This window comes from Molothrus ater, chromosome 13 (assembly GCF_012460135.2).
Source record: "Molothrus ater isolate BHLD 08-10-18 breed brown headed cowbird chromosome 13, BPBGC_Mater_1.1, whole genome shotgun sequence".
Classification (NCBI taxonomy): Eukaryota; Metazoa; Chordata; class Aves; order Passeriformes; family Icteridae; genus Molothrus; species Molothrus ater.
Genome location: NC_050490.2, coordinates 10,048,399 through 10,173,180, shown reverse-complemented (window position 1 = coordinate 10,173,180; position 124,782 = coordinate 10,048,399). Strand labels below are relative to the sequence as shown.

Here is a 124,782-nt window from a genome sequence, read left to right as displayed (position 1 = left end):
GCCAGGTTCTCATCACCTGATAGTTGTTCATTCAAAATTACTATAATAATTAGAAACAGAATTTTAGCTCCTTCCTTTTTCTAAGCCTCAAATAGCCTCAGAGAATAGAAGGGCCTTGGAGTGTTTCATAATTTAATGAAAAAATGGAAGCAAGCTGAATTCCTAAAGCCTCTTGGAAGTTGCTCTTTCACTCAAAAGTCTCTTGAAATCTGAGTGGCAGTAATGGGGAACAGAATTTCTGTACCTGTTTTTTGAGGTGTGGTTTTTTTTATGCATGCATATTTGAATGACCAAGATATCACTCCCCACTTTCCAAGACTCCCATATAAAAACTTTTGCCACCATATTAAAAATTCATCAGCTTTCTCTTGCCAGTACTGTTCCTGCTGTTAGTCAGAGGGTTACATGCAGTATTTAATCAGAAAGAAATAGACAATACACGTATCTTCTACTCCTTTTATTCTTCTTTCATGCAAAAATATGCAAAGCACTTTATAGATTACTTCATGGCCAATAAGAGAGCAAATTTATTTTCTAAATTCTTTATTTGGACTTAGCCCATTTCTGTACCCTAAAATTGCTGCTCTAGATGGTTCAAATATTTTGTTAGTACCTCCCAAGCTGAAAACAAAGAGAGACTTTTTTTTCCTGCCAGCATGCAAGTGCTGCTTGGAGAGGTTCTGGAAGCATTCATCCACCGTGTAATCTCTGACAGTGCACACAGTGCTGGTGGAATTTCCTAGACAGGCATGCAACACTCATTTGCCTCATCTCATCAAAGGAGCAGGGGAACTTGACCCATCAAAATTGTCATACTTTTTTGACTAGGTAATTATAAATAAAGCCTCACTTTCAGTTGTTAATAATTCCTCATTTCTTACTTTCATTTGTGGTTATTTCATGGCATGCTGCAATAACTAATGACAGCCTAGGTACTCTGGTTCTTAAATCAAAAACATTTTTAAGAGTTAAATGCTTTCATTTAAGTTGGAAAAATCCCAGCAGAGTAAAAGCTTATATAGTACAATTTGTGCATGATACTAGAGCAGACTCAGAGTTCATTCTAAGTTTCTGCATGCTAAGCATCTACTGAAATCAATGACAGCTGCACAAGAAGAGATATTGCAGAAGCCATCCAGAGCTTAATGATAAATAAATAGTAAGTATGAGATAATCTGACTCAACTTCCTTTTAATTAGAAAATTTTGGTTCAGAATTTGGGGTGAAATTGTACCTAGACTTCCATATGACTTTCTAAGGTATGAATTTACTTCTGAATATGTCCTGCACAGCAGGATCAGGTACTCATCTCTAGCAGTTTGCTCATGTGGCTTTTCTTCTACACCTTCAGTTTATAAGTCTGTTTTTGAAATCAGCTCTTTGTACATATGAGATATTTTCAACAAATTCCTCTGAAAATTTATTACAGCAAAAGTGATATTGTTTCCAGCTGTTTCTATCCAGAACTGATATTAAATACTGGAAGATAACACAACCAGATCACTTTCTCTATCTGACTTTGACACTAGGTCATGGAAATTAATAATGTTCAAAATGTATCTCAGATTGAAGCTGCAAAGGCCAGTCAGATGTATCAACCAGCAGCAGATATTAAAGCCACACTCTGATCCAATTATTACCTTGCACTGCAAAGGAGGCAAAATCTTCTGGAGGGCAGTCACAAGGTCTGGTCTGTCTGGGTGGCCTGTATGTCTTCTCTGCAGCTGATCTAGATTGAACATCACTCAAGACGCTTTCAGGTCATTCAGACAGGAGCACATTTCATTCCTTCCCACCACACATTAGGATATTGGTGAGATAAGATGTGGGTAAGATGTTAACAAAGACACTGTCTGAGTTAATAGCATCAGATTTGTTTCAAGTTTTTACTCTTACTGCCATATTTTGTTAGGTCATATAGCTGTAGGTCAAGTTTCCTTACTATTACCCAGCTGTGTGTGGGAGATAACCCTAAGGATGATATATAAATAACAATGTTGAAAGCACAAGAGCTCCCAATTGCTTGTTCACTGAAAGCAGCCAATTCAAAGTTATTGCTGATAACCTCTAGTTATTGCTGATATTTCTGGTGAGATGAAAATACCAGCAGCCACTAATATGTGCCTGCTTAGACATTTGATCATGAAATAAGGAGTATGTTTTGCTCATATGCAGTAGATAATTTGCAGTACTCTCTGAAGACTTGACTTAAAGAACCCTGTACCTGAAACCACTCTGGAATTGAGGACAGTGCAGTAGCTGAGATGAAGCATACCTAAAGCAGCTTGGTCTGAAAGATTTCCCATACTTGCTGGGAGGCAGAATTTCTTTTTTCAAGGATCAAGGTGATCACTGAACTCCAGGTGGTTTTTTTACTTATTATGTGCTGTACAGTAAAATTTGGCTTCTAAGAAACAAAGTATTTGAGTGAGAATAAATCCTTCTGTTGATAGCAACAATATTGAGTCTGTGGAGGCAGAAGTCTGGGCAGCAGTGGTAGCAGCAAGAAGGTATTAAACTGCAGTAGCTGGCTTGCACAGAACACTCTAATGGTATTTGATTATTGTGGATTGAATGGACCTGAATGCCAGGTAACACATTGACCTGTCTGGAATGGGTGATTTTTGTCTGGCTAAAAGATAGAAAATAATCTCTCAGAAAAGTATCATCTAACATCAAAATATTTGACAGAAGTGCTACTAAAAGTTTTGTTTATAGTATAAGAACTCAGAAATGTTGACTCCAGAAAATGGAAATTATTCTCTATTAGTTTGGGAGTATTAAATGAGCAGAATCAGGAAAAGGAATGTGTAATGAGAGAACAGCGAGCTTTTGTTTGCAAGATATCTTAAAATACAGAAGTCTTCAGCTGTCTAAGGCAAGATCTTATATGTGACAAGAAGTCCTCTGATTATTCCCTAATTTTCAAACAAGCAAGACTACCAGAATATTAGATTAAACTAAAATAAAAGTGGCTCTTTATTCAATATTATTAGGCACCAAAGGACACTGTAGATATTAAATTTTAAAAAGTTCCAAGGATAACTGAAGTAGTTTGAAGAAACTTGTACAGAGCTGTCAAATAGAGTCACTGCCTCTGGTTCCTGAGCCACAAAATGCTTGTGGCCATGAGAGATTTCTGTGGAAATATCACTGTGTGCTTGCCATGTTCTTAGTCTTCCTTAGGCATCCGCTGTTGGTCAGAGCTGGAAATTGGATCTTGCGCTCTGTGTACCCTTGGTTTGACCAAGTACAGCTATTCTTATATTCTTCTGTTGTAGCAGGAAACAATCCAGATATCTTTTATTTTTTGTTCTGCTGAGAGAAGTCAGATTTTAAATAGAGTAAGGCATATGCAGCATTAGAATGTCTGGTGACACTTAGTCATATTGTTAATTTGTTAATTTTGATTTTTAATGTCTTCTCATCTGCTGATAAGCAGACTTGCTAATCTATACATTCTACATTTTAATAAGAAGGAACTGATAGCAAATTTTATTGATTTTTAAATTATCTAGTTCTACTCTTAATCAGAGCCTGCATGATTTGGCTCTGTAGGCTTGTTTTGAAAGCCATCTTTCTCTCTTTCTTTTTTCCTTGAGGATTTGAGAAGATTCAGAGGAACTGAGTGGCATCCAATGGTTGTTCTTTTGCAAGTTGTTGTGACCAAGTTGTTCTTTTGCATTAGAACTGTGTTAGAATGATGTGTTGGTTATGTTGCAAAATATCCTCCTATCATTGATCTCTTCTTGAACATCAAATTTTGAATGCCCAGCCCCTGTTTGATGCTTTGTAATTTACTTATCTTGCACTTATTCCTTTCAGTACTAAACATCTTTATGTTTAATATTCCTTGGGTCAGTAGTTCTTACTTCTTTTAAGAAATCAATGTTTCTCCAAGACTCATAGGAGCTGCATTGTAAATAATTTCAAATAGAGAAACAGGTGATACAATGTGTTGTAGCCTATGATGAAGTTGAGATGGCCATGATACACAGAGTACCACCGTACAATTTCAGAAGGCTTCAACCCATACAGAGGAATGCCTCACCACAACAGAAGGCTTCAAGTGTCTGCTCTTCTTGTTCTTCAGCCACATCTTTCACCCCACCCATGTTCATGCCCTGCACCTGTGTGCCCTCTGTTCCCTGTGTGGTTGCTCAGTGCCCCTGGGCACTCCATGGCTCATTGCTGGCAGTGCTGCTCACCTGCTGCTCACAGCTGCACCCACTGGGGATGAGGCTGGGCCAGCCCCACTCCCAATCACCACAAACTGGGGACCTACAGCAACATTTGCATCATATCAAATTTTGTGTCCCTTACACAGTGAGAAAAGGTAAGTTAGCCTTACATAGGGAGGATAAGCTCTTCAGCTTTTTTTGATGACAAAATAAAAGATTGTGGATATGAATGTAGTAAAGCAGGCTCTCATCTATAGAACCTTTAATGCTTGTTTAATTCTATTTATGTAAGTTATTTAATTAGCCCATCAATACTACTGTTTTCAAATTAATTCTTTTTCTGTTGGGAAAGTAAGGAGTTAAAAAAGGTGCATCTCCAAGCCTAGGCTGCCAGTAGACGATGGCCAGTTGTGATGCAGAAAACCAGATTACGATTTCATTTACACGCTGCCATGCAAAAGAAGCCATTTGGTTTGGGATGCCAAAAGAGTTCAGATACTTCCTGTGAAAGAGTAGTTTAAAATTTCCAAAGCTGCTTTTACAGACTTTTTTTTTTCTTGTAAGAAAAGGTCTTGTGACAAGTAGTGGCTGCCTTTGGTTCTCTTGATTCTGTTCCACAATAGGCTGTGTGAATGAGGTGTCTGTGTGAGGCAGTTGTTGCAGCTCACTTGAAAGCTGACCTGATTTAATTTTTTACTTTCTTTTCAGAATGGCTTTTGTCATCCTAAAGGGAACTTTGCAACCTTTTCACTAAGCAAACCAAATTTTTCTTTTCCTTTCATTCCCCTTCTTTTTCCTTGTTAGGAACTGAGTCCTGTTGAAAAGAAGGCACTAATTCCTTACCAGTAAGGGAGAAATCGGATAAAATGAAGGCCTGTGAGGCTTCTCTCTGTAGGATGAGAAGTTGTAAAAATACAACTGTATGCTGAAAAGTGACTGTAGAGATGGCATCTTGGGAGTGAGTGGGGGAAGGTTATGTTTATTATCTGTTAATGACTTCCAGATCAAGTTTGCTCAGTTTGTGAGTATAAAAAAAACTCACCCTTTTTAACTGCCTTCTCTACAGACTCAATTTGGGATTTAAAAATCATGCTGTGCTAATTCTAATCCAAGTATTGCTGTCAGTAATAAAAAGTTTCTTCAGGGTATATTGTGCCTTTAGTTAAACTGTCCATCACTGTACTGTAAGTGAATGCTAATGCTGTTGATGAGAAGCTTATCAAAATCAGGATTTGTCTTGTCCTGATTAGTCTTAATTAAGTCTTATTAACCCTTTTAAACACATGTCTGTTGTATTGGTTTCTGAACTCATCTACTGTGGAGGAATGTCAAAAGAAGAGGAATAAACCCCAGAGCTATTATTTTTGCATTGCACATAAGGGTTGTTGGGTGAGGTCATAGCAGTTATAAATTAAGTCCCATTGACGTGCTGGCCATCTTGATAAGTTTAAATTTCTCAAGGATTTGAGTATCTAGTACTCATATATAGCACCAATGAGAAATTCATGGGAAGAGTCAGTATTTTAATTAAGTCAAATGATGTAATTTGAAAAAATGTCAGCTTTCAGACATGTAGGTCCTTCTTTAAATCCAATTGGAATCATAATAATCATAATTGGAATCATGTTATCAGGTAAAGAGCCAGCAATCTGGAAAATGTTGGGGTGCATTTAAGTGTGACCTCTGAGGGTACTTTGATGGCAGCACCACTAAGCTTGGTGGTTATAGTAAAGGAAAAAAGGGATACCAGTGGTGATCTTGCACTCTTTCCTCTCTCTGACAGATATTCAGGGATCCAAATTGTACCCAAGTCTTGTCAACAAAGACCTTGTTACTGACTTGTCAGGCTGCAGGCTCAGCCATGCTCTGAGATGTGACTTTTCCACTGCTCTTCTCACTAGAGTGGCAAACTGGGCTGGATTCTGCCTCTGTCTCTCTTAGCCTGGTACCCTGGGATTATTTCAGGATCCAGGGAGGAGGAGAAAGTGTTCATCTTCTTTGTCATACTTTTCTCCTTTTGTCCCTGTCAGATCATCTGGCACTGTTTGGTGACAGTAACTTTTCTTTGGCCTCATGTTGTTGGTTACTGGTCCTGTTCCATTCTGTCCACTTTCTTCTTTCCAGGGACAACACTGCTGCACAGCAGGAGAGCACTGCAAGGGTTTGAGATCACTCCTGGTTTTAAGAGGCAGTAAAACATCTGTCCTCAGTACCCTGTCAAAGGGGCTCCTCGTTGTTTCTGGTACCGGGGTGTTTCCTCCTGAGCTGAGCCCTGCACCTTTGACTTCTCCCTTTGTTCCTCCTGTTGATGAGCCTTTCAGGCCCTTGTCTGCCTGCCTGCTGCTGCACCTTCCCATGGAATTGTGTGCTTTGTGCATGTCATTTCTGCATGCAGTGGGAGATTTTCGTGGAGCACATGGATTCCAGATAGTGTGTGTCCAAACCCCAAATTGTAAGGTTAGATTGTAATTCGGTTTAAATCAGGACATTGCTTTATCCCTTTTCTTTAATAAACTGTCATTTTGGAGCTAAAGAGTTTCTATGCTTATGAGTTTCAAAAAGTCCTGGGCTAGATCTAGACACTCAGTCCTTTTCTAAGATCTTTTTAAGAATTCCAATTAACTGATTTGGAAGCCTTGGTACCTCCTTCCCCCTCTTGCTAATTTTCAGCAATCTGGAACATTGTTCTCACACGTATTCTTCTTGTGAGTATATAAATTGTTTTGAAGCCCTATGGGATAATTGTCATTGCTGGAAAACTTTTATTGAATGGTGTTTGTCTGCCAGCATCAGAACTTGAGGAGGTTATTTCATCTTGGCTTTCATTTCAGTTCTATTTTAGCAGTTCTTTGTCTTCAACTCCATCATCTTCTCTGTGCACTGAGCTGCTGTGTTCAAAGACATTTTTTGAAATAAAATTCTTCATTTTGTGGTTCTTTTTCAATGATGTTATTTCTCATTTTAGGAGCTTTTGTATTTCTTTAAGGCAAATGAGACATGTTAGTGGTTATTTGTAATTCTTTTTTGTTCAGTGGATTTCCTGTTATGCAAAAATGTAAAGCTTTTCTCACTGTTCTTCCAAACTTTTGTTTTCCTGTCTTGATAGTTTTGTACATCTGTATCTGCTTTATAACCTGTGGCTAAGATGTATTTGCCCATTTAAGATCTGGCTTTGTCTTTGTGGATGTCTGACAACTTACTGTAAAACTGCAAGTTAGAACTCCTGCTTGCTTGTTTCAAGACCTTCAAGAAGTGAAAAATTTTGCTTTTAACACTTTTTCTGAATGGACACGAGGGTACTGAAAATCTACATAAAAATATCAGCATGTTGTTCTTGCATACCATAGTTGCAGTAATAATTTTATTCCTTTGTTGCTGTAAAAAGAATCCCAGGGGAAGCTTTAAAGCATAAGGCTCACACTGCACAAAGTGCCACGTTTGTTTGTGGAGCACAGGACAAATCACGGTCACAGAATGGTTTGGGTTGGAAGCAACCAAAGGTCATCGAGTTCCAAGCATCCATCCCGGGACATCTCCCACCTGCTCAAAGCCCCATCCAGCCTGGCCTTGAGCACTTCTGGGATGAGGCATCCCTGGCAGCCTGCTCCAGTGCCTCACCACCCTCACAGGACAGAATTTATTCCTGTTATGTAATCTAAGCCTGTCTCAGTTTTAAGCCATTGCCCCTTGTCCTGTCACTTTGTTTCTTTCTAAAAGATTAATCTCCAGCTCTTCTGGAGCCCCTTTGGATACTGAGAGGCTTTGCACACACCTCTGCTTTACAGTTATATTTCCCTTCATGGGCAGGTGGGGTGGGGACAGACAGACAGAAAGACATCCACCTTGTGAGACTGGATAAATACTCCTCTTAACCACCACAGAAATCCAGGATTATTAATGCCAGTCTGTCCAGACACAGTCTTTAAAAAACATCTGAGACAGATCTAAGTATCTGTATTTTATTGCTAGTTTTTTAGTAGATCAAATAACCTTCTTAGCACCATTTTTCATTAACCAATTCGTTATCTGTGGAGAAATCTCTTTGCATAGCCTTTTGTCTGGGAAGAAAAAGTGTGGAAAATGTACTAAGGAGAAATTTAGTCTATTAACAGTTCACTGGAAGGCTGATATGCATCCTAAAGTACAAAGAAAATACCGTGTATGATTTTTATATTTTTGTTAGATGAGGATTCAATTTGCAAAAATCTACCTAAAGATAGGAAATATATGGCAGATGAAGAAATAAGTGAATGTTGTGAATATAGAAATACTGTGCCAAAGGAATCCAAAGCCATAACAGAGGTTTGTCTTACTTACTTCTGATATTAAAAGGATCATACCATGGGTAACATGCTAACAAAAGCCATGATTCTGTCAATATTTATAAACTATAAATTGTATAGTTAAAAATGCTTAACAGAATACAGAGCATTATGGGAGAAAAACAGCAATGCATGTAACTGAAGAAAAACACAGCAACAAAGTGTTTCTTTTCTCCACTGATCTGGCAGTTGCAGTAATATTAGGTGTGATATATTTAAAAAACTAGGCAGAGAAGCCAGAGGTGAACATCATCTTAAAGTTTGTTGTGTAGGTTAAATCATCAGAGGCTTTAAAGAGTGCTGCATTTATGTTGCAGTTTTCCTTTTATAACTAGTATTTGTGCTGGGTTTTTTTTTAATATGTTTTACATGTGGGTTTTTTTCTGTTCTCCTTCCTGACATATTTTAATGCTTTCAATGGAAAATGCTTTTGCCAGAGATAAGATTCAATTAGATTAAGGTAAGGGCATGATTGTAGTAAACTGCAGCCTAAAATGTGATACACTAGTTTAATTCTTGATAAAACTTTATCACACACCTTGATTCTTCTTAAATAGTTGTACACAAAAGTTAGCATTAATTATTAAAATAACTCAGGCTTCCAGGTGTTTATGTTCCATGCCTATTGTCATCTGCAGTTTTTCTGCTTGAAATGGAGAATGATCTCCTGTAGCATATTAGATCATTGCCATCAATCTTTGCCAGAAATTCTGACCCCTTCATATACCAGTACCGCCGTTAAGTAGTACAGTACTTCATTTTGGTGAACAACAAAATCTTAGTTAAAAAAAATCTTAGTATAAATATTTTGTAATATGACTGTAGAATTTCTTAGTCCCTTCTGCTAGTCTTCTCAGTTTGATAATATCCTTTATTGAGATCTCTCCCATTTTTACAGCCCTCTTGTATCGGCTCAGAGTTGAATTCACCTCTGTGCTCCTCAGAATTCAGTGGCCAAAGTCCTTTATCTCCTACTTTCTTCATGCCCACAATACTGATAATGCTGTGTCATACCCCTGCACTTGAAGAGTCATTGTCCTCCAGTTTACAAGCAGTGATGTCCTTTTGGACTCTCGAACCAACCTGTATTGTGTTTAAAAACCTTTCTTCAGAAGTTTTTGCCAAGGTGGTTTAAACCAGCTGGGGCAGGGAGGAGAAGAATGCATTACTCAAGTCTCACCCATTTATTTTGTTTCCTTTTTCTGCTATGATCCACAATAGCTGGGACAGTTTTCTCTTTTCTAGACTGAGACAGACCACAGTAATGCAGACAATCTCAGCAAGTGGTTTGCCTAAAAGACAGAAACTTAAAAATACAGAAAAAAGGTTTGATTGGTTCCTCATCTTGTTATCCTTTAACCTAACATATGATTTAAAATGTCTGAAGTGAGACTGCACTTCAGCTTGGTTACTTTATTTCTGTTAGATTTTGGGGAATAAGGCTGAATGAGAAACATAAATCAAACCTCCCAGAATGTAATGAAACTCCTCTCATATCTGGATTCTAGCTTTATATATGGACTTGGTTCCATTATGGCCCTGAATTATACTCTTTGGATCCAAATATCTATAAATCTTGAAGAAGCTTAGAGTATTTTCTGAATTTGGACATATTTCTATCTGGCATGTGTCCTTCTGAAAGTAGAAAGGACCTATCTGTTGTGTGGTACAGATTTTCAGAGCCCTTTGTTCTTTTTATCTTAAAACAAAGAGGTTTCACAAGCAAAGATTTGCTAATTAATTAAATTCTTTCCCTGACACATAGAACTTCTTTAATTACAATGTTTTTGGAGGATTTAATAAAGACTTGAGTTTCTCTGAAACCTTTTCTCAAGGGATTCTTAGCATTTCAGTTTTCTGTATATTGAAGAATTTGCACTCAACACATTAAAGGAAAACCAGTTTGCCACTGCTTTTCAGCATATTCAGCATAGGGATGCCTCAGCTCGCTTGTAAAACCTCAGCAGCTTCTGTTACAACAGGCCAGCCCTTATTCAGTGAATTCAGAGGTCAGTTTGTGTTATGGTACTTTAACTGCACTGACTACAACACATTTCGCAACATCATATAGAAGAGTGGAAAACTTTTTTTTTCTCAACTTTCAGTGTGGCATTTTTATATTTGTCATTGTTTTTATGAACTTCACAAGGACAAATTGTAAAACTTGTTATTAGGCTGACTAATGGGATAAAAAGAAAATTTTAGACTTCTTGTGAAACTGATTATGTTTTTCTCAGCAGATTTTAGGTGACTATTCACATTATGAGCACAATTCTCTCTAAAAATAAGTTCTGTCCACTTTTTTATGGGTTTATTGAGAACAGAAATTTCCACACCATTCTCCCTTTAATGTGACCACAATGGGCAGTCATAATTTGTCCATTTATAAAAAAGAATAAAGTAGCAAATTGGCCACCATAAACTGTTAGTATATCCAGTTTTGCTGACATGTTTATTGTAGTTTGCAATATGCATGATGTTGATTTTCAAAAATGTTCCATTTTATTTTTTGAGAGTATTAATTATAAATTCATGAATCACAAAAATCAAGACTGTAATACAACTCAGGAGTTGGAAACACTACATAGCACTCATCTATGTCATCCTCAAAAAATGGGAATGTTGAAATTTTTCATAGTTTGAATAAAAGCCTAAAACCTTCTATTCATCATACAGCTGAAGCTGAGCAGGTCAGATAGTTTTTTTATGCATTTATGGAGCAAAAGACAGCTAATGAACACGTGAGGAAATGTTTAAGAGAAGACCTAGAAAGGGACCAATATGTGAATTTCAGTGCCCCACCTGAAACCTTAAATAGCATAGAATCTCACAAAATAAACATATAACTTTGCCTAAAGTGTGAAAGTATTTTTAGTGTTTTGTTTTCATGGTATGTTTCAAAGGAAATGAACTTGACTCCAAAAAACACATCTAGGAATTAAACATGGTCCCTAATGAACAGACAAAGGAACGAAAAAAGCAGAAGACTTTGCAGCCTTAAAAGTAGAATTCAAAATATAATCCCTCTTACAAAATATTTCCTGAAAATAGGCTTGTGGAGCACAAAAGTCAATTCTGGAAACGCGAGAACTATGAAAGCAAGTCCAGTAGTCGGCACTTTCAAAAATAAATAAAACCATCAGGCAACAACTGTATGCTAATTGCATTTAAGAAATAAAAGACCACCTACATAGAAATAAAATAAATCTCATTAGTGGAGCTAAAGCAGTTAGTTGAGATTCAAACTCTGCTAACCAAAACCTTTAGGCTCACCGGAAGGAGCTTGTGAAGTCACTGCCATTTTCCTTGGGATGGGGAGAGCCCTGCAAACCCCTCTGTGCCCCTCTCAGCTCTAGAGCCTGGTGTGCGTTTCCTGTCATGGCTGTGCCCTCGTTCCCAACCAGCCAAGCTGGTGGTTCTTGCTGGATGAGCACAGCTAAGGCAGGGAGAAAGGGCACCCAGAGGAGTTGTGTGCAAGGGGCTGATAGCTGAGGATGGTACTAAGAAATCCCATAAATCTTGACAGTGTTTTTCTGTCCAAAAAATTGTATTAATTTAACTATTTAATTTGTTTTATGAAAAATCAGCTTTAGGAAGGCATACCACTGCAATCTTAAAATCAAGAAAGTTAAACATTTTATGACTTTTAGGCAGGACAATAAATTTTGAAGGTTTTCAGTAACAATAGCAAGAGGCCTTTAGGTCCAGCTCCTGAAGCAGCTCCCAGAAACCATCCTATTCCCTCTAGAGGAAGTATTGAAAATCATTTGCAGCCAGTGACCCCTCTCTCCCTGCTGGCCATCATCGGGTTATAGATCTTCAGAAACAAAAGCTGCCCAGGCCCTCACTCACTCTCTCAAATGGCCTTCTGAAAATAAATGAAAAAAAACAAAATATTTTTTTAAATCAAGGCTATTCAAAGCTCCTCATCTGTTTTGCTGCTGACATAGTTAGATTGGCTGTGGAAAGATTGCAGAGGAATTTGACTGGATATATTTGTAGGGCCAAGGTCTGACCATATCCAACTTGAAAAAAGCCCTATAGGTATTTTTTCCTTGACCTTTAACCCTTTGTCCCCAAATTTTTTCATTCACAGATAGTATTTGGCTCTGACTAAGTTTATGATTCAGCTGTGGAGCTTTAACTTAATCTGACAGAAGTTCTGTAAATCCTTGCTAGATGTTTTTGGTTCTGATTTTAGCTTCTGGTTTTGGTTAGACTTTTTAATTCAGCTAGGAAAGTTAGAGCTTTATGTTCCTAAATAAAATTAGGTTCCGCCCTTCATAAAAAACTTCTTATTCTTGGAGCTGCTATAGATGTTTAAAAGGGTTGCTCTGATTTTTAATTTTTTTCCCCTCAAGTACAGGGTCTTGTCTGAATTCTCTTCTAGATCGAAGCCTGAAAAGGAAGGAGATAGGAAAGAATGTTCCCAGGGACAAAGTCAGTAGAAAGTGCTTCAGCATTTAAGCAGAACAATTTCAGTCTGTTGATAATTGATCAGTAGAACACAATTAAAGAATCGTGCTCAATGTCAAAACAGCTCAGCCAACAGAAATAAATGCATGTATTTGTCACATGAGGGACAGATAAGAAACCAGAAAATGTAGAACAACGTGAATAAACCCTTCCACCATATGGAATTTGGCAAAAAATAAGGTATTTAATAATATTTCTGAGGAATTACTGTAAGAACTTCATACAAACCTGCTTCAGTATTCCTTGGAAAATTAATTTGTATTTTACAAAAAGAACCCCACACATCTGGCTTGATCATTGGCTGATAAAATATATTTTTATTCCCACCCCAAATCACTTACAGCTTGGCTGGAAAGACAGCTGCTTGGGCACTAGTTGTGCTTCAGTCTGAAGTACATCGAATCTTTATTGATTTATTTGATTCTCATGTGCCAAGTGCAGAAAGTTGTGCTTTAGTGGGAAGATAATTTTTTTTTCCCTTTTAATATTAATGTGTAATTTTGGCCAACAAAAAAAAAGTTTAGAAGATGATAGCAGTTCTCAAAATGCATTAGACTTAAAATCCAATAAGTATACCCAGTGCTTTTGTATGAATCCTCCTCAGTTTGTTGCTTCTACAGGAAGCACTCCTATTGGAAATCAATCTCAAGCATTTTAATGATCAATTAATTCTGAAAGCTCCTTAATGTCTTCTCATCTGAAGCTTAAACATTTTTTCCTTGTCTACAGTTTTTCCATTGCTGGGTCTGACACCTGTGATGAATTTGGTGTGAGTGCCTTAAGTTACTTGTGAGATTTAGGCACGTTAGCTCTATGTGCAAACCCTCGCTATTTGTTATTGTACTGCTTGAACTGTTTGCAGGGAGTATGAGCTGGGTAAATCCACATTATGCTGAAATCAGTGACCAAACCTGCAGAGGCTTCAGGAGCTCCAGAGAACCTTCACCCACAGGTTTCACTGGTCAGACAATCATAGGTGACCAGAGGAAAACCACGTGCTCAGGAAGCAGCGGTCGCCAATGTAGCAGCTCCAGCTGTGCAAGGCAGGGCAGCATTGCAAGGAGGCTGCAGAGGAGCAGGCTGGGCACTGCCCACCCTGGGCACAGGGACAGCTGTCTCTGTGAACTCAGGGCTGTCACAGGAGGCTGTGGTCTGTCGTGTCTCAGAGAATCTCAATTACTTGTGACACAAGTCCAAAAGCACAGTATGAGAGATAAGATCATTACCAGAATTAAATATCTTGTCTCTATTTTATGATATTGAATCTCAGAAGAGCATTTGATGAAAGAACTGGCTGAACTGCAGAGCTGAGGGAGGACAGATGTGTTGGCAGCATTGCTTGGCAGTGTTTCCTCTGCCAGTTCTCTGTGCACTGGGAAAATCTGTCAAACAGGGCAAATCTGTATCACAGTGAGCAATTTGCAGTTAGTTTTACATTCCTCACTGTACTCCTTTCTGCACTGTGAACTAGCCTCTCTTATCAATTCCTAGCCTTCCATCTCAATTTAATGTGCTGCATGATTCACAGCACAGGTTTCATGACATTGTCTTACCAGTCCAGTTTTCATGCTACTGGTACTTTTTAGTATGAGTTCTTTTACAGAGGTTTGTTTTGTTGATGAACCTTATAATGACAAGAATTGGGGAGCACTACTTCAGTCCTGCCCAGAACAGATATAATTTGCAAGGTATCCTTTTTTAGAACAGGATACTCTTGTGAATGTTGTGTATCTTTAACTAGACCTAGTTGGGATTTAGCACACAAATAAGCTTCATAGTTAGCTGAAAATACAAGTCTTTCACTTGACTGAAGCTGTAGTGCAGCAGTTGCTCCAACATATCAAGATGTTATTAAAGAGACACATGAACTTGGAGAGGAATTTCAAAAGGATTATACTGACTGAGTACTCAGCAGTTGCTAAAATAAAAGTTGGCATTCAGATCATATTAACTAGAAACCAATATTCCCAAAAATGTTATGTAAGTAATTATTATATATTAGGTTGCCATATGTCTCTGTGTGTGCTGTGTCCAAGACAGCAAACGTCAAATGCATGGTCCTGATCCCCTCCTGTCGAGTGAATGGTAAAATTGCTCTCGTGCTATTTCAGAGGATGAGCATGTTCGTGTGTAAGAGACACAGTCAGCAAGTGCAGTGATGAAGACATACATGTCAGTGGGATTACCCTAATACAGGGTATTAATATGGCACCAGGCAATGATGCTGCACCCAGATGTCTAACAGTGTCTCCATTCCAGATCCTTTTTGGAAATGTTTAGAGCCCATTTACTGCACACTAAGATTAAACTCCTGATTGAGTGAATTACAGTCAGGCCTTAAGATAAAATTACACTCCACGGATAATCATAGCTTGTGCTAACCTTTATTGGGTGCAGGGGGTAACATAGTGACAAAGGATGAGGAAACGCCTGAGGCACTGAAGGACTGAGGCAGAGAAGGCATTAATAGTAAGAGCAGTTGTTCTCAGGGTACCAAACCCCCTGAGCTGGAGGAGAGGGACAGGGATCAGAATGAGGCACCTGTAATCCAAGGGGAGATTTCACTGCCACTTGACTTCAACACTCACAAGTTTCTGGGGCTGGATGGATCCAAGGGAACTGAGAGACCTGGTGGAAGGGTTCACTGAGCCATTCCATCATTGGATCAGCAGTTTCACCAGAGGAGGTTTAGATTGGATATTTGGAAAAAGTTCTTCATGGCAAGGATTGTGAAGCACTGAAACAGCCTGCCCAGGGCTGGAGGGATTTAAAAGCTGTGTTGATGTGGCACTTGGGGACATGGTTTGTGGTGCACTGGTCAGTGCTGGCTCAATGGTTGGACTTGATGGTCTCGGAGGTCTTCTCCAACCTAAACAATTCTATGATCTGATTTACCAATCAGCGTTACTTTAGCTATAGAAGAGATTTTTAAAAGGTAGTCAGGAAAAGCCACTAAAAATACAGACCTGGAAAGCCTTGCTTAGGCAATATGCTCATGAGCTGCTGCGCTAGACTTAGACATTTTCATCAAAATCTTCTTGCTTTATTGTTTGAGATACTTGTAATACCTTTGCCCCTTGTCATTGTCATGCTCTGATCACTGGGGAGTTTTACCATTATGTAGAAACATATCTTTAAAGGTTTAAAAAGCAAGCAAAACAAAACCCCAAATACATTTTTTGTTTGTTTAAAAAGAAACATTTGCTTCCTGTATATAGTCAGTAAATAAAAATGCCTGACTGCCCTTTTTATATGAATTGAATTCTGTAGGTTTTTCCATGGAAATTAGGTCTAAATTTTACTGGGAAAGAGATTCATCAGAAGTTTAGAACTTTTGGTTTTATTCTTTTATACTGTCTTCCTTTTATATCTGTTTCCTTTTCTTTGTTTATGAAAATATAATTTATAAGATTCATTGTCAGAAAAATTTTGAAATGTACTGCAGCCTGTGTGTTGTGGGGAAGATCCTATGACTTTGTGTGTCATGCTCAATTTAAAAAAGAAGATGAAAAAACCCCCATAATATATTTTTATTTTGCTCATATGCTGATTACTGTTTCAATTAATCCAGCTGAACTGAAGTTTTATGCAAATATCTTAATGAAAGGACTGGTATTTACTGTATTCTACTCCATTTTTATGACAGGATAATAAATAGGAACTCACTGGAGTAAGCTCAGGATTGTATTTTGTTAGGAAGTTAGTAACAAAGCAATATCAATATTTTCTTTAAAACATCAGTGGTTATCTTACACACATTGTTGAAGATACTTATCTGATTTTTTTACTTTTGGGGGCCCTATAACTACAGGTTTATTTGAATGCACAGTATATCTACTACATTACAAATTGGTTATAAGGTAAAAAAATTTCCAAGATGGCAATAGGGAATATTTAAGATTAGCCCATTTTATTATTCTGCCAATTGTTCAGAACTGTTTCCCCTCTCCCTTGCTTTCCTCTTTTCACATGCATCCTTGTAACTGTCCTGCCTCCAAATCGTCTTTTCATCTCCCCACCTTGTCTCCAGAGCCCATCCTTTTCCTCTTGAGTGTTTGATTTACTTGACCCAAGCATTCTCTTCCACTCTTCCTGGTTTTCAGAAATAAGAGATCTTCTCTACTGATACTACTGCTATGACATTCCCCTCTGAGGTTCCTGAAAAGATCTGGTAGTTTGCATTGGCTGTCGTTCATCTGCTGTGCTCAAATTTGGCAGAGTCTCCTCACAGAATGAGGAGCTTCTGAGAATTTGGGTTTGGCCTGAATTAGCATGGATAATGTACAGAAAATTTGAGAGATCTCTAATTTGATGCAGACTTCTGGACATTAACTTGTGCTTAGCATCACAAAAACGTGCCCAGGGCCAACTCTTGCTGTGTCTTTTATGGCTGCAAAGGCTGTGACACAACCAAATCTCCTCTTTGGTTTTCTTTGGAGAGAGCAGAGAAGTGGAAGTTTGTGCAAGAGAGAGGCCACAGGAGCCTGACTTTCCCCTTGGGAGCAGGGTTAGGACATCTTTGGGGGATCCTGATGTACAGTGCCCTTTCTGCAATCACAACTATTTCTCCTGCTGAGGAGGCAGGTTATGAACTGTGGGTCTGTACTGCCAGAGCAGTTATAGGAGATGGCAGGAGCAGACAGTGGTAGCAAGGTCAGAATTTGTCAGTAATGTCAATGACATTTTCCCTTGGTCCTACCTAGAACTTAATTTTGCTTAGTACAACTCAGTAAATTCTCTCATTAATTATTCCTTCTACATTTTAATTGTTCTTTTACATGGTCAGCAGATCATATTTAGTCCTTTATAATAGTTTTGCATAAAATGAAAATATTCTATGATGTAGATGCACAGCTGGGACTCAAGCATGAGAGTTTGGTGTTTGGATCACTCAAAATCCATTTGCTTCATTATTTGCTCATTCACTTAAGTTGTCACATCATACAACTCATGAATAGCATTCATTTTTGTTGAAACTTTCCTACCTTCACAAAGACACTAAGAAACATCCCTAGGAGAAAAGTCCTACTCAACATAATGTATTCCTAATGCTTTACTTGGCCTGCAGGTGCTCCTCCAATATTATCATTAATTACAACAGTAATTATCCTACTTGTGGAGAAAACTTCAACTGTTTAGCAAGGCCCTTCCAATTTTTTGAATGCTTCAGTTTAATCTTCCTTATTTACAGAACACTCCAAAAAAAAACCAGTGCCCAGGACCTGAAGAGGAAAAGCATTGAACAGCCCTGCAAACACTGCAAGGTACCCTCCCTCCACTGAGGCAGCTCATTGCACACCTCATCTCTCTTTTAATACAGTAATGGGAAAAGAAGAGAGAGACACTGTAACAAATCATCATCTTTATTTCAGTTTCAGTTTTCCCTGTCATTAGGTTTTAGTAAATCAATATTTATACTGAAAGATATATTTAATATGGGGGAAAAAAAGACTTTTATAATCAAAGAGTTTTCTTTTAATTGCTTCTTCAGAAATACATTTTGATAATAGCAACTGCTCATTACAATACAAACCAGAAAAAAGCATTCATGTACTGTGGCATGGGAAGTACTGCCAGTTCTACATGCTCTACATAGTTTCTTTAAAATTTTTACGTTCTTTAGGCCTCAACAAAAACCAAAGCTCCTCTTCCAGGTTTGGTAGCAAACAGACTGTTATTCTCCACTGCTAACCTTTGGCCATCCGTTTGGTAATAAGCTTTTTTTACATTTTTTAGGAAAGTGTTCAGCTTGTCAGTAGGCACCATTGACACAGTGCAGCCACCCCATCCAGCTCCAGTCAGACGTGACCCAATGGCCCCAAACTGCCTAAAAGAAAATAACAGGGGAAAAAAATCATGTAAAATAAACCAAAAAGAGGTACTTTGTCATATATAAAATTTTTATAGAAAACTCAGATGTGTTTTGAGTATTCCCATGTCATCAGACTTTTCGATGTTCACTTTCTTGTAAGTAACACTACAGCAATTTGCAGTTACTCTTTTGGACCAAAGAAAAGTACTGATGCCTTAAACTGCAATATAGTAATTTCTGTCAGCTCCAAAAGTCCCCTTGTTTTCTAAAGCTTCAGCATCAGCTGTTTTTAGGATCACAGCACAGCTGAGATGAAGAAAGCAGGAGAAGAAAGGAATTGTGTTAGCAACATTCATAAGACATCAGAAGTGAAAACAGAAATACATGACAAAAATAACAAAAGAGGGTTCATAAACTAATTGCACAGGATGTAGGCATGCAAGCCATTTTCTAATGTGGCAAAGACAAATAGCTCTATTCTTCCAGGACAGATCTAAACCATGCTGAAGATTCACAGGCTTCTGCATGACTGCTGAGCATGCCAGTCAAGAAAAGGAGAGTTCAGAGACTCTCAAAAAGTCATAGAGTCACTGCACTCTGTATAAATAAACTCACATAAACTTGTGTTTATGCTGAATGGACATAGTTGGGTATCTCTCTTTAGAGGAACCTCAAGAACTTAAGACTGACAGCAGTAGAGGTAAAATATGAATGTAGCCCCAAAAGAAAAAAATGCTCTTAATGAGGAGTGTGAACAGAAAGAACAATGACAAATAAATGACATGCAAAATATAAACCATTCCCAGCCTCAAGACACTGGCCTGCTAGAAATGTCCTAGAGCAAATCCCATGCCGTTACACTGCAAGACTCAGATGCCATCTCATTAGAATTTAGCACTGTTTTCAGTAGTTTGCTTACCTGTGTTCCTGATCTTTACTTGAAAAATGTAGGAAAAGACCATATAATGAGTTACTTTGGGGCTTTTCTAACTTAATGAGAAAAGAACCAGTCAGATTTAGAAAACTCATCTGAAATCTTATTCTTGTGGGAGATATAATCTGACTTAAAAACAAATACTTTTGATGTGTTTCCAATAGCCATGCATAGAGAGATTCACCAGCCCTAGAATATGTTAGAGGGACAGACAATATCATGTGAATAGCATTGGAAAATGACAGCTCATTTGGAGTGTAATTCTTCCTGTGTGCATTTTATGTTAAATGAAACTGGTGTAGTGCTGGGTTAGTAGAGGTTTAGGTCATATTTCAAGCAAGTACTTGCATATGTGTTTGATTCTAAACACACATCTCTTCTTGAACAGAAACACTTTCTTCAGTGTGTCTGTGTGGTGCCACCCTTCATATTGACTCGATTTTATGTTCATTCTGCATTTCCTGTTGGTGTTTTATTTTACTTATTGTTATTCCTGTAAGCCACTCATTCTCTGATGCAATTTTGGTAGTTTCTAGTCCATGGAGTAACCTCCTAAAATGAGCAGGATCCAATCCAGTATCAGTTGTAATCAATAAGGATACTCCCATTGACTTTATAAGGCCCAATCCACTTTTCAGAGTCTGTTAAATCAATTGTCTGTACTCATTTCATCTGTTACCTCAGACAGAACTTCGTATTTCAGATGGTGTCTGGCTTTTATTTTGGTAGGCAACCAAAATCCCTTCAGAATTGTTCTGAACCTTTTATTGATTTCATAATTCTCTGTGGTCATGCTCATGCCTCATTTTTACTGAGTCATTTTCAAATACTTAGTAGAAATAAAGCATAAAGTAGACAGAAAATATGCCTGTTGCAGAGCTGAAGTCACTGTGTTTCAAAATACTGTGGCTTAACAGTGTCAAATGTGGTGATAGCAGCCACCTGGGGCTGCTGAGGAACCTGATGGGCAGTGCTGCACCATCTGAAAACCAGGTACCTGGTACCACATGGATCCAGGAGGGAGCACCTAATTCTATATCTGCAGGAGATGTGGTTCCTGGGAGGTTTCTAGATCAAACACAAGGAAGTTCTCTTTGGAACAGGTCTGAAACTGCCTCATTAAAGTTTTAATCAGTTCAGTACTAAGCTGGACCCCTCTTGTAAAGTGGGATTCCTGGCCAGACACTCCTCTTGTGCACTGGGATCTTTTTGAAGAGGAGTCTGAGCAGACAATCCTGTGGATGGGGAGCTGCCCCACGCAGTGGGAACTGTGGGTTTCATGTGTGGGAAAGGCCCCGTGTGTGGCTGGGCTGTGCTGCAGTGCAGGGCCAGGGAAGGCAGCGAGCAGGATCGTGAGGCTGGACTCCAGGCCTGGGGCACTCAGCCCCCAGTCCCAGGTTCTGGCCTTTGCTTCTGGAAATGTTTGTGTATCTTGTTCCAGTCTTCACTGGACATAAAGCGAATTAGCTTATGGGGGTGTAAATGAGTAAAAATATGAATAGTGCAGCAAAGGAAAGAAGAATAAAAGAATAAAAGGAGGGAGTAAATAGGAAATCCCATAGTTTGGTATATGGAAACAGCAGGCAAAACATGGTAGTAGTCCATTTTAAAAATAACTGTGCTTTTAAGAGGTAAAAAAACCCCAGAGCAATATTGTTAATTTGAAATACTTAAAATTATGAAGTAGCTTTTCAGAAGGCATGGAGTTAACACGGTAAGATTTAAATATATAAATGGAGAGGATTGTACTTATTCTGCTTTGTAATTTAGTTTGCATTTGGATAGCATCTTTAACTGTTTCTGGATTTGTTGAAATTTCAAATTATGCCATGACTACAGGCTCTGCTGCTTTAAGAAAATCATCAGTGGAAATGGTAAGAGTCTTGATAAAATGCAGAATTGTGTTGGCTATCATAATGTACCTGGATGTAATGTACAATCTGTATCTTTTACAAGCGGTCAGAGAGGATTCATCTGTCTGTCAGGTAAGAGGCATGGCTGGGAACACAAAAATTATCAGGATTTATAGCACCAAAAGATGGAGAGTAAGAAAATGAAAGTAAGTTATGTGCAACACTAAGGACTGAGAGATTTTCAAGAGTACCTAACTTACTCAGGAGCTCACATCAGATTTTTTGTCCCTTAACTATTTAGTAATCTGCTGTGTTACCTGCTTTAGAAGACCAACAGGTAAACCAGCTACTAAGAGCATGAGGAGGGTTAGAGAAAGCACAAGTCTTCAATCTTTGCAAAATGAAAAAAACAACTGACCAACTCATGGTTACAGTTTTCAGCACTACAAACCACAGCAAGTATGGATCCCTTTCTTTCTTGGCAGAGGTTATACAGTAAAACATAAAGATCTAGGCAAAAGAGAAAACATCTGGATATGCAGATTATTCTTCACAGTTTAAACCTTGTAAGGAGAGAGCAGCAGTAGACTCAGGCAATTCTGTGGAATGTATTTTTGGAAAAGCTTTTGAAAGTTACAGGGTGGCTGTATATCATCGTGAGTAAAGAATATAATTTATGTAGTTCCTGACCATTTCTATAATCACATCAGCCAAGTCTTCCTGGAGTGACTAGTGATTTTATGTTCTTTAGATTTTTTAATGTACAACTTAAGAAAAGTTAAGACTTTTTTTCCAAAAATTAGATGGTGGCTTAGGCTGCATTCATCCAGAAGAGCTATACACTTTTAGAAATCTAATTACTGAATTAGAAAAAGATTTAATACTAAAATTCTAGAGAGGAAAGATGCATTTCTTAGGAAATATTCTTGATGGGACAAGACTGCAAAGAATAATGAACAAACAATTTACTTTTTTCTGTGCAAAGAATACAATACAAAAAACCTGGATGAAATAATTTTAATATATAAATTTGAAGTCATTCAACGTGAATGACACTCCACTGTGGTACTTAGCTCTGCCATCATATACTGTGGGCTCTTCTGATGGTAAATCAGAAATCTGATGTAACATGGCCACATCACTTTTTTCCTTTACTATTTATATTTTGCTCCCTGGAACTGAAATGCTCTGATGAATTTTAATTTAATTTAGAAAAAATCCTAACTGCTGCTTTCCTTTTGGTGCTGTGGCTGTCCCCCTGCCTGAGCTGGCTGGAGCTGTGTCACCATGGAAGCACAGAGCTCAGCACAAATGGGGGACACAATTTCCATTCCTTTGCTGAGCTTCCTGCTGCCAGAGGCTGTCACTGCCATGCTCGCTGCTCTACTGGGACATGGCACAGGTAATTCTGTGTTTGCTGGAACATGGCACAGGTAACTGTGTTTTCTGGGACATGGCACAGGTAACTCTGTGTATAATGGAACATGGCACAGGTAACTCTGTGTTTGCTGGGACATGATACAGGTAACTCTGTGTATAATGGAACATGGCACAGGTAACTCTGTGTTTGCTGGAACATGGCACAGGTAACTCTGTGTATAATGGAACATGGCACAGGTAACTCTGTGTTTGCTGGGACATGGCACAGGTAATTCTGTGTATAATGGAACATGGCACAGGTAACTCTGTGTTTGCTGGGACACGGTACAGGTAACTCTGTGTATAATGGAACATGGCACAGGTAATTCTGTGTTTGCTGGGACATGGCACAGGTAACTCTGTGTTTGCTGGGACATGGCACAGGTAATTCTGTGTATAATGGAACATGGCACAGGTAACTCCATGCTGCAGAGCACATCTGGCCAGGCTGTACCTGCTTGTTGTCCCCTGCCCAGGGCAGGACAGTTTCCTCCCAGCTTTTCTGAGAACAGGCCCTGTCAGAATGGGTTCCTCAGGTGTGCCAAGTGCATTCATTGGATGGCACTGACTGAGGCACCAGCTCTAGCCAGTTACTGTATCAAAAGCAATGCAGATGTTAATTTAAGGCTCCTGCCCTGCCAGTGGTGCCTCAGAACAGGCAATGCCAATGCCTTGCACAGGATCAAGACTTTGTTGCCCAAGATCTTTGATAATTCAGTAGAGCTCAGTCTCTGCTTCCAGCTGGCGCTGGAGATGGTTCTCCCCTCTCACATTCAGATCAGCACATTCAGTTCCCTTTGAGCAGCTAGGATAACTCTGGTGGAACTGTCCTGCTGAGTGACTGTCACAGCTTATTGTATGATGTGATCACTATGTGATACAATAAACTGAACACAGCCTGGGAGTTACACCCTGGACTGGGTCCCAAGAGAAGAAAACTTGTTCTGCTCAGTTGCTATCAGTCTGTCCAGTGGCTATCAGGTTGCTTTGTGTTTTAGCACAAAAGAGCACATGTATCCCACATGCAAAATAATCTGTCAATGTCTGGAAGTCTTCTGTTCAGTTTTTAGATTTGTACCTTTCTGCCTCAGAAAGACATTTTGACTTTTGCACACATTCCATCTTGTCTGCAAAACAAATCAGACCCACCTAAATAATCCAGTTTCATACTCTATTGATTTACAAACCTGATAAATGGGTACTGCAATTTAAAAAATCCATGAGTGCAGAAGAAAAAAACATATGGTAAATTGCATGCTTGTAAAATTAATATTTTCATTCTAAGCCAGACTAATTTCTAAAGGTGGTAAGGTATCAATTATTTAATTTTTTAAACTTCAAATTGAAACTTTATTTTCTTCAAGACTGAAAAGATGTAGAGAGAGGGTGGGATATCTGCTTCTAAAAGACGGTGAAACAACATTTCTTGACCCAGGCCTGCAAACATTTCCCTTCTGGCAGGGCCATAATGCTCTGGCTTAGGGCTGTTTCCCAAACTAAGCACACCCTTCTCCAAGGAGAAGAAGGAACAATTAGGGGCACAAGTTAGGAGGGTGGCATCACCAGGGAGCCATTATGGGACTGTGGGGAGCAGGTGGGACAGGGTGGCTGGAGCAGAGGCAGGGACAGCCCAGCTGGGCAACTGTTTATTTCCCCCAGCCACTGTTAAAATGATCACCAACCACTAAATTCCTTCTATAGGCACTGGATTTAGATGAAAGGTAGTCTGTCCTGTGATTAAGTATACCAGAAAAAGAGAAATAAGGAAGGACTGAAATGTGTCCATTGTTCGATGCTGACCCTGCTGGAGGGATGAAATGCTGTGTAAGATGTGAGTACTAAGTGCTTGTTTTTACTTTGTGGATTAACACACGATTGTACCAGATCTCATTGTCCCCTGTAGCTGAGCCATGGAAACAACAGCCTGATACCACAACAACCTGTGTGGGGGAGAAGAGAAGGGACAAAATGGCACTCGGAGAATGTGCTTTGGAATTGAGATTGTTTCCTCACGACCAAACTGAGTTAGGAAGGGATCACAGCTGAAAGATTAATGCTGAGGCAGGGATGGGGACTTAATTATATGTGGAAAGCTCAGACAGCACAGAGAGAAGCAGAATGTCAACCCCTGTAACAGCACACTTATTTCTTAAACAGTGAAATGCTGTCCAACCTATCTGATACCCTGGACAACTTATTTTTTAATTGAAAAAATGCAAATGGCATTTCACTACATTTCATCATAATTCCAAGACAACCTAAGATTGTAGAACAGCTCATTTATGCCCTGGAACTCCTGTGGCAGCAGTAGTGAAATGGTTAAGAAACATGAGAAAGGTAGATTTAGATTAGCTATTGGAAAGAAATTCTTTCATATGAGAGTTGTGAGGCACTGGAATAGGTTGCCCAGAGAAACTGTGCTTGCCCCATCCCTGGAAGTGTTCAAGGCCAGTTTGGATGGGGCTCTGAGCAGCCTGGTCTGGTGCAAAGTGTCCCTGCCCATGGCAGGGGAGTTGGAACATGATGATCTTTAAGGACCCTTCCAACCCAAATCATTCTATGGTGCTATAATTCTAAGAAACAGAGAAAAAGTAGCAGTTCAGATAGAACAAGTAAGATGATGTTTTAAGAAAACTACTTATGACTTCTTTTGCAACTTAAAAAAGAGTAGCCAACAGTCTAACGTAACACTTGTGACGATGAGTCAGTCCAAAAGCAAAATCTGTAATAAAGCCATAAACCGTGGCTTTCATCTGAAAGTATTACACAGATGTCAGCAGGGAAACAATTGACCATGTAATGTCCCTGCAGGAGATTAATTTTGTAAGAAGAGACAAGAATACTTTCATTTTAAGATTGCAATAGCCAAGGATGTGATGTTTTCTCCTCAATTCGAACCGTATTCTCCACAGGCGATTACTCTTCCTTGTGGTCAGAACTTACAGGCAGATGTCGACCAGGCGGTCCAGTTCAGGACAGCTGCACTCATACATCTCCCTGCAGCTGATATGGCTCTGCTTCATTAATTCTCCCAGCAGCTGGAGTGCATTGGCAGGTGCTTCACTGCAAATCTTCTGGAATTCCAGCACTCTGGCAGCCTCACTGTACACGTGCTTTGCACGCTGGTATAACTTAAAGGTGGAAACTACACAAAAAGAAAACTGCATTATTATTTGCTACAAAAGCAACATACAAAAACATAACAGAATTGTGGGTTTTTAGCAATTTATCCTTTATATGAGAACTCTCTAGGCTGAAAGTCTTTTGCAAAAGTTCTCCTACATCTTCTTTAAAAGCCCTAATAAAACATAATGTTTAGAGGTTATCAAAATGCAATGTACACATATTTTTTCATTTTGACAGCTTCATGCACATGCTCTGGTTATTTCCTGTGCCACTGAACAGGCTCAGTCTCTCCTCTTACTTTGCAGAGGCAAGGCAGAAGCTTAAGGGTTGGCAGTGACAGCATTAGGGCATTAATCTAAAGCTTTCAGGTTTTCAAATAGCAGCAGAACAGAGGCAGAATAGCAGCAGAACACCTGGAGGGTCCCCAGTGCCCTGCAGGCAGCTGTCAGCCAGCACTTGCTGGCCCAGGGCCTTGTGTGTGGCTGCTCCAGGCCAAATCTGCAGCAACCGTGGAACTGTGCAGATGGACCTTTACTTGGAAAAAAACAACCACCAAACCACAAAAAACACCACCCAATTTTTTATCTTTTTTTTTTCTTTTCTCAACAATGCAGGCTCACTGTGACTGTAGTTAATACTGGATTAAAGGTACCATGAAGAAAACAGGTGCTTTCACTTTGGTTTTCAGGGTTCGTTTTTGGTACAGGTTACTTGCCAAAGTGTTAGTGCTGCCTGTGTGGATGTGAAGAGATGCCAAGCCCAGACAGGTTAGTACTGACTTACTAATATCAAAGACTAGTGCAAGGATTTTGGCTAAATTTTTTCTATTGTGCCATGAAAAAGCAGTTCTGCTGGGAAGGGTCAGGGGGGTGTCCAAACCTGTGTGGCCATCAGCGTAGAGACCTCCACCAAGCCTGAATAATGGGGCACAAAAAGGAAGGAGATCGCTGTGGTTAAAGACAGCACAAGCCACCCATATTTACAGGAAGGTTTGGTTTGCAACTAATATTTCAGAATTGATCTGCTGTTCCCAAGCTCGTGCTGTAGTCCATTGTTTTCCTCTCCCAATATAGTTCTGTTTGCTTTAATACCATGGCTACTATTTAGGAAGTATTGTTCACCAGAAGCATGCATGACATAATTTAATTTATGACTAAATTGGTTTGTGTGAGCTGTTTGGGTGGTAAATATTAATGGACTTTAACCTCTATATGGAGCACCTACTGCACTGTTTCCTTATTTTAGCATAGTAAAGCCTTGCTAGAGCACTTCAGAACATCCTTCATCTTCTTTTTTTTCTACATGTAAATTTAGAGAGAAGTTTCTCTCTCAATTCAACTCCTAGTCTCTCTTGCTTTCTAAAATGGCTGATAAAACCCTCAAATAGAGGTAAAAGGAGAAGCAAGACCAGCCCTGTATTTAAAATAGAACTTGCTGTCTGACCCAGTCCCACAGAGTTCCTACTTGGCTGTTATGTGGAGACTGCCAAGTTCTGGAACCACTTCTGACACTTTCAGTAATCTAGATTTGCAAATACATGTAGAAATCTTCCTTGAAAGACTGGAAATAAAATTAGGTCCAGTATGAAGTCTCTCATGTTGAACACTCCAGGCAGCAATCCTTACAATCTAAAACTTCATCAGCACCTCTATAATGCCTTTTTTTTTTCTCCAGAGTATTTCACAACTGTAAATGCTGAAAATAGTGCTGAGTTAGAACTAGTCTAAAATGAGACAGAAACATTTAACATAGCAATGTTCTGCTACTGCTGATATTGCTTCTGCTCCTATTTATTTTGTAATTCAATACAGTCTGCTACTGAGAAACCCTGTGCTGTTTGTCTTGTGAACAGGCCTTCTGAAAGCATTTCAAACTAGGACAGAAATGAGAAAATTGAGTGCCCCCCAGAACCATGGACTTGAGAGTATCACACAGGAAGAGCATATTTTAGTTTCTGACTTCGTTGCTGCTGGAGTTAGTTGCTCTGTGTTTTGCAAAGTGGTGCCTCTATTTTGAAAGCTGAAGAAAGGCAGCTTGGCCTATTTTTAAGGATGGTTTCTCTTTAAATATTCTTTTCTTATGAGGCATTGTTTTAGAGCAAGGAGATTTCTAAATGTGCATTCGTTTAGGGAATATCTAAAGTTGCGTGAGAGATTGCCATAGCTCACACTCTCTTGTAAATCACCATAGAACAGTAGTAACCCAAAGAATGAACTGAAAACATGTCTGGTTTCAATTGTCAGGCCACAGACTTGCCAAAGGCTGTGATTGATTCGGAGACCACCCTTTGGCAGAGCAGTGCTCTACTGGCCAGATTACCTTAAAACCTCTGGGGTTGTGTTGTGCTCGTCATGATGGGAATTGGCAGCCACAATGGGCTCTTGATTCTGGCTGTGAGCCAGGGGACCTGAGCTGTGTGCTGGGCAGTGCTGGCTCTGGGAGAGCCTCTCAGTGGAGGGGGGAATTTGCTACCTTGACACAGCTTCCTCTGGCTCCTTCCAGGTAGAAGAGAGTGGTTGTGTGTTATTTGCAGACTCCTTTGCAGACGTTTACCAAATGGGTACCAGTTAAAGGCTGGGATCCTGGCATTAGTTGTTGGTCTGTTATAGGCAGCATTTTATTTCCAAAAAATTATGTTCGTGTTTAAAAATTTTTGCTATAGCTTGCTATTCTTCTCAGGCAGTTTTCTTTTCACGCAGAATTATCTTCAGGATAGCAAACAGCTCGGTACTCCCTAAGCCTTATTCTAAAATAATATGATTCACGCATTTTCAGCTTTCAACACCAAATGCCTCTGATAATACAGAAACCTTCTTCTATGTCTTCTGTTTGGATGGGTAGTCCAAACAAACCCTCTTTACCTAACTGAAGATAGAGTACAGATGATATTTCTAAAAGTCACATCTATATTGGAATCTGCTACATTACAGCTTGTATATGAGCTCCATTGTTTCCTAAGCCATACTCACTCATTTCCTAAGCCAGTCACAGTTAAAAGAAACAAAACCAGAGGGTCCACACCTGATTAGTTTATATCTGAGCCAAGGCTGGAGTGCTCTGAAAGAGGAAAAACAGAAGCCCTCAAAGAAACCCTTGCAGGATTGCACAGAACTGGGTTATATGGTCTCACCTTCTGTGGTGCTCAAAGGAGAGCATAAAAAGTAGGGTTAGGGAACAAACGCCAGATTCTTAAAAGCATGTGGATCCTTAAGGCTACTGTAATGGAATTAAGTAATTAATTAGACCAAAAATGTAAATATACTTTCCTAATCCACTCAACTATAATAAAGGCCTAGTTTCTTCTTCCACTTCAACTTCCGAGTTCTCTGAGCTTTGCTCCTGCAGAGGATTTCTGTCAGGTCACCCATGAACAAGTAAATTGAGTTCACTTTCAAACCACCAAATGCCCTTGAAAGAATGGTGCCATTTTCCAGGGCACTAATAGATAGCACTGCAGCAAGAGCCTTCCAAGTTGCTGTGACCCAGCAGACGAATGTTAATGAAAGCTTGTCCAAAATCCATATAAAATCCCTTAACAGACAAAAATCTGGGCTATTAGACCCAAGTAATTGTGTGTTAACTAAATATAACAGAAATGTTTACTGTGGATTTTCAACTGTATGGTCATATTTTTAATTTTAGCTTTACAAAAATTGTGCAAACCTGTCCAGTCCATTTAAAGGATTTTTTTTTCTGTATAAGTAAATGTTGTGGCTTCTCAGCAACTCCTATTATTTGTTACAACTTCAACTTCAGCAGATTCCTTTCTTTAGACGCTTCCTGTACAATTCTATCTGACCTTTAGCTAAAGACCAACCTCTCCAGGCAATATATTTTTTTCTAGTTGCTTTGGCAGCTTCTAAAGATACATTTCACTGGAGATTAATGAGCTACACATGGCTGATGGGACTGTCAGAAATTTACAACCGGAAAAACTCACGGACACGCAGTTGTGTAGGGGACAGTTTCTAGCACCATTACTCACGTGGAATTGTACCCTTCTCTGTTAGGCATCCTGCTGATTGAACATGATGAGGGTGAAGGTTTCTGGCTCATAATGTATATAAGAAAATGCTGCCAGATGGCTTTAATTTGAGCCAGATTGTGAACCCCCTACTTGAAGTGGGGAACAGTTACTCTACTGGGACTGCTCAAGTAACTGTTTGCAATCCAGCTTTCTGAAAATAAACCAGGGGACGAGTCATCACTGGATTCGGTGACACATTTAGCAGACACCTGTTTTGAGATTATGATAACTACTGGTTTAAAGTGATTTTTCCTCCAGAGGAATGATGGCTTTACAGGCTTTTGCAATTAATCTGGACTATTCAGTGCCTGTGCCTAACCTGTGGCACACCCCAAAAGCCTCCATCTTTTAGGTATGGCATCTGCCTGGAGCAGCCACATCTCAGTTTCTGTGGTATGTCCCAAAATTTCTCCATGACATGGATCAGGGTAAGGCTGAACTAGGCACCTGGACCCTTAAACTGGAAAGTGCTCTGAAGTCTGCCAGTTTGGAGGTGTCATGCAGGACATCTGATGCACAGAGAGAGCTTTTTGTGCCTCTGAGCTGCCTGACAGAACACTCGAGACCCCCTCACCTACACCCATCAGTGCAGGGAGTGTGGAAACTGTTCCTGCACTCAGGTCACCATCAACACCCATGAATGGCTGTTCAGGTACCAGTGGAATTTGCAGCACAGATTTAGAATTCTCTTTCCAGGGGACAAATAGGAGTTAAACAGCCAAATCCACACAGAAAATGGATGCCTACTCCTCCCATGGTGTTTTCATTCTCTGGTTTAAATGTCAGAATTAGATTAATTTTTTTTATATGAAGAGGAAAAATGGGTTTTAAAAATACCTCATTTAAGAAGAAAAAACATTTCATGGTTAAAGGAATACAGTGTTTTACAGGAGAATAACCTTTTGTGGCGAAGCTTATAAATACTAAATGTCCCACAATCACCACACATTATGTGTTCTGTGAAGCAGTCAAGTCCAAGCCAAAATTATGGCACAGTGCACCTTAGAAAGTAATAAATATTATTTTTCTAGAGATGTTCAGAAGCCACAAGTGCAATCCATGTGTAAACATTTGCAAGGGAGCTTTAAACTCAGGATTTTGAGTTGACCAAGGAACAACTGCAAGAAGTTTAGAGAGGATTTACACACCATCTGTACTTCTCCAAACATGGGGAACGAATGGGCTGTACAGTGGGGAACTGCAGAAATCCTTGAATACTTGCTGTAAAAGGGATGCAGAGTTGCTGTAGCCTTCCAGACCTGGCCTGGGACTTGACCAAAGCCTGTCCATAGAATGTTCCTTTGAGATGTGGAGTTTTAATCTGGTCACCCTTTCATACTGATAAAACTTTATGTAAGTATACAGTACTGTCACTGGAGGAGTAGAGGAGGGGAAGCTGGACTTAAGGCTAAATTAGTATGTACAGAGCACTTTTAGATCCCTAAACATGAGACATAATGCCAATACATTATTTGTATTGTATTTGTAACGATCCCTGGGCATGAAAAGATCTCCTAAATGTTATGGTTTGTTCTTTGTGTTGAGCAAAGAAATTCAATGACACTCTGAAATCCTCTGAAGAGGTTACTTATTTAACAGTATGTTTTCTATCTCACACGAAGAAGCCAAGCATTGTCATTAAAATAGAGTGGGAAGGTGGAGGTGAAGTAAGAAAAATGTTTTCTTCAAACAGCCTCTGATATTCCAAGGCCAACATAATGCGTAATCTGTATAGTGTGTAAAAAACCCAGCAGATTTAGATTCATTCTAGGTCTGTCTTGTTTCTTCTGCATGTTTTACAGAAATCTGTTATTTAATTTTATATTGTACATGCAAAAAGGCTTTCAGCATAATCCTTTTTAATTGGTCTTATCAAATGAAATCACGGTCATGCAAGTTTAAGAGATTCTTTTCAGCAAACATCTGCAAATGGTATTCAGAGCTACAGTATAAAATTTCCTTTGACTTTTTTCTATGGCTTTTATGTCTAAATTTTTCATCTAGACTTTTTTTTTTTTGAAATCAAGATAACCTGTATAAGCAACTCAATTTTGCAGAACTGTAGAATTTTGTTTTATAACCAGATATAAGGAGTATAAACATCTCTAAGTTAATAGTCTTGCTTCATGAAGGGGAGAGTGCATGGACTGTGTAAGATTTACAACTTGCAGCTTCCCAGGAAAATGCTGCAGAGTGCAGGTACATGGTTCATATATTCCTCATGTACAGACAGTACAAAGTTATCAAAACTCTTTCTATGGAGATAAAGAGCTGGCTTAAGATATCTTATTCCATCCTGGTATCTTCTGGCAGTGTAATTAGACAATAAGATAATCTCATACTGTCTGATACCACTGGGGTGCAAAACAAGTTGAAGATTCAGGACCTGGTCCTTGGTTAATATATAAAATTTACAGTCACTCCAGATGAACAGATTATTTAAGTGTCAGTACAGATAGGTATGTTACAGATCTGTATACATCCAATGTACACATTCCTGAAAGTAGTCTTGGAAAGGACTGATAAGGATGTAATTTGGCTCCAAGAGAATACAGGTATTAATGCTACAGAATGGAAACAAGGAAGAAGGATTCTGTGTAGTTCTTACAGGAAGATTCTGATCTCAACTGGAAACTTGTTATGAATGCAAACAAATTATTTCATAAATTCTCTATTATTTGGTATTATTAGCAACCCTACTATATGAATCCAGGATTCATTTCATGTGTGACAATGCTCATGACTGCCTGGTATAATCCTAAACAATAATACATGGGAAACACTTTAGATAGCAAATTGTTCATCTCCACCAACATCTTCCTAGAAGAAAAAGAAGTAGTAATAGTAACAGAAACTTTCTCAGGAAAGACTGAGACTTGCTGCCCAGGGACTGTTTTAGGAAGTGATTATGTATTTATCAGTTAAGAACAGAAGCACAAGCCCATCTGTGCTGGTCTTGAACACCAGTTAAGCGTTTTCATCATTTTAGAAACAGTTCAATCAAAATCAAAGTTTACTCAATTATAAGTTAAAAGTTAGAATGAAAATAGCAATTGATGATGGTATCAATTCTTTCACTTCCCAACTAAGATTCCAGCCAAGTGTTCTGGCAAGACTTCCACTTGAACTACTTATTAATGCATAAAACTTTTATATAATACAAACATTGTACAGTAAACCCCACCATTTCATATATGCTCACCATCTTGCATGTTTTGACTAAGGATCTGAGAGTGGAGCTCCTCCAGGCTAATTCCCAGGCATTTACAAATTTCCTCTGCGCTGTAAGGCTCAGGATGTAATACCTCCTCGACAATGGTCAGCATTTCCTCTAGGCTAACTCCTAGCTTGGTTTGCACATCATGGAGTCTCAACATTTTTCTCCACTCCAAGCCTTTTGACTTTGAGAGAAGCTAAAATATAAAATAAAAAAAAAAAGAAAACAGAAAATATTGTGCTTTCCTGTTTAAAACTTTTAGTTGTCCGTAAGTATCTTTAAGGCCCATTTTCTCTTTTCACTTCTTAATTGAGAACCATCAGAATCTACTTTCTATCAGTAAAGAGCAGACAATACTTATATTTATTATTAAAGGTCTGTGAATGACAGGTATTCTTCCCTCAGATACTGTCAGTAAAAGCCCTACTGGCATTATTTGTGTGACATCAGATCAGTGATTTATCCTCTTCCATGGACTTTGTTACTTCAAGCACTTACCAACCTTTTACAATCCCATCTGGACAACTGTTTATACAAATGCTATGATGCTGTAACACTAGAAGTCCTTAAAAAGTTTATTTCCATACTATTAGTATTTGCTCTAACATTTCAGTTTGACATTTCCAATACACCCCTGGAATTTTCTGATGAACATTTGAGGTTGTTATTACAACCTTTTCTCATAATAGCCTTAAAAATATGAAAGTGGTCATAAGATTTGTGGGGAGAATAACCATAACCTTTCTCAATCTCTGGAGTTTTAAGTAAAATTTAAGTACTTTCTTTAACATCAAATTTAAGGAACTTCTGAGCCTTTAAAGGAGTGGTACAGTGTTGGTCTGAATCTGTTCCATTCCTACATGGTTGCTCTGATATTTATTAGTTATAGATGGATCTGCTTTCCCCACTCCTGGCAAGGATACCATGCTTTGTGTATCTTTGTGATGTTTTGGCAGTTGACAGTCGTTACTACAACACACCAGAATCCTGAAAGACAGAATGTCCAACAGGCTTTTCTCTGGAAGGCTGAAATATGTGTTGATGCTCCCATGTGTCTAATGAAAATAGTAAAGCAGCTTTCCTCATAAGGTGAAATATTTAGATGTTATGAATTACAGAAGAATAGTCAGTGGTCATTGACCTAGCACCTGTAATTTCAACAGATTACAAAGTAAAAGAAAGATTAGCAGGTACACAGCAATGTCATTTTACTGGGTTCACAGGCACATGGTGTATGTCCAGTGCTGCACCATTTAAATTGAGTTTAAAACTTCCAAATCAAGCTGTATGTCTGGAAAGAGTTTAAAACAGTATAGAAAGACCAGGGAATTAAATCCTTTTTCTAAACAAATCAGCATTCAAATCTTTTATGAACAAGGCCAAGATTTCACCCAATGTGTTTTATTCTTTTCCATAAGCACCGGTTCAGAATGAGATTGGTTTGAAATAATTTCTCTTGATACATATCTGAAAAGTATTTGCTTTGTTTTGTGCAAAGTTACAGCATGAAATTTAAGCAGATCTGCTGCCCAGCTATCTGGTGTAGATTCTTGCTCTCCCCCAATGGCGCTTTTTTTGCAGGGGCTCTTCCAGATTGGCTTTATTGCAGTATCTAAAAATTAACTACTTTTGGTGCCATCTAGTGACTTGCTGAGATTTATGTGAGTCTCAGCAGAGCAAAACAAACAAAATCCTCATCATATAACTTTGTTGCCATTTAAAACACAATTTTACATGTTCAGTGGTAGAGAAAGAAGCAGAATTGTTTAGTGCCTAATGCAGAAATCAGCGCGAGACAATTTTTTCTGTAAAAGACTGGTTAAGTCACTTCTGGCCTCCTTTTTAAAGGCTCTGAATACCTAGAACTCTACAGCCTTTATGTAATTTGTATTTTCGCTTACTTACTGCTAAGTTAGAATAAAAATCACTGCTTCATTTTAGTTAAATATGTCGTATGCTGGTGCATACACATCTTCTTCAAGGTGCTAAATGAATGGAAATTATTTTCCTCATGCTTTAATCCCAATATTCAGCATCCCCTGGACTTTATTATGAGAAGTTAAACAGAATTTACAAACAATAATATTCTATAAGGCAGCAAAATTTTTTCTACTTTCTTTTTTAATAAATAATCCCCTGCAGAAATATGCCACGTGCATTGTCACATCTGTTCCCATTTCTTCAAGGAAGAGGCTGTATTTCAGGCAAGCCACTACACTGGGGTTTTACAGGTCAAATGTTCCAAATGGAAACTGACCCTGTTGGGCCAGTGGGCACGGCTCTGCTGAAAGGTCTATCCTGCTTAGAGCAAAGTTTTGATTCTAACAGCACTGGGGAAAATATTATGAGGAAACAGAAATGGTTTTTGAAAATAGTTTAGCTGCAGCAGCTTGAATTGTAATGGACATGGAACAGAAATGGGGGGAAAAATCCCATCTCTTTAATGTACAAAAACTAATCCCAATACTTCTCCTACAGTCGGATATTTTCTCAATGATCTCTGACTAGATTGATTAAAGATATGGACATCAAGCAGCTCTTAACTGCCAGGATATAGAATCTTTGGGCATTTTTATTCTTTATTGTTCTACATAGGCACACTGGAAAACTGTGAGTAACTGAGAGGAAAACATACTTGGTAAATGATGGGACAAATATAAGTACAAGAAAGTCTGACTAAGAGTAAGTCCAGGAATACTTTTATAGCAGCATCACTTCCTTACACATAGCATTTCTATAATGCCATCTGAGCCCTGTGCCCAGGAGCTGATGGTGGCTCTGCAGCTGCAGTCACTGCTGGCCCCACACCAGGCTGAGGGTGAAGCAGGGGAGCGATGTCCCCAGCCCCGCTCTCACCAGCTCAGCCGGGGGGAGCTCAGAGCAGTGAGGACAGGAAACGTCTTTAAACTGGAAACTCACTGTGACAGAGTGCAGGAGAGCACTCAGAGGCTGCTACAAGAACAGAGAGAAGGGAAGAGAAAGGCAAAAGAATGATACTCTACAGGGAAGGGAAAGAAACAGAATCTAAGAAAGATAATTTACCAGGATGATCAAGAACTCGCTGTGGGACAGACTGATGGCAAAATGTTCTACACTAATGCTAGCAGGGATATGTTGTGTTGGCATCTTTACCTATGCAGTAAAGCAGTATGAAATTCTAGAATTACCTAAAGCAGAAAAGGGAGAAAAAAGCCTATCCTAAGGCACTTAGAATGAGAATTTCTTTTAAAGCATCATTGCAAGGCCCAGCATGTTAGTTCATAGTTCCATTAGCTTAATGGTGCTTAAGAGACTTCCCTGTTTCAACTTACATACCTGCCCTCCTTCACCCCACTGTGACCTCTTCCTAAAGACAGTCTTTTCCTGGCTCAATGTATTTTTATAGTGTGTGCAGCTTTCCATCTGGGTAGCATATGTTTAAAAACAGACAGGTGTATGTTGTTAGTCTCCTTACGATCGAGCATCTGCTAAAAGTACATTTTTAGAGATTGCATCATAGCTAACAGAAATGTAAAAGAAAAGATGTTTCCTTACTACCTCTTCAGTATACTGTACAGGACTAATAATTTAAAGCAATTTAGAAAACTGTGATTCAATTCACAAAGTCTGGTATATGGAACAATAACTTCAAAAGCTCTCACAGCTTAATGCACTCGTTGTACAGTGCCTTTTAGAATGGATTATCTGTGAAGACTTTCTATTCTTTATGCAAAAAAAAAAAAAATTACAAAAGAAGTTCCTCTTAAAAACATATATTTTGTCTATTAGCAATCCCAAATTAGAGATTTATCAGTTATAACAGAACTAACAAATAGACAGGTCCTTATCTTCATTTTCTTAATGGCTTAAAAATCTTGTTAACTTCAGTGACAACATCTTTAACTGTGGTCATTGGTGCTATTTGTTTTACCATATCTTAGATACCACTGAAATGCAACTATTCCTTTGATATTTGAGTTTAAAGCCCATTTAAAAAGTCATCTGAAGTCTAGCTTCCCTCCTCAAAAAAATCTCAGCACATTATTTTATAATGCATTTTGTCAATGTCTGATCAGATCTTCAACTACTTTTTTTAGCACTAACTAAAAATTGTAAAAAATTATTTTTTAATGGAATCATGATGCCAATGGATGTTCTAAGTACTTTTGAATATTGATCAGATATTAGTCTGATATTCTGTGGCAAGGAGTCCCACACTGCATTTTTCAAAGCTTTCTTCTAGACTTTGTGACCCACACTCTGTTCTTTCCCACAGCACCCTATGTTGGGTGCAGCTGCAGTGAATCTTTATGCTTACTCCTCATTTACTCTTATCAAAGAAAAATGTACTGTCTTCCATAAAGAACTCAAATGAAACCCTACATCTACATGCTCCTAAACATACAAAATCCAGAATTAAAGCAGAACTTAGATTTCCCCTGTTCAATTTCCATACATTTTAGAGAGAATTTCAAGCTGTAAACTGGCAGTACACCCTAAATGTTGGGGTTTCATTCAAGCCTGTTTTCGAACTTTATGCTGAGACACATGCTGCTCTTCAGCATTTCTAGTATTACTTCCAGGCCTTCAACTCCTAGCTTGGATGCTCTCTAAATTCTAGAAAATACACATCTATTGCCACATATACATATAAACATGTGACCATACTGGTTGCTTTCCATTATTTGTCATTATTCAGCTTATTCAGCTTTAATTAGAAACAGTCTATCTTATTAACTGGGAATATTTTTTAATGAAAAATAGACTTATTTCCTCCACTGAAATACAATAAAAATAAATTTAATAGAACTAAATCACATAATCTTCTATATAAGGACACAGTCCTTGCACTTCCATTAAGCACAGCAGGAGTTCTGTTCCTGCAGATTGAAGTGTCTGGAAAGAAAAATTATACTAAGAGTAGCACCTAGCCAGGTGTTAAAGACACAAATGGTCAGAAGTGGAAAAAAGCACATATTTAGATGAATGTTTCATTAGAGTTTGACACAAGCCATGCGTTACCTTTGTAGCCAGCCGACACTCCATTACCCTAATATTGTAATGAGAAGTTGCTGCTTTATTCATTTCAACACAACTGTTAGCAATAACAAACGTTGCTCCACTTGGAAGTCTAACATCAGTTGCCCTCAGTGGACTGAACTCTATCAACTTGGCCTATTGAAAGAAAAATGAATGGTTAGTTTTAATTTACTACTAGCTAACAGTGCACTTAGTTCTATAAATCAAATGCAAATTTGCATGTTTTTTCTCTTGAAAATCCAGGCACAGTTAAGGAAAGAAAACTGACATGAAACAGCAAGAGAAAAGATTTAACCTCATTGGTCAACTTACACATACACTTCAAACCCTTCTCTGTAGCTGGATTTTAAAATGTTTCCATTAAGTCTTTGGGTTTTTTCAGCATTTTACAGAACCCCACCCAACCTATTTTTCTTGCCTGTTTAAGACAACAGTTTCACTTTGATCTGCAGAGAAGTACCAGGCCTGGTTGAAGCTAATGTGCATGCCCCTAGAAACAAGGGGCTTTGCATTCTCTGCCCCTTCATCACTGTCCATCTCCCCCTCAGTCTTCTCATTTTGCACTGCAGCAAGATTAGTACACTGAGGTACAGTATGGGACCAACATTTTCAGACTGATTTGAGGCAGTGATCATGGTACATACAGACAATCAAACCAAGAAACTAAATAAAACTAAGTGTAAGAATGTAGTTACTGTTTCCTCCTTTCTGACATGAGACTGCCTTGCCTCACACATGCTTACACAAGCTGTGTAAGATGTTCCCAACGTTTGTGACCTTTTCATGGAATAAGTTAGGCATCCATTAATTAAATAATTCAGGATGTAATGTAATCAAGAGATTAAATTCACATCTGGTTTTTCACTGGGGTAAGTTGTAAATCATGTGCCCTGTTTTGGCTTCTTAGAATAGACTGTAACTGTGCAAGCAGGGACATCTTACTGGTTTTGGCATAGTTCACCCCCAGAGAGTCCCTTGAGCAGCTAGAGTGCTAAATAAACAATGACAAATCTGCTTGTACATTATGTACAGCATATGTGTTACTCCCTGCCATTGAGATTCTGGACCCCACCACAGAATTCCTATCAAGACAGACAGACTTGCTTACATTTAAATATACCCTTTAAGATCTGCTCCATTAGACCAGAATGTACCACTAAGCTGGTCTAGTGTCCTGATTCTGACAGTAGCCATAAATGGCTATTTAGGGGGAATATAAAGATAGAACATATACAAAGCAATCTTTTCTAGGGGTATGTTTTTCCAGATTCCCATAAGCAAAGATTACAATGGTTATACTTACACTGGAAGAAGCATCTATTAAATTAGATAGCTACATACAGTTTAACACTCTCTTAGTGTATCCACAAAGGTCTTTTTTGAATCCTTTTAAAGCTTCTGTCTTCCACAATGTATGGTATTTCTCAATTTAACAATGAATGTTTTGGAAAAAAAACCCAAACTTCCCTGTTTGTTTTTTACAAGCTGCTTGCTAATGTCATTGTGTTTCTATTAGTTCTTCAGTTATGAAAAACATTGAATCCTCCATTTACCTTCTCTTTACTTGTTTAGGGAATCTGCAAACTTCAAAGTATCACCCTCAATTCTTCTTTTTTTCCAAGCTGAAAAGTTTTAAATTGTTCAGACAATGCTCATATATTAAAAAATTGCTTTGATAAACCTCAGTGTCCTTTATTGTACTTTTCTCTTTTTTTTAAGATGGGCAGCTAAAGCTTCATTCAGCTGCAAGTACACTGAAACAAGGATTTTTTTCTGGTTTGTTCACAATTCTTTTCTCATCTGTGCTAATGTTTTCTTTGTCTTTCTGGTCACCACTGCTATATATCAGAAAAGCTTCCACTTACATAATCTTGTCTGTGTATGGCAGGAAAATCTGCTGCTTCCTTCTTTCATTATTCATGTCACTGTGTTTTTACTACTAAAGGTGAAAACATGAAGGAAAGGTGTAGAGTAGGTACAGTGATGTGAAATTGAAAATACATGTGTCTCATGATGGCATTAAATGTTTGGTGTAATTCTAGGAAATAGGTTTTTTTCTGTGTAAGGCAGTCCAAGACATGTCATTAGGAACAAAAGCTGTAGAGATATAATGCCACAATCATAAGGAAAGTAAAGGTTGTTATGAAACACTACATTAATTCCAATAAAAGTACTTTGACAGGTCTGAGGTTTGAACAGTTGCAGTCCTGTGCACCTTCTGGGACAGCAGATGAACTTCACTGTAAATTCCACTGCAAGCACTCATGCATAACTTGGCAGGTCCTGTTTATCACAGCTAGTTCACCTTCTGTCACCACGTTTAAGACTGCTAAATGCCTCCTACATCAAAATCCAGCCACAGAATTGTCTGGAATTAGCAAAACTGGTGAAAAAAAAAGTCTCCATTGTCTTTGTAACTGAACCTGGCAAAACTTCCTAGAACTGTTTGGTTATAAGAAGTTTCAAGAAAGCATTTTTGTAATAATTATCCCATTTGCACTGAATACAAGGCATGCCGACCATTCAGATTTCATTATATGGGAAACATTCTAAGTTCAGCATGAATTAGCCAAATAGTGGAACCTGGTGCTCTTCTAGAGTACATCTTTCCCCCACATCTTTTCCTTCCTCCTTGCCATTTCTGATTTTCCTCATCATATCCATTCAAACTTGTCATACTTGATTGTACCCAAGTTTGTAAGTTTAATTCCTGATTCATTTGTATACCAATGGTGCTTATAACTGCTTATTAGGGTATACCAGTTTCTAGTCTTGTCTTTCTTCTAGATACTAATGAAGTAATTTTTTTGCTTACATAAATTAATACTACATTGTTAGATTAGATTACAAAGGTACACATACAGTTCCTTCTTCTGCCAGAAAAGAGATTGACTGGTCCATTCCTCCACCTTCTGTGCCAATGTAACGTTCGCTCTTTGTGCAAATTTCTGCAAGTTCCACCTGGAAAAATATTAACATGTGAACCTTCAGCCACAGTTAAGAATGATACTTTTATTCTGCTTACATATTAATTAGTGAGAAAACGAAGGAAACAATGTCAGAGTTCTGAAACTATTATCTCTTACAAGTCAAATAACATAAGCTGCTATCAACCAGGATGCCACATGGCCCCTTTTCCCTTTTGTTCTGAAGCAAAAAAGAACCAACTACTCAGCCTCCAGAGGACCCACCACAGCCAAATGCTTTTCAGAGTATCCTTGTTTAGACACTTAACTCTTGTAGCTGTCTTCCTCCCACCTTCCTTGTGCACTTCATATCCTTCCATCCCAATAGCCAATGATTTGTTGATTTAATTAGATGAATCCATCTACATGTGAATCTCAGCAAAAAATTGCAAGTTATTATTCCAGATTGTTTTAATGTACTGATTCCGTAATCAGGAATTACTCCAAAACTGTTTCTCACTGCAGATATTCAAGTCAGTGATGCTTGTTGTGTCTCCTTGAGATACTGTACTCTGCTTATCTGAACTAATTCATAGCTATATGTGATGTGCATTCCTTTATGACATTTTGGGCATATCTTTGTGCATTCTAATACCTGCAGGTCAGAGGATACTAAGGGAGGGTGGAATATCAATGTCGTAACTGTCAAAACTAATAATTAACAGTAAAGTTTTCAGCTATCAGGCTAAGTCAAAACAAAACACAAGAGAAACTTTGGAAAATGGTCAAAGAACACAGAGTAGTCAAAAAGAAGTGGATTAAGAGAAAGTATTTGTGTCCACCTATTATGACCCCTAGCAATTTGTTTTTCTAAGCACAAGGTAACCCCAAGGAAGATGGGAAAAGAACTTTAGAAAAGCCACAGGCCGTTTTCCAATGGCAAAGTCAGATTCAGATTCCACAGTAAGGATGCAGCATTACAGGACTGAAAAAAGCTAAGCAGCAAGACAGGGACACTAGCCAGCACACAGCTGTAAAAGGCAGCAGATAGAGGCAGTAAATCACGATGCTCAGAGAGGTATGTGCAGGGTGCCTGCCTGCTTGCTTGCTCAAGTCCTTTAATGGCCCCACTGACACAGCTGTAAAATTGGTGCTTAGATGAATGTAATCAGGCTGAACTGTTTGCAAATGCACTAACAACCAATTTACTCAGCTCACAGTGCAGTTATGGCCAATAAGCCTTAGGCTGATAAGCAGAAGTTATCAAAAAAACATTAACAAAGTTACTCTAAAACTATGCAGAGTGGATCTCTTTGACTCAAACATGGTAAAAGACAAGAAAAATACAATTAACGAGAGAACATTAAGAGTACAATCAGCAAAACTACTCTCCTTTTTGGCACTGCCTTTCCTTTGTGCATTTTAAAGATGAGCTGAAACAATGTTTCTTTTATTTTTCTTGAGAAACCATAGAAACTTTCAAACTATAGAAACTATAGAAACATTGTGGCACTCTCTTTTTAACAAAACCCATTTCCCGGGTTAATGAAACTTCATTTTTCCTCCCTGTCCCATGTTCACTCAAGTCCCATTTCCAGTCCGAACCTCAGATCTCTTCATCCCATCAATGAAAGTTTAACATCTAGTTACCATATCTCCCTGCTCCACTATGAGCTGAAAATAATTCTGAATGAAATGCTAATGAAGGCAATGATGCTTTTTCACATGTCATGCTAAAATACTCAGCAACAGCTCCACAGAAAATAACAAACCTCCAGACACAGCAGTTTCTAGATACTCACTCCTTTCTACATATGAAGGTGTGCCTATTTACAAACATCTGTTACCTGCATGTTTCAGTCAGTTCTGCTGAACCTGCCTTTTGTCTCTCTGAGAACACAGCAATACCACATCCCTAATTTTTATTGCCACTGGCAGGAGCTTTCAGACTGGAGCTTATGAGTATTACTCACTGTGTGAGAAGAACCACGCTGGCAGATGGGCCATGTGCACTCAAGTAGGAGCTGTGGCTATGCAAACCTGGCCTGAAGCTCCTGAGGTACTCCCAACATAAATTCTGTTCTTGGGTACAGCTGCCTGAGCTATTACTTCATCTGCAGCTGCCAGATAAAGCTTGGCAAAGTCAGAAATGAGGCATTTCACTCTTCACTTTGGCTGCATCTCTATCTCCACATACACATCAGCTACCACTTGATTGCCTAAATTGTTTAGACTTGATGAGCCTAGGCTTATTAAATGAGTATCAGGAGAAGCCTTGCAGAGGAGGAATGTTAACAATTAGGACAGTGCCACTCCCCTGTCCCTTTACAAGGTCTGGTGAACTGTGCCTGGTTGAGCAGCAGGCCTTGCTGGGTCCTGGCTCTCCAGCTGTCCAGCTGCGTATGCCGGGCAGGCAGCGCTGCTCCAGCTTGAGCAACTTCTGTTTTGAAACTTAGCAAGGATTGGCAGGACCACCAAGTAGTAACTGGCAAGGGTTGCAAAGAACCCTCCCACAAGAAAGCCCAAGGCATCCCTGAAATATTATTTGGTTTCTAATTTAAATGGGCCCTTGCTGACACAGGCTGGCTTTAATACTAGGATGAGAAGCATGTGAATGGAGAGGAAATTGTCATCTGTATAGAGAGCAGTTTCTACTTACTATTGAGACAAATGGGCAAATGTTTGCCTTTTGCTAAAATGAGTGAAAGGGCAAAGTTTCATTGGAAACTAATGTGAAGACTAAACTAGAGAGCCTTGTGTACATATTTGATACTTGGAAAAGGATGGCCATATGACTGAAACAGTGAACTGAATTTCAGGAGGTCTGGGCTCAATTTTTAGCTCCACATTAAGTTTCTTGTGAGTCAGGGAAAGTCTCTTTAATTCATCACGGCTCCATTTCCTCAGTAAAATGAGGAGTATCTTCCCCCTCTCTCTAATTAGTAATTGCTACTTGGGATTCTTACATGATAATGCTATAAATATGTGTGACTTCATTACTAGAAAGTGAAAAAGTCCCCATTTTATGACACAAGTTCTTAGAGTTCAGACTTCCAAGGAAAATATCTCTAAGGAAAAAAGAACCATGTAATAAAAGGAAATAGCTTTTGCCTATCTCAGAGCAATGCCTTGTCTCCATTCAACTTACAACACCCAGAAGCTCTTTAGGGCAGGGACTGTTTGGATCATCTGCTATTTATGCCTTTTCAGTGTATGTCTGACCTGTAAAAATACAGAGCTTCTCAGATCCCAGATTTCATTGCATAACTTGGCAACATCTCAAATGTCTGCCTGAACAATACCTGAGCACAGAACTTCCTTCTGGATGCACTGCAGTTTCTGCAGAGAAGTAACTCAGAGCATTCTCACAGTCACGTTTAGGGGAACTGCACCACAGCATCACCTGTCAGCCTGGTAGGTTAGAGGGGCCTGACACTCCTTGGCAGACTTCCAGTTGCAATTGTTATGTGTATAAAATAAACAATGTTAGCCTATTGAGTTCTGCAGAAGTCCTAGAACAGGCTTTCTCACTGAACTCAGGCAGACATTTGTTCCTCATGAGGCACCATGAGAAATACGGAGAATGAGTAAACGCCATCTGCACATAGACTCCACTTGCATCCTGCACATTCTAATTCATATGACAGACCACTTTGAGCCAGCCACAAAACATAGCTTGTTCTATGCACTCAAGGTTCATTAGTATGCTTTTCCATCCCTAAAGCAGTGTTTCAAAAATACTAGTAAATCACAATTTAAATCTTCATAAAATTTTACATAGTTTACTTTAAAGCATTCCTATAAGGCTGCTGTTATCTTCAACTTAGAGACAGCACAGATACTTACATGATTTGTTGAAAGTCATGTGAATCAGTCACAAAGATGAAATGAGAATTCAAAAACCTCCCTATTTCCAGCATTGTGGCTTATTCTGTAAGGAATATAGTCTCATGGAAACAGTTGCAGGGTAGATGTAAAATTTTATTCATATGATGGTAAAGAGAAGGGGAACAGAGAGATACTAAAATCATAGTTTAAATGGGTCTGAATAGTAACATTATGACTCTGCAAAAAAACTACTTAGATAAATTAAAAATTTCCTTAGCTCACCTATTGTGAGGTCTACATATGTTACTGCCCTCTGAATTTCTGTATTATTGTTTCAGGCAGTTGTTCCAACAGGACTAACTAGACCAGCTAAACTATATCATGCAGATAGTAAGCCCTAAGCTGTCATCTACACTATTAAACAAGCAAAGTGATATATTTAATACAGTAATTCAAAAAGCTCAAACATCAGGAGATGTTTCCTCTGATCTGACTCCCCTGCAAAAACCCCCAAAGAACCCAACAACCTAGCTAAGAAGGGAAGTGCATATAATCACAGAATATCCTGATGTGGAATAAACCCCCCAAGGATCTTCGAGTCCCTCTCCTGGCCCTGCCCAGGACAAGCCCCAGAATCCCAGCATGTGCCTGAGCCTGTGCCTGTAAGTAAGGGCTTGTCAGCTGGCTAAAATTCATTAATAGACTTGAGTCAGAATAAAAATATAGAATATATGAAGAGAAAAGCAGCCTCTGTGGATCAAACCAATACCATTTCCAGTCCTATATCTTGTAATTGAATGTGGGCTCTTAGTATGGACCAAAGGCCAATTAAAGATCTTATTTCCCCAGGACTTTATGTTGTGATCAGGAGTTCCCTAACCTGAATGTCAGTTCTGCACCCTTAGTTACCAACAACAGATTTTTATATGTGAATTTGTCCAGACTCCCTTTCAACTCATGCATAACTTTAACATGTAGATCACCCAGGAACAAGGACTTCTACACCTTGTCAGGTGAAGAACTGTCTCCTTTTTTTAATTATGAATGTGTACCTGATTAGCTTTATTTCATACCTGCTGGCTCTAAACACTTGAGGGAGCAACAAACAATGATTCCCACCCACTCAATCAATTAAATTCATCATTTGATGGATCTCTGACCCTTCCTCCTTTTTCCAGAGTCCTAACATGCTTTTTTATGGTAGTCATTCTGTACCTTTAATTGTTCCATGTGGCTTTTTCCTAAATCTTTTTCAGTTTAACTATCTTGGTTGGTAAGAAAGGAGAAAGGCAGACTTACAGCTCTTCCTAGACACCTTAGGGAAAATGTCACTGTATCATTTGCAATTTTAATGTGACAGATGAGCCACATAAAATGTGTGTTAATTAGTGTTAACATAAGCACATTGTAATGCAACCTCAAGCAGTTCAGCACTACTATTCCACCCCTTTCCCTGAGGTTGGAGTACCAGAGTCATTATGTGACCACATCTGTGCAAAGTCCCTTTGTTTAAACCTGGCAATGACATAGCTGAAGCCACCTGTTCCCTTCTGCAGACTGTAGGGAGGTGGGTGAGTGGAGCAGCTGGGATGGAGACTGAAAATACCTGCAGTTATTCTAGCAGTACCCCGAGCTGCTTCCCACTCTGGCTTTGTTCAGCCTCTGAACACCGGGGAGGGATGAGCGTAAGGTGGCAGCAGCAGTAGCTGGCAGGTGAGTAAAACCTTGAAGTATCCCTGGTGATCTGTCAAGAAACACTAAATACTGCAGCTTTTGAATGCCAGGCCAAATGTCATCCACGCAAACACTACTTTTATAGCTGTTGGCAAGTACACGTGCCAGGTTGGCTGTGCTTCCATGGGAGATGTTTAGAATCAATGAGTTTCATGATATATTAACGTTGGGGTTTTTACAAAAAAAGATACAGCACAATAAATTAGAAAATCCATAATTAAAACAATATAAAGCCACATCACTAGGAAAAGAATCTCAGCACATACAATTCACTATCAAACAATTAAGCTTTAAGAAATTTATGTAAACTAATTACTTAACGAAGCTGCTCTCATGTTTTAGACAATGTTAGTTGGAGCACTAGGAAATATCTAAAATTAACAGTTTTCAAAAGGTATTTTTTAGGCTGTTTGTTTGAGAAGCTTAATTCTAAAGTCTGTCCAGAATGTATCCTACTGCAGAAGGTAACACCCTAGCAGGCAGCTGCCCCCCCTGTGCAGACCTAGGCTAGCTTTTGATCTAAGACTCTACTAACTACCCCTGCTTTTTGTTTGAACAATTTAAAGTTCTCCCTGATAAGAAGCAAGTCAGTCTTGGGTTACGAAGAAAGAAATTACTACCACTTAAATCTGTTTTATCTTTGAGTCACAAGATTTCCTATTCAGCATGCAGAGAGTCTAATCTGGGAAATCATATCAGTGGATATATAATTTAGTCTGACAAAGAAAGGTTGTGATTTTTTATTATTAGTTGCCTTATGTGTAGTTACTCTAGATGGAGAGATTTCTTCTAATAAGAACTCATCAGTAGCTCTGCATCATGTTACCTTGTTTGGGATTTTTAATGGAAAAAGTGACTTTTCAGAAAAATGATACTTTTCACTAATATGTGCTTTTTTCTACTTATATTTCAATATGAAACACCTCAAATTCAGGTTTAGATTTACAACTGAGTCTTTTTGGTCTTTCAAGTCAAAGAACTGATAAATTATAACCCACCCCATACAGCTCACTTGATTCTCTGTTGCCCCATCATTTATTTTACTTTCTATCTGTTTGATGTTAGTGATAATGAGCATGAAGACCTAAATGTAGAAAGGTATTTAGATATCCTAGGAATAATGAAAGTGAACAGATGATCATTTAATTATAAAAAAAAATTCCTAAAAAATAGAAACCTAAAGAATTATCTGAATGAGGACAGATAAGGGAGCTTCACCTTTAGTAGTCCTATTGCTAACAAAGAGGCCAAGGGCCAACTGCTCTGATTTTGACTCATGCAATAATGGGTCTGGACAGTGTGTAAACTGTGACAGAATTTGTCCCTTATATAACTGTCACTGTTAATATGTTCCAAATCAGTGATCAATCCCTTTCAATCTCCCACAGCCCTTCAAAGAAGTAAACTTGTGTAAAAGTAAACCCCTTAAAAGAGTAAGACAATTAGTGAGTAAGAGACAGGCAAATATTTGTTAGTAAAACAGAATTAGTGTTGCTTAGTATTTTTTTGGAACAGCTCACCCTACATTACACAGAAACTTGATATACACAAATCCAGAACGACAGCAGCCAAAATAAAGCAATCTTCTCCATAAAATGATAGTATTAAATTACATCTGCCTCAGTGGTTTAATGTAGTTCATTTTGGCCCAAGTTAAGTGTGCTAGATTTTCTATGCACTACAGTACAGTAGTAATGGTAACTAATCTTTAAAATTTAAAAAAAAGGCATTTTTTCTTCTTGTTTTAAATTTTATTGCTTGTGACTGGAAGGTCCATGAAGAAAATGCATTTGTTAATATAAGTTATTTTTAGCACTGTCATTTTCAGTGCTCCAGAATTCTCTTCATCATGCAAATTTAAGTAACTGGAGTATTTAAATATCAATTCAGCCAAAAGTGCTGTGCATATATTTACTCCCTCTATGGAAATAGATTAATGGTCCCCCAATGAACATTCCTTAACATTTCAGCAAGTTAAGAAAAGTCAGACACAATCTGCTGCTTTCCTTTACAACAATTAATGTTGGTAATTTAATGGCAAATGTAGTGTAGATTTTCTGTTAAATTCTACAGAGTTTGGTTCACAATACACATGACTGAAAATGCAGAAGAAACATTTATAGATAAAGATGAGTGGTTTACAGTAAGAAGGAAACATTCTCCATCATATAACACATTTCAACTCTAGTTAGACTGTCATTTTTTCCAATCTGTGCACATTTTATATATATGAATACAGGTATAAAAATAATTTCTGAAATATAAGGTACTGTGTTTCATTTAGTAAGGCATAAAATGATGATCAGATTTTTAATGTTATTTTTACCACCAGGAATGCCTTTTTTTTTAATATCTCATCTTGACTAGGAATAGGTTGCTGAAAGTTACCATCTGCTTCCAGTTTGCACATAAAATTCCAATTAGCTGAACTTCATATATGTTTTGCAAGGTAATTATGCTTACTTTTTTCCAGAATGGGAATATATTTGTCAGATAGTATCTGGATGTCCTCATAAGCACAGCAATCTTAGCTTGACTTTGTCTGCCCCCTAACATGCTCAAATAGAAGATTATCAATTAGGTTGATGAGAGATTATGGCCTTTGATTACCACTGCTCCAAAGTACTCTGTTTCCCCTTGATTACAAACATACAGTCAAGCTTAACAAGAACCCTGTTTTTCAGAAAGGAACTTTAGCATTTCTCTGTATTAAGAGTACTTTAAAATACAGTATCTACATGCCATTTCTTGTGTAAACAATTTGGTTTCTTACATAATTGTCCTGAGCATGTACCTATCAAAGATTTTGATAGATCAAGAAAATAAATTATAAAAAGAAATATTTTAAAAATAAAATAAATTATAATCCAATCCTAAGGAGTATTATCAGCACAAGTTCCTCATTTTAAAGTCACACTACCAGTGTGGCTACTCACAGACAGCTATGGATTAGCAGTGGTAAAGGGCTCAACTCAAGCCATTTCATTATTATACAGAGGCTTCAGAAACCAAGTAGAAAGGATTCCAGATGGCCTTTCTATTCTCCCACTGAAACCAGTGACAGTAGCAGGTATAGCAACTGTTGAAATACTGTTTAAAACTGTTTAAAAACACCCACACTCTAATTCATCTGAGCCATAGTTTGGGAAAAGTGAAACCAATGGACACTGTGCCATTACAGGTTAGGTTTAAGTCCTTTTTTTACTCTGTCTGATTTAGCTTTTTCTCAGTCCAGATAAAGCCAAATATGATTCCCCTTCCTATGCTTCCTATGCTTCCTATTTCACATTAAATTAGATAAACTCTATTCAGTTTTGATCTCTTCTTCCCAATAAGTATGTGTACAGATACCCAGCCTTGATGTAAGAGAAAAATGTTAAGGTGGCTGAACAGACCTTACTTTCACAAGACCTAACATTTGACAACAACATTATTATCACATCTTTGAAGTAAATCTAGTTACCAGTCCTGAGTGATTTTCTGTACTCATTAATTCCTACCACAAAACACAAAGCTGGGACAGTTTAGAGCATTATTACGTTTCCTTTACAAAAAGTATCATGTCCTGATGAAAAGTTATACAAAAGATTGATTTTGTATGAGTGAAATAAAAATCACTTTAAAATCAAGAACTACTACTTCTGAGCATTGCTGCTGTTTGAGTGATGCCAACACAGCCTTAGAGTGGTATCCTGTTTGGAGGAGAAAAATGGATTCTTTTTAAAGATTGCATTCTACATTTTCCATCTTGTTATTTGAATGCTATTGCACTGCTGCAACTGGTTAGCACTGCACATCTGGCTGAATTGTCTTGAACTGGTATTTTCCCTAACTATTGTGTATGTGTATGATGGTTTTTTTAAAAAAAATATTGTATGCACACTGAAACAATGCCCTGTTTCAGACTGCTACACACAATTAGTGAGAGCATGTTTTTTTCTGATTTTGTTTTCAATGTCAAAAAAGTGCTACTTTTAAAGTAAGCCACCATGAAATTCTAGCCATGCTTTTACAATGTTTTTTAATTTTGTGGGGTTTTGGCTCTTAATCTCATAGGTCTGAACCTCACACTGGAAGTGTTATCTCATAAAAGCTCTAAATTTCAACGGCTTTTACTCTACAGCAACTATTTTAAACTTACATTTATCAGGAAAAAGAGCATGTAACTAAAATATTCTCATAAAAATAGTTTCACAGAAACAAAACAGATAAATGTTCCATTCAGTAAAAGGTCATTTTTTCATAACTTTGGCTACAGAAGCCCTACAGTTCAGCCAAATTTGATTCCAAAGCCAAAAGTTTCCTGTCTTCCTGCTACAAACCATCACATTAAGATTTTGTGAAGTCCATCAGACTAGTGAGGGGCAAAAAGTCAATATTTTCTCATAAAATTACCATCATAACCAAATATTGTTACTTATAAATACCACAATTTACAAGTTTCACAACTATAAAACATTTGGAAAAAAAAAGATGGATGGGAGGGGTAAAGTGATATTTCTTATTTAAAATAAACACATCAATATCCAGAGCCTTAAAAATACACGGTCCTAGTTAGCTTTCTAATAGAAAGGATCTGGAAGGCCCCTACTTGTGCTCAGCTAAGAATTTCCCTGCCATGGGGGAGCTCCCTGCTGACACAGAGCCAGCAGGACTGGATCCTGCACAGATCCCATTTGACACCAGCACAGGATGCATTAGGAGCTGGCAAGAAGTGGCCAGAGCACGTTTTATTCTTCTGAGGACTCACATGCCTAAATTGCTCTAATTTATACTCTGACTAGCCCTGCCTTTTACAAGGCAGTTCTGCTAGGCTAAGCATAAATCCAGTGCAACTCTGGATTTAGCTACATATAAGAAGTCTCTAATGGTAAATCATAAATTATCAAAAAACACTGAATGAGTTTTTACTGTCCTATAAGATCTGGGGCAACTTAACGCCTGGACAAAAGCAATCAGTCTTCAGAGCTGTCACCCTCTCTCCTAAGCATGACAACCAGGTGCCTTGGTTTATGCAAGCATACAAAACCTTGGATATGTTCTTAACTGCTCCTATGGAGGATATTGAGAAGCCTCATCTGTACATTAATTGCTCATTTTTCATTGTAAGTGCAAAATATCTGGCTGCAGGCAGCAGGGTTCCCTGACAAAAATGTGCAATTGTGTCTCTTGCGTTTGTCCAACTGTATTTCAGACACAAGCTTAACTTTCAGCACATTTTTCAACTAGCAAGAAGAGGATTGAACAGGACACATGAGGAGAAGAAAAGACACTCAGTGGAGTCTCTGTCTTCCTTCTGTTCTTCCATAATTTTCTATGAAAATGACAGAAGGAGTTTTGCACCTTTCTTTACAACAAATCTGGCATAATGCTGGCTGGTACTCCCAAGCCAAGTGTAGGTTCAGCCCAAGATACACACTGTATCATTTGTTCTCTGAAGAACACTGTGCAGAATTGGAATAATGAAAACCTGGCTTCTGGTTTTCCAGATACAGATTTTTACTACCTAGTAAAATGTGGGCTTTCTGACCTCTGCCAGTTTTATGCTTGCGCAGATACCCAATTTCTGAACACGTGCACTCCAGTGATTTTGCTCAGTTGTTCCCAAGCTTCACTCTTTAGGTGACCACCATCAGAGACAGTGCTGACTTGTGGTAGGACCATCTATGCAAAACCAGAAGCTTCTTGTCAGGCCAGGTACACATTCAGTCACCTCCAACCCTTTAATTACAGTCTCACTCATCCAAGAAGGATCCCTAATTCTGTGTTTTCATCTACCACTGCTCTCACCTCCCAAACCAGAGCCTCTCTTACAGTGTCCAATCCCTTACTGACCTTTGATCAAACACCAACACCAGTCAGGGTGACAGTAACTGTAGCCACATCCTCCTACCTAAAAAGCTTCCCTGCCTCTCCAAACCTGCTCCTTTCTGCCTGAGCCCTGCCTGACGCTCCTGACGGCAGCCCTGGGAGCTGGACAATGTGGGATTGTGCACTCACTGCTGAGAGCATTCCTGCAACTGCAGCCTCATAGACAAGTAAATCTCAACAGATCAGCAAAAACCTCCTGTGTGGATCTGTTCACCTCATGGCTCAGAGAAGTGCTTGTTACAAGCAGAGTTAACAGCTGCCCTCATCATGTGCCACTTTCAGTTGGCTTTGTACCACAATTTGGGAATGTCTGTCTTAGACAATAGGCACAAATATGTGTAACAGTCACATTTAGATCTGTTCTTTTCTCTTCCTGACAATGTTCTAATTTAAGATCCTAGTTTCACTTAACCAGACATTTTTAATGGAGAGAACTTCATTCCAATATGGCACCTTAAGGACCATGACTCCTCCAGAAATCTGTATTACGCAAGCCAAACAGTGCTAACAGTTGTACTGCTAACAGGTCACATACTTGGGGTTTGTTTTTAGACTAATGTTTGTTTAAAAGTGAGGAATACATTTTGGATTGTAAATATGTGTTACAAAAAAACTGTGAAGAGAATAAGGAGAGTCAGATGGAAGAATTTTACCTCTACTTTGTGCTGATTACATAATTTATCAAGAAATTGTTCCACAGGCCTCCAACAGATGCTCTGTTGTTAAAGCCATGAAAAGTCATTCAGGGAGAGAGTAAAGGCCTCGGGGGTGTGGTCCACATGCTTCAGCACATATATCCTCAGCCCTGGCCTGCAGATACCACATCTGGTCCAGGCATGGACCTGATGGTTGGCCAAGATACAGGCTTACAATAATGCTCCTTTTTTCAGCTTTAATGTAAGCCTGTTTTCTTGCCAAATTCAAATCCTGCCAAAATTTGGCCAAAGATGTTTGCTCGATTGTGCAATATCTTAAGTTTATATCCAACAACTCTTTGCAAAAACAATTGTATCGTGTTTTTAATGTTTACAGGCATTAACAATATTTAATTTTAAGTAGAATTTTACTGCTGACACTCTCATGTTTTACAGTAAATTACCTTAGAGAGGGTTTTTCCATTAGCTCTGAGTGTCACGAGTCCTGCACAGCACACCAAAGCACTGGAGCTAGAGAGACCAGAACTTGGAGGGATGGTTCCATCTAGCAGACAATTCATTCCAGTTGGGTTATTGAGACCAAAATGTTCCTAACAATGAAAAAATAAACAATCTCAGTTTCAAGTACAGACTGGCTCAGGCTTGCAATTATCTGATACTTAGAAAGAGAATCCTTCTGTTGAGTTGCTGGAAGCAAGGACCTGCTTCTGGTATCTCCAAAATAAAGCAAAAGCAAAATTTTCATTCTATTCCTTAGGAACAAAGCCAATGGTGGGGCTTCAGCCAAAGGTATGTCTGCAATGGCTGTACACAAACATATAACTACCCCAAGCAGAACTCAGGATGGGCTGCACGCCCAAGAATTTACCAGCTTCGTGGGTGGGTTTTGCAGCAACTGGCTCTGCTTTGAGCTGCTGTGGTGACAATGCAAAGTTACCAATCCTTTTGTACCCTACTGTTGTCCTTTTCTCAACAGCTCTTCATTTAGGCACCACAAAGAGCTCAAGGTCCAATTTATGCTTCACTTCCAAGGCTGGCACGTGGTATTAGGGAGCCACATGACACTGAGGGGGAACCAGTAGCCATGCAGTGTTTTCCAAGCAGATACTTGTGTCCTGAAGCACCCACAGGACTGAAACTGGGAAAACCACAATGGTACTTAAGGAACTCTGTGCTTTAGGGTCACAAAGACACACCTACCAGTGGGGATTTTCTCTGGCATGCTGTTTTTTGAATGAAGTTTAAAATATTCTAACATACATGAGAGATACCACAGATAATATATTTAATCCAGAAGTCATAAATCCTCATGCACATATTCTTTTAAATATTCTTTAGTTCCTTTTTCTTTTTATTTATAATCACTTTTATATAAATTTCTCTCTGCTATTAGTTTGAAACAAACATGCAGCACTTATTAAAAAATCATTGTACATGGGGGGTATATGAATAGCTAACTTCTGATGCAATTGATACGTCAATAAACTGTTACAGTGCCAATAATCAGAAAAAAATAACAGTATTTCCATGGAGAAATGTCCATCTTGAAAAGATTTCTACTACTTCTCCTGAAACAACTTCACAATGGTAGAGATCAGCAAACACAAAGAGCGTCCTTTAAAGTCTTCTACCATCACTTCAAATTATATTTTGAATTTCCTGTTTTACAAATAAAGGAAATTCATATCTAGCATACTATTGCTGCCCATGCCCCTTCATGAAGAACACTAGACAGGCTTGTTCATAAACAGAAAATGCTTGAGTAACCAAAAACTGATCCACAGTTTCTGGATCGTCTTGAATGTGAATCAGGCTCGCAGACTTATCACGCGATGTTTAAATAGAAAACGTACTTCAGTTTCAAAAATGAAAATGGACTTTGCCAAGTTCTGCAACAGTCCTGTCCCAAAAGGATAGCATGCTCAACTTAATATAAACAGATTATCCCGCTGGACCCTCTGAGTACTTGTATTTCAGACTTTCTTAAGTCTGTAACATTTATGCTTATTTTCTGCCAGTACCAGAGTCTGCAAACCTGCTTTGCAAATTAACCTTCAAGTATGAAAGCTTGTCCTTAGGAAACAGATCTCAGTAGCAGACTGCAAAATAAATAAAGTCAATTGGTCATGCAAGTCTTAATATAAGAAAGGATATATTGTAAAGAAACCTAATCTATATCTCTACATTCAGTGCAGTTTAAATGCCTGTATTACTGAGCAATACAAAATTGAAAATACTCATGTTACTGCACACATAAGTAATTTATTTGGGTCTATGCATAGGAGCAGGGGGCGGTTTAGGACCTGTGAATTGTAATAAAGTGATTTGTGGCACTGATTGTTCTGAATATTGTATTTTGAAGACACCAGTGGCAGGTCTGAGGTAGGCTTTTCAGCAGTCTGCAGTCCTTATCTATTGGGACATCCTGTGGGGTGACCTAGATGGCCTATCCTGAGGAAAACTTCATGTGCTTTAGAAAGCACATTTACCCATCATTTGGGCTGGCTGTGGCAACCTGCTCCTGACCTGCCATCACTGTTTATTCCATCTGCCCTTCCAGAAATATCATTAGATTCACATCAAGCAGAGAAGACACCTTTTTTTTTTCCCCTCAAAGGGCCATGAATTCTGTGAATTCTGTGCCTCACCTGCAAAGACCAGGTAAGATTTGCAGGAGCCTCGATGGGGAATTAAGGCTGCCTCCCAGGACCAGCACCTGCTTTCACAAGAGCTGGGTCTTCAGGCCAGGCTGGAGAGGGAGCTCCCCAGGGAGATAAACCTGGAGTGGGCAGACAGGAAAACATCTGGGATGTTGTGCTCCTGCCTTTTCTGTAAGTGTGCCCCCTCCTGCACAGCTGCACTTCTAACTCAGGACATTCTGAAAATCCCATTCAAGTTCCAAACCCTGAAAACCAGGATGAGTAATGGTTCTTAATGGATTATTTCTTCTGTATGCTGTTTACTTGGCTTTTGCATTTTCTTTTGCCTATTGCATGAGTCAGCTTCACTCAGCTGCTGTGCACAAATTACAGGTTTTCAGCTTTAATGGAAGTTCATTGTTTTTAAATGCTTCCATGGAAAGAAAAGGGTTAAGATATGATCTTCATGTCCTGAAAAACAAACCTCTAAACCTTTTTCAAAGCAGATTTTAATTAAAGAATTCCATTGGAAAGCATTCCTTTTGACTTCAAAATACAGAAAAGTCATCCTGATAATGTTTGATCACGACTTTCCAAAGCAATTATTTGCTATTGTAATTTGTTTTATAGAGATGAAAATAGTGCTCTGCCAATATTTTAAAGCAAACCCAGTCATATCTCCTCTTCAAGTTTTAGCATTAAAATACTTAATGTTAAAAAAAAGCTGTAGAATGCAGGAAAACATTTCAAGGGTAAATAGGTATTCTTGTTGTATTTTACTTCTACATTAATTTCAAATTTAAATGGATTTGGCTTACCTGAATACCCTTCAGTCCACACAGGAAGTAGTTATGCCACTGAGGTTTGGTTTTGTTAATCTGAATGTTATTAACACTAGTACTGAAATCCCTGCAAAAACAGAAAAACCTTAAGGCTTTAATTTGTATTAAATTTAGTTTGAAAAAACATGGCTTGTTACTGCCACCTGCTGATGGACAAAACTGGCTTGATGGTTTTCAGTGCAATGTTTTCTGGCTTGGTTTCTTGTTTGATCTTTTTACATATCTTCATTATTATCATTTCTATGTGGTTATTTTAGATGAAAGCATAAGAATTCTTGAGTAAGTATAAAGAATATATTAAATAAATCCAAAAATTAAGCTGCCTTTGACATCCTTAATTAAGGCAGGATGGCTTCTATCATGTATGTGTATGCTATCATGATTTCTTAGAAGTGGAAATTCAAATAATCATATCTGTCAAACCATGACTAGAGACAGATGAACTTCAGGCTCTCTGGTAATTCCTGCTCAGGATTTCATCTTCATTACCTTTGCTCTGAATGGCACTTCACTAAAACAAGCCTAATGCTCCAGATTTATATTATGTATGTTACAAGACAAAAATATTTAGTTTAAATATTTTATCTGTTTCCTCCTGGATAATTCCTACTCCACCTTTCTTTCAAAGTAATAAAAATATTGAGCTTGAATGTTCCTAAAGAATAGCAGGTGCTGTCAAAATAGGCATGGGTGACACCCAGAGGCCTCAGGGAGGTGCAAGTTTTTTGGCAGTCTGTAGCCTTGAACACCCAGGAATTTCATCTTCTTGATGTTGTGACAGCAGGTGCCCAACACAGAAACAGCAAAGGCACTGAGAACAGCAAGAAATCAAATTAAAAATATTCAAAATTTCCAGACTAACATGTGCTCTACAAGGCAAGGTCTGCTATATGAATAGAGGCAGCTGAATTCCTGGAAATATTTAACAGGAATAAAACCAGTTTCAAGAAATAATACTTCAGGGGACAGTCTGCGACTCCTAAAAGGATGGAATTTTTCCTTCTTACACTGGTCCTAGTAAACTACATAGATTATTGATTTCCTGGGTTTATTTTTGTCCAAAAGGACATGACTGATTAACACCTGTAATGGATACCAGTGAAAAGATGTTTTTATCAGTTAATTATTTTGTTACCCATGGAGAAAAAGTTATACAAATCTAAAGCATCTTTAGACATTCAAGTTCAGCCTTAATTGCAGTGCAAACCCATCAGGTTGGTGTACAGTTTAATGTGCAAGCTGCTCTCTTAGTGCCACAAACAGGATTTTATCAGCAATGCAGCAGCAAAGATTGCACAAAGCCAGAGTAAGAAATTACTAGGTTTTGCTGAGGAACACAAAAGATATGAAAGGGAGTATTGAGATTAGAGTACTAGGGACATTTGAGAATGGCTGTAAATTCTCCCAATTTGAGATTCATGTGTATTTAGAATGATCTCCAAGAGAATAAAATTTGCTTATGGTTTTTGAATAAAATAAACCCCCCACAAGGTATTTGTAAAATAGAACATACTTGTCATAAGTAATGAAGTTTTTAAAATTCTGTGTTTGTTTATGCTTGCTTCCTACAATAATCCTAAATTATTGTTGTAAAAAACAAGGCTGGTAGAAAGCAATAGATGAAGGTGATTAAGAGAAAAGGAATCTTAAGCCTTCTTTGCCTCAAATAATTCTAAAATATTTTATCTTCATAATTCATTTTACCCTCTCAGACAGAGTAAAATTTCAATGAACAAGAAGACACATATTATGATTATATATTTGCTGGTTGTCAAGATAAATTAAGATAATGACTTCTTAAAATGCATTTTGCTATTTTTTGTAATCTTCTCACATAGAAAATGGAAGAAAAATATGGCTTTGATTTTGGCAGGTTTTATATGGACATAATTTACACAAACACAGAATGTGGGACTGTCAAAATCCCCAGAATCCTTAAGTCTATTTTTTGTTATGATATTCAGTTTTTTATAAAAAATAGTTCCTAAATAGCCAAGCTTTATCTTAAATCAGTAAATCTTCAGGCTTGCCTTTGAACCTCCTACTGAAAATGAGGCCATTTAATATAAGAACTTTATAACAAAATAAAATAAAATATTGGGAAAAACATACCCATGAAATAAAAATACTCTGATATTGTCTGTTCCAGCCTTTCTGTTTTAAAGAATGCTTGGGGGAAAAATGCCAGTTCTTCATAAACAGACATAAAAACTTCAATTTTTCTGTATAATTAGAAGAGATAGGATTTTTAAGTAGTGTGTCTGAGGTGGTTTTTACTGCTTGAAAAGACAATAATCCTTATTTTTGGGAGATCAATTTGGCTCTTTCTCACAGAACCTTATTGTCTTGCCAATCTGTTAGTTTATCTGTTTGAGTCTTCTGTACAAATACCCTGATTTAAAAACAAACAAAACTTTCAGGTTTTGTCGCGAGATGGAAACTGATTGGTAATTACCATCCTCTGGTACTTCTGAAGGCACTTTGAGAAGTATAATGTCAGATATTCTCTCTACACATACTTCTCAATTTCAAAGATGTTTTGTGAAGGGAAGGTATCAAGAACTTCAAAAGAATCTAAGTTTTGAATACCTTTTTAGTCCAAATAACATAAAAGGCATCAGATCAGTTGAGATAATTTATGATAAAAAACAAGCAGGTGCTTTTTCTAGGAACCTATTCTCTGTTCTATTTCTACTAAAAGTTAACATGAACCATCAGGGTGGAAGAGTGCAACAGAACTGTTCCACAGTTTACCAGTTCACAAAATAAGAATGAAATAGGAAATAGTAATTCTACAGAGGATTCTGGTTAGTCCTTGGTCACCAAAGGCCTATCGATACACATTCACCACAGGCATAAATCCACCAGTGTAACAGGCTGGGAAAAAAAGACATACTGTCATCAGTTTTGTTATGTGGTGTAACATTCAAAGTGTTGAAAAATATTTCTTTGTTATGAAATTATGGACATGTTTTAGCTTTGTTTTTAAGCAGCAGTTTCTCAACAAAACCAAGATGCTTAATGCTGTGTTCTGAGATCTTTTGTTGGTTTATAGTTTAAAGCATATGATTTTAAACTGAAACCAGGGCAGATGTAAAAATATAGTGACAGTGTGTGCAATTTAAATTCAAAGGTTGTAATTCTACATTTTGTGGAACTGTCCTGAGAAGGCCATTTCAATTGCAATATAATGTGGCAAAGCTTGAAGACTGAGTGAAAATGTTTACCTTTCTATTACTGCTTTATTTTGTGTTCACTATAACAACTTGTCCTAGTCAAAACTATTGTAATTCTGAAGCTATTGTCTCTTGCAGAATGGTTTTGCAACACAGCTTAAGCCCTGGCGGGAGGTTGCTGTTGAAGAAAGAGAAAAGTCCCATGCACACCTTCCATTTCCCTTCCCTGTTCACCACTGCTTTTTCCCACTGTTTACCCCAGGTCAGCTTTAGTGCTGAGTGCATGGCAATTCACTAAAATGACAGAAAATTATCCAAGCAAAAAATGGAGAAAGAGTGAACTTTACCTTAAGATCAAACAAGTACTCTACACCTGCCAAAAGGCAGAGGCTGAGTTGATCTTATAAGCAGGTACAGGGAAACTAGAGGTAAAAGAAGTCAAGCCATTGCTTTTTGGCAGTGGCAAACTCCTAATTCAGCCCAGCTATAATGTGAAAACATATTCCACAAAGTGAAAAATCTCTGAGTATTTATACTTAGCATGGAAGTACAAATTCCTTTGAACTGTCTAAGTCACAGGTACCAGTTCAGAATGTGTTTATAACAAACTGGGCTTTAAGCAGGAATAAGTGCTCAAGTATTTCCCACTTTTGACAGTGTGTTCCTGTCCCTGTGCTGCCACACACTGTGCTTTCAGGAACTAATTTACCAATTAAGCCAATGGCTCAATAAAAATGGCTTAAACTAAGCTTTTGCTGATTCTCATTTTTGGAAATGCCCACAAAAGCTCATGTGGGTGAGTGACCTGATCTGAACTGCCATGCAACTACACAAATATCAGTCTGTGACAAAAAGGCAGAATAAACGTGCCTGAAGTTGAAAAGAGTGGCAGGATTATTTCCCTATGTTCAGCACTTGTGAGACCATAGCTGGAATACTGCATCCAGTTTTGGGGTTTCCCAATACATGAAAGACATTGGCAGGGAGTTCAGCAGAAGGCCAACAAGATTATTTACAAGGGATCTTCAAAGGTTCTTTCCAACCTAAATTGCCCTATAATTCTGTGAACAACAGCTGTGGAGGAAGTGGAAGTGAGGGAATACAGGTTTTTTGAGCCAGCATTGTTGCTAAAGCTGTTGTGCTGTGAAAACACAGGCCCAGGTTCTCCAGAGCAGGGGAGTGTTACCTTACTTTTGCAGTAATTGATTACAAAACATTTCAGTCCCTTCTCCAGGGGACATGGAGCTGCTGCCAGTTATGGGGATTAGATCAAGAAAGATGAGATAAAAGAAGGGAGGACAGAATTGCAGAATTTTAGAAGGATTGAAAAATCATAGGCCTTACAGAGTAATATGAGCAAACAGGTGGGAGACAGCAGCTGCAAAGCTATTGCTCTGAACTCATAGACATGGCATGGAGTCAGTCTGTGGGATTCCATCTGCTGATAGACATTGTTTACACAATCAGACTCTGTATTGCAATGGAAGTCTGTCAGATCTCTGAAAAGGTAAACTGTATTGCAATGCATGAAGAAGTTCATAAAAAATAATGAATAAACAAAGTAATTACATACAAGTACGAAGAATTGGTATTTGCCAGTTGCACAACTTGAGTTTGTGCAGGTTCTACTGCAATCAGGATATCTTGTTCTATAGCCATGGGGAGCACAGCATAACCACAGTAGTCTATGTGTTCTCCTAGCAAAGAAACAAAGAAAATACTTTGTAATAATTCTTTCTAGAATAGCAGTAACACAATTTCTACAGGGCTTCAGTGTTGTTTACTGGATGAGACAATTTCTTACTGTAGTTTCAACTCTTATTACCTAAAGTTTGGGGTACATTTCTTCCATTTCTTATTACTTCACAAAAAGTTTTTATTTCTTTAGTGATTTTTATCTATTGCACCTGTTTATAAATGTTCATATTTTAACACTGGCTTACAAAAATTCTAAAAACCCCCACCACGTTGATTACTGTCCAAGAATGAGAACTGTGATGTACATACAATTTCTGGAGCTTTTTCCAAGAAGATAACGACTATATTTAAATAATTATTAATACAGTGGCATACAACACATAAAGTAACAATCAACTAGAAAATGTATGTAGTAAACATCTCTCCCTTGGGAACAATTCCCAGTTACCATATGCTGTCCATTTAGTCTATATGAGATGTTCACACAACACAGAGATAAAAATTAACATTAACTGCATAATAAACTAATTGACTTTTACAGCTCTGTTTCTCAGGATCCTTTTACTACATCTTCAAATGCGTAGGATTATTTTATGCAAGAAACTCAGCTCCAGAGAGAACACAATCCTAACACGACAGAGAAATCTAAGAAAATAAGGCTGCTACAGAAATAAAAGTAAGTCCTAAACACAAAATAATTGTGAGTCTCTAGCCTGTCAGTGAATCACATCCACTATTTTAAGTTCTGTGGACACATAGCTATGTAAAAAGTAAACAAGAGATGATGGTAGAATCATTTCATGCTTTATCATGTATATTGTTGTGGAGCTGGTTATATTTGGTAACTTTAATTAATTAAAAACAAAAAAGCTGTCAAATTACTCCACTTTTCAAAACCATCACTACTCTCTATAAATGTTTTTCTCCAAAATTGATATCCATGTAGAGTTGTTTATAATAAGATACAGTAAAAACTACTAAATTATATATGATTTTCCATTTGTCACAAGAAACTTCTCTGAAAAAAAAAATTAAGACCAGCATTTCCATTCTGTGTTTTAAACTACTAAATTTCCATGATGACAGATGAAGTAAAACAACATAAGGTTAATTTTTCTCTTTTACCTATTAAGTTGACTCGTCCTGGTGCACGAGCATAAAACTTGGGAGCTGATCCAAACTTTGATATAAACATCTCCTTCAGTTTCTGCAATCTGAAAGGCAGGTTAGAAACATTTAGAAGGACTGTATTTGAATAAAACACAGGAAGCTTCAATGCTTCTTGAAGCAAATTCAGTTCAGCTTCCTGAAGTATGTGGAGTTTTCTCTGCTACATCAGGAGTGACATTAAGCTGGTTATTTGTGCTCTTCACGTAACATTGAAGACTCTACTTAGATTTTGATTTTTATCAATTTTCATATTTGGCACTACCCCATCTTTGTATAAATACACACACAGAGAACTAAAATTCCAAACGTCAGATTATCCCCATGACTTATGACAGTATTTACTCCACAGGATTCCAGCAAAAGTACTTCAGGTTTTCCATTTAGAGGTACCTGATGTGCTACTGAAAGTTCAAAGCAAATAAACTTTGTCATATTGCTTTACTTCCTGCAACTGTAAAGGTACCAACCTTCTGCCTGATGTTTGCAAAGTTGGAACACTTTAGTGTGTCATGCAGAACAGTAGGAAAACAAGGGCTGAGAACAGATGAAGCAATTTATTTTAGTGAAGCATAGGAAACTTGATAGTAATTCATTTTGAAACTACCTTAAAGCAAAATTTTAGTCTACTGACAAAAATCTAGTAACAGGAACCCTGATAAGGTTTCTACATTTAATCTAAATCTAGAACTGGAAACCTAGTTAATGCAAAGTAGAAGTAAGAAGACTGCAATGAGAAACAGATGTTAGAAAATCCACAATTACTTTGTATCTACATCTTTGTAAAGGCTGTGTTACTGTTCAGCTACATTTATGCAAATGTTTCATAAGGTTTTATAAATGGAAAGCTACAAAATATACAAATATTTGTTGTGATATTTTTAACAGATCTTTCAGTGCCTATCTTTGTGCCCTGTTACGAAGCTGTATTAGGTCTGTGATTTCCCCTTCTTATAATCTCCCCTAGTATTGACTGGTATATCGCTCATCCAATTAGCAAAAGCAATTTCTGCCATTTCATTGTTCAATCCCTTCTCTAGATCACATTAATAATATTATAGTCCACAGGGGAATCTGTTGGCAGAATTCTAGGTGTTAACTTTATTCCTTTTTGTTTCAGTATTTAGAATGCTGCTTTGTTTCACAGATATTTTTATAGTAGTGTTGGTACCAAGAGACAACAAACAAAGCAGTCATGAGAGCATGTTTATCTAAGTGCTGACTGATCTCTTTTTTTAATGTGGGTTTTACAAGCAGGCGTGATGAAAGGCTATTTACAGGCTTTGGCCTTGATGTTGCAAGACACACACTGCATTTCAAGCACCTCCATCAAGAAGAAAATTGTCAGAAGCCTTAAAGCAAAGGCACTCCTCACAGCTTCACACTTCCAAGTCTGGAAATGCTGGACTCGTCGTTTCCGTGAGATTTACGGTGCAATCGTATGCAAGTAAGCGGCGTTTTAAGAAGTGCCCCTTGTGCAGCGCTAAGGCAAGCGGAGAGGTTCGTGTGTGTGTGTGTGTTCATTGCACACACCGAGCAAGCGGAAAGGTTCGTCTGTGTGTGTGTTCATTGCACACACCGAGGAAGCTGAAAGGTTCGTGTGTGTGTGTGTGTGTTCATTGCACACACCGAGCAAGCGGAAAGGTTCGTCTGTGTGTGTGTTCATTGCACACACCGAGGAAGTGGAGAGGTTCGTGTGTGTGTGTGTGTTCATTGCACACACCGAGCAAGCGGAGAGGTTCGTGTGTGTGTGTGTGTTCATTGCACACACCGAGCAAGCGGAGAGGTTCGTGTGTGTGTGTGTTCATTGCACACACCGAGCAAGCGGAAAGGTTCGTCTGTGTGTGTGTTCATTGCACACACCGAGGAAGCTGAAAGGTTCGTCTGTGTGTGTGTTCATTGCACACACCGAGGAAGCTGAAAGGTTCGTGTGTGTGTGTGTTCATTGCACACACCGAGCGCAACTCCGCGGGCAAGGAGCGGGCGCTGGCAGGTGCCGCAGCCACTCCCAGGACGGGCCAGGCTAGCGCTGCTCCAGGGCTTTTCCAGAAAAAAGGACGAGAGAATAATCAGCATTCCCCAAAAACTCTAGGGGGAAAATGACGTAGGCGAAATGATGAATGACTAAACGAATGAATGAACGAATGAATGAATGAACGAACGATTCCTCCTGCTGCCCCAGCGCCGCCCTGCGAGGGGCGTCAGGGCGGGCCGGGATGCTGTAGGGCCGGAGCCTGGCGCGCCCCGGCCAGCGGGAGCTTCCCGAGGAGTCTTTGGTCGTGTCAGGGAAAAACCTACGGAGTGTGGACGCTACGAGTCCACACCTCCTCGCACCTCAGCCCGGAGCATGAGGACGGGCTTTCCCACCCATACTCCCAGCCCCCGCGGCCGCCCGCAGACCGCCCACCCGGCCCGGGATAAGCGGCGGCGGGGTCGGGGAGCGACCCACCCACCTGGGCTGCTCCACCAGCTGCACCGGGAGGACGCTGGGGCTGTCCCCCGCCATGGCGGCTGCACCGTGGGCCCGGCTGAGGCGGCTCCGGCGGGGCCGCGGTCACGGGGCAGGCGAACGCCGCGTCCTTCCGGGCGGCAGCGCCGGCGGCCCGGCCCCGTCCCGCCCCGCCGGCCGGCTCGGCCCTGGACGCCCCGCGGCCCGCTCGGTCTGGAGCCGCTCCGCACTCGGCCCCGCGGCCGCCACAGCCCAGCTGGGACGGGGACGCTGCTGCGACGTGCGAAAGAAATGTTTGGGGTTTCCCGGTATTCCTGCCGGTGCTCCTGCAAAATGCACGTGCGGTAAAAATAATGGACAGTCACATCCCTCATGGCCTGGAGGGATGGGTGTCTCTGTCCCCGTGTTTTATGCGGTGTGTGGTTCCTCCAGCTCCCCTCCCAACAGGCGGCCTCGTGGCTCCTGTTACCCCCGGATTAATGGCTACAGATACTTGCAAGGAACTGAGCATTTCAAAAGTGCTCGCAGGCTCACTCACTCAGTGTTTTGGTGTATATCTTTGTCCATTTTAGTATCTATTTTACTGTTACTCATCCCATTCAGCAAGATTTAAGTGCTCAGACTGAAGGAAGCACAATAACAAATATCATTGTGGGTTTTCTTTTGAGGTAAAATATTTATTTCGCCCTTAGTACAGTTGTAGAATACAAACAAGCTTTTAAAAGACTTGCCAGTAGCTGTCGGGAAAAAAAAAACAAACAACCAAATAAAAACCCACTATCAGAAACCATAACAGTATAAAATTACCAACAATAGGAAAACCTAGTAAATATTGTAGATGCATCTGTGTGTCTGTGAGAACCCCAGGCCTTGTGGAGATGGGGAGGCAGAGCTAGTCACTTGGGGGTTTTGCCTCACTCAGTTGAAGGCAGCAGCAGAAATTAGCATGTAAAAATCTTTATAAAGCCATTGCTTTACAAGGCCTGTGGATCTAAAGAGTTCAGGCCTTTAAAACTGATATAATTTTTTTTTATGGTGAACGCATCCCAGGTAAACAGTTCAGCAGCACTGAGTAAAGGAAAATGAAGCTGAGCAGTGATGCTGGTCACAGCAACAGGCCGAGCTTTCACAGAATGGGTCAGGGTGGAAGGGACCACCGTGGTTCATCTGGTCCAACCTCCCTGCTCAGGCAGGGTCATCCTAGAGCACATGGACCAGGGTTGTGTTCAGACAGTTCTGGAATATCTCCAGTCAGGGAGCCTCCACAACCTCTCTGGGTAATCTGTCCCAGTACATGGTCACTTGCACAGTAAAGTTCTTCCTCATGCTCAGGTTGGCCTTTCTGTACATCATTTTCTGCCCGTTCTTCCTTGTTCTATTTGATGGCACCACAAAGAAGAGCCCAATTCCATCCTCTTGACACCCATGCTTTACACAGGAGCCCCTCTCAGTTGCCTCTTCTTGAGGCTGAACTGGCCCAGCTCCCGTAGCCCTTCCTCATGAGAGGTATCTCCAGACTCTTGGCCAACTTACTAGCTCTCTGCTGGACCTGCTCTAGGAGTTCCATATCTCTTTTCTACTGTAAAAGTCATAACTGCACACGGTTCTCCAAATGCGGCCTCATCGGGGCTGAGGGGCAGGATCACTTCCCTCGACCTTTCCAGAGACTCGCCAGTCACCAGACTCGCAGCCTCCCGGGGGAACCCGGGCTGGCAGCGCCGAGCAGGACCCACGGCAGGCGGCCCCGGCGCCAGCACGGCGCACTCCGGGCAGAGGCAGCGCCGGCCCCGGAGGTTCCGGCGCGCAGTGCCCAGGCCCCGCCCGGCCGCCGTTGCCAAGGGCCGGTCGCTACCAGAGGGAGGGAGCCGGCGGCGGGGCGGCGCGGATTGGGCTCCGAGCGCCCCGGGCCGGGGGCGGGAGAGGCGCGGGCGGCAGCGGGTTCCGGGCGGAGCGGAGCCACATTGGGCAGCGCCGCGCGGGCTTCTGGGAGAAGGGGCCGTCCCCGCCGCCGCCCCCCGCCCGTCCTCCGGCCAAGATGTCTGACATGGAGGATGATTTCATGTGCGATGATGAGGAGGACTACGATCTGGTAGGGCGCGGGGCGGCGCGGGGGCTCAGCGGTACAGCCGGGGGTGCCGCCGGCGCGGCGGCGCTGCGGGCCGCTGCTGGTGCGGCGCACCGGCCGCAGCGGCCGCCCCGCCGGGAGCTGCCCCGGCAGGGAGCGCGGACATCCAGGATGAGTTTCCCTCGCGGGGAGGAGGATGCGGGCAGGGGCTGCGAGGGGCGGGTGCTGCTGTCGGAGCAGCCGCTCGGCCGCCTCTCCGCGGAGCAGCAGGCCAGCCCCGGGCGGGCAGGTGGATAGGCCCGGGCTGGTGCCCCGGCCCCGGGCTGGCCCTGGTGTCCCCGCAGGGCTCCCGCTGAGGGGAGGGCTCCGGCGCGCTGCCTCCTCCCCTCTCTCCTCCTGCCCCGGCCCAAGTGTCGGGCACGGAGTGAAGTGATAAAGTTGCCCGCCCTTCTCCCCACCCGCGACTGCGAGAGGCCCTTGGGGCAGATACCGCTCGTGTCCTTGTGTGAGCCACAAACTGGGGAAAAGTAAGGGGAAGAGAAAGGAGAGTGAGGAGAAATGGCCTCACGGCCGGTTTCTGATCCAGCGCGCCGAAGGGTGCACTTATTTCTAACTTTCTGTCTTTATAGTCTTTGTAACCTTTCTACCACTCCCTTTTTGGTTTTAATTGTAAGGTTTAGGAGTTTTCGTGTCACGTTTAGTTAAATGTTAACATCAAGTTTTGTCCTAAGCTTTTAAAGTTAAAAAATTGCTGCTTGTCTGATTAATTATACTTATATTGCTCTTACGTTATATTGGAGCTTGAGGTTTGCTTGTTTGGGTTTTTTTTTCTTTTCTGAACTTTGAGTGGGTTTTTAGAACTAGAGACTCTTTTTTTTAAAAAAAAAGCTATGTATGGTAGAAGATTGAGAGTCTGTTTAATTAATTTCATCTAAACCTGTGTTAATAGTGTTGCAGTTTCACTGAAAAACTCCAGACACTTGCTTCTGGAAGACTTGTTTTCTGACACATTATTTGGTAGTCATTGTCACTTAGGAATTCACTTAAAATGTTTACCTAATTTCATTTGGAATAGTTTCTGGGCAGTTTTTGTTAGGAACTGCTTAGACTGGTTGGATGACAGTAGATATAGAATAAAAGCATCTGCTTTTGGTTTTGAGGGTTTTTTTCCATTCATGTAAGAGTGCTTGCTTGACAGGCATTGTCATCAAAACCCTGCAAGCTGCTCAAGTCACTATTCCAAAAACTGTTTGTGTTCTCCTTTCAGTATATGAATGAATTCACATACTGTAGAGACAGGGATACTGAAGGAAATACACAGAGACCATTAAAAACATTTTGTTCCAAAATTAATTTCCATTCATTTTTATTAACATTGAAATTTGTGTCCTGATGTGAAATACTGTGGTGGTTTTTTTCCATGTGATACAGTCAGAGGAATATTAAAGACAGTGGAATTCATGTTCCATATCCTTCCATAACATGAGAGCTGGGCCTGTAGAGAAACCATTGGAATTACATTTTTCAATCTATACAGATATGAATAAAAGTGCAGTTCAAACTTACACTGCTTTATGTCAGTTTTCTCCAAGAATAATTGGTCTAGTGCTTTTGTCTGTGTTTGTTTCTTCTGAAGTACTTTATTTCTCATTGGAAAAACCTTCCTGAAGCACCTTGCTTGTGGCAGATTTCCACTTCTGACTGGGGTTACTTTTACTGGAACATTTTCATTCTCATTAATTACCCTTAGCTCAGACCTTTCAAAAATCTTAAAATACTGCTTGTGTTAGGAGCACATTAGTTTTTTTCTTTTCAGTGTGTAACACCCATGTAAAGCATCTACCAATACCCAAGCTTCAGATTTTTAAAATTTTATTTCAGTTCATAATTGATGGGAGAAAAAACCCAAGAATTGAAGAGTAAAAACATTCCAGCTAGATTAGTTTCAGCATTCTGGGACTAACAAACCATGATTGACTGTTGTTTTCAGAAATGCTTGAGGCTGTAATTGTAGTGTTCCACAGAACTGTTTCAGGAAAAACTTAAAGGTCCTGAAGGTAGGGCCTGATTTCTTCCTTTCATGTTGATAGCTTGTTAAATTAAGAGAAGACTGTGAGGTGATTCTGGAGTTGAGCATCAGGGCTGCTGCAAGAGGCTTTGCAACAAAAGAATGAGTACAAGACATAATACTCCTATCAGTGCAGAATTGAAAGTAAAAGAGCACATGTGAGTGCTGTGAATAAGAACCAGGGGAAAGGCAGTGATTACAGAAACAGTCAATGAAAGAAGTAGCTATTTTGTCAAAATATGGTGAAACTAGGTTCAGGTCTCCCAGGGTAGGTGCCATCATAACAATTGCAGTGAAGACTCCCCAAAAAATTAATTTTGTCAGCTTTTATTAGAAGTGATTATGGCTGTTCCTCTTCAATGTGCACTTGACCTGCTGATTATGTAGACCCAGTCAGTTAAATTTCCTTAAGTATGCAAATGTTTCACACTTGAACTGACATGAGAACAGATATTCCAAAGTCCCAGATCTTTCCCAGCTTCATTGTGGAATTTTATAGAATTAGAGTAATTACTACACTGTTAAACAATTGAAGACTATCCAGGTTGTATTGGATTGTTTCTGTTTAGTTTTTCAGTAGGCAAAAAGTCAAAGTTTTACATGTAAATGACCTCAGCCACTCCTACAGAAATGGAGTTTATTCACTAGAATCTTGGTATCAGGAAGAAATTTCATTTATATTTGTGGGTAGATGAACCTAGATTCACAATTTGCTAGTAATGTGCTGTGACAGCTTTGATTATAACATGAATTATTCCACTTTATGCTTCAATGAACAGAATAATGTTTACTGGTCATTATGAAAGCCACTCAATTTTAATTTTTAGTTTGGTGCTGCTAGGTGCCTTTCATGATTTCAGTACAAGTTATTTTTACTAGATCCAGCTTGAGGGTGAAGAAGTACAAAGAGGGAAGGACCATTGTAAATTCCATTTTTGTTTTCAGTCTGGGACAAAAGACTATATTTAGAATTGACTTGGAGGCTAAACTCAGTCTTCCTCCAGAAATTGATTCTTCCAGGCACAATGACAACACATTGACAGTTGTTGTAGTACATCTACTGGTTTACTTGTTTTGTTTTAAATAAATAAGGAATCTGTGGTGTTCTTAATGAGTCATCTTACTGTATTCTGAAATTCAACTTTAAAATTAATCTGAGGAAAGATTGGACAAATATATTCCCAAGCAACTGGTCTGTTTACCTTATGAAGTTATATTGTTGCAGTGACTTGTGGGAGACCTGTAACAATTCCAATGAGCAGCCATCAGTTTGCACCCTGTGAGATGGCTGCAGGTTCTTGAGGATTGGCACAACTCAAATACAGCAGCATCCCTTCAGATTGCTGAGGATTTCCTGTTTCAGGATGTGATGATATCAGGACATAGGCAGCCTTACTACTTATTTCAAACTGCATGAGTTGGCTGTCTCTTTCTTTCCAACAGGGTGAAAAACAGAGTCCTTTGCAAAAGGAATTTTTGTTTGTTACCAAATTTGATAAGCAATCTCATCAGTAGACAGAGACATTATTCTGTCTTTTATTGCTGGATTTTAATAGATACAGTTGAAATTTCATGTGGATGTTGTCTCCTCTTCCCAATTGCTCATATTTCACTATTATCATCATTTTATGAAATACGTATATATGTTGCAAACAAGAATGTGGTAATGCTGTAAAAACAAGTATTCAGATCTACCAAATCAAGCATATCCACTTGGCCCTCTTCTGTTTCTTAGTGAAGTTTAATTACAGTAGTATGTGATTTAATAAAAGTGCACTTAGCAGAGGACATAGGATGTACTGTTCTCTAAATTAGTTATTGTTTCATATTTTATATGGATTCACCATGTGTTGTGATATTTTTTATGCATTCTCTTCAGACTCCAAACACAGAATTAATATATATGAGGTTTATTTTGCTCATTACCATAATGTCTCAGAAGGAAGTATTGAGGCAAAAAGCCTGAGAATAATTAGTCAGTAAATTCTTTCTGTCTAAACATTGACAAGTGTTGGTAAGTTCTGGTTTTTCGTTGGCTTCTTTTGACAGTTATTTAGGGCTATGTTTAGAATGGTGCTCTCCAGGATCTGATATGCAGTTGGGTGTTAAACAGACATAAATTTCCTCTAAGTTATGTTGGAAACTGGACTTTCAGAAAACTACAGAGCTGCACAACAGAAGTAGAAAGAAAAGGCACTTTTTTGCTGTACTCTTTACATGTCATAATACCAGGTTTTTCTTTCTGCAGTCTCCTGTCTCATTTCTGTGCATCTTCCAAATGAAAAAAAAAAAATAAAACAAAGGCAGAACACTGTTTTTCATGGAACTCTTGTGACGCCATTGCAAATCGCTGGTTTCACAGACTTCTATTCCTGGTGTCAGCCCTGGTGTGAGCCAGCAGGCACTGGATGACTTGCAGAGTTAGGGAGCAGCAGCAGAACAGAGACCTGGAATGTGAAGAAAAAGAAACCAGGACTCCCAATGCATGGCCGAGCGGCTGCAGGCTCCTTACACAAATCTCACTCTGGTTTTTACTCTCGGGGTTTGCCTCTGTTTTTTTCCTCTTTGCTCTTTGCATTCCAGTCTGATTGCTCTCTTTATATTCATGTGCCTGGATACCAACTGGCAAATTCAGGTAGAACCTGGTAATTGCTGCTTGTCCTGCTGCCTGCAGGTGAGCAGGAGCAAATGCAAAGAAAGTTGTGCATTAGACCTCCTAATGCCATGGTTATGAAACAAAGTTAGCTGAAGTAAAATCAAATTTGTACCGGATTTGTTCTCAGAAACAATTGCACTTCATAAAAAAATAAATTGTTTGAGTCAGCCAAATGGATGAAATTTGGTAAAATCACCAGCAACTGACAGTTAACAGTAATAAGTATTGCAACAATGTCCTTGAAAGATAATTTTTTACAGAAATAGAACTCTTTGTATTGTCTTTTTTTCTGGAAAGTTGCCTGTATATAGCTGCTTTCCCCCTACTCCTTTTATTAAAAAAGGTTGGCAAAGTAGGAATTCAGTTCCTGTAGTGGTGGCAAATGATAAACAGAGGAGCACAAGTTTAGGTAAGAAGTAGATGTAGAAATTAGAGGAGTGCTTCAGGCAAGTGAGGAGACCAGAAAATTGGTAACAACAGTAGTTTTCATAAAATACTTGTATCTTTGTTTTTATTGATGTAGAACTTTACCAGGTCAGTGTGCCACTCTGACAGATAGAATGCCACACATGTACACTGAGATGTCCCTGATACACTGTTATGGTCTCCTGTCCCTGTCGCTGTTCTGGCCCCGAGCACAGGGGCCGTGCCTCAGGACCTGTAATCTCTGGAGGCCACACTGGCAAAGCTCCTGCCCCAGTCCTCAGAAAGCAGCAAGGAGCCCAAGAGCCCAAGGCACTGCCTGCTGCAGGGATGGGAAGGGGCAGGCTGGGAGCAGGGATGGGGAGGAGCCGGTGCTGGATGCTGTTCCCGTGCCTTTGCTGCTGGACACACTGCAGATGGGCCCGGGCTCTGAAAAGGATGACTAAAGCTGACTCGGGTGAATTGACTTCTGTGTGTGCTCATTTTACAAGCTGAGGCTCAATGTTCTAAAGCTGTTTACTAGATAAAATTCAATGAAAACTGAATATGTAACATAATAAAGACTTCTTAAATAAATTGATTTCTTGATACTAATTTAACTTTTATTAAAACTATTTGAAAGAACGATATTCCAGACAGAGTAAACTTCATCAGAGGTTTTATCTCTGTTACAGTTGAGCTAGTGTAGTAATTTCTCTTCCTCCAAAAAGCAATGGGATGGCCTAGGATTGAATATAACTGATTACATTTAGAACATTAAGATTTTCAACATAGCAATGCTTAAATAATATCCTAACTTATTTAACTGCATTTTTTCAAGCTCTTATCAGGGCTTTCAAATTTCTTGAGTGATGATAAAAACCCTAATTGTTTGTTTTGATGATCCTCAGAGGAAGGAACATTTCAATGGGTTTCAAAGAGCAATGGGTGCAACTCAGTCAATGCTTGCTCAATGAGCAACTCAGACTGCTCTTTTTTTTTTCATTTGTACTTATAATGTTGATGTTCATTTGAAAAATATAAACAGGACCTTAGTTTTAAAAATTCCTAGGCCTCTTACTTTTTTTACATCAGCTAGAGATAAATTATATCATCCGGCTGCTTTTATATCTCAAAGTTCTAATTAAGGATGTTCGTCACTATGCAAATTGTTAGGTCTGGATGCTGTAGTGGAAATTTTTAGAGTTATGTAGAAATCCTATTTGTAAACCATATATTTCTACCTAATTTGCAGCAAACTTTCTACCTATAAGATCTGAGCTGGGGAAGTTGTTCAGGCAGGAACTAGGGGTATTGAAAATGAGGGTGAGGAAAGGCTAGGCTCTTGCTATCTGAGTTTATTGTTAAAAGAACTTTTCTGTTTTCAGAACTGAGAAGGAAATTAATCTTTTTCTTAATTGGATCTTTCAGGACACAGCTTTATACTTTCCTCCTTTTTTGCTTTTGGCAGAAGCTTAATGTTCTTGCATTTGTATCCTAGTGCACTAAGCCATCTCTGCATCAAAAGAAGACAGAGTGCTTGTCCTTCTGAATATCAGCACTGGCATAATGAGCATCAGTGCTTGAAATAAGATTCAGTATCTACATGGCTGATGTTTGGTTTTTTTAACATTGTCTAAAGATTAATGGCATCAGCTCATACTTAGTTGGAGGTTTTAAAGTTTTCACAGCCATTAAGTCTAAATATGTCTTTTTAAAAATAAACCACCTTACATTTTCTGGAAGTAGGAAACCTTATCTCCATTACAGCTTTGAGTCCATATCATCATCCTAAGTCTGATGCACATAGGCATCAAGTGAAGAAAAAATATAGCTGGGAAAATGTAAACCAGTACTTTTTATGAATTTCAATGCATTTCCACTGGGGGAAAAAATATCAATAGACTTAACACTTCTTTATTATGTATTAATGTTATGAAATTATCTTTATGGGATATTTAAGTAGCATTGAGAAAAATTATCTGAAAAAAGGCTTTCTGCATGAATCCACATCCAGAATCATTGCCAGAGCTAAGATGAAAGTTCAGATGTTTCTGGCTTGAGGCTAATGGAGCACGTTGTCTCCTAAAAGGAATTAATTTAGTTTGCTTTCCTTTTATCTTTGCAAACAGACACTTCTGCCAAAAATATTCCCCATTGTCCAAGTTAAGCATTAACAAGACATCAGCTGATTACACATATCTTAAATGCTTTGTTGTTTATTTTTTGGCAGCCTGTGTGTATAAGGTGTCTGATACAGCTGTTGACATCGGGTGTGTGCCCATAGCTGCTCCACTGGAGTCGGATCGATAGGATAAGGAGTTTACAAAAACAAGCCAACCAAAATGAGACACTGCCCAATTAAATAAGACACTTGCTTCCTGTTTTCTTTGCTGTTTTCAGTATCACATTTTTATACTTCTGTGGGAATTCAGAAAACAGGTTTGTGGAATTCACAAGACTTTTCAGTCCATTCATTCTCACTAATGATAGTACTTCGTGGGTGAAAATAAATACATACCTGGGCAACTTGCCTACATGTTACAAATAGAAACATTAAAAAGTAGAAGGAAAAATGTCTCAAGTACCATGTTTATTAAAACTTGGTTTGACTGTGGGCTCCCATAATTCATTTTTACTTTAGAACTTCAGCAAAGTTAAACTTTGAGAGATTGCTTGCAGTGCAGGGAGGAGAGAGCTAATTTAAAACTTGTCTTTTGTCTCATCTTTTTTCATTCCTTCCTATGGTTTTGGAGGAGTCCATTAATAGTAGGAATATACAAATGAACAAAAGAATAAATGTGCCTGACAAAGTACAGCAAGAGTAAAATCCACCCTAAAGGAAGGAACCTGACTGTGCATTGCTTATGTTGGTGCAAGGGAAAGTTACTCTGACAGCAGCAACTTTGAGATTTAAACAGATTGTGTTGGAACAGTTCATCTCCTAATAGCCAAAATCCTGTTCAGAGAAGTTAGCTTGAAAATGCAGAGGTGTGAAGTGGTTTTAAATCATGTAAATATCAAATGAAATTATTATTTGAACTTTATTAGTGTTTTGTAATTTGGACATGCAGCATTGTCCTTTAGCAAAAGAAGATAAAATATGCAGGGATTTTTCATCAGAAGTAGTCTCAGAGTACTTCCTAAAAAAATTAAGTAGCAACTGTTAGAAGTAAATACTTCAGTTTCTTTGGCACTAGTGTGCATGATGGATAATTATTTGATTAAATTATCGTGCCCCAACATCTTTGGCAGCATTTTTAGCATTTTCATAATCATCTCCTGCTTCTCAGGGCATAGGCAGCTGGTGTTATTGTCATTATTCTTTTTTTAAATTTCCTTAGACAAGGATGAATCGTTGTGGCATAGAAAGGCAGATTATAGAGGGATTCATGGAAGTATTTGATACCCTCCATGGCTGAATCATTCCTTGTGTGACAGCTCACCAGAGCCTCTTCTGTGGCTACCAAAGGCTGCATCATTGAGTGCCTTCAGGAGGAGCAGTGGGCAGTGTGTTCTCCCCCCTCCCAGAAATGCCATGTGCTCTTGGGCCTCTGTGCTGAAACTCCAGCATTGGCAGAATTTCAGTAATACAATCTGTACTTGTCATAAAGGTGAAGTTGGTGGAGCTATGCGTTCATGAACCCAGAAAGAAACCTGCTGACAGCAAATGTTGGTGGATGGTGAGCCCGGCCTAGGAATGGGAGAGAGGGAGAATCATTACATGGGTCCATACCTGTTCTGTGCTCTGAAACCAAACACTGCCTGTTCATACACAAGCATTCTGTGCCAGTTGGAGTACTATCTATTACTATTTTTCAGCAGATTTTTTTCTGATTATTATTTCTTTTTTTTTTCTCTGATTATTATTTTTTTCTTGAAATGTAGGAATATTCTGAGGACAGCAATTCTGAACCAAATGTGGATCTGGAAAATCAATACTACAATTCCAAAGCTTTGAAGGAAGATGACCCCAAAGCAGCATTAAGCAGTTTTCAGAAGGTTGTCTGTCTTTATATTCTATCTCTTCTTTTTATATTAATTCACATTTTAAAAATTAGGTACTATTTGAGTTATTTTCTGAAATTTTAAGAGTAGGATTTATCTTTTAAATTACTAATGTGCTAAGTTTATTATTGAGTATCTTAAACTCCTGGCTGACTGCCTTTCAGGATCATCTTAGGGAGAACAAATAGGACATGGTATAGTCTTATCACTGATCTGACTTTTTAATCTTCAGGATTTACGAAGTTAATTAAACAGTTCTAAATGTGTTTTCATGCATCAACAATAGAAACCAGATCCATTTAGGTTTTTTTAAATGAAATGGTGTTTTCCCCAGTGTCTTATGTAACATTATATTTGCTTTGCTATCTGATTCCAGACCTTTAAATGTGTAAATACTAACTAACACAGTTTCTTTTCTTCATCTCAGTTTTAAATTTTTAATGTTTGCACACTGCTATAAGAAAGCAGTATGTAAGATGCAACTTTTAAAAGAAAAAATAGATTTTTGCATCTCTTTGCTCATTTATAGTGTATAGCAAAACTATGTACATGACTTCAAAAAAAACTTTCTAAAGTTTTTACTTACAAAACATTTTCTTAACTATGCTGCATTAAAACCTAGAAGCCTTTCTCCTTTGTGAAGGAATCTTCTTCATAGTAATTCAGAAGGGCTTTTTAACTTAATTTGGTCAAAATTCAGTTGACTCAGTTTTGCAGGAGGTGTTACAACTATTTTTGCTGACACGTTTATGGAGCGGTGTTAAAATTTAGTGTTTGGCAATAAAGTGTTTGCTGTTAGATGATAACAACAACAACAGCAACAATCATGTTCACCCTCCCTATGTCAGCTAAGTTGTGAAAACTGAGGAGATACACTCTCACTTTTTCAGTATTAACAGGAAAGAATAAAATTGAAGAACAGGGCAGAGTCAAACATTACTTTGTAAGAAGCAAAGTTGTGGGGGTGGGAGGGCATGTATGGGATATGTATATTTTAGACAATTCAAGTTTGAATAAAGCTTTTATAAATATAGTTTTAAAAATTCTTCTTTTTCAGGTTTTGGAGCTCGAAGGCGAAAAGGGAGAATGGGGATTCAAAGCTCTGAAACAGATGATTAAAATAAACTTTAAATTGGTAGGAATTACATCTATCACTTGGGAGTAAATAGCATAAATATGTATTTGATCCAGAGATCTTAAATTAGTGTTCTAATTTATGGCTATGACAACTAAATTTACCAGAACTTGCTTTTTACAGCCTTTAATGGCTTCTACAGACATGGCAGGGAAATTATGTGGTGTTTGCAAGACAAAGGCAAAATGGATGCAAAATAACTGCTGTAGTCAGCTGGTACTCCATGAAAGTGTGAGGCTCAGTCCTTGCTGTGCTGAGGTGTCACACCACTGACAGTGGTCACGTTTCTCTGTGTGTACTGCACCAGGACAAAACAGAAAAATTTACATGCTGTGTATGCAGCCATTCCAAAGAGTTGTATGCCCAGCTCTGTTTTCTTCATTGATGAATATTTTAGATGTGTGTTTTATGCAGTCCTGAGGTTATTTCTGATTCTGCAGGTTATGAATGAAGTGGTGATATGAAAGTTTTAATAGCAACCACTACTGCATTGTCTTTCTTTAAGCTTTTTTTTTCCTGCATGTAAACTTGCAAGATATCTTAGATTCAACAATTAAAACAAAAATTATAATGTGATTTTGTTTTTCTTTTAGACTAACTTTCCTGAAATGATGAATAGGTATAAACAGCTATTGACCTACATACGGAGTGCAGTTACAAGGAATTACTCTGAAAAATCCATCAATTCTATTCTTGATTATATCTCTACTTCCAAGCAGGTTGGATCATCAATTCTTTCATCTTCATAGTTTTCAGTTTTGCATTTTTAACTGTGGACATTTTTTATGTTTGGTTTGGGCTTTTTTGATCTTAATAGAGGAATTTTGAGTATTCATTTACTGTCATATGTAAAAATATATTTCCCACAAGTAGTGGATTCTGTTAGCACAGATAAATCTTCATAAAGTTGTCCTTTTTGACAACATCTACCTGGAATTTCTATTTCAGTTTTTAGCATAGCTACACAATAGAAGTGCCCGCTCAAATATAATTTTAAATTAAATAATGTGGGTTTTTTTTTATTTTGGGGGGAAAGGAGAATCTTTGCAATGAAGTGTTGGTGTGAAATACTGCCTGTCCAGTGCACTGTGCTGCTACATGTCCATAGATACAGAGCCCAGCTCCTTTTGTGTTGTTGTAGAAGTTTTACAAAGAAAAGGGAACTCCCCTCACTGACTACCTAAAGTAGCACCTTCATATGGAGGATCATTGGTCTTCAGTGCTGAGTCCTTGGTCATTATCACAATCCTGTCACTCTTAGAGGTGGCAGTTGAATGCTGGGTTACTCTGAGGTCTACAGGATTATCTCAGACTGTCCCTTCTTGGCAGAGCTCAGTGTCTCTGGTTTGTAGTTGAGCCAGACCTGGAGGGACAGTCTGGAAATCTTAATTTGATATATAGTCACAGATTTGTTACCCCCAAAGGAACAGTGGCCATGAGCAATCCTAATGCATTCTTTGTAGAACCCTTGTAAAAGGTAACACTCAGCATTTTAATTCCCATTTCAGATGGGGGTTTTTTGGTTTTATGCCAAGAATTAGTTTGATGCACTCAAGAGCTTTCTTCCACTCAGCATTGCTACTCCAGAAAGAAGAAGGCATCTTTTCCTTTGACCCTATTCCTCTTTTTTGTAAAGCATATTTTCTTTTTGATATGTAAATTATTTTTATTCTTTTAAGTGGGAGCAATATTGCCCTGTGTTTGTTACAAAACATCAGAGTTCTGTTCCTTGGTTATATAAGATGGGTTTTATAAGGTGGCTTTCATTTTTCACAGGTGGGTACAGATCTTAAAATGTGAATACTTTTTAATGATACCTGTTTCATGAAAAAAAGGTAATGTAGTCAGTTTGGTTATTTTAGAAGCTGTTTGCAGTTTAAATGCAAACATTAAGTAAGATGCAGATACCTTTCTTATTTTGAAGTTCAAGCATGCACTTTTAGTTTGTTCACATTGACTTTATTAACAGGTACAAATTTGCTGTTTACAATTATAGAATTCTGATTTTTTATGTCAGATGGATTTGCTTCAGGAATTCTATGAAACAACACTTGAAGCTCTGAAAGATGCTAAGAATGATAGATTGTGGTTTAAGACAAACACAAAGGTAAAATATATAACTTCCTATTTTTTGCTTTTCTTTGACACCTTCAGCTAATTCTTAATTTATAAATTATAATTGTGAAATTTTAATAGACCTCAGTACTTCAACTTTCTTTTCATTACAGCTTGGCAAATTATATTTAGAACGAGAAGAATATGGAAAGTTACAAAAGATTCTGCGTCAGCTGCATCAGTCATGCCAGGTACCTTTATATTCTAAATCACCGTGCCTTAGTAGACAGCATTGATGCTTTTTTTTAATGTATCTGTTGTTGGCCTTTGAGGCATTTTGCTGAGCTTTAGTACAGAGGGAAGAAATACTGTGCCTGATTTTGTTATGTGCTTGATAACATGAACAAAAAATGCTAAGTGCTTTATTCTTTCCTTAAAGATGATTTTAAATAATTTTAAATAATCTATAATGCATGAATATTCATTTTAAAATATAGCAAAGATTCCAAGTGAGCTTTATTCAAAACTGAAAGTGCAGTTGTTACTTTCCCATCTGGAAGGGGAAAAAATAAATTAGCCATGCAGTCTGCTGTGCTTGTTTCTGACACTTTTCCTCCTTCAGTATGAAAATAGGTTACAAATATCTGGGAAATGGTTTTGTTAGAGGTAGCAGAAGAGTCATATGTGTTACCTATATATATATATATGTATGCATTTGTGTCAGTCATTGTATTTATATACTTAGAGTGTGGCTTAAGGAAAGTGGAAAAGAATTAAAGTTTTGAGAAAAACATTTAATAGGAAATAATGATGTTTTAAATAAAGGGCTTCAAAATGTAGCCTGTGGTAAGTTCTTTGAGTACTATGTTTTCTGTAAGTAGTTACATCAGAATTTCAGAGTTTTAGGAATATCCTTGTTTTTGACAGGAAATTACTGCGAGTATTTGGTTATCAGTGTTTTACTAGTATAAAACTGAAATTGCTGTTCTCTTAAAATTTCACAGTATTTATTACTTAATCTGTCCTAGACTGATGATGGGGAAGATGATCTAAAAAAAGGTACTCAACTATTGGAAATCTATGCTTTGGAAATTCAAATGTATACAGCACAGAAAAATAACAAAAAACTTAAAGCACTATATGAACAGTCATTGCACATCAAGTCAGCCATTCCTCATCCACTGATCATGGGAGTTATCAGAGGCAAGTTCACCTTGAATTTTTCATTTGTCTTCTGTTGCAGAGATTTGTTCCATGAAAATCTGATAACCAGTGGTTTTTTTCCAGTTCCACCTATAAAGACAGAGGCTTCTGTAGATGCAGTCTCATCATTTTCTTCTTGCAGGACATCAGCTCTGCAGTTTTGGTGCCCAAGTACCAGAGGCACTGGTCAGAAGGGCAGGACAGTTGGCTAAATAACTGTTAGGAGAGAAGCAGTAGAAAGACAAGAGGAGGACTTGCTGTTTGACCAGGGGAGGCAGCAAAAGAAGAATGCAAAGGCATCTGCAGGGCATGAAAATAAAGGCTTGACAGGACTGCTGGCAGAAGGGACTGCTGGCAGAAGGGCTGCTGTTCCTGCAATCTCCTTTTATAAATTTGTGTCTTACCTCACTAAAACTCAGCAGGAACCAAAGGCTTTTGAAAATATAATTCATTATCTGCAATAATGAACTGTAGTGGAAACAAGCCGTGTGTCTTGAAAAAAAAACAGCTTTCTTCAGAACACTGTTATGCCTTCCTCCTTTCCCTGGTGTAGGTACTGCACAGACAATCAGGCAGCAGTGGGTACTTCAGAAATAAAAGGATACAGAAAGTATTTCTCATTTTTGCTGTGTGTTTTTGCTTAGCAGATAGGGAAAATTCCATAAATATGCAAAGTCTGTTGCCACTGAAATGGAGATAAATTCTATCTCAGTTTTTGCAGTATTTTAAGATAATGGTGATGTAATTATTGGCTATGAGGATTAGTGTTCTTTAAGTTCTATGGTGTAGGCTGGGTTTTGTTTTTTCTTCTTTGGAATGAGTTTATTCAAATGGCAGTGCTATATGTTAAGACCTTAATGCTTTTTTTTTCCTAATGATTTCTGAGAACCAAATCACTTCTGAAAATGTTTCAGTAATCTGTTTAGAAATAGCATGGAACTTGAGTACAATTATTGTAGTCAGCAACAAGCACACAGTGTTCCTTTTCATCTCTGTTTTCTTTTCAGAATGTGGAGGCAAAATGCACTTAAGAGAAGGAGAGTTTGAAAAGGCACATACTGATTTTTTTGAAGCATTCAAGAATTACGATGAATCAGGGAGCCCCAGAAGAACCACTTGCTTAAAATATTTGGTCTTAGCAAACATGCTCATGAAGTCTGGAATAAATCCATTTGATTCTCAGGAGGTATTTTTTTCTTTCTCCTTCACACACACACCCACCCCTCATCCCCTCACCCTTTTCTGAATATATAGAGAAATTACCCAAAGGATGGAAATGGAAAAAAAAATCTGAATTTGCATATTATGCTTTCTGTTCTGTGTAGGCTAAACCATACAAAAATGATCCAGAGATTCTAGCAATGACGAATTTAGTAAGGTAAGATTTTCATTTTTCTGGAGAAGGGAACAAAATGATAAAAAGAAAAAAGATATATTGTCCAAACTTGAAAGGGAACATTTTTAGAAATGGCGTTTCTCTGCACAGTTAACACAGTTATTCATAAATATTGGGCAAATATTCAAGGATTGTTTTTCTTTAGAAACTTCTTATGAGAGATCATAGTGCCATAGATGGCACACTATGTAGGGGTATCGCAGCTGTGTACTTTTCCCACTTTATGGTGTGACAAAACTCTCTTTTCTCCCCTTAAATAAAGTTGTCCTGTCTTGTACTGCAACTGGTCTTTTTAGGCTCTGGCTGATTACATAAGAGAAATTGAGTTGAGTGACATCTCATACCAAAGCCAGTAGAATCATTTGCTGCATGGATATATCATGAGTTCCTAAGTTAGGAATATGAAACTTAACTTTCAGTGATCTCCTGTATCCTTCAAACAAGTGAAAATCAAAAGAAAGCCTCATTATCTCTTAGGCACCTCATTACCTCTACCTCACAGGCAACTGTGAGAATTTCCAGTGTATGAAGATCATTAGGTCAATGAACTGAGGCAGGTTTTTGAAGCTCACCTACTGTATCCTCTCTGGCCTGCCTCTGCTCCTTTTCCCATCTTTTCCCTACATAAGAAGTAATGTCTGCTCTCATTTTGAAACAGTTGATCCTGTGTTGGAACAAACTGCTGTGATACTGCTGTTGTGCTTTACCATTGTATACATACAAACTGTTTCTGAAAGTGAGGACGTTCATCCATTATTGACATGGTGATTGAATAAATTATTTGGCAGTTTAGTAAGGGACTATTTCCAGTAACTCTTTCCACTTTAGATGTGTTTTTTTCTAATTCACTGTCATAGTTTCATATGACTTTGAGGCAGAAGGAACTCCAGATGGCCTTACCCAATCTGATTTTATTCATGTTTCTCATTTATATCTTTTATCTTGACATTTGAGTATAACTCCTTCTTTAAAATTAATAACACAGTTAAAGCAATATTGATAAGGAATGTGTGATGATAAAATTAATTTCAAATATTACAGTTACGTTTTTAATCCTACCTATACTCTACAGTGGGACTTGCATGCTTTACATATGATGAAAAGACTTGTGAAATAAACAATAAAATATACTGAACTGAAATTTCTTTTATTATGAAGTAAAATTTACTGGTTTCATGTGATACAGTCCATGCCATTCACATAACTATTTATAAGCTGCTGAAGTTCTGCCTTAAACTTAACAGGTCTTTTTCTTGGCCATTTTAATAACAGATGAATCTTTTTTGACCAGTTTCAAAACAATCTTAAAATGTACAGAATATGAAGGACAAATAGATGTTGTTATTAAAATGTTTGATATTAGTATTAAACAGAAGTTGAAAGTTTTGTTTTGAAAGAATGTTTTTCAAGAAAAAGGCCTTTCTTCAGAGGTTGCAGCTCTTGGCCTTTAAATGATGCTATGGTGGCACCTTCTTTTTGCAATGCTTTCTTAGATGACAGGATCGACTTGTGAAAGGACATATACACAAACAAGCCTATAAGTAAAAATCTAAAAAGTAATATTATGCCAAAATTAATGATGAATAATCCTGGAAGTCTTTATTTCTTTCACCTTTCAGTATTTTTAGCATTCAGCTTAAGCTGGACATTGTAGAGACAGCACCAGCCCTGTAGACTCTTTTTAGCTCTTATTTGTTCCATAAAGTATGACTTCATGAAGCCAAAATTCATGTAATGATACTTTTCAAAACAGGGTATTTAAGAATAGCTTCTTAAAGTACAAAAGTTTTGATATTGAGTGCACTTGTGGAACAACTCAATGTCCATACCAAACCTCAGTAAATGTTGCTAAAATTGAAACAGGAGAAAGGTCATTTCTGCTGCATTTCATCTTGAAATCGAGTTTTTGCATATAAAGGTTCTGAACAGAAATATTTTCCACCAGTGCTTAATACATGTTTTTTTAGAAATTGTGGAACATAATCTTATGAGTCTGTTTTAATTTTAAAATGAGTAATTCAGTCCCTTGGTTTTTTTCTGAAGTGCCTATCAGAATAATGACATCACTGAATTTGAGAAGATTCTGAAAACAAATCACAGCAACATCATGGACGATCCCTTCATAAGGGAGCACATTGAAGGTATTTTAAAGGCTGTTATATTAATTTTTGTTTTCACTACTTAGTAAGCTCCTTTTTTTTTTCTTCCCCCACCTTGGTTTATTTTTCTTTTTGGCACTAAGAGTTCCTTGTAATTACTTGTGGGTTATTCCTTTACAAGTCATTTAGAAGTTGGTCAGGGCTAACTTGCATCCAGGCATGTGGCATGACTGCAAGGATATACAAAGTTGATGGAGAAAGTTCTAGAGGAGTGGATATTATTGTAAGATATCTATGGTGGTGTTAAGACACTTGAATACTTTGAGTATTGTTTTTGGAATAGTGAAATGAGAGCAAGCCTCATCTCTAAAGATGGTTTGTATGAGTCTCACCCACTTTGATGTTTGCTAGTTTATAATTTTCTGCTTCAGATTACACAAAATACAAAATACATAGACAACGTAATGAAGGTTGCACTAATAAATATGTAGTAATATAATATTAAAATTAAATATTATATATAATTTAATAGATAATATAATAATATAATATATAAAATTTATTATATATAATTTCTATATATTATAAGTTATATATATAATATAAAAAATTATAATATATATAATTTCTATATATTATAAATTATATAATATATATATAATTTATAATATATATAATTTAATTTTCATTTAATATAATGTTAAATGAAAAGATGCATACTTTTCATTTCTATCTTGTAAACAATAGTTGGAGTTATAGTACCTCTACTTAATAGAATGGGAGCACATTAACACATGCCCTTCTGTTCCATTAATGTGACAAAATAAAGTTACCTCACCCATTTTTCATGTATCTGAGGATTCAAGAGTCTCTTCACTTGAATACAGTGCTCAGTTCTTCAGCTAACTGTTGTTTTCAAGAGTGAGTCTGACTGTGGCAGTGCAGGATCATTTAGCTGGATAGTTACCTGAAAGAGTTAAATCCAGAGACCTGGTTTCCTTATACTTGTTTGTAAAAGAGAACAGGGCAAACAGCAGGGGAAACTAAATATAACCCAGTGCTGCTGTTCCATTTGGACTGCTGGTGAGCTGCAAAGTCTTGGAGGGAGACTTGGTAAGATCAGAGCTGGATGCTCGTGGAGGAAGGTGTGCCAGAACTGGAGAGCAAGAGCAGGAAGCTGAATTAAGGCTTTGAAGGGAATTGAGTGTCACTCCTTATATGCTACTGATGTCTCACCATGTTCACTCTGCAGTGATACACAACTTGTTCATAGTTGTGTTTACATACCTTGCCTCGTTGTTTTAATCTCCATAGTTTATTGAGACACATAATCTGGTGTTCAGTGGCATATTATTACATAAACAGTCCTTGTTTAAACAGGTAAAAATGAACCTAGTTTTTTTTTCTCTGTTAATTTATAATTTATGCTTTCATTTTATCCCAACTGTCTTTAATAATGTAAAAATTTACAAAATGACTGCACTATTTTATCTAAGCAAAATGAGCCTTTCCATGCAGACCATTTTATACAACTTCAGTTCCTCATTGTAATTACACCATTAGGCCCTGACTTTTAACTTTAAATGTGAATACTCCCCATGAAGTTAAATGCTCAGACATTTTAAATTGCATGGCTTTAAGCCCCTTTTCACTTTTGTACACAGCAAACATTCTAGCCATAAATTAGGGGGGCAGACATACCAGGCAATGATTTTTATGATCTATCCAGTTAACTTGAATAAATAAAATTTTTACCAGAGAAAATGTTGCTCCATGTTGGAACAGTTTTCAGCTCTGTCTGTCCACCTTCAGAGTTACATATTGCTTGGGTCCCTGGAAAAGGAGGGTCCTTGTTATTTTGCTGGGCTTCCCCACCCATTGAATTACACTAAACACCATGGTCTTTGAAGGTAGCATCTTTCTGGATGGAGTGCTATTGCAGCTTTATTTCCATACTGTTGTTTTTACACTGTTTATGTTTTCTTCTCTTACAGAGCTTTTGCGAAACATCAGAACACAAGTGCTTATAAAATTAATTAAGCCTTACACAAGAATACATATTCCTTTTATTTCTAAGGTATGTGGCAGTAGCCTTGCATTTGCTTAAGTAAATGATTAACTGTGAATAAAAGCTTTTAATAAATACAGTGCTTCCAGAAATATAACATCTAAAATACACTCTAAACCATGAAGTACTAATGATGCACTCCTGGCAGCTTTGCAGTGCAAAAATGTAAATTTCAAGTGTCATCCAACTGCTTATTATAATATGTACTATGATATACTTCTAAAATACTCAACTACCATATTCTACTTGGTTTAGAAAAATCACATTTCTTAGGAAAAGTATAAGAAGTGAAATTTGTATAATCAAAAATGTAATTATGAACATAAATTTTATGGACTTTAAAATTTTAACCTCTTTTGCTCATAAGCTATCATCACATGTTTGTGTTGTATGAGTTACAGAACTGTGGTAGTAGAACAAACCAAGTATTAGCATAGAATCCCTGATTTCACTGTCTAATCTGCAAAGAATGAAATAAAAACCCAGTGGTAATATATGACTATTCCCATCTCCTGTGGATCTGTGATTTTGCCTGCAAAAATTCACAGCATTACAAAATACATCATGAAATATTAGGGATGCCTGTTTTTTATGCTTAAATTCCTTTTAGAACTCAGTATACTCTTTTTTTAGCTAGACTTAACACTTGCAGAACTTGCTTGAGCCAGAAGATGCAATTATGTCTCTAAATGGTTTTGAGTCCAGATCCATTCTTTTCTGATAATTGTCTTATTTTATTTCCTAGGTTTCTGTGGTTGTGGTTTATTTTGTTGTTATTTGGTTTGGGATATTTTTTATCTGTTTGTTTTTTCAGTAAGTCAGTAAAGGAGCTCATTTCTGGAGCTTATAAAATTTTGCTTTTGCCTCTTCAGCTTTTTCTGAGAGGTTACTGGTCTCTTGATTCTTGGCCATGTGTCCTTTGGGTGGAGGTCTTTTGCTTAATTGATCATTACTGAATTGATACTTAGGAACAGTACGAAACAGAGGTTAAACTAAATTCTCTATATGAAAATAAAGATTGGGGGGTTTTAATGTTGCAGAACATAGTAACAGCATAATGAGTTTTATTTTTGTTTCAGGAGTTAAACATAGATGTAGCTGATGTGGAAAGCTTGCTTGTGCAGTGCATATTGGATAAGTATGTACCTGATTCTTGATTATTGATCTTTGATTACTTTAAAATAATCGAACTGTAGAAGAGGCAACAAAACTATTTTGGGGCATTGTGGTAATACTGGTTGATTCTAGAAGTGAAAGGTAATGGTGCTGACTTTGTATTTGCTTGGTTTCTGAGCAGTAAAGTATGTTTGAAGGATGGGAACCAAGAAAATTATACAGAGAGCATCTTCTTTATTTAATTCTTAATTAAATAATAAATTCCCTGAATTATTATGAAATTAGGAAAGTTGTTATTCTATGAAATTATGAAGTTATTATTCTTAGTAATTGCTGCTTACACCCTTGTACATTTTTGAGTGCATTTTCAAGTTGACAGATCGGTAGTCTGCTCTCTTAACTAGAAGAATTTAACTACAACTTGTAAAACCTATTTTTCTGGAGAGTAACTTGTTATAACTACTACAAATATATAATCCATACATGGGCTTGTATTGTTTGACTTCTCTTCACATAAATCTCCATTTTTCATGATTCTTTGACTTTCAAGAACTGTTTATGTCCTATTGCTTCAGACTTTGTGTGGGGTCATAGCCAAGCAGATAAAACATGCATTGCCCAGTGAATTAGTTGTTTGATTTCCAGTCATGACAGCTTAATAGGCAGTACTGCCCAGGACAATAATTATAAAAGTGCTGAATTCTGAAATGGACTTTGTGCCTCTCTTGTAGAAGACCTCTTATTTTACCTCTGATTCATTGTTAGCTCCTATTTCCATGTCCATTAGCAATTGATAGTTTTTATTTATTTACTCCTAGCACTATACATGGCCGAATTGATCAAGTCAACCAGCTCCTAGAACTGGACCATCAGAAGAGAGGTGGTGCACGTTATACTGCGTTAGATAAATGGACCAACCAACTAAATTCTCTCAACCAGGCTGTAGTCAGCAAGCTGGCCTAACAGAAAACAAGCTTCTACAAACCTACTTAAGGCAACAGTGCAGTGATGTAAACCTTAAAAGAACTGGGAATGGCAAAACTACTGTCGGTTGGTGTGCCCTGAAATTATTGGAGTTATGGCAGAAGTGCTTTTTTGATCAGCTGGTTTGTGTTTTGCTGCTGCATTTATCCCAAGAAAAAAACAGCTTTAATCTCCAGAAGAAAACCAAAATGCCACGGGATTTATGCTGTATTGACATCTTGCCCTAAACATACAACATCCTAGTAATTTGTCAAGGGGCAATTAATGACCAGAGAGAAGATTTTTGTCATGATTTTAAGTACACTGACACGTTACTGTTGGTTAAATTTAAATATGTTTTACCTGCAGAAATTCTCTCACAGAAATAACCTGCAATAACTTGAAATGCATACCCTTTTGAACACTTCCTTTTCTCATGTATAAATTGAAATGTTTGCTGCATTTTGCAAAATGTCAATTCTCCAAAAATGTGTCCATATATTTCTGTACCTGCAGTGTAGTAAAGGTTTAGAAGAAACCCCATAATTATAGTGGCATACTGTCACTTAGGTTTCAAGCAGCAAAATAAACAGTGCAGTTCAGAAATTGTACAGTTTGTTTCTTGATGTGCTTTCATTATACTTGAATTTTACTTGTGTTATTTTTAAAGGAAAATAGGTATTACTTGATCTCACCACATTTGTGAAGGACAATATGGAGATTCTAAGTCTGATGCCCTTGGTATGTGTGCTGTTGATTTTTCTTTTTTTCCCCCCTTGAAATAATGAAACATAAATACTAAAGAGCTGACATTTAGCAGTGTTGCTAACTAACTTTTAGCTTCAAGATGCCAGACTATTATCAGTCCTCTCTAGTTCTGTTGGTGGGTATTTGGCATTTCTCAGGGATATTCTTGGGTTTTATTTTGCTACTTTAAGAAATGAGATTTTCCATGCAGCTCGGGAATAGATGCAGACCCTGATTGTTCTCTCTCTTTGCCAAATCTGTGGTCTTTTTGAGCAGATTCAGTGTACACAAAATGACACTGTGTGTATGGAGTGGGGACCAAGTACAGTGACCTTGCTGGTAATGGAATCTGTTCTGTCCCAAACATTTGAATGCACTGCAGTCCCTTCAGAGCTGCTGTTCCCTACCACTGTAAGCCACATGCCTTTTGTGGCCTAAGATTTTGGGATCACCAGATCATTTTAAAATAAATAAAGTGTTGACCACAGCAAATTTTATTCCTGTAGCAGATTGGAGCTGACAGAAAAATTCTCTTGCAGGTCTCCGAAATGTAGTAAAAAGGGTCAAATTTTCCATAAATGCAAGTATTCCAGTTTAAAGCAGAGAGTAGTGATGGTACACAAGCAATGCCACACACGGGCATTGTAACAGTAGAAGGAAAAGTCTGTATGTAGAGTAATTAACAACACCTCAAAAATAATGAAAAAGTCTAATAAGTTACAAATGTTCATCACATACATGCAAGGCAGCGTGGTAAACTCAATGTTCTAGGGCAGGATTTAAATTGGTAACAGGGTATAATTAAATAGGATAAAATTAACTTCAATCTGAGGAATAGTTATGTCCCTTAGAAAATGATTTTGTTCTGCAGTTGTCAAAGCAAGTGATTTTTTTTCCTAGTGTTTACACCATAAAACTTTAATGTGTACCATGAGTAGCATGATATTGAATCTTGGGTGAGAATTTCTTCTTCACTCATGTATTTTTTTACCAATAGGTGTTTTTAATTTATCCATTTACTTAAAGTAATAGTAAAATTTAAATTTTTAAGCAAAGTTTTTTTTCTTTTGTAAAATTTGTATATAATATTTGACTAAAGCACCTTGTATTTTGTTTCCTTATAATGCTGTGATGTGTAATGTAGTTTTTACTTTGAAAATTCCAGTAATACCTGGTGATGTGAAATTGAACCTAACAAGAGTGCACAATCCTTGGGACCCTTACCTACAGATCCAGTGATTTTATATTGGATAGCAGATCTTGCAGGGTTCTTCCTCCCATGGGGACAAGGGATTGTCACAGCTCTGTCAAGGTTTTCCTTCCCATGGGGACAGGGGACAGTGTTTGAGTGTTTGTTTGAGTAATTTCCTTTCTGTGCCATTTCCCACCTCCCTCGCTGTGGGAAGGAACAAGTCCTCTCTTCTAAAGGAGGGGGAAAAGGAGAACTGTCCATAAACTTAAAATCACTGAAAATAAAAGTCTTCTTGACTTTGTCTGTTGTACCTGATGTAACCTCTTCCATCCCAGATATGTCTGCTGGGGAGGCATATTGGCATTCTTGGATTTTTTTCAAGAAGGAAATGGGAATACTGCAGTACATCTTGTCATGTCCATCTAGTTCCCGTGTTTTATCTTTTTCTTCTGAAGGACTAATTGTTGTAGGACTATTCCAAGTAGTGAAGGACTGTCATTCTGAACAGTGAGGGCTAGCAATGTTTTTAGACAGAAAAAGGGTCAGTCTCCCTCTAAGAAATGGTTGTGTGTTTTGGCATCTTCAGGTCTTACTGATGTGTACAGTGCCTTAGCATCTGTGCTCTAGGCACATAAGGAAGATTTATATCATCCCTAAGGGATTCTGCCCCTTTTCTGAGTTCACACAATTCTTAAACCGGAAGATGAAGATTTTCTCTGGGGAAATACTGGGAAGCTCTGTTGTCATACAACTGCAGCAGAAATAAATCACCAAGAGTTGCTATAGCCCACCTTTAGTCCCTGGTAGATTTGGTTCTGATGTCGTTTCTGTCTCCTCAGGAAAAGTTAACAAGCACTTGAAGGAAGAGGGTGAATGATTTTTTTTTTCCTGAGAACCCCACTGCACTGCAGGTTGTTTGAGACATGGTAAGCAGCTTCACTGCATTCTCAGTCTTGGGTCCAATCATTAAATTCCTACAATTATTGTTAATTGTCAGACCCACACTTGTCACAAGTTCTTGGGTGATTTTATACACCTCTTGTTGCTGCTGGTACAAGACAAACTGGCATTTTAGCTAGTTACCATAACACTGTTTGCAAAAGAACATTTTAATGGCTGTTGTAATCTTATGTAAGATTACAACAGTGATTAAGCTGTGTATCTATAAACCCTTCTTTTGAGTTGCTGGCAGCTTATGCGTTACAGCTGAACAACAGGCATATCTGGGAGGATGTGGGTGCTATGTCTGCGTTTTAGATTTTTACTATTATTTTTAGTCAAACATACTTTGAAGGAATGTATTCTTTGTGCATCTCAAAGTCCTATTCTAATGGATTGGATCTGAAACCAATTTATTTTCATTTTCCTTTTAAAAAGGTCTGAAAATACATTGAACAACACAACAAACCCCAGAAAAATGGCAAGGCAGCTGAAATGCACCTAGCAAAATAATATAATGAAGTTATTTGAATTTTAGTCTGTAAATAAACTCTGATTTCATAATTACTCAGGAGTTGTCAGCTGTAAAACATTGTCTGTAATTGAAGATTGTATTTTCATATTTTTTCTTTGAGAGGTATTGAATTAATTTGAGTAGGAACTGTGTATATATGGAGTAGAGCAAAAGGACATCACTTGGGACAGTACCCTTTGCTTTCTCAAAAATACAGGCTAAATACAGAACTAAATTTCTTTATATAGATGGTAATATGGAATTTAAATATAAAAGTGTAGCTGTTACTTTATTCTTTTCAAAGTGCTAAAAATGTATTTTAGAACTAGGTTAGTGAACTAGGTAAACTACATTACAAGCTAGTCAACTATTTAAATGTTAATTAAGATATTAAGAAAGGATTATCACCATTGAAATGCCTCTGTGTGGTAAGGTAGGTTGCAAACTATCTGTGATAGAATAATTGCATATGTAGTGCTAAATTTTAGATGTAATAGTGCAAGCATTACAGCAAGGGTGAAGGCTGATCCTTCCCTGGCTGTGTGAGGAGGGGTTGCATGGCAGCTCTGTCCTGGCTGGCTCTGCTGCCTCTCCCTGCAGCTGCTCTCGGTGGGAGTGCTGGGCTCTCTCTGCCTGCTGCCAGGCAGTAATCGCTGGTGAATCGTGATTCTCAGCTTCCTGGAGCAGCTCCCAGCTCACCTTCCCACTTTGGTTCCAGTTCTGTTCCCTGCTGGGGCTGCCTGCAGGACACCACCTGTCCCATCGCCACATACGGCTTTATGTGCCAAGATACACTTCGCTCTGTGGACTTGTCTTTTTCAGTAATTATGCTGAAGATTTTAGTCCCAGGCCAGTAAAACTGTCATTTTGGGGTCTGCTTCGTTCCTGCTCCCTTTCCCACTTGCTCACCATGGCAGCCTCCAGCCCCACTCGTGCTGCTGCAGTCCCTGTTCAGGTGCTGCTGTGGAGCTCGGTCTGAGCCTGCCTGGCCGTCAGGGGGAGGCTGTTACTGAGCAACCCTTATTTCATGCTTCCATGCCAGTGCCACTAAGCCTTTACAAATGTTCAAGCTTTCCATATGAGAAGCTGCCTTGACTTCAGTGAGATGTGTGTAATCAAATCCTTGTGTTTCACAGGACTTTGTACCCACTAGATGTAAACAGAGCCCATATAAATAAGGGTGTGAGTAGCCACACATGTGCTGTTAGATTCGCTTGTAATCCTATGATTTGAATTCTGAATACAGTCATTACCAAGTGCCTTTCCATTTTACTGAGATATTTTGGTTTAGTCTCCCATTTTTTATTTTTGTGTCGACCTAGATTTTCTTCTTCATTTGATTTGTTTCCTTCATTGTGTTCAGAAGAATATCTCCACTACCCAGTAGATGCAGCAATAAAGTCAAAAACTTAGTAGCAAAATTGCAGTCAGCACCTGCTGAGTTCCACCATCATTTTTGCTTATGAGCTAGTCACTTACTCCACGTTGCAGCAAAGAAATACCAATAATTGTTTACAAACTGCCAGATTTGAGAACTGGACCCTTACAATTGAGTATGAAAAGTCGGCTGCCAAGGATGTTCAAATTCAGCCACGTGCAGCTACCAAGTGTTTTAAAATTCAACAGCGTTTGTAGAATTTTTTGATGGCTTCCTTAGGAATTTTGACACTGTCAAGTTCTCTTACACAACAGTTGATCAAGATGATGTTGTAACCAGATACCCTTGGCATATTTGTGATAGCTGTAGATAGAGGATCTAACATAACTGGTTCTGAGTGCTTTGGTTTGTTTTTCTTTTTGGTGATAACACATTTAAATTTCAAGGGAGACTTGAGTTTTATTCACCTGAGTGACCACTCAGGTCAGCCAACATGACTTTCTGTATATTGTACAGATTTATGTAGATATGATGTCTATTTAATCACTGCCCAATTTAGATCTTAGACATTCCTGTTATTTGAGTGTGCATAACAGCCCTTTCAAGTGTGACCTTTCTGTTGGTATGTATCTTGGGAACAAAAGAAGAATTTCATTACGGACAGCCTTGCCATAATGAGTCATTATTTTTTAAAAACACAGCAACTATCTTAAGCAAATGTCATAATATATATTCCATGGTCAGCATCAATTTGAACAAATTAAGCTGCATTCCACACTGAAACACTGGTGTGATAATACAAGAAGATGATTGTTCTAGTTGTTTCAGTGGGATTTTTTCACTGTTTTCTGTCCAGTCAGGCAAGTTCTCCCACATTGGAGATGAAAAGTTATTAAGTTTGAAATAAATCTACGTAATTTCACACAAATAAGTGAAACACATTCAACTGCTAGAATTTTTCTCAACTGCTACTTTTTTCTCAGTAGAGATTTGTTGTTTAAGTGAGATGAAGTTTAGGTAGCTTATGTTTCATAATTATTTATCTGTAGATTTCCATCTCATATTTAAGTTCATCAATTACTGATGAAATGCTGTTCCATTGCATCAGCTGAAAGCTCTGTGTAGAACCAGCTTAATACCCAGTTTTACTTTCATGACTTGTGTTGAAATAACAAATCTCATTGTGTAAAAGCCCCTGGGAACACAACCTCATAACCTCACATTAGTCTGTCTTACCACCCAGCATTATAAACACTTATGTGAGTTCTGCTGACCATTTAATCTTGTCAAGAAAAGCGCTGGGTTACAGAAGTGCATATAAAGCATACAACTGCTGCAGCTTCTCCAGTTCAGATGAGATTTCTGTATCAGTTAGGACACTGCAGCAGCTCTCCTGTTCTCTCCACTGGTAGTAAAACACTGTACTCACTGAAATTAGTAGAAACCTGAAAGTTCAGTTTAATTGGGGTTACAACCTGGCCCACTCCCTTTCCCATATGCTCAGTGGGACCTATGAATTTGTGTACTGTGACCTCATGAAAACTTAAATCACAGAACATACGTAATGTTGCAGATATCTAGGCAAGAGTTACCTTAGATGGTGATCTGCTGATGTGGATGGAATAGCACAGAAGGCAGTGACAGTCTGCTCAATTCTCTGTTCATCTCATCTGTTCACAAGATGAGATCTTGCTGTGCCATGCAATAGCCATCTTCATAATCCCATATGGTACATATTAAGTTATAATGGTGAAGAGCAACTCCAAAGAAAGTACAGAGATTATGTTGGTTTATCCAATAAATAAAATTTTAAGAGGAAAAATTGTTATGTTTTATCATAAATCTGGAAAGATTAATTATAAAGTAAAGGTTCAATCTGGGAAGCTATAGCAAGATTAGTCTGTCAAGACATTCTTGATAGCTTCTACTACTGTCAAATTCGGATACAGGCTTTCTTACTTGCTTCTTTAAAAAGCAAGCCATTTATACCTCAAAAGAACCTCTATCAAGCAAGAACCTGACTCATGTATTAATAGGTAATATTTTTATAATGTATTTCACCTGGAAGCACTCAAGAGTCTGATCTGGGATATCCTTTGTATATTTCTTTCACAAAGGTACTTAGTCTATTTCTGCTTTATTTTTCCCCTTGCCATGAATCAACCAAGTTGTAAATAAATCATGCTTCATTTCCATTGAACCCAAGGCAGCAGACCTATTAGTGTAATGAAACGTGGGGACATCCCCCGCAGAACACACGTAGGGGATCGTGTGTTGTTACGGGATCATGTGCAGCACAGGCTCCTACATGCGTTTCCCATTCTCCTGGCTCAGGTGAACACGGTCTCACGGATTTCGCTGGCGTTACTCATCATTCACCACATGTTAAAGCAGGGCAGCAAAATAAAGGAAACGTCACACAAGCCGTGCCAAACCTCGGGTCTCAGAATCTCCCCGCGCTGCTGCCGCCCCAGTCCCTGCACACACGGGACCCGCTCCACAGCCCAGCCCTGCACTCCAGACGCTGCTGCGACATTTTTAGATTTCTGCCTCTAAATAAATCACAGGTTTTTTTTATTTTTTTTCCCTCGGTGTTCCAGATAATTTCAAGGACGCCGTCGGCCTGAGCCTCCCCTAGCGCCGCCCGCGAGCAGACGGGCCCGCCGCGCACCTGCCGCCCTCGCTGGCCGCAGGCGAAGCGGCCCCGGGTGGGGGGACAGCGCTCCCCGCGCTTATTCCCGCAGGTTTCCGCTACGCTGCTGTCACGGCCTCGTTTGTTTTTGGGCGGCCGGAACGCGGGAGGGGAACGCCCGCCGTAGCGGGGAGCGAAGGCGTTCCCGGCCTGAACCCGCCCGGCTTCCGTCTCAGCTGGTCCCTCCCCTGCCGCCCGTCCCGCCCCGGCCGTGGCGTAGCCGGTCCCGGTTCCCGTGATAACCGCGAGCGGGGCCGGCACCGCTCCGGGCGTGTGCGGAGCGCGGCGGGGGAAGCAGCGCCATGGGGGAGGCGGCCCGGGCCCTCCGCCGCCCTCATTAGAGCCGTCGCCCGGCGCAGCTGGAGCCATGGACAAAGCGGACAAGGTACGAAGAGACCACGAGCGGCCGCGGCGGGAGGGGCGGCGGTGAGGGCGGGGAGCGGAGCGGAGCGGGCCCGGCCGTGCCAGCCCCGGCAGGGCCCCGGCAGCGGCCGAGCGGCGGGCAGCGCACGGCAGGGCGGGGCGCGGCTCGCGGCCTGCGGGGCGGGGGGCGCCGGGACCGCCCGTGAGGGCACCGGGACCGGCCCTGAGGAGCCGCCGCCCCGCGCCGGCGGAGAGCGGCCCTCGAGAGGCGCAGAAAGGGCGTTCTGCGGGCTGGAAGCCGGAGCTCGGTGTGTGCCCGCCGCCGCCGTCCCATCGCTGGGCGGGAGGCGTCAGGCCGCGCCCGGCCTCGCTGTCCGGGGGAGCCGGGAACCCGGGAGCGGCTGCCCTGGGAATTCCAAGGAAATTCAAAACTCGGGTCTGTTGTTCACCCCCCTGTTCCTCTAGGCTTTGTTTCAAGCTTAGGGAAGTATCGCAGTTAGTGACATTTAGGTTAAGCCTGCCTGGTCAGTAGCAGAGACTTGGTTTCTGGCGAAAGAAGCAGGTTTCTGTGAGAACTTAACAGCACAATCGAGGTGTCACTCTTGTTGATTCCTGTAAATGTCACGGTTGGGTTGAAGTTTTCAGTGATAGGACACAGCTGATGGTCTCCTCATAGCTCAGTGGGTGTAGCTCACTAATTCTACAGGTCGCTGTATTTTTTTCTTCCGTATTAAACTTGGCTTTGTGAGGTAATCGCTTTGCCTTCTTTTTATGAGCTTTTATTAGTGTAGGTATGAAGAAACAGAAGCAGGGACTTAAGAATTCGTATGATTTGTTACATATGTGCAATAAAACATTTCATCATCTGGAGGTAGTTCTAAAAGATGTATCTGAAATGAATGATGTCATCTGCTAGAGCCCGATATTACTTCTAAGCTTCTGTTTCAGCAGAATGTGTTGAAAATTGGTGATTTACAGCTCTTTGTTTCCTAGTTTTTAGCTTTGGTGTCTCCAGGGGTTCTAATAGTAGGGTTAAGGAATAAAATAACACAGGTTCCTGTAGCAAAGTAGATAATGACTAATAATGTACTCTGTAAAGATACACTGCTTTTCATTCTGTACATATATCTAAGGAAGTTTGTGAACAGTGTGTGTTATTACAGTATGGCTCCCACTGTGGCTTTCTTCCTGGGCTTTTTGGTGTGGTAATAATTTTAATTTTTAATGCTTTTTATTTGCTCTCATATAGAAAACCCCATCTTATTCTGTAAAATTTACATTAGTCCAATCTGTAGGACTTTTTGGTTTAAAATCTTGGATTTTGGTGTGGTGGGGTTTTTTCCCCCCTTTGTTTCATCTGCAATTAGTACTGCAGTACGCTTGTGAAATATTTATTCCTTGTTGCTCGAGCTCTTCAGTACTAGAGGTTCACACACGTGTCCTTATCAAACCACTCTCTTTTCATCTGTCAAATAGTTCATGAAAACAGAGAGTTCTTATGTTATTTACAGTATAAAGTGTTGACTTGAAGTGATTGTCTTAACTAAGTGCAGTATTTCAACTTGAAGCTGTAGTTAAGCTCTGAAGTAGGAATCATCTTGTTTATTATGTTTGCAGCATATCAGGTCCTGTTGGTTCCTTAGCCCCTAGTGAGGCTTCTAGGCAGATAAATAATGAATACCTGATTAGTTTCTAAAATGATTCAACAATTGTGTTGCTTTTGTCTGCTCATTATACAGTAGCATCTTGATTAGGAGACTCCTAGATGCTTTGGGTCTGACCCTTTTGTGCTGTAAGAATTGAATGTAATAATTTCTTACCAGTGTAAGTGTTTGGTAAGGTTGCATCAGTTTTGGGAGCCGTCTCATTTTTTCGTTATTTGGGCTCCTTTCTGTGCCTGTACTGCATGACATCTGATAAATGAGCATTAAAGCCTCCAAATGTGTGTTAGCAGTACTGATTCTGTCCTTCCTTTCCCTCAGAATGCTCTCTCAGGCACAGTATAGTAACTGTATGTGCTTTAGGAGTAACTTAACTGCTGTGGAATTGGAGTATGAGCAGCTAGGACTATTGTGCTGTGTTAGCGTGGTATTTCAAGAGTAAAGGAAGATCACAAATGCTTTTGATGGGTAAACAGAGTTTTGTGGTGTTGGCTTAGTGAATCAGTATGAGATTTCTGGTTGCAAGATCATTTGGACACCTAATTGATAAAAAAGATGTTTCTTTTGGACTGCCTTTAAGGTTTCTGTTACCTAATGTTTGATGTGACTTGTTATAATATGCTCAGTGATGTTTTGGCAGCTGACAGAAATGAAAATGGAGTAAAGCTGCTTAAGCCCAATTATTTTATGATAAGAGTAGTTGTAATTTTTGTAGTGGGTGTGTAAGTTTACTTCTGTCTACACCAGAACAAAATTTTTCCCATTAAAAAGTGTATGGATTTCAGCAGTGAAGCGTGGGTTATTTTCATAAAAGAGAGAAAACTCAGCAGATGATGCTTTCTGTTGAAGCAGAATATGACAGAAAACTAAAGAGAAACAACTTCCCCTTTCAAAGGTACTGCTGTGCTTTGATTTTTCTCAGTCTTTTACTTTTGTCTTGCTCTGTGATTAAGACAGTTGGTTCCTTTAGTACAGTTGAGAAATCAGGTGAAGTTGCAAAATCAGTGACCTGTGTTTTGTTTTAGTATTGCTTAAAGACAGCCTGTTCTGCTTACCTCTGCTATTCGTGACCACTCAACAGGTGGCTTGATAATATGATTGTCATAGAAGTAGATCTAGATCAATGTTTTGTGCTCTTTTATCCTGTCCCGTTTCTTTCAGTGTTTCTTACCCATGGAAGGTTTCTCAACTGAGGAAAACTGGAAAATGTCTGGTTTCCCATACATTGCTTTCTTTTGAATCTTGAAAGTGCAGAACGATTTTGGATTTTGTGAGTTTTGTGTTGTCTCATTTTAGAATATGTTCTTTGGTGAATTTAATAAGTGTTATTGATGTGATTCCATGAATATCTTAACTGTTTGAGTACAAAATTATTTATCATTGACTAGTTCGTGGAGATCAGGAGACTGATTTGCATAAATGGGCTGGATTTATCCTTTTAGTACACTGTCTACAAAGCACTCAAATATTACTACTTCATTTGGATAGTATGAGTTTAGAAGTTTGTACTATTAAATGCTGTAAAGTAGGTAAGTGAAAATGATCCTTTTGGTAGCTTTTTTTGTGTCTTTGGACAATCTTTGTGAGTATTAAATTTTAGTTTGCCCCCTCCCCTTAGAATAGTCTGGCTTTGAGTTTAAACATGCCAGCTTGTCATGTTGTGCCACTTGCTTGTTTTCTATATATAGGTAAAAATGTTAAATATTTAGCTTTGTTATGTTCTGAACATGATACTTAATTCTGTGAAAGGGAAGAGAATTGTGCACGATTCCCTTTTTATGAGCTGAGGGAAAAGGGAAAAAGTCACTTCATAGTGTATTTGCTTTAAGTGCTGTGTTGAAATGACTATGTTAAATGTAAATAGGGAAGATTAAATTTTGTGCTTCGTTAAATGGCCTGCTGCTGGTGTTTCCAGTTGGACTGCATATTTACCATTCCCGAGGTATCTGCCACTTGGAAGCAACTAATTATAGAAACAATGACTTCCATATTTGTAACGTTTATCTTAAAATAGATGAACTGTGACTTGCCTTACTACTAACACAGCCTTTAAATGATGAAATCCAGAATTCAGAAGCAGGATTGTTTTTCTTAAAAAAAAAAAATCCCAAAAGTTTGAGCTCTGTTTTTATTTTACTTTGGGATGAGACTTCTTGTTTCCAGACTTTGAGACAGTAAACCATCTGATTTTATTATACCCCTCTGAGATGTGGCATCTGTGTCTATTTTCTCACCCTGTAAATGGTGAGATTGATATCTAAGCAGTCTCCTCTGAGAGCAGGATGACAGAGATCCTATTTAATGGAAATTGCTGAATGATATTAGGCTACAATGAACAAAAACTTTTCTAAGATTAAATGTACAGTGCTATAACTATAGGACAAAGTTTACCAGTCTGTTCCTGCTTGTGTCATCTTCTGTCTTTGCAGCTGTTGATGACTACAGTAGCTTTTATATAGGAAACAAAGGAGCTCTTCAGTATATGTGCTGTCTTGAAAGACTTGTAATTGTTGGACTGAAATATGTAATGAGCTGCTGCAAAACATTTTGTAAATTGAAACTAGGGGTATCTACAAAAGAGGCTTCTGTCTCAATCTTGGTTTTTTTTGAAGGGGTGTGTTTCCATTAATAGGCAGCTGATTGAAAACCTGATGTTTCAGCATGACTTAAATTTATATTTAGAATTGAGTTTGGTTATCAAAAGTTGATTCCAATAAAGCTTTGTTTGGTTTTGTGATGTGAAAGGTTGAACAAACATGAAAAAGTTGCAGTCAAAAATAAGTTTGGTCTTGCAGTGTTTTCAGTGTTTGCTTTTAGATGGCGTGATCAAACCACCTTGCATTTACTGATGGCAGTGGCAAAGCAGTAATTTGTTTTAGAGGATGCAGACTAGAATAAATCTCAATGCTGTGAGAGCAATTAAAGCATAAGCTTGTATCACAAGTGCTCTGTTGTAAGGACTAGGCAAAGTGTGGCAGCCTTCTCCCAAATCTTTTTGTGTTTGACAGATCTTTCTTGTCTGTGGTTACAAACCAGTGGCATGATCAGTCCTGTTTGTGCTGTTCGTGTGCACTTGGCACTCCACTTGTACTGTGTGGGTGAAATCTCTGAGGAATTGTGTTCACATATATTTGCATGCACTTTGTTTTATGCATTTTCTTGTTTGCTTCTGAAACAAAAAGGAGCTTGTCTTGTGTTCTGGGTTTACTTCATTTGTTATTGGTTGCATTTTCCCCTGAGTCTTAAGCATGTCAGTATTTAAAAAACCAAGCCCACCACCAAACTGCTTCTTTGGCATTGTTGTTTCTGTGGCTCACCAAAGGAGCCTTTCCTGTTAGAAAAAATTACAAGTTTCAGTAGGAGATACCTTCTGTTTGTCCAGTGCAATGAGAAATTAGTAGCACCTTCACTTGAGACTAAATTGAGTGATGGTTCTTTTTTTTTGTTTCAATTTTTCTCCTTGCACTATGAAGGAGGAAGACCGTTTATCAAAAAGAGGAGGTACCTTGCTGTCTGTCCTCACCAACATTTCCTCTATGGTCCTAAAAAGGTCTGCTAAGATTTGGACAAATTACTTAGCGTTGCTTTTTTGTTTCCCTCACTTGTCCAGTGAAACCACTGGCCATCTGTGAAATGTGCTGAAATGCCTGGAGAATCACCCTGCAGAGTTGATTCTGTTGATGTTTTGGTTTGGTTAGCAGTCCTACCTGACTTAGTACATTTGTTTCCCCTTTTTGCTTTAAGGTCGGTAAATTTACTGCCCTCATCTGAACACACAGCCTGTGAAACACTCTTGAAGTATTTTTGAAAGCCTGGTCAAATGCTCTAAGGAAGCAATATGTTGAAGTTAATTTAGTTTAGTTGGTAATACACTTGGGCTGCCTTCTGTTTTCTACCCCAAAGTGAAAACGGGGCCCTGTTGTCTAATGAAATGTATAAATTATGTGAGAATTGGATGTATTATGCTTGCAGAATCATTTTGAAACACCTGTACTGAGGTTTCTAAGTTTTCAATTGCTGTTTTGATGAATTGGCATATATATGTGTGTGTGCATTACAGAACAAAATGCAAAATCTGAAGGCAGAAGTTTGCCCTAAATCCTTTGCCAAAACAAGTTTCTTGAAAGGATTAAAAAAACCCAACTGCCATAAACCAACCAAACCTGTAGGTGCAGACTAAACTGCGCAAGAGAGTGTTTCAGGTGTAGTGCATGTAAGAGGTATGTGAAACAGTTCTGATTCCTTTGAGTAACAGACACCCCTCAAGTTCTGCAAGCAAAAAAAAGGATTTAACTTTCAAATGCACCCAGATGTGTTTATGATTACAAGATCTGCTGTATCTTTATTTTACCACTACAGGTAAGCTAAACTTGTTTTGAGCTGTACAGAAAATGATAATTAAATATATCAGGTAATTGCTCTGTCATAGCAATAGTAATCATAACCTGTGTAAGGGACTGACAACAGGAAAGGAAGAATTAAAGTTGTCTTTCTAGTCTGGGCATCTCTGAATTGTTTGAACTTGATAAAACCAAGCTGAAGAATGTGCATTATTTTCCTAAAATAATGAAATTACATTATAAGAGTGAGTCTTGTGGAGGTTTTTAATAAATGTAAAATAAACAAACAAAACCCCCAACATACCCTTTTTTTGCTGGGCAGATTTAAATAAGTCAAATTTTATCGAATCCACTTTGGATGTAAAAGTAAGGTAGGGATTATCTTTGAGAATTGAAATATTTTGCTATGGCAGCCTTGCAGGTGGGAATCACTCACTTCCTGCTTGGATCAGCTACAGCTCTATTTCTAATATCTGATGTGAAAGACTGTTCTCTCACAATCCTAATAATGAGTGATGATATAGCACAATATCACATAAATCATTGTCATGAGACCATTCTGCAAGAGATTTGTCAATAAAGAATGATTTTTGTGTTTTCATGTAAATCTCCCAAATAAGGGAAAGAGCAGACAGCCACATAGGAGAGATCCTTAAAATGGGAAATCTGGTCCCAATATGAATGACAAATAGAATGTTTTGACTGTTTTCTGAGCCAGTACTAGTTTATTTTTAGTATCTTGGCTAAAGTTCACTTGGCACGTTGTGGTAGGATAGTGACCAGCAGGTTAGGAATAGTTGTTTGGCAGTTTTCAGTGTTTCCTTAGGAATGCCACATTTTATAAAACACTCATGCCAGTTTTACTCCTGTGTGTTCTGGGATGAAGCACCCTTGGTGTGTTCCTTTAGCGTTTTGATTGCTCATTGATTAGAGCAGGTGCTAATGACACTGAGGTTGTGGGTTCAGTCCCCATATGGGCCATTCATTACAGAGCTGGGCTCAATGACCCTTGTGGGTCTCTTCCAATTCAGAATAATCTCTGATCTAGTTTTATAGGCCAGCCCATAAGTGAATTTATTCTTAAGCAAATATTTTTGCCTCACAGTCTTGAAATAGCATGGAAAAAACCCTCTTAACTTTCAGGGAGGGGATTCAGTGTTGGTATTTCTGGTACTTATTATGTCTTTGCTGTACATAAAAACTTAAAAAAAAAAAAAGATAAGAAGTTTTTCTCTTGTGTTGAGGAGAATGCCTTGGAGCTTTGCAGAGGGATAGGCGAGTCACGAGGCAGCTGAGGGATGTGCCCGAGGCCAGAGAGGAAGCTTGGGGTAGAGCTGGGTTTGATTTGTGTTGCACAAGTTCGGTGCTGCTGCTGCAGCTGCCCCACAGCTTCTCCTCTGAATGGAACTTCAGGAAATAGAAGAGTTACTGTAGAAGAAAGGAATGTTCACCCTCTACTAATGATAAAGAAATGCATTTAATTGATATGAAGGTAATTGTTCTGTTGTATGGCAGGAGTGATACTCCTGTATCTGTGATTCTAGAATCAGACTGCCCTGCATTGGAACTGATTTGAAAACTCGTTTGGTTCCAAACCCCTGCCATGGACAGGGACACCTTCCACTACACCAGGTTGCTCAAAGCCCCATCCAAGCTGGCATTAACGCTTCTAGGGATGGGACATACTTTCATATATTATATTCCATATATATAAATGTCCATACTATAGCCATAAACACTTTCAGAACAGTCATTAAGATAAACTTTCCTGCCAAGAACAGTGTATCTTGTCAGTTTAAAAGACATTTTTCATCGGGACAACTGTATTTTCAAAAAACTTTTGAACTTGCCCTTCCCACCTCTTTCACTCCCATGCTAACCAATATGGGATCTTATTTAAGTAGAAGTACTTTGGGGACTTGGAGGTTCAGATATTGGGTGGGAAGGCTGTCTCAGGATGGATTGTGGATGTGACACAGAGCACAGGCATGGAGTGAGAAGTGTGTGGTGGGTGTGGGACTACTTGCTATGATACTTCCAGAGCTCCCATTTAACTGTTTCAGCTCGTGTGGATGTTCTGGAGGCAGTAGCAAGGATAGAAGACTGTCCTCAGCAAACATTTAGGATTTCATCTTTCTACTATAAGAGCATGTACTCATACAGGTTATGTGTTACCTTTGAGATTATTTTGTAGGCATATGGAAGGAAAAATGTCTGGAGTTCTTGTCTGCTTTAGAATAAATCTTCTTAGTATTTGATAGTCTGTGAGGTAGTAATCTGAGACACATATAATTAGGCTGAAATATTTGTACAAAAAAGATTATTTTCATCTGAATGTAAGTTATAGTGGAATGTAGAATTTAAGGGTTCTTTGGTTCTGCGGTTGTTTTATGGAATACAGCATTTTTCGTTGTTTGAGTGGAAGATGCAGCTATGTTGTACAAAACCAAAATGTGAGCAAAACCATCTTAAACTAAGGATACCTTCAGGATTGAGGGAGATAGTTTTCTTTAAAAGCACAGTTTAAAACTGATTTCTGAGCCCTCTTCATGACAACCTTTAGTCATAATCTTAACACTTTAAAATACATCCAAGTTGTGCAGCTAGAGTGTGTGGGGAGGGTTCTTCTGTGGTGCATCATCTCTTAGCAGTTAAACTACGGTTTAGTGCTGAAAAGTCTTTTTTATAATTGCCTAGAAACATGGTCAGTTTTGTAGAGCAGGCCAGGCATTACTACATCTTCCATATGTTGGTTTCACTTCTGAAAGCCTACACAACTGTGCTCCACATACAGTGCTAATTTGGTTTCGTTCTGTGCTCCGACTCATATATCCTCTGCAAGATCTGGGCTTCAGTCCCTTTTAAATTAATTAGTGCTTGCATTGCAGTTGTAAAGGTTAACACAAATGCTGAATGTTAGTGATCTGTATTACACCCTGCATTGATTGGAAGGATGCAATAAGCTCTTGCCAACTGTTTTCCACCTCTCTTGGTGTCCTGCAGAAATCCTGTAGCCTTGTCATCCGTTTGCCTGCTGTTCATGGTTCTTGCGTACAACTTTATCAATCTAAATTTTCCCAAGCAATTTATGATTGTAATTAATGAAGGCATTATTTATTTTCTCTTAAGAATGTCAAGCTGTCAGCTGAAGTAGAACCATTTATTCCTCAGAAGAAGGGTCCAGAAACACTAATGATCCCAATGGCACTTCCTAACGACAGTGGAGGAATTAATGGCATGGAACCAACTCCAATCCCTAGCTACCTGATCACTTGCTATCCATTTGTACAGGAAAATCAATCCAACAGGTAATAAGTGGTTGTCATCTTCATGGAAGATGATTGGGTTTTAAATGGGTTTAAACGTGGAGGCTTGAAAAGAGTCAGTGATTATGGGCTGTATATTAAGGTTTTTGTTCACCATGTTTAACCCTTCATGTATGAGGAGGAAGTTTCTCTGCCTTCAGTCTTTTAACCGTATTCTTCCCTTTGCTTTTCTCCAATCATATTCTTTGTTACATTTTGTTTTTTTCTTGGCTATGAAGGTCTGGTACAAATCCCTCCCGAAGTCACCTGCTGTGCTCTTGTATCATCTAGGGCAGTCAGGAGGTTTTTTTGTCTGAATATCTGAATGAAGCCAAGCTTTGGGTGTCCTGCTTGGGTCCTGCCATGGTGAAACATAGCATGGTGCCATGTAGCTGATTCAGTATTATGTGTAACTGTATCCAGTTTTCTTCACGTTATTAGTGGAGAATATGTTGAGTTTAGGAACTTATTATAATAGAACTGTTATTTTTGAAGGGGTGATCAAGGCCTGAATTTTCTTTAAGAGGGGGAAGGAAGACTTACTGAGCAGTTTTCTTGCCTTTTGTTTGTTTTTAATAGGCAATTTCCATTATATAACAATGACATCAGATGGCAACAACCCAGCCCAAATCCTGCAGGACCATACCTTGCTTATCCTATAATATCTGCACAGCCACCTGTTTCTACAGAATATACTTACTATCAGCTGATGCCAGCACCCTGTGCTCAGGTCATGGGTTTCTATCATCCTTTCCCTACGCCCTATCCTGCACCCTTTCAAGCAGCAAATGCTGTAAGTGCAGTAACTACAGAGTGCACTGAGCGTCCCAGCCCCTCAGGCCAGGTCTTTCCATTGTCCACTCAGCGGAGCAGAAGCAGTAACAGGGGACCAGTCATTCAAAAAGTAAGTCTGCTTTTGAATAGGATAAGTAGAATTGTATAAAGAAAATGTCTTTGCAGAGGAAGCACATATCTCATTTTTTATCACATTTTTTTTGTGTTTGTGGCAATGTTTGAAAGCAGCAGCAGCAGCTACAGATGCACATAAAAAGTAAACGTCCTCCAGTGAAAAATGTTGCCACTCAGAAGGAGACCAGTTCATCAGGTCCTGAGAACAGATCAAAGATTGTTTTGTTGGTTGATGCATCACAGCAAACAGGTAATTTTATTTTTAAGTTCTGGGTGTAGGAAATAACTAGAACTACGTGTCAGTTGTCATCTTTTCTAAAAGAGGGTGGACCTGATTCAGGTGCAGCTTTTAAGAGAAGTCTTTGCAGCTCAAAAGGATAATGAATAAAAGGTGCTGATGGTTGCAGATACCTTCTCAGTATGTCACCTTATAATGTTGCAGTGACATGGTTCTCCTGCAGAGACTTTGCCAGCTCTTGAAGGAGTTTGTTATCAATAACAGTTGGACCTAGATGTAATTTAAATTAAATGCTGATTTAATGCAAAGACTGGCTTTTTCTATTTGTTTTTATGATGTGTAGCTTTTTCATGTCTCTTACGAACTCCTGCACAAGTAATTTTATTTTTATTGTTTCTTGAAGACTTTCCTTCAGATATAGCCAATAAGTCACTTTCTGAGAGCGCCTCCACGATGCTTTGGAAGTCAAAAGGCAGGCGCAGGAGAACCTCTCACCCTGCTGCAGAGTCCTCCAGTGAGCAGGGAGCAAGTGAGGCAGACATTGACAGTGACAGTGGCTACTGTAGTCCCAAGCATGGCAATAACCAGGCTGCAGCTATGGCTTCAAGAAATACAGATTCATGTGCAATGAATGTATGTAAACATAACTGAGTAACTTAACTATATTTGTAGCCTACAGACTAATGAAAATTACAAAAATAATTGGTTTTTTTTCCTTTTCAGGTTGTAGAACCATCGATAAATACAAGTAAGCATTGCCTTGACTGGTGAGCTGTTTAAAATTTGGCTGGGTCACATTTGTGTTACCTCTTGATCCACTTCAGCATGCTGCTCTAACTGATCAGATACTTCTGAGGATGCATCTTTACTGTGATTTCCAACCACCTCCACTAAGACACCTGTTACTTGCTGAATGAACAAGTATATAGCTATCATTAATAATTTATTAACAGCTGTCTTTCTTTAATGAGTTTAAAAAAAAAGCTAGAGACTCCAGTGGCAGCATTCAGACAAAGCTGTGCTCCTGTTTAGTTTTTCCTCAGGGGCTGCAGTACATACCTGGGTAGTAACAGACCAAGGGAGTTCTTATTCTCTATTTCAGAAGCACTGATACTTTTTAGAAGCTTTACATATACCATGAACAAATAGTTTGATTAGTCTGGAAGTAGTAGGGGATACCAGGCACTGCTATTTATGACTGAACAGAAATAGATATGAATGTGAACCTGAGAGTTCCTTTCTCACTGCTTTGTGGTGATCAATTCTTGGCAGCTTGAACGTTCCACAAAGGTAACTGCCAACATCTGAGAATAGCTACGGAAGTCAGTGTTGTCACAGGAGAATTAGACTTTCTCCAAGAACTTTATTTGTATCAGGATTGTGTTCCTGGCTCTGGTGGCATATGAATCACTATGATATGTTCTGGATACTAATTCAGTTTTTCATAGATGGCACTTCTCTTTCAGCTGGTATAGGTTGGACTAATGTAAATTCCCAAGCAACTCAAAAAAAACCTTGGATTGAAAAAACTCCAACCTTTTCTAGAGGTGGAAGACAAGCTGAGCAAAGAAATAATCCACAGGTATGCTGCCAATGGTTCTCAAGTGAAGTAATTGGGGCTTTTTGAAATATGGGGAAATAAGGAATTTGGAGGGAATTATAAAATTAACATTCAGAAGCTATTTAATGAAAACAGCATAGAAAGTTAACCTTAAAGTCTATTTGCGTGTTTGCTCATTTTTAAGTGGTATGTTTTGTAAGTTAGCTCTATATCATATATATATATAGATATATAAAATTTAATATCCTTGACAGTTCTCTGCCTATAGCCTGTGCTTTATCTGTATCTGCCTAGGGAGAACATTGGATATATAAAGCAACCTGTGAAATGACGATAGTGTGGATGTAGAAAAGTTGGTTCAGTTTTTGACCCATTCACACTTCAGAAGAAAAAAAATTCTCAAACTTTCTAAAGAAAGATTCTGATGTGTTGGTGAACTAGAATCCTGTGTTCTCACACTTGTTGTCTTCAAAACTTCTTAAAATTTACATTAGCATACCATTTTTAAACATTTTTTATTTTTTCTTAATGGCTTAAAATTCTTTTATGCTGAAGCTTGAATATATTTCTGTAGACTTCCTTCAGTTGGGACAGGATTTCTGCTATTAGTATGCGAGGAGAATGGAGAAGGTTGTCTTCCTAATTTTGAGAGATTTTACTGGGACAGGTGATCCAGAGGGGTACAAAGAAAGCTGAAACATTTGCCTGTGTTTGAACATAGGTTTTGCTTGATTTCTGTTGTTATTGCAGACAAGAAATCTGAGCTCCAAGTGAGAGCTGTGTATAAACGTGCCTGTTTGGGCAAACATATGTGAGCCAGCTTGGCCTGTTTAGGTTTTTAGATGGAATTCTTAAATTGTCTTGAATCTTCCTGTTTGGTAACTGTGGGTTTATTATAGAAAGAAGTTTGTGGATGCTTGTATCTGGCAGTGTAGCAGTTCTGAATCTTTTTATAACCTGCTGTCAAATCAGAGGCCTTGGAAGCCACTATTGTTAGTTTATGGCATTGGGGAGAGCAGGAAGAACCAGACTTTCTTTCATCCAGTCACAGTTTAGGCTCTAAATCTAGCAGCTATTTTAGATATTTAAAAACAAAGCTGGCACAAAAAGTTTTAAATGAGGCTGCCTCAGCCAAATTCACTGTACCTCAAGGCAGAATTGTCCTAGAAACTATTTTCTGTTGAAACTAAATTGGTATGAGGTCTGTAGGAAATTTTCTTGATAAATAGGTAAGTATAAATGTGAAATTCAAGTAATCCACTGGTTTTTGCCAACTACTCGCACATGGGTTTCCACCAACCTGTCACATAATAAACAGAAGAATCCTTATGCCACTATGCTGCTGTCTCTGGCCTTTAGAGAATTGTGTGCATGGGCATTGTAATAAAAAATGTGTTGAAAAGGCAGTAACTGCATGCAGAATAATTATGTAGTGGGAGGAAGTTCTTTGGAGTGATCATGGTTACAGACAGTTCCTTGGGGTTCATGGCTGTTAGTCACCAGCAGCTCCTGAGTTTCTTCATATTTGGCCAAAATAAACCTTTCTATTTAAGTTACAAATTTAAAGATTAACTGTCTTGAGGGGCAGGAATAATCTGGTACTGTCTATAGAATTTTTGTGCAGGCTTTAAAGAAAAATAAACCAAAAAACCACACCAGAAAGCCTCACCAAAAAAAAAAAAAATCCACAACACCGAAGCACAAAAGTTGCTGATTAGCAGGGATGAGACAGGTTTATGTGCATGCATGTACATAGCTTGAAATACTGAAATTACAAAATGCCAATCACATTTGTGTTTTTCAGTCTGGCTTCAGATGCAGAGACCACAGCACATCTTCAGAAAGAATGCAGAGTTTGCAGAAACGACACGAAAAACCTTTAGCTCCGAGCCAGGCGAGCCGAGCAGAGCAGAGCCCTGAACCTCTGTATTTTGAGGTACTGGTGTATGAAAACCCTTTCCACATCGTAGCAATGCCAGTTGTGTGTGGAATAAGTGATGTTCTCAGTGGGAAGTTACAAAATGTTGCACTCCAAGAGGTGTACAGTCAAGGTCACTAATTTATGAGATGATCCTCGCATTGTGTACAGAAAGAGACTGGTATGTGGATGTTGTGGAAAGTGCAGTAATTTAGAACACTGTGGTTGACAAATTAAATAAGCAGCCTTCAAGTAACTTTTTCTGTTCACTTGTGAATAGAAATTGGTGTGTTCGCTGGCTTATCCCCTCTAATTCTAATAGGATTTTTTATTTTGGTGTAAAGAAGAAAATTTTTCTTAAAAAAATACTATTTGGATACAGAAATGCTTTCCTAATTTTTCATTATTTTTTATTAGTGTCCCATAATCCCTTCTAGCTTATGTGGGACTTAGGCATTCAATTTATTTTTCTACTTTAGGCAGTTTCAGTTGATGCTTCTCAGGTGACCTTGGTTCCATCCTTTTTATTCTTAATTTCTGCATTGTTTAGGATGAAGATGAGTTTCCAGAGCTAAATAGTGACAATGGCAGCAGCAAAAGTAGCAGCATCCAGCAGAAGATTTCACCCAAAGTAGTAAGTAATTATTTTCTTTTGCAAAGCATTGTCTTTTGAAACTATTCAGTTTGTGTAATTTTTTTAGGAATCTCTGCTACAAGAGTTACGTGTCAGTAATTGTGATGATCTTGGGGTTTTTGTGTTACCAGCCTTGGATGCTAAAGAAATGCCAATTAAAATAAGTGGTGAAGGGAACCCATCTTAAAAAAAAACAACAACACAACTTCAGGATTTTTCTCTTTTAATGAGATTGTAAGATACATGTTGCAGGCACTCAGTATCACAGACTGTCCCAGGCTGGATCATGATGCTTTTATGCAGACATCTCTTAAAATTGTTAAATCTGCAAATATTTAGTAATGGTGTCAGTTTTTCAAAATAATTACAGTTTGTAGTTTCTTTAATTTCAAACTGCGTCTGCTTTAAGGCTGTGGGAGCAGTTGTTGGAAAGGTACTTTTTTTAGCATGTGATCTACTTAAATATTTTGTTGCAGAATTGTGCCTATAGACTGCTTAATCTATTTGGCTGCTTTCCAGGAAAGTCAAGGCTTATGTGAAATCTTGGGGAGGGGGAAATTCTTTATTTAGTAATCAGATTGGAAAACCTTCTGAAGCCATCATTGGAGCTAAATAGAATAGCTTTCCTGTACTAAAATGAAATATAAAGTAGTTTTATTAATTAGCTTGTGTCATCTAGCAGTAATTAATTAGGATGTCATACTGGTAATCAAAACCTTGGGTGATTTGATTCTGAAATGCCCCATATCTGGTGGTCTGTAGAGAAAGGTCTTAACTGTGGGTTTTTTGCATTTTGTTTAAAATTCTAGTTGGATGACTTACCAGAGAATTCTCCAATCAACATAGTCCAAACTCCAATTCCCATTACAACCTCTGTACCAAAGCGTGCAAAAAGTCAGAAGAAGAAGGCCTTGGCTGCAGCACTTGCAACAGCTCAAGAGTATTCAGAGATAAGCATGGAACAGAAAAAACTTCAAGTGTGTAGCACCCTGCCCCCCCCAGCACTTGGTCAAGAGGAGGATTTGTTATCTGTTGCTCCTTTTAATCTCCAATAGCAGTAATCCTGTGTAAAGAATGTTGCAGGCACATTTCTTTGTATTTATTGTATGTGATGTTCCTGTTGTAGGAGGCTTTATCAAAAGCAGCTGGAAAGAAGAGCAAGACCCCTGTTCAGCTGGATTTGGGTGACATGTTAGCAGCTCTTGAAAAGCAGCAGCAAGCAATGAAAGCTCGTCAGATCACCAACACCAGGCCTCTCTCATACACAGGTATTTCTAATGTGCCTGACAATGCCTAAATACACTTTGTGCCAACATGAATGTGATTGATCTGAGCTTCTTAGATGTTTTTCTTTCTGTCAAGTTTTAGCTTTTGAATATAAACATGATTAAAAACCTGGGAAGGTTATTTTTAATGCATTTCTCAATAAATTACATGTGCTATCATCCTCTAAGCTGCTGTACACAGTGGTGAAAATCCATCTGAAGCTGAGGCCAAATGTCTTTTAAGAAGATCTGCTATTCAAAACTCAGTTGTGTCCTGAGAGTAATTCTGTGCTGAAATGAACATGTGAAAGGAACATCTCTACTCAAGATTTTTATAAAATACTCTTTGGAAGAGGGGATACCTTTGACTGTGCCATGGAGGGATATGTCACTAGGATATTCTTCCCATTTCTGCTGTTTATAGTTCAAGGTCTCCTGACTCAAGGCTTACTCAAATCAAATTTTTCTCTTTAACTGTCTGTTGTTTTTACCTTATGCTTTTACTGTGCATAATGTCCAGTGGCAATGAATTGTAACCTTACTACATCCTCCACATGTGTGGAGAAACTTTTCTTTCTGCTTTGTTTTTTTGGGATGGAGGTCAGTATTGGGTTTTTTTGTGCTGTAACTCAAAATTTTGTTAGCTTTCACAGCCTTTGTATTACAAAGACTGAGCAGTTATTCCCTTCTTTCCTCTTCTGATTCTTAGATGTCTGTTAGGTCTCTGAGGAGTCCTACTCTATTTAGTTCTTTAATTCTGGAAGTATCTTTCCTGAGAATCCATATTTCTTTTTCTGTACTTTGTCTAGTTCTACTGTATTCTTTTAAAAATAAGATCAGACATACACAGATTAGGTTATAGTTCCATCATGAATGTATACAATGGCTTAATTATGTTTTTTTGCTATGTCTTTATCAACACAACATTAAATTAGCTTTTTTAATACTTGCTGCCAAATGCAGACTTGACATTTTTGTAATTACTTATAACCTGCCAGTCTGATTCCTAAGCTCTTGTATGTAGCCTGGAGTCCATCATTATGCACATAGTTACCCTTTTCTTTCTGGTGTGTTGGTTCCTTTACCTGCTTTGAGTTTCAGCAGTGTTCAAACATTAATTCAAGTTGGCAAGGTTATATCAAACAAAGCTCAGCAAAGAACTGTTGGCATTTCCATTGGAGACAGCACTTGTTTTATTCTTTCTGGCAAAAGATCCACTTAACTACATGCTCTGCTCTCTCATCTGTTTTGTCCTGTCAACTATTCAAGTCTTTAATAACTGAAAATCAACGTTTGGATAAATATTTGCAATTTATCTTACCATAATCATCTAACTAATAAAGCTACATGTAGTCATTTGAGAGAGACCCCTTACCATTTATTAAAGTAATTCCTGGAATCCACAGTTTCCTAAAACATGAGGCTAAGTTGAAGAAAGCTTAAAACCATCTGGAAGCAACAATATCTGATGATGTAATTTTCCTGTCATTATGAACTGCTTTTTTTCCAAGGAAGGAAAATCTACTTAGAGAATTCATCAGTGGAAATTCTGAAAACAGTGTTGAAATAAAGCTGACATGGCTTTTGGTGAAACTAATACCTATCTTGTATTTAGTTGGCAGTGCTGCTCCCTTTCATACCAAAGAATCTGCCAGCAGAAGGTCCTTTACAAAGGGACAGCCCTCTATGGGTTGCCTTAATCCTTTGGATTCGACTGCCCCAAAAGTGAAGAGAGGAAAAGAGAGAGAGATTGCAAAACTGAAACGCCCTACAGCACTTAAAAAGGTAAATGTGCCACCCTTGGAGTGTTTTGAGCCACACTCATACTTCAAAAATAATCTTAAAAAAACCCTATTGTTTTCTTAGTTGAAGACTGCTTGTCCTGAGCAGTGGGCAAGGGAATTATGAGCTTTTGCCTCCAGTTCTGTTAAACTGATGCCCTCTCCTTTGGATCTAGACATATAACATAACTTTGATATCCGCATAATCAGTTGAAGTTAATAAAAATGTATCTCAATACAGATTGCAAGGGTGTTTTCTTTTTTTAACTGCAGGCATCAGGACACATGAAAAAGCTTCCATAGGTTTTTCATGTGGCTGATTCTTAGTCAATTTAGTATGCTAACCTTAGTTTTTCTTACTCCTTCTTATAGAGATGGGTAAAGAACTTGAAGCAAACCCACAATTTTTGAGTAAGCTTAGAAATAATTAATTGCTTGTATATATATCTATATTCACCTAATCATAAATTATATATATGCAGAAGGAATAGAGTATATATATGGAGATCAGAAGGTAAAATATAAAAAAGTGACCCCTAAAAATGCAGGCCTTTTTCTGACTGACCTGTGATCTGAGTTAGAGGAATTCACCTGTTCAGAAAAGTTTTCTAAACTCTTTGTTGTCAAGGCTTTTATGTTTTTGCTATTAAAAATGATAGTAATACCAGTATTTCCATGGCTACTCACCTTTTCACTTTCCTGTCTTTTATAGAAAGGTTTGTCTTTATTGAGGTGCTTCATAAAGATGGTTGGTATGCTTGCATTAGGTATTCTTTCACAGGCATGGGGATGAGGAATTGTTAATGAGTGAATGTTATGTATCAGAAAGGAAGTTGTGAAAGTACTTAAACTACTGAAAGTACTATTTATGTAGAAGTGTGTGAGTATTGAGTATACCATCTGTAAAATGCTGCAGTGAAATACTCTTTGTAATCCAAGAGGAAACTTGAAATGATTTCCAGGGTTTCTAACCTGGCATGCGTAGGAAGGTTCAAAACAACCTATTTAACATTGTTATGTTCAGTGAAAGGGATGTTTTTATTTACAGGTATATCTAATTTTCAGATGCTGACAGCTGTTGGTTTTGTTTCTAGATTATTTTGAAAGAGAGAGAAGAGAAGAAAGGCCGTTTATCAGCTGACCACAGCCTTCTGGGTTCTGATGAACAGAAGGAGGCTCATTTAAACTTGACTGCTGACCAGTCTCAGGAGCTGGCCTCTCAGGAAGGTTGGTCTCTGTCTCTAGAAGCCCATCACTCCCCCTCAGCTATACTAATCTGCTTATTTTCATATTTTATGCTTCTCTTCTTATGCCACACAAGTGACATAAGAAGAGAAACATAAAATATGTTTCTCTTCTTAGCTGTCCCTCAGTTGTGGAAGGCTCAATACACTGTGTGTTCTCAGGACATGATCTCCATACAGCATTTTAATTATCATCTCAAGTGGTTGTTCCCACCACATGTCAGAGTTGATAGTATTTTTGATAAGCAAGAAAAATGTGACTCCTGTCAACCATGCTATGTTGATCACAGTACTTTTTAATGATGAACATACTGAAAGTTTTCCAGATATAGAAGTTGCAAACTGTAAATAGATTTCTCCAGTTTGTTGAACATGTCAATCAGCTGCAATTTCTGAATTGTCAGTTTGCAGCAGCAGGCCTGAGCAACTGAGAAACTTCAATGAATTTTCCATGTCTTCAACATGTTTGGGGCAGTGGGAGTGGGGGAAGGAGGTGTCTGTGAGGATTCTGCATGTACTGCTTGATAACTTTTTCTTCTGAATGGACCTGTCTGACTAGAGTGGGAAAATCCTAGGCACTCTAGGAATAAGTTAGTTGAGTATTTTATATATAATATAAATAGTAAGGAATTATTGGAAGAAGTAATAACATTTAAACATGTTTTTTTCTTCTGTTTTATCAAGTTCCCAAAGTAACCTCAAGATATTTTTTAATAAATATTCAAATACTGCTTATTTATCCAGTCCATGCTAAGTGGTGGATGTGTGTTCAGTTTATTTTCTCCCCTTTCCCCTACCCCTCCAGAAGGGGAGGGAAGAATAATGCTTAGGTTTTCAAAATGGAATTTGGACGAAGGGAGTGATAACACAAGAAGTGTGGTTCTGTTTCTTTCACATTAAAAAAATGTATTTGTATTTTGTAATGTTTAAAAATTGCCTTTCAGAAACTGGTCTGAGTATGCCTAGTGATACTTCACTTTCTCCAGCAAGTCAGAATTCTCCATACTGCATGACCCCAGTGTCACAGGGTTCACCTGCTAGTTCTGGAATAGGCAGTCCAATGGCATCTTCTGCAATAACCAAAATTCACAGCAAGAGATTCAGAGAGTAAGAGTTTTGCTTTTTTAATATAAATTCAAGACTTGCACTTCAGTCACCCTTGTGTTTCGAGTGTGGGTAGATTTAGACTTACAAGCTTAATGAACATAAGCTTCCCTTTCAGAAATAGAAGGTTCTGCAAGTATTTTCTTTTTTTTCCCCTAAATGGATCGCTTGTGTTTGCACACAAATGTGTGTATAGATGAACAAACACTTACTTGAGACTTTCTTTTGTTGCCACAGCAAGTAAGCCAGGTGGGAGTATTCTCTGCAAAATATTTTTTGAAGGAAGGCTATGTATGCTTAGAATGGGAAAGGAAGGAATACTTAGGAATGCTTAAAATACTGTAATATTACCTCTTAACGTGTTAGGGCTTTTTTATTAATGTCAATTAATAAAATCTTTGTAATGTACTAAATTAAGTAGAGGAAAATTGCTTGTGGCACGTATTGCAGTATTTGTTTGTACTTTAAATATTATTTTTGATTGGCTTCTTGAAATAAGGGATATTACTACAAATACAAATGTTTTATGGATGTGTTTCTAACTTACAGTTTGCAGTCTGATTTCTAAATCCTTTTAATGACTTTAGTAAAAGCTAAATGACTGTTCTGAGGAAGTAAAATTATTTTCATTTGCAAAAAGGCTGGGTGAAACATTGGTTATGCTAACATTGGTGAAGTAGCAATGCTGACTCTTGTCAATCTTGTTTTGAATTGACAGATACTGTAACCAAGTTCTAAGTAAAGAAATAGATGAGTGCGTGACTCTGCTATTGCAAGAGCTCGTCAGCTTCCAGGAGCGGATTTACCAAAAGGATCCCACGAGAGCCAAAGCCAGGAGGAGACTTGTCATGGGGTTACGTGAGGTTACAAAACACATGAAACTAAACAAGATCAAGTGTGTCATCATATCCCCCAACTGTGAAAAAATTCAGTCAAAAGGTATAAATGATAAAAACAAGTGGTGCACTTGGCTCTTTGCAGTTTTCTTGTGCTGATTAAATGTGTTAATTAGCAAGGTTAGAAGCATTTATTATTATGTATGATGTAACATTCCAGACTCCAACTGGGTAATTGCCATTCCACATTTATTCCTTTCTGTTCTGTTCTGGAAGAAACTTGTTCATGAGGGTGAAAAACTTAAAGAAGAATAGGTATTGTAGAATTGAAATTTACTCTGTGTGTTATGTCCTTCTGTGTTCAATACACCTTGCAGAGAGTCCTGAGCTCTGGGTGCTTTTTAGGAAGGTTCCTTAAGAAGAATGTGAATTGTTAGCCAACCAAAGCATTTTGCCACAAACAGAAGTATAAACAGAGGCTTCCTGAGATAGGAGAACAAAGCTCTCTTAAGGAAAGACCTGTGAAACTCTGGTTTGTGTGCAGGACTAATAGAGAATACAGAATATCACCTTCATCTGTACTCATTCACTACCCTTGAAATGTATTGTGTGTTATCCTCTGGGACATAGGAAGCTGCTGATGTGTGTATTGAAGTTTTACTGGCTAATTGCAGTTAAAGTGCATTAGAGAATTGTATCATGCTATGTGATGACTTCAAGTGACTAGATATCTATTTAAAATTGCTTTCTTCAAGGTGGTCTAGATGAAGCTCTCTATAATGTAATAGCCATGGCACGGGAACAAGAAATTCCATTTGTGTTTGCTCTGGGCCGCAAGGCCCTCGGCCGCTGTGTGAACAAGCTGGTTCCTGTTAGTGTTGTGGGCATCTTCAACTACTCAGGTGCTGAGGTAAGTCATTCATTCCAATCACAGAAGTGGCTGGACTAAACAATTATGTAGTAAAGAATTGTTTTGGCATTGGAGCACACCTAATACACCTTTGATAATAACCCTGACCTCATCTATATTATGGTGTCTTCTCTTTGAAATTCAGTTTTATGGTACTGAGAGACTGTGCTAAAACACTTCGGTCACATCATATGTAGATTTTAAACACACTTAAACTGTAATCTGAAATTCTCTGGAAGGCTTAAGAATGTAAGAAAAAGAGTATCCTAAAGTATGTCCATCTCCTCAAAGTTGCATAAACCTGGAATGGTGTTTTTAATACAGAGAACAACCAATTCTTAGTTAAAGTTGAGGTATTTGGTGGTAATCTTGAGGTTCATATGTGGTATACCTTGGACTGAAAGGAGTAAAGTGAAAACTATTAGTAAGAATTACTGCTGATAAAACTGCCTTTGTGCTTAGGATCTGTTTAATAAGCTGGTATCCCTGACTGAAGAGGCCAGGAAGGCCTACAGGGACATGGTGGCTGCAATGGAGCAGGAACAGGCAGAAGAAGCCTTGAAGAACGTCAAGAAGGCCCCACATCACATGGGCCATTCTCGTAACCCCTCTGCAGCAAGTGCCATCTCCTTCTGTAGTGTTATTTCTGAACCCATCTCTGAGGTCAATGAGAAAGAATATGGTAAGTAGCTTAAAGCTTACCTTTGGAAATAGAAGCTGGGGTTTTCCAAATGATGTTTGTTTGTTGTGAAATGTACTAAAGATGCAATCCTTCTTCCTAATTTACAGTATTCTGCAATGTCCAGGGATAAGAAGAGATCAGCTGGATTTCAGTAAATTTCAGAAGTAATTTTTTCCCTGAAAAAATATAGGAAACAATAATTTCTATCCTCAGAAGTGTTATAGGTATCTAACATCAGTGTAGGTGGCTTCTCCAGTTTTATTGAACTGTTTTAAAACTGATAGCACAGAATTGATCATATGACTGAGCCAGAACTGATGGCAGCAGGAACTAAAATATGAGGTCTCTGAAGATAGGACATGTTTAATGTAGCTTACATTTTTAAACTTGAGATGGCAGTGAGTGATTCTACTGTGAGGAAAGGGGAGTTCATTTATCCAGTTGCTTAAGCCCAGATGAAAAAGAATATAAAAGGGAGACTACTTGTTAGAAGTCTAAAGCCTTCTTTTTTGATTCTGAGAGTGAATTAAAGAGAATGTTGTTGTCTTTTTAGTAAATTCTTTTTTGTGGTATCTTAAATTCATTTCAGGAGTTAGATGTTTTATAAGTAATCCTTAAATAATAACTTAAGATTGTGGCAATTTTCTTCTTTTAATTTGTACTTGAGAGTCACCTCTTTAACTATTCCTAGTACTACAGTTGGTGTTTACACAGGAAACTAAGTGGCACAAACTTTCAACTTTGGAATCTCTGCTTTAGGGTACTGTAAAAACCCAAAGTTATTCACAGCTCTTTCTGTTGTCTCTCCTCTTCTCTTCTTCCTCTTTTTTCTAGTAGAAATGTTTCTAGAAAGCATAGAATAATATTAATATTAGCTCATTTTGCTATTTAGGCTGTTGTTGCATGCTCAGGAGAGATATTTTTATGTACAAGGAATTAATGTTTCCTACTTCAACTTCTTTCATAATTTGTAGAAACAAACTGGAGAAATATGGTGGAAACATCTGATGGGTTAGAGACCTCTGAAAATGAGAGAGAATCCGTGTGCAAGGCTGCAGTACCAGAAAAAGCTGGTAATGGCCAAATGGAAAAAACCACTCTTAATAAACAACCACCTCTGGCTACAGCTGGCACTACCTCAGCAACAAATCACGGGAAAGCCACGCCAGGGGACAAAGATGAGGTGAAACCAGATGACAACCTGGAATGGGCCTCACAGCAGAGTACAGAAACAGGATCCCTGGATGGCAGCTGCCGAGACCTTTTGAATTCCTCCATGACCAGTACCACCAGTACCCTTGTGCCAGGAATGCTGGAAGAGGAGGAGGAAGAGGAAGATGACGATGATGAGGATTATGCCCACGAACCAATTTCTGTAGAAGTTCAGCTTAATAGCAGAATTGAATCTTGGGTTTCAGAGACCCAGAGAACTATGGAGACGCTGCAGCTCGGGAAGACCCTTAGTGGTGCTGAGGAAGACAATGCTGAACAAAGTGAAGAGGAAGAAATGGAGACCTCAGAGCAGGCTGATCCCGGCACTGACGGGGAGGAATGGACAAATGAAAAGCACGCAAGTAACACTCAACATAAACCCACCATCTGCAGTTCTTTGAACAAAGAACACACAGATTCCATCTATATGCCGTAAAAATAAGCAGGAACTCAGGAACTTTTTAGAAACTATAGTAAAACTAACTGTTGTAAAGGTTGCAGCCATTATTCCATATGCTTCATCTCAACATTTTGCACTGTTAAACATTTAATACTTGTATTTAATTCACAACAATATTTTTGTAGCTGTCTGTTACTTTTTTGATTTAAAAACTATCTTAGCTCTTAATCAGTATTGATTTCCCAGATTAGAAACTGTGTGGAAAAGTTGTCAGTAAGCATTCATTTGATGTTTTGTAAAAGGAAACATCTTGTAACTGACCAGTTTTAAGAAAAATTCTTTGAAGTTGTGACTCTTCAGCTTATTTTCAAACAGGTAACCTACATTAACACTGACAAATTACCAACAGTTCATGTTGGTTGGTATGGTGTTATACTAGGCCTGTCAGTGTATTTGGCCATGACTTTCTAATTCTATCTAGAAATAAAAAGAAAATTTTGATTCTCTTTCATGAAAAGCTAGAAAAAGCCATTTGCAATCTTAATGAGAATTAAACAGTAGAGAAATTGTGTGTGATTCTTATGCTAAGATTGATGCAGCTTTTTAGTTGATCTTGGTGAATGCATCATTAAAAAGCTGCTGATAGCTGAAATGGTTACAATAAGCTATAATAACTTTGATTCCAGAAAAACTTTAAACCAGAGGGATGCAATTAATGTTTTGCAGGTTTTCTTTACAAGGTAGAAATATTGCATTAAAAAAAAAACAAAACAAAACAGGAAAGAAAACAAAAATTCCCCATTCTCTCTGCAGTTGCTGTCTGCCAAACCACACTAAGTGACTCATTAACCATAATCCCTATTCAGGGCTTTTAGTAAACTGATGACTTCCTCTCTCTCCTGTCACTTACCTCAGGAATGCTGTTTTGCATTTTGTATTCTGCATAACACTGCAAAAAGCAAGAATAATCCTTTAAGAGCAAGTGTGAATGATGTGGTGGCTATCTCTGCCTTCACCTACATGCTCTGATCCTGGCCAGGATGGATCTGAAGAACTACTGCTGAAAACGTGACCTCTTTGTCTCTTCTTGCAGCTGTAACAGCTTTAGGAGTTGACCTCCAGATAGAGAAGAAAGTAGTTATTCCAGGACATGAGGAAGTGCCCTGTAGTTTGGGGAAGTATTTCAGTGGTGCAGAGGTAAAAGAAACAAAAGATGCCCTCTCTGAAACCCACCTGTTGCTAGAGAATCGTTCTGTGTTCTGTTCTGAATACTGGAGTGAAATGCATTAACTGGTGATGAATTTGTTTCAGACTGAGGATGGAGTGTGTGTCTAAACCTTGCACGTCAGGAGTCTGTTTTCCATCTTTGGTATAGCAAGGGATATTCTGAAACTGCCAGCAGCAGGAGCTTCACCACAGGGGTAGCCAAAGAGTAACTCACGTGAATAACACTTTCATAGCAAACATGTTTCTTTTAATTTCACTTAATTTTTTTTTATCACTTGTATCAAAATGCATGAAAAGCCTCTGGGTAGGCTGAAAACCACAGGAAACTGAAATTAGCTGAGTTGGGTGTTCAGTCCACACTTAGGAACATGGGACCAATGTTTATAGCAGTAGTGATGCTGGTGTTTTAAGTTGCACTGGGAAAATAAGACTCCAGGTTTAGAAGTCATCTAGCCCTGGGTTTTTGGATGCTAATGAGAATAATAGAAACTGTGTATTATGTAAATAATGCTTTGATAGCTCTAGGCATAGCAGATGCTATGTAGATAAGCAGTAGAGAGCTGCTGTGACAACTGGCTGTTGTGTCACGTTCTTAGCTCCTTAGTGTAATCCTCCTAGGTGTAGAACAGGCCTTTCATAGGAAAACAAGGACTGAGGAATGATGCCTCCTGAATGTTAAACCTTTTACTGTCCCCATGGCAGATTTCTACTGTCTGTATGTTTTAAGAGTTTTTGCTTTAGGACATGACAGGTGTTTGAACTGCTGACAAGCAAACCTTGCCCTTGGATGTGTAAGCACGTCTGCACAGGTGAGATCGGTGCATACACTGAGGGCGAAACTTCGCCAGAACATCGAAAAACAAAGGTGTTTGTAGTTTCTCCTTTAGCCTTTTCAGTGCCAGTGATTCAAATAACTTTTGATCTTGAAGTATTAACATCAGAGGCGCATCTTTTTATATGTCTTTCTGAACTTGGACTGTCATTTTAAAGTTTTCTGACATTTATATCAAAGAGGTCTTGTAATATTCAGCCCGCTATTTAACTGCAGTTTTGCTACAAGTTTAATAGAGTTCTTGAAAGTGGTACAGCACTTATAATTATCTCTCAATTTGCCAGCAAATAAGGAACTCGTTTCTTTTTAAAATGTGGCAGATCACCCTTAGGGGAGCAAACTGAAACTGAGTAAAGAAAACTGGGTTTAGTGCTTCCTTTTTGATAAGCTGGGAATAAGCAATAACTGTAAGAATGAAATTGCAATTGCTTTGGGAGCGATCCATTTGCATCGGAAATTAGGGAAGTTCCTTGCCACTTGAAGCACTTAAGGAGAGTATCTCACTGTGGTAATTTTGGTTCTATTATCAGCAGAATTTAAGAAGAAAGCATACAAATGTTCTACAATACCATGATTTTTTTAAAAAGTAGTTGAATTTCTATTTCAGTGTAAAAGTGTGCAGTTTATACAGGTTGTTACTGTCCCCATGAAAAGATGTTTCTGTAGTTATAGGTGTATAGATATTTTTGTTGTGAAAATAATTATTTGGGAAACAAATCTACTTTTCTTAAGGCATTGTTTATAGAAATGATTTCACCACTTACTTTATCTGGTAAAATCAAAAATAATGTATCTGTGGTAGGGGTAGGGATCTTTAAAACTGATAGAGGTGGCTATGTATACAACCTATTTATATAAATACTCTTAAGTATCTCTGTCAATAATAAAACATGGATTACAAATCTGTAAAAGGGAAAAATTCTGAAGAACTTCAGTCCTTCGTTGGACCAAGTAGCAATGTCTGATTAAGGCAAAGGCCCTGATCCTGCTCACACATACTTTGGAGTGTTAGTGCCACTGGCTTAAATTGGTGGCCTGTTTATCTGCTTAAGTTGTGTGCAGGCTGTTGTAGGATTGGAGCTAAACAGTGACAGAGAGTATTGACCTGTGTTTTAAAAATTCATTATAGAAAATGTTCAGTAATGCACTTGTTGGTGTTCTTCTGGTAAAGCTAAGAGGTGTCTTTATGGGTGGGTGGGAGCTTACACAATGTGGTTCTGTCCAGTTCTTTAACACAAGCTTAAATTTTAATAATGTTACTTTAAATATGTATGTAAAAAAGTATTATTGTTTGAAAAGCTGCTGTTGCTGAAACTGTCACTTAGTATTTCTTGTGAAGTTGTGCCAACTAATGAAACTGTTCAGATGATTTCAGTGTCAGCCATTTAAAAATTAGACATGGCAATTTGTTAACAGAACAAAACCCAGCAGAAACAAGCCATAGAAACCAGGAACAGGGGGCTCACCCTTCCACACACAAGGAAACATGAGAATGTCTAACCCAAAACTTCCTCACCAATGAATGGTAATGCTGAAAGTAGAAACCCTGTTGGCACAGCCCACGTTCTAAATGTTCATCAATAGTTCATATAATTTACTTTTTAAATAGATTCTAATAAGGAAAGCTGTTTAATCTTCGATGTCTTAAAATTTATAGTAATATTTAGGTTAAAGTAGTAGAAAAACCATTATAAAATACAATATGAAGGGGTTTGTTCCATTTCTTTTTTGCTGTATGAAGGATAACTGTTCTGTCTACCGTACTTTTTGGAGTAATAACAGCTTTTTTGCACTATGTAAATACTAGTGGGGATTCTTCCATAACTAATAAAAATGATTGTAGAAATTTATGGCTTTATTACAGTGCTGTGTTTGTTCAGGACTCTTTGATGCTGAGTTGATGGGCAGGGGCTGCCGCGGCGCTGCAGGTGCTGGGAGAGGTGTGTGTCACACTGCGGCCACAGGGTGGAGGAGCCGTGTGGTGCCACTCGGGGTGACCGAGCCCCTCACCACAGCAGGGGAGTGGCTGAGGCAAAAAGCAGGATGAGCAGAGGGCTTTTCACATGGATCCCGGCCCTGTTTGTCACCTGCTATGTCACTGACCAGAAAAATATTAGATAAAAACACCCACCCTTCTTCAGAGACCCTGGGACTGAAGCAGGTCCAGAATATCAAGTTGGAAATAATGTTTTACTTAAGAGGAAATGAACAAGGATAAGCACAGGTACTTCCAAAAGCTGGGATTTCTCTCATACTCAGCTGGCTGAGAACTTCAGTTTACCTGCCCTTATTGTTGGAGTGATGGATGAAGT

The 124,782-nt window shown here is 38.6% G+C and overlaps 3 protein-coding genes across 5 annotated transcripts; 2 read left to right on the top strand and 1 right to left on the bottom strand.

Moving 5' to 3' along the window:
* Window positions 1-18,326: 18,326 nt before the first annotated feature.
* GALK2 (galactokinase 2) lies at window positions 18,327-65,445 on the bottom strand. Its single transcript, XM_036389340.2, has 10 exons — window positions 65,357-65,445; window positions 62,862-62,950; window positions 61,612-61,735; window positions 56,839-56,929; window positions 53,825-53,971; window positions 41,249-41,347; window positions 38,369-38,521; window positions 33,353-33,563; window positions 25,941-26,142; window positions 18,327-18,806 (listed from the first exon to the last, which is right to left on the bottom strand). Exons 1-10 carry the CDS (start codon window positions 65,407-65,409, stop codon window positions 18,599-18,601), a joined length of 1,377 nt encoding a protein of 458 aa, XP_036245233.1. The 5' UTR covers window positions 65,410-65,445; the 3' UTR covers window positions 18,327-18,598.
* A 1,889-nt stretch (window positions 65,446-67,334) lies between these two features.
* Window positions 67,335-89,197, top strand: COPS2 (COP9 signalosome subunit 2). Of its 2 annotated transcripts, none has more exons than XM_036389342.2 (13): window positions 67,335-67,441; window positions 76,432-76,545; window positions 77,609-77,686; window positions 78,280-78,405; window positions 79,704-79,793; window positions 79,915-79,992; window positions 80,770-80,944; window positions 81,952-82,130; window positions 82,270-82,322; window positions 84,384-84,481; window positions 86,434-86,516; window positions 87,587-87,645; window positions 88,442-89,197. In XM_036389342.2, the coding sequence occupies exons 1-13, from the start codon at window positions 67,388-67,390 to the stop codon at window positions 88,584-88,586; spliced, it is 1,332 nt and encodes a 443-aa protein (XP_036245235.1). In that variant the 5' UTR covers window positions 67,335-67,387; the 3' UTR covers window positions 88,587-89,197. The 2 variants fall into 2 exon arrangements, with proteins under 2 accessions (XP_036245235.1, XP_036245234.1); XM_036389341.2 differs by having other exon boundaries at window positions 79,683-79,793.
* A 7,043-nt stretch (window positions 89,198-96,240) lies between these two features.
* Window positions 96,241-124,320, top strand: SECISBP2L (SECIS binding protein 2 like). 2 transcript variants are annotated; one of them, XM_036389441.2, is made up of 18 exons: window positions 96,241-96,433; window positions 105,542-105,720; window positions 106,297-106,621; window positions 106,741-106,876; window positions 107,268-107,497; window positions 107,588-107,612; window positions 108,331-108,446; window positions 110,230-110,361; window positions 110,894-110,977; window positions 111,787-111,954; window positions 112,104-112,245; window positions 113,858-114,027; window positions 115,118-115,250; window positions 116,212-116,374; window positions 117,090-117,310; window positions 117,963-118,117; window positions 118,580-118,799; window positions 119,774-124,320. In XM_036389441.2, the coding sequence occupies exons 1-18, from the start codon at window positions 96,416-96,418 to the stop codon at window positions 120,445-120,447; spliced, it is 3,291 nt and encodes a 1,096-aa protein (XP_036245334.1). In that variant the 5' UTR covers window positions 96,241-96,415; the 3' UTR covers window positions 120,448-124,320. The 2 variants fall into 2 exon arrangements, with proteins under 2 accessions (XP_036245334.1, XP_036245333.1); XM_036389440.2 differs by having other exon boundaries at window positions 106,738-106,876.
* Window positions 124,321-124,782: the final 462 nt, after the last annotated feature.

Bases quoted from the DNA above. Each gene is read 5' to 3' on its own strand.
- COPS2 (XM_036389341.2), top strand. From the start codon at position 67,388: ATGTCTGACATGGAGGATGATTTCATGTGCGATGATGAGGAGGACTAC. The intron at 67,442-76,431 runs GTAGGGCGCGGG...CTTGAAATGTAG, and splicing joins ATGAGGAGGACTACGATCTG to GAATATTCTGAGGACAGCAA. The intron at 84,482-86,433 runs GTATTTTAAAGG...CTTCTCTTACAG, and splicing joins CATAAGGGAGCACATTGAAG to AGCTTTTGCGAAACATCAGA.
- SECISBP2L (XM_036389440.2), top strand. The intron at 105,721-106,296 runs GTAATAAGTGGT...TGTTTTTAATAG, and splicing joins CAGGAAAATCAATCCAACAG to GCAATTTCCATTATATAACA. The intron at 118,118-118,579 runs GTAAGTCATTCA...CTTTGTGCTTAG, and splicing joins TCAACTACTCAGGTGCTGAG to GATCTGTTTAATAAGCTGGT.
- GALK2 (XM_036389340.2), bottom strand. From the start codon at position 65,409: ATGGCGGGGGACAGCCCCAGCGTCCTCCCGGTGCAGCTGGTGGAGCAG. The intron at 33,564-38,368 runs GTAACGCATGGC...TTTATATTTTAG, and splicing joins AGTGTCGGCTGGCTACAAAG to CTTCTCTCAAAGTCAAAAGG. The intron at 18,807-25,940 runs GTAAGTTCTGAC...ATTTTCTTTTAG, and splicing joins CGCCTGGTCGACATCTGCCT to GCAGTTTGGGGCCATTGGGT.